Source organism: Solenopsis invicta, unplaced genomic scaffold, assembly GCF_016802725.1.
Source record: "Solenopsis invicta isolate M01_SB unplaced genomic scaffold, UNIL_Sinv_3.0 scaffold_38, whole genome shotgun sequence".
NCBI classification, from domain to species: domain Eukaryota; kingdom Metazoa; phylum Arthropoda; class Insecta; order Hymenoptera; family Formicidae; genus Solenopsis; species Solenopsis invicta.
Window position 1 is genome coordinate 200,001 of NW_024105284.1, and position 119,771 is coordinate 319,771.

General features: G+C 36.6%; 7 protein-coding genes and 2 long non-coding RNA genes across 14 annotated transcripts in view; 4 read left to right on the forward strand and 5 right to left on the reverse strand.

The window, feature by feature from the left end:
- LOC105197967 (WD repeat-containing protein 81) overlaps positions 1-3,643 on the reverse strand; it is a 190,097-nt gene extending 186,454 nt beyond the window's left edge. For 2 of the 3 annotated variants that reach the window (XM_039459433.1, XM_039459435.1), the window contains exons 1-2: positions 3,209-3,642; positions 2,978-3,137 (exon numbers count right to left, since the gene is read on the reverse strand). In XM_039459433.1, coding sequence (XP_039315367.1) covers positions 2,978-3,137; positions 3,209-3,424 — 376 coding nt within the window. In that variant the 5' untranslated portion in view covers positions 3,425-3,642. Of the gene's footprint in view, positions 1-2,977; positions 3,138-3,208 lie in introns of all 3 variants that reach the window. The other variant, XM_039459434.1, reaches the window with a different exon arrangement.
- A 402-nt stretch (positions 3,644-4,045) lies between these two features.
- On the forward strand, positions 4,046-5,854 carry LOC120359929. The gene is made up of 2 exons (XM_039459385.1): positions 4,046-4,627; positions 5,223-5,854. Exons 1-2 carry the CDS (start codon positions 4,500-4,502, stop codon positions 5,629-5,631), a joined length of 537 nt encoding a protein of 178 aa, XP_039315319.1. The 5' UTR covers positions 4,046-4,499; the 3' UTR covers positions 5,632-5,854.
- LOC120359930 (transcription factor Adf-1-like) lies at positions 5,558-6,912 on the reverse strand. Of its 2 annotated transcripts, XR_005576671.1 has the most exons (3): positions 6,668-6,912; positions 6,352-6,585; positions 5,558-6,230 (listed from the first exon to the last, which is right to left on the reverse strand). XR_005576671.1 is itself a non-coding variant. In XM_039459386.1 (2 exons), the coding sequence occupies exons 1-2, from the start codon at positions 6,554-6,556 to the stop codon at positions 6,103-6,105; spliced, it is 333 nt and encodes a 110-aa protein (XP_039315320.1). In that variant the 5' UTR covers positions 6,557-6,661; the 3' UTR covers positions 5,558-6,102. The 2 variants fall into 2 exon arrangements, 1 of the variants encoding a protein (XP_039315320.1); XM_039459386.1 differs by lacking the exon at positions 6,668-6,912 and having other exon boundaries at positions 6,352-6,661.
- Positions 6,913-7,644: 732 nt separating this feature from the next.
- On the forward strand, positions 7,645-8,685 carry LOC120359934. The gene is made up of 3 exons (XR_005576672.1): positions 7,645-8,028; positions 8,105-8,293; positions 8,571-8,685. It is a non-coding gene; the product is annotated as an uncharacterized LOC120359934 (long non-coding RNA).
- A 1,669-nt stretch (positions 8,686-10,354) lies between these two features.
- On the reverse strand, positions 10,355-11,757 carry LOC113002863. 2 transcript variants are annotated; one of them, XM_039459390.1, is made up of 4 exons: positions 11,429-11,754; positions 11,021-11,268; positions 10,834-10,920; positions 10,355-10,734 (listed from the first exon to the last, which is right to left on the reverse strand). In XM_039459390.1, the coding sequence occupies exons 1-4, from the start codon at positions 11,491-11,493 to the stop codon at positions 10,565-10,567; spliced, it is 570 nt and encodes a 189-aa protein (XP_039315324.1). In that variant the 5' UTR covers positions 11,494-11,754; the 3' UTR covers positions 10,355-10,564. The 2 variants fall into 2 exon arrangements, with proteins under 2 accessions (XP_039315324.1, XP_039315325.1); XM_039459391.1 differs by lacking the exon at positions 10,834-10,920 and having other exon boundaries at positions 11,429-11,757.
- A 355-nt stretch (positions 11,758-12,112) lies between these two features.
- Positions 12,113-74,854, forward strand: LOC105204157 (charged multivesicular body protein 4b). 2 transcript variants are annotated; one of them, XM_039459369.1, is made up of 4 exons: positions 12,127-12,477; positions 54,801-54,978; positions 66,258-66,508; positions 72,541-74,854. In XM_039459369.1, exons 1-4 carry the CDS (start codon positions 12,297-12,299, stop codon positions 72,594-72,596), a joined length of 666 nt encoding a protein of 221 aa, XP_039315303.1. In that variant the 5' UTR covers positions 12,127-12,296; the 3' UTR covers positions 72,597-74,854. The 2 variants fall into 2 exon arrangements, with proteins under 2 accessions (XP_039315302.1, XP_039315303.1); XM_039459368.1 differs by lacking the exons at positions 54,801-54,978; positions 66,258-66,508; positions 72,541-74,854 and adding exons at positions 21,770-21,774; positions 22,376-24,532 and having other exon boundaries at positions 12,113-12,477.
- Positions 74,855-87,735: 12,881 nt separating this feature from the next.
- On the forward strand, positions 87,736-88,533 carry LOC120359940. Its single transcript, XM_039459417.1, has one exon. It carries the CDS (start codon positions 87,736-87,738, stop codon positions 88,531-88,533), a length of 798 nt encoding a protein of 265 aa, XP_039315351.1.
- An 11,747-nt stretch (positions 88,534-100,280) lies between these two features.
- On the reverse strand, positions 100,281-102,529 carry LOC120359927. Its single transcript, XR_005576670.1, has 2 exons — positions 101,414-102,529; positions 100,281-101,006 (listed from the first exon to the last, which is right to left on the reverse strand). It is a non-coding gene; the product is annotated as an uncharacterized LOC120359927 (long non-coding RNA).
- A 6,547-nt stretch (positions 102,530-109,076) lies between these two features.
- On the reverse strand, positions 109,077-109,637 carry LOC120359941. The gene has a single exon (XM_039459418.1). The coding sequence runs from the start codon at positions 109,635-109,637 to the stop codon at positions 109,077-109,079; it is 561 nt and encodes a 186-aa protein (XP_039315352.1).
- Between the last annotated feature and the right edge of the window lie 10,134 nt (positions 109,638-119,771).

Below are 119,771 nucleotides of genomic sequence, written 5' to 3' on the forward strand. Positions count from 1 at the left end.
ATGTTATTTCACAACGCTACCTTGCGTACTACTTGAGTCTATGGTATCAACATTACATTTTGGCGATAAAATATAACCTTAAAATTAAAAGTGAAATAAAAAAGCTAAGTTGCACTTCAACTACAAATCGAAAATATGCAACACTATGTCCCAGTATTTGACTATATTCCGTTGTTGGAAAGCACCCTCAGATTACCAAGAAAATAAAATATGATTTATCGTGATTTATGAAATAACCGTTTAGCATTGGAAATTATATATAATAACCGGTAAATTTGATTAATTCTCTTCCATTAATCATATTAACCGAAATTAGGAATTATTCATATTTATTATGTATAATAAACAATTAATCAAATTAACCGTAATATTCATACATTCCCCCTAATAGCAACTTGCTGCAAGACTGCTGTAAATCTTACAGATATTGACAAATTCTGCAGTGTTATGATCTGTTTCTTCATTCTGCTCAAGTCCTTCGAAAGATTCTGTAAGAAAGATTCTTGCAATAAACTTACACGTATCTGCTGCAAGAATTACAGCATTGTTTACAGACTGCAATTAAGAAAAAACCCATTTCAATCGAGTTCGATTTCTGCAGCAAATATCTGCAAACAGTTCAATTGCATGTGTATTGCATGAATCTTGCTGACAAATTGTCAACTGACTACCAGCAGGGCCATATTGAGAATAATCTTTTGCACATCTGACTATAATTTTACAGCATTTAACTGCATGCAGCTCTGCAGATTCTGCTCTGCAGAAAATGCTACTAAAGTCATAAATCCAAAATTAATTCCAAATCAAAACACCTGTCTCTTTTAAAAATAATCCAAAATTAAAAACATTTGTCCTTTTTAAATAATATTCATAGAATATTCTGTATTGCCTGAATACAAGACAGCACTAAAATTTTTACAGATGTATCAGAAATATTTCAATTAAAAAAATAAAACATTTCAAAAAGATTTCGAAAGTGTGATACCCGATTGCCCACATTGCTAGTTAATTAATTAAAAATTTTCTGATTAAAGCTCCTGACTCCTCAGCCGAGAACTCCGCGTTGACGGTAGCGACATTCCGTCGCGGACAAAATTAGAACTAATACACGTGAAACGTGACAGATTGACGATGAAATGTTATCGTGCATGTCATTTTGTTATTATGTGTTTCATTGTGATCAAAATATGACTTGTCTCGTATTTACCAAATTCGTAAAAATGAACCGCGAGTAAAGTTTCTTTGAATTTTATACATAAAAGTACATTTTTCACTTCTTTCAATAGCTATCCGTGTGTTTTCCTGTCTGAATAGACGTCACTTTACATGCTTTTTACGACTATTTACTGACTACTAGGCGAAAAAAGGATAGTCGTAACCGATATTTAGAAGTGTTTTAAGCCATCTGATTAGTCTGTTTTATCCAAATTGGCATTATTTAGAAATGGCACGTCGGACAAAATTACGTGCCCATGTGTTTTCCTGTTTCAATTGCTTCACTTTACATGTTTTTTACAATTATTTACTGACTGTTAGGCGAAAAAAGGATAGTCGTGACCGATATCTAGAAGTGTTTTAAAGTCATCTGCTTAGTCTGTTTTATCCAAATTGGCTTTATTTACAAATGGCATGTCGGACAAAATTACGTGTCATTTCACGCAATTTCTCGCTTCTGACGTCACGACTTCAATATGGCCGCTGCGAGTACTCAGGAGCCTTAATGGTACAGCAGAAAATATCTAGGCATCACCTAATATGAGTAAATATGTGCTATCGTACCATGCACTATCGAAACCCTCTCTTTCCAAATATGTCTGCAACATTTCAAGATGTCTCAAGAATGGCAAAATGTCTGAAATCTTGCAGAAATATTGCTGAAAGTTTAGTAAAAAATTTAAAAACTTTCTGAAATATTGCTGATCGTAATCCTTTGAATATAATAAATTTTAACATTATTTCTGAAGTACCTCAAAAAATTTATTTTAAAGGACCCCGATATTCTTATAAAAATTGAGTTTTACTCAAATAGGCGAAAATTTTGGCAAATGATACTTCATATGATGCTGATCAAAAGTTATCATTGCTGCAACTTGATTCTATAAGACTTTTTTAAGGTAAAAGCGCCCTGTTAAGATTATTGAATACAACAAATTTCAAGTATTTGCAGTTTTAGTGTGTTTATCTATTCATTTACACACACGCACACGCACATACACACAAACTTAAAATCATAAGGCTTATAAGATTAACTTGCGGCAATGATAATTTTTAATCAGCATCACACAAAGTATCATTTACCAAAGTTTCAGCCTATTTGAGTGAAACCTAATTTCTATAAGAAGAATGTAGAGCTCTGTAAAATACAATTATTAAAAAGTTATAATAAAAATTAATATTAATTAAGTAAAATTAATGTTTTTATTTATTTTTTGCAATCTGATTTATACAATATAAATACAATTTCTAAAATATTTAATAAAAAGAATGCATAATACATGTAATATTTTGTGTAACATTCTTGTACTGTTAACATAAAATTAGCATACAACGCAAGCAAACTTTAAAAATTTTTACTCATTTAATTGGTGATAGCAACATGTCGCGAGCGATATGTACTCAAGCAGAACATTTGCTTTGTTCCTTTTATGGATTGCCTAAACAAAATTTTTCTAAACATACTAAAAAAAAAATTTTTTTCCAATTTTCAAAAACTCAATTAGAAAATTTATTTTGTAACATATTTTAAAACATTTTTATAGCAATATTTTATACTATAAGATTATAGAAACATTTCTGTTCCAACATTTTATGACATTTTGTAAAATTCTTTCAGAAGTGTTACACATGAAATAATAAAAGGTTCAAGCCTTTTCAAAAACTCTCTGCAGCTGTATACAGTATCGATGCTGTATACAGTACTCAATAAAAAACTGAAAATATAAATTTAAAATTTGTAAATGGTATATTGAATACATACTGTAATACTTCTTATAAGTTTCTTTCCACAGATTTCGATAATTAGTTTCTGCTACATAATGTAGCAATTGCGAAAACATCAACTCCGTTTGGTTCCTTATGTTGCTAGTAGGCCTTTCTCTTGGCAAAGGAATTGCATTCTTGTGTTGCTTTATATATACCTGAAAATAATAAAATTGTATCTCATATTTCATACTTTAAACATATGTTGTATGAAAGATGTCAAAAATACTTTTGCATAAATTTTCAGCCAATCGCTACCCAATTCCTCAATAGTGGGTTGTGCAGCGATTTCATCGTTGGACAAACGATCGTGACTGATAAAAGTGAGTGGACCGACTATTGAAAATCGGGAAAGCCAGTTTTTATGAATTGTCAAACAAATTCTCTCATCTAACAGTGTCATATACTTCGTGGGTACTAATAGATGTTCCTTTATAATATCCATTTTGTTTTTAGTATTATTCAATCACTGTATTTGTAAAGAAATACTTCCGTTTTCTTCCTTCCCATTTTTATTTCGTTGTATTTTAACAAAAGTTATATAGATATTTTTTATTTGGTTAGTTTGATTATCCAAACTAGCGTCATTAACATTTCAGAATTTAGGTTATAGGCTTGTTTTCTATCATTTTCTATTCCTGCACCAGACCACAATATAAAGGGCCTCGCACATGAAATGCATAACGTAACGTAAGCACAACAGAAGACCAATGGGCCAATGAGCATCCAGCATAAAGTCGCCATATTGATTTACATAACATTTTCATTGGTCTATCGGTCTTATGTTGTGCTTATGTTATGTTATACATTTTATGTGCAAAGCATTTTAAAGGGCCTCGCACATAAAATGCATAACAGAGCATAAACGTAGCATAAAGCCTTTGAACCAATAGGAATCTTATGTAAATTAATATGGCGACTTTATGTTGGATGGTCATTGGTCCATCAGTCTTATGTTGTGCTTGTTATGTTATGCATTTCATGTGCGAGGCCCTTTATAGGCTTTCTACAATAAGCTATTAAGCTATATCCACACAAACTTGCATAAGCCCATAAGCATATGCACAATCATAAGCATAATAAGGATCAATTCAGACGAAGTTTGCATAGCTGCATAACCATATTCATAAAGAAATGAACCAATCACATATCTAATAAGAAAAGTGCTACACAAATGTATCTTTATATGTGTACGCATATGCAGTGTCGTAAAAAAAACGTTCAATCGTCATTGTAGAATAAATATTATCAAATTGACATATATATATTCCGTGGATTTGTAATATTATATTGTGCAATCCGTGTTACTCGACATATCCTCTGAAAAATCTAAAAATTGAAATATGGAAGCTGAAGAATTATGTGCTTTGTCATGTTTGAGTTATATGTTATACAGACGTCGTCGATATCGTCTATTAAAAAAACATAAGAGAAGATGGTAGTGTCGTCCAATTAATACATTAAGATTTTATCAAGGAGATTTTGACCACCTCTTTCAAAAATTGAAACAAGATTCAGATATGTTTTTTAAATATACACGAATGAATGAAGATACTTTTAATTTATTATTAAGCAAGATTGTATCATATTTAAAAAAATCTAATTGGCGAGCCTTGTCTCCAGAGCAGCGTTTGATTATTACACTCAGGTAATTGTATAAATAAATTCAATTCTGAATCTTGTTATTGATATTCTATATATAATTACTAGATTTTTCACCCGCGCTTTGCGCGTGCTCAAAATCTATTCCCCTCTTTCTAAATCCTCCTCACTCATTAATTAGGAGCATCAATAGAACCCCATGAAACCTCCAATTTCCAACCCCATAGTAGCCGTCCCCATAAAATTCTTTTGGTACCAGTTTCATCAAAATCAACAAAAAATTAGAACAATTTTAGCACTGGTTTCAAGAAAATTGATCCATTAATAAAAAATTGAACTTATCTTCCAAAAATTAAAAAAATTTTGGCACTGGTTTCAAGAAAATTGGTCAATTAATATTTATTATTTCTCGAAATTTTAAGAATTTCCAAACCGGTTTCCAAAAAATCGGTTACGAAAAACTATACACATCATGGCACTCCCCGGAAAATTCTACCCCTATTTTATATACTTTTAGTAAAAATTTGGTCCACTAAAACGAATAAGTAGTTCGCGGTCAGATAGACAGACAGACAGAAGACGGTACTTATATAAATAGATAGATAGATAGATAATAAAAAAGTCCTTTTTCTTGAAAATAGGTTTCTTGCAACAGGTGACCAAATGACATCAATAGCATTAGCATATCGCATTGGATTATCAACTGCTCATTCCGTAGTTAAGGAAACATGCGAAATAATTTCAAACGTACTTAGTACTGAATATCTTAATCCACCAACATTGAATGAGTGGAAAAATATAAGCACGGGCTTTTGGCAACGGTGGAATTTTCCAAACACAATTGGTGCAATGGATGGAAAGCACATCCAGATACAAGCACCACCAAAATCTGGGAGCTTATATTTTAATTATAAGAAGACTTTTAGCTTAGTACTCATGGCTATATGTGATCGAATAAATATTGTATCCAGTACTATTTTTACTTTTTTATTTCTGTATCAAAAGTACAAAAATATACATATCTATGTGCTGAATTACATATATAATTAATGTAAAACAAGTGGCAACAATGCATATAAATTAATATCACTTTTACTTTGGTTTTGATTATAATGAAATGTAAAAATTTTAATACATTTGAACAAAATAATATTTGTTATCATAGAACACGTTAATACGTCTTAAAGTTATAAATAAAAGTTTATTTTCAAGCAAACAAAAATTTTATGCTTATTTTATTTGTAATAGAAAATAAAATTAAAAAGAAAATAAACTAAAAAAACTTCAAATAAACAAAACGTTTAACATAAGTCTTTTAGTGCACAGCAACTTATAAAGCATAAAAACAACAAATTAAATATTATCCGCAGACAAAATTATGTAGTAACTAAAAAAAAAAAAAAAAAATTATCAGTCTTATATGCTTTTGTCCATGCAATGAAACTTAACATTTTGACTTAAAATGTTCACTTGCACTTAAAATATTCAATTGCTCTAAGATTGCTGTATATTTGTATGCAATTATGCAAACCCTACTGCAGTTGTACAACAAGAACCGTCTTGACATGAATCAATTTCTAGTTCTCTTCTTTTCTTTTCGCAAGAAAATTTTTCTCTAAGTCTTTGCCATCTATTTTGACAATCCGTAACTGTAATTAACAATAAAAAAGATATTAATAAAAGCAAAGTAAAAAAAGTAAAGAGAAAAATATGTAGTTGATGACTTATGAAATATAAAATTTATAATTTATAAAAATAATAAAAAATTACTTGGTAACTTTAAATATTCAGAAATTTCCATCCATGTACGTTCCTTCTTCTTTGCGTTTTTCAAATCTGTTGCACTTTTATCATAAAGAAAGGGAAAGTTTTTAACGAGATCTATTAGAACAACATCAGCATCTTCTTCACAATATTCGTATGTACAATCCTGCTCATTTATGTTTTCTTTGTCATTGGATAATTCACAATCCATCTTGAGAGTATTTTCAATAGATGAAATCACTACAAAATAAATATTTTTTATTTGATACGATCGTAATACGAAGATTTATCAAGCGCCGTCCTATAACATAACCTCACTTACATTAATATATCAACAATATGAAATTTTTCTGCATATGCACATGTTCTGCTTATGTGTTGTGCAGCAATTTTGTAGTCTTTATATTAAGCACGTGATTGGTTAACCTTATTATGCATATGCTTATGCGGCTACATAGGTGGTAAAAATTTTTCGACAATGTGCGTACGCTATGTTTACGTCCTATGCAGCAATATGGCGTTCTTTATATTAAACGCGTGATTGGTCCATTTTCTTATGCATATGCTTATGGGCTTATGCAAGTTTGTGTGGATATAGCTTTAAGGTTGGTTTATGCAGGCCGTAACCACTAACTTATGCTGGAATCTATAAAAAAAAGACCAATTATAGTCGATTATTTTTCTGTAAATCGATTATGATTAATCAATTTCTTACAGATTCCGGCATAAGTTATCGGTTACGGCCTGCATAAACCAACCTTCAAGGGTCTCGCACATAAAATGCATAACATAACATAAGCACTAAAGGGCCTCGCACATGAAATGCATAACATAACATAAGTACAACATAAGACTAAAAGGCCTCGCACATGAAATGCATAACGTAACATAAGCACAACATAAGACCGACGGACCAATGAAAATGCTATGTAAATCAATATGGCGACTTTATGCTGGATGCTCATTGATCCATCGGTCTTAAGGCGCAAGTTCACGCAGCGAATAAAAGCTGGCGTTTCACCCCCTCTCCATCAATTTGGCGAATCCAGCGAATAAACGCTCAAAGTTCGACACAGTCCAACTTTTAGCAAAACGACGCTGAAATTTAAATATTACGTTTCAAATTAATTACCTTCCAAAAGTAAATATACAAGAAAAAAATTATGACTGAAAGGTTAAATCAATCGACATCATCTAAAAATACAAACAAAATTAATATATATTATATACCCTAACAGCAAAACCATTCATATGTCGACTGTAAGTCGACTTTTCTAAGTCAGGCTTTCAGAGTTGACTGCAAGTCGACTTTGCATAGACGTCTGCAGACGTCTTTCAAAAGTTGACTTTAAGACGTCTAGAAAAAGACATTTTGAAATCGACTCGACTGAGCGCCACTGTAGTGAGCGAGCACCGCTGTCACCGCTGCTGCATGTAGCGCCAAGCGAGAGTCATCAAGTTTCTTGCAAGAGTCAATCCGCGTTGTTGTAATCCTACCCGTCTGTCGGGTCTTGTGCTTATTGAATAAAGACTATTAGCTGCAGCCGTTCGGACATACAAAATTCTCTTGTACTCTCCGCTATTTTTTATTATCCATCGGAGCGTGTGCAGCCATACCGGTCATATGCGATTGCCATTGTGAGCCGTTGTTGAGGGACAGACGAGTCGTGAAGTAGGACTATAGTATGTATTTTTTTGTAAAACCATATCAATTAGATATAAATCCGAATATTTAAACGATCAATTGCGAATATTTTAGTTTTGAGATCAGTGGTGCCGAAGCAGTTAAAAACACTGGAGATATGTGTATCGAGATTTCTCTGCCAAAGCATTTCCAATCCATGGTATTTATGTCGGTATCGAGGTTGAGTGGCACGAAAACTGGCAGAGTCATAAAGAACTTTACGTGACGGAGAAAAGAAGCTACAACTGAACATATTTACTACAAGTGAGCTTTGTCTTCAAAACAAAAATTAATTTGTTCATTTGAAAAACAACATACGTCAACAACTCTCACTTTTAGAGAATTAAAGATGTTTAGTTTTTACAACTGCAGCACTAAAATTAATTAAAAATTGATATTAATTAAATATTGTTATAGATATTAACATTTTGATTTTGACGCTCAATTAATTTTTTTTTTATTTAAGTTGAATATTTTTTAAATGATTGATTCAATTGTTTTTTTAATAATATCACTTTCAATTTGTGCATTCTAATTGCAGAAAAGAACACAAGGAATGTACCAGCAATCAAGATAAACAAATTATCCCTCAATATCTTGAGTAAAACAAAGTGACATTCTTTATCCACTAGAGATTCGAGTTGCAGAATGCAAAATAAAAAAGAATATTTTATCTTTGCAGCATCTACAACAAAGGATCCATTTCTTAAAAAGTTAGCTAAGTTCTATAATTTATATAGAAAGAACATTTTACATTGACATTGTATAAATTTAGAATCTATACATGTATACACGATATTTAACGAGAGGTGAGAAATAAAGATTTTTTTTCTTATGTGACGTCCATTAATATAATATAGTTAAAAGTTTTTATTATTTTTATTATTATTTTTCTTAACAAATGCATCTGTATACAATAGTAATATTATGCGAGATAATTTTATATACATTAAGTTATTGTGATATACATATACACACACAAAGTTAAACAAATGCGCACAATACATATACACAGATATACACATTTATATTTGCTTTACATATTATAACAATTTTCTTTTTTTTTTAAATAAAACGAATCAAACAAGTAAAAAATGTTATAACATATTTTCCCAATTTCAATATTCCTTCCTTTACAACTGCATAGAATGTCTGTAGGATGGCTAACTATAGTCGACTTATAGTTGTCTTCAAATGTATGACTTAAAGACGTCTCTAAAAGTCGACTTATAGTTGTCGATTAAAGTGGGACATTGTATGACTTATAGACGTCTTTAAGTCATCTAAAGTCGATTTATGGACGTCCATTTTCCAGACGTCTAGCAGTTATGGCCGACTCATAGTCGACTTAAAGTCGACTTTGTGCTGTTAGGGTACATATAGTAAGCATACTTTTAGGCTAGGTTGCTTTTTGTTTTTTATTTATGTTAGATAGCTTTATTTGTTATATTGTGTTAATAACTGTGTTTTTTATATTGTAGGAAATTCTGTTATACTTCTGTTATACCCTCATATACTTGTGGTGTGTGCAAAACACTTGTTTGTACCATACAAGAAAGTGAAGAAATATATCGGCACTCTTGTATGGAGGGATATAATGAATGTTACGTAAATAAAAATTCATATTATTTTTATCCTAAAAGCGGTAAATACATTAATAACAATTTTGGCCCAATGCAAAAAAGAAATTGTGCTCATTACGATTTACAAAAATCGGAGCTACCCAAAACTTTTTTTTTATCTATTTCTTTTTCTTTTTTTAACAAATACATTGCAGCAATTGCAGCAGCTATACGCCGTCTTCTAATTTCAGCTATAACCGCCACTATGTGTTTATAATATTTTACATACTCGATATATTGATTATAATATTCCAACTCCATTTTTGCGGTTATGTCAGATTATGTACTTAGCAATTGCCGCTTTTAACGCTGCTTTGCATTGCGGTGGAGTTGGGTAGAGTAAGGGTAAAACGCCAGCTTTTATTCGCTACATGAAAAAGATAGAAGCGATAGCGTTTAGCTTTTTAACGCTGCTTTGCGTTGCGATTGAGTGGGGGTAAAACGCCAGCTTTTACTCGCTGTGTGAAATTCATATATGTAATACTCCTATATTGCTAGTTCCGTATCTTCACAATGAGCGGGACGAGCCCCGTAAAAAAGAGATGCACGAATTCCAAATATGGGCATGGACGGTCAAGCCTCATTATGCGCAGGCGCGTCTATTGAGTGAGTGTGAGCGAGAGACAAGGATTAGGAAATGAGACGGAAAGGACGCGAAACAGAATAAACATTACCCGGTCGCGACCGAATGCTTATTTGCAACTTCTAACGGATAAATGTTAATTAACGAATAATAATATTTGAAGAGAATGATTGAAATTATAGGTGTAGGGTTTTTCATTTTAATGGACATTCTAAAATATCTCGAGAATAAGATATGGAATAGGAAAATGTAATCTTTTTAGATAAAAGCGTTTTTAATAGTTCAAGCAAGTCATTATTACTGTTATTAATAAATCAACATAGATTACGTTCAACTAAAGCTATAACAACTCCTTTCAGTATTTAGTACCCTCAAGAAAAATAGTTTAGTTTTAAATTTACGTGTCTCATCCATCACATTCTTGGATGTTGAAAATTCCAGTTCTCCTACATTTGAAACTGATGTGAAATCTGGAGGAACATCAATAGAAGGCACTGATTCTATAAAACAATATAAATAATGTTGAACCATAGCTGTAACAATACTCTTGTCAGTATTTCCTACCCTCAATAAAAAAAATTTTTATGTTTCAATCTTACGTGTCTCGTCCATTGTATAATCAGATGTTAACTGGAACTGCAGTTCGGCAGCTGAAGGATTTGGAACATCAATAGAAGGCACTAATCCTATAAAACAATATGAATAATGTTGAACCATAGCTGTAACAATTCTGTTGTCAGTATTTACTACCCTCAATAAAAAAAATTTGTATGTTTTCAATCTTACGTGTCTCGTCCATTATAATCTCAGATGTTGACTGGAACTGCAATTCGGCAGCTGGAGGATTTGGCACATTAACGGAAGGCACTGCTCCTGGTTTCAATAACCACTTTCTGCTACACAGTCCTATGCTATTTTTATAATCACTTGGTACAAAGTGATCGGAGCAAATGTGTACATGTATCACATTGTCCTTGTCAGATAATTTGCAGGCATGTAACCACTGTGCCCGAATGCTCACCTCTTTTGGAAATCTACAAATAATTATTATTTATTCCATCATGCTGTTAACTGCTTGATAATCCAATCATGTGTTACAGTAAATCTAGTGTAATAATGCTATGCAAATAAGTTGAATTAGAGAAAATAAGTATAACGTTTTATAAATACACATTTTACATGTAAGATATTTACTTGTGCATTGCAAAATTTCCATCCTTTGCTGCCTTTTTCTGACACAAAAAACAAATTCGCACCATTGTAAATTTTTTCTTTGGTTTGTCTCACTTGGGACGCTTATAATATGCGTTGTTTACCGTCGCACACACGCACAAATCACGAAAACAGGTTATGTGAAAATCGCGCCTAATGGTGTTTTAAAAAATGTAACCGCATGCGCACAAATCAGCTGGGCCGTTCGCGAGAGAGAGGCTATTATACGTCTGCACCGTAATGTTTGGGCTGACGGTCAACACTCTTCTAGCAATATAGGAGTATTACATATATGGTGAAATTGCACCTTTAAGGGCCTCGCACATGAAATGCATAACAGAGCATAAGCGTATCATAAGGCTCAATGCACACAGGACGCGTCAACGCGTTACGCGTGGCGAATAGCCAATCATTTTTTCGTTTTTATGACAAGAAATAAGAAAGCAAAAAAATGATTGGCTATTCGCCACGCGTAACGCGTTGACGCGTCCTGTGTGCATTGAGCCTAAGGCCTCTGGACCAATGGGAATCTTATGTAAATCAATATGGCGACTTTATGCTGGATGCTCATTGGCCCATCGGTCTTATGTTGTGCTTGTGTTACGTTATGCATTTCATGTGCGAGGCCCTTTATGTGTGCTTATGTTATGTTATGCATTTCATGTGCAAGGCCCTTTAAGCGTAATTCGGAACGCACCCGTGGAATAGAATATGGCAGTGGTGATGGTGGTGAGCTCATAGCAGCTAATGTGCTTTTGATTTCTAGTTTATAGTTAACACACAAGTGTTCGTCGTTGAGCGATCGGAAGTGATTTTTATTATCTAATAAATAAATAACGAACACTACGAGATGAGTTTCTTTAGCAAGGTATTCGGCGGCAAGAAGGAACCGGCTGCCCCGTCAACGGCAGAAGCAATTCAGAAACTACGCGAAACAGAAGATATGTTGCTGAAGAAACAGGAGTTTCTCGAGACCAAAATAGAAAATGAGATGTCGATAGCAAGGAAAAATGCGTCGAAAAACAAACGAGGTATAATCTCACACACCTTCCGCGGTCTTGTATTTCATTCCAATTAGGCTATTATTTCGATTTTAGTATTGATTTCTTGCATTTGTGATTGCTACGTTATACTATTCTTTTTTCTGAATTTGATTAGTTATAGACTTCTTCCACAGACTATCGCCGGTATAATAGTATTAGTATAATACAATGGGTACTTTCTAGCAATGGAACATGGTTATGTATTGTGACACAATTGTATACAGTGTCGATTTGTAGTTGAAATACTGCTTCTGTTGAAGCTAAATGCATTTGACCTCCCATGGATAAATATTGATTATTTGACATTGTTTTCAGAATCGCGCAAAAACTGAGGTTAAGAATGTTTGATAGGAAAAATGGCATCTGCTTCAGTGGTATCAAATGTAAAACTCTGGTATCTGTTAGTAATACAAAATTAGTTACACAGCATTTTAGCTGTGTACGATTGTGTCGACTTATGTTGGATTGTACACTGTGTTACATAATGTTGCTTATGTATATAGCTGGAAAGCACTCTATATGATGAACACATAGGCTGTTTAATTGCAACAGTAGTAACTCACAAATTTTTAGGACAAAGCACATCCTATCCTATAGGTGTCTTATATATAATTTCTGAATTATTTTTTATTTATGTCTATATTAACGATAGAATTGTCAGGTTGACACATTTTTAATCTGATTTTTTATTTGGATTTTGTTATCACAGAAGATTGAGAGTATAAAGAGTTTAGAAGGATTTTTAGGGGAGGAAAATATGTATATTTTTTGAGAATTGCGTTAACAGGCTTTCTACAATAAGCTATTAGTTGATATCATAAGTCATAAGCCATAAGAATTGATCAATCACAGTCGAATATTCTCTTCACATTTGACTGTGATTGGTCTATTTTTATGGCTTATGACTTATGATACTGACTAATAGCTTATTGTAGAAAGCCTATAATGTATAAAGCTCATTCTACAACAAACTATTAGTTGGTGTCATAAGTTATAAGCCATAAGAATTGACTAATCACAGTCGAATGTGAAGAGAATATTTGACTGTGATTGATTAAATCTTATGGCTTACATTTTATAACACTGACTAATAGTTTATTGTAGAATGGGTTTTAATCAGTGCTGTTTAGGCTTAAAACTGAAATATGTCTGTGTTTATGCCTATTGCTATTCTTGTTCCTGACTTTATTGCTGTTTTGTTATAGTTGCAATACTTGATTTTAGGGATGACATTGGTTTGAGATTGTTAAAAGTTTTTGAATGTGTCATTAACTGTTTAAAATCGAGAAATAATTAGTGTACAATTTAAATGAGCAGAAAGAAGTTTTATTTAATGGGCCAAAATAACATTTAGTTGAGCGTCTGATAACACGTCTAAATCTTGAGACTCACAGAAACGAAGTAACAATTTATTTATAAACATGACAGCTGTTTCCATACAACAAATTGCTTTTGTTTTATAAAAGAACTCTATAATACATACAGTAGTTTAAAAGTTTAATCCCAACTTTTCCTTTCATGTCTAAATTATTAATTTTTAACACTTCTTCTTAATTTGACATCTTTGTAAATTTAATTTTCTAAATCAAAACATACGATTTCTTATTTTTGAAAGCAATTTGACAAATCGTTCGCCTGTTAACGCTTTAGTCAATATATCTGCAATCTGTTTATCTGTGGCTTTGTGAACTTGGCACCCAATTTGTAGCAATAATTTTTTTTTATTTTTTTGAAAGATTTTCATATTTAGTTGAATGTAGTACAACTGATTTTGTTTGTAGTAATGAAAAAAAATATGGCGAATTAAAAAATTGTCATCCTCTGACTTTGAAATAAATTAATTTTAATGTTTGTTTCTTATACAGAATCGTTTGTAGTGAATTGTAGTAAAATTATTTCCGTTTGTAGTTGAACCGTTCGCGAGATATAATTATTTAAACAATTTTATAAAAAGTGAATTTTTAAATCTTAAAGATATCTTAAATCCGCGTGCGGGAATCGATTCAGAATCGTTTGCAGTTGTTTGTAGTGATTTTCCCGTCGTTTGTAGTTGAACCGTTTAAAAGTTACAACAATTTGACGATAAACAAATACTGCAACTTTGCCCATTTTAAAGATATCTCAAATCCGCTTGATATGCTTGTTTTAGAATAGATTGTAGTTGTTTGTAGTGATTTTTTCGTCGTTTGTAGTTGAATCGTTTAAAAGTCACAACAATTTGACGATAAACAAATACTGTAACTTTGCCAATTTTCAAGATATCTGAAATCCGCTTGATATGCTTGTTTTAGAATAGATTGTAGTTGTTTGTAGTGATTTTCCCGTCATTTGTAGTTGAATCGTTTAAAAGTCACAACAATTTGATGATAAACAAATATTGCAACTTTGCCAATTTTTAAGTTATCTCAAATTCGCTTGATATGCTTGTTTTAGAATCGATTGTAGTAATTTTGCTTTTATTTGTATTTGAATCGTTTACAAGATGTAATTATTTAAAGATGTATGCTACATATAAACTTAGTCAATTTTAAACACTTCTATAATTGATGAAGTAATAAAAGGTACATTATAAAATTCCGTTCTTAGCGTTGTCTAAAACCGATGACGACGTGACGGAAAATTGATTTTATTGTTTATTTTTTTTTATTTTTTTATTTTTTTGTAATATTTTTTATTTTTATTTTACATTATTTTAGTTTTTAATTTTATTTTTTTTATACTACAGAAATCTTTCAATCAAAACTGTTACGTAAAAAAAGTAGTAAATAAAAAAAATGTTTCAACTAAAAAGAAATTATAAAAAAGAAAATAATTGTTATATAATTAAAAATATATATTTTTTATGTTGTAGAGTCTATAAAAGAAAGAAATTTTTATTCAAACTTGGTCCTTCAGATTCTAACATAAAATAATATGTGAATATAATATTTTTGTAACAATGTTCACGTACTGACTGTTATGATCCGGTTTTGTAGATCATTGTGTTTTTTTCCACTTGCCAGTTAGTCGTTTAACAAACACGTAATAATGTTCATTATGTTCATAATATTCATTAGTATAGATAATGGTAGAAACAAATTTATATGTATATTTACCATAAATTGGTTTATCTGGTATTTCTTCTATTGTAAATTGTCTTCTGCAATTTGAAAAACCATTACGAATTGCAGGCAAAGAGTTTCCAATATCCTCAACGTCTAGAATAATATGGTTACCTTCTGATAAACTTTTGATAATATTAATGCCTTTGCATCGAGAACATTTGATTGTATTAGATTCATAAGTTTCATTTAGAGCTTCTTGCAGACCTGCCATGCCATGTTTATATATTGAGAATGGATTGAGGTGTAAGACTGGCAAAATCTGCGAGTTCTCGTAATCAGCGCATCGAATAGTTTTTTGAAGAGACGGCACGTCACGTAGGATAAACCTTTCTTGTAAATATGAAATATTGATTACGCAATCTAATAATCCATCTTTTATTACCTTAGTTGTGCTTAATATATGTCCTCGCTCTTTGTACAGTTTTGTTGTTACACTTTTTTTTTGTTAGTGTTTGAACAAATTTAGGTAAATAAAAGTTAGAATTTATAAAATATTCAGTATATGAAATACGAAATCATGACATGCAGTTAAGATGATTTGACTAGTTGAATGAAACGCGTACGTTTTTTGCACGCTTACGATTTATTTACAAATATTTATTGGTTTTAAAGAATTTCCGTTCATAAGTAAAGGTATCATTGAAGTGAATTTTGGACATTTGTGAATAATGTCGATGTCAGGACATGCAGCGAGATATTTATCACATTTTTTTTGCTCTATGTAGTTTTGATGTGATTGGAATTGTCATTTTGTTAAGACCTTTTCAGTTTTTGGTCTCGAAAATGATGTTTCAGAAGAAATACTGGTCTGTATAGTCTCAACAGTAGTCTGTTCTGATTGTATTGTTACTCTTTTAACATCTTTTCAGTCTTCCAAATTATAAATGTGAAATTTGTCACATGTATCATTGTTTGTTGATTTTATCGAGTTGTTAATATCTTTGAATTCTCCCATGTCGGTTGTTACTGTTTCAGAAAGTTTTATTGGTGAAAGATCATCACATAATGAATTATTAATTTCAATGCATGAAGACATGTCAAAGAAATTGGAATTATCAGAAGAATCTTCAAGCTTAGATGATTCTTGAACAATAGGGTCTCTTACTACAGGCATTACTTGCGTAATCTTTGGAGAGTTTTTCTTAGAGTTTTTTTCTGGAGCATTTACTAACTTATTTGTACCCATCAAAGATTTTAGGTGAATAACCAAATATTTATCCATTCTAATGGCCTTTCCTTTTTTAAATATTAAGTACTTAAGTTTGCGAAAGTACTCTTCACTTAGAACCGAACTTGCTACATGTTTATCACCTAACTCTACAAGAGAGTTTGATTGATTGTTGGTCATTATGGCTGTCCACAAAACGAAATGTTTGGATAATTTAAATAGACGCAAACCGAAATCAGGACAATGGTAAGGATTTAATCGACCTTTAAGGTTATCAATGCTGCCAATTTTTATTTTTTCCATAATTATTATATATCAATTGCGTTGCTTGATTGTAAAATTAGCTTATTGTCAAAGTCATCAAAACGTTCCAGCAACTCGCGATTATATTGTTTTCAGGATTTCTGAGCACATTGTTAGGGAGGTTATACATTTTTAAATGATTTACAACTCTGTTGTGAGCAGCAACGCAATGACTTTCTTTATCATAAATGTCTTCATGACTTGCAAAAGCTATTGATAGGATATTTGTGCAAATTTGAACGAAATCGTCAATTTCTGTGCATGTACTAAGAAGGCCGACGCAACGTAAATAAAAGTCTTTTTTATAAGGAGATTCATGATCAAAACAGCTCCAACGCGTAACTAATTTAATTATTAGATATGCAATAACAATACGAATGATACAGCGAGGATATTGAACACGCATGGATGAGTTATTATGTAAGATGATACAGTTCTCAATGTACATCTTAAGATCTCTATTGTTGAATGCTAAAGAAGTTGTATTTAGGAGCGTTAATGAATAATCAACGACTATTTGTTTCGGAGTTGATCCCCCAGAACGCAACCACTCTCGCATCCAATATGTTAATGTGTTAGTATCATGTTTTTCCAAAATTAATTGAAATAAAGGTAGGATTTTTTTACGATAACTGTAAATAGCTTGGTAGAGGTAAACAATTCGTTTTGAGGCGTCCGGTTTTGGAATTTGTTTTATTAATACACCCGTTGCATCAATGCTAATACTAACACTATCATCTTCATTTTGAAACTTTTTATATAGAAAAAGCTGCGTAGGAGTCCAATACATCAGATAAAAGTTGTCAAGCCCAATTTTGTAAATGTAACTATTGAATTTTTGGCTGTACTCCATGTCCCACACTGAGGCAAGAGCTGTTTTACTTTTAAATAATTGTAATTTTTTGTTTTTAAATTCTTGTTTTGCTTTACGTGCGACGTCTTCTGAAGGTTGGCTGATACAACATCTCCAAAGTTTATTAATCTGTTGCTTTATTTCGTTGCCAAGCGTAAGTAGTTGTACTCTGCAATTCTTTTCTGATACGCATGCGTCTATCACCACATATTTGGCGTTTTTTATCATGCGCTATTCTACGAGAATTGAAAGTGGAAATATATAAGGTCGGGCCATCCTCAATTGGTTTGCTTTGACAATAAACATTAATAAACAAAAATATCTTACCAGGATTTCGATTAATTTGCGCATTTTTAAAGGAGTAGGGACAAGGTAATTTTAAATGACTCCACAAAATATTGTAGAGTGCGTCAGTCTAGCCAATAACAAGTACCTCGTATTTGTTACGTTGTTTATAATTTACAACATGTGATTTCAGAGTGTTCCATTCATTTTTTGAAATTGAAATTGTTTTGCGCAAAGGTGGTAATACGCAATTAATTTCACCCGAACTAATTCGACTAATTCATTGAATCATTTCGCGAATCTTCTAATGTTGTACCGATATTACTTTCATTTTTGGAAGAGTCGCACATTTTGACTCCGTGTATTTGGTTAAAAATGTCATTTCTTTTTTTTAATAAATAAAGGTAAATATAATTTTTTGACATTTTATTCTGCATTGCCTCAACCGCCTTTTGCCAAATATCATCTGTCCATGGCAAAAGTTCACGTGTATTATAAAGAAATCATAAATCCTTGAGAGTTTCGTAAATTTGGTTGGGCAAATTTACTGGTTTTTGAGGCATTTTTATATTTTTCCCAAAACTCTAACTCAATGTAAGTTGCTTAAAGATGCTCGAAGAATAGTAAAGCGCAAGGCAAGAGTTATCTCCTTTATATAGCGGTGGGCTTCTCTTTTTTTCTTACTCCTTGCCCCACGCCGCTGCCGCCGCGAACAAATACCAGTGATTGGTGCGTTACTCTCTCCACGTACTGCTGCAGTGGCGCCTTGGTTGTGGAGGTGCAATCTCAGAGTTAGGATAGTTTACAATATACAAGGTGGTCCACTTAAATCGACCATCTTAAATGTCTTGCTTTTTTTTAGATGATAGGAAGAAATATTTTGATAAAAGCTTTTAGATAAAAGTTGCTTAAAGAAGGATGAGATGTAATACTTGATTTAATTTTAAGTATACGTACTAAGGTTATATAAAAGTCAATTTTATTTGTCTATATGGAATCATCTTAATTTTTTTTATATAAAACGATTACTCGTGATATTTTGCATAAAAAATTATAGGCATACAATGGTCAAAAATTCAATAGTTTACGAGATATTTTATACTTTAATTCGACATAATTTTGCCTAAATTGTTAAATATCTTGAAAAAAAATATTTATTTTTAGATTATTTTATTGTAGTATTTTTATGCATAGAATAATAAAAAAAGTTAAGTGTAAAAAATACACAATTATCTTTAAGAAAAAATATGAATTTGCAGCAAATAGTTACATATTTTTTTAAAAAAACAACTATATATTTTTTACACTAATAGATTTTTTTTTAATATTCTGTAAAATTATTGTAGGGTTAATTTGTATAATTATCTTGAATGCGTTGTGTGAAGTTATCCGTCGATATGATTCTCGCTCTTCGAGCAAGCGAAGACGGTGTTAGAAAGCGTCGTTTAGCAACGAATGTAAACTATTGAAAAGAGAGAGTTTGAGTTTGTTTTGATCTGATCTGCGAGTGAGACACAATAAATTTTAATTACATTTATGCTTGTATTCTTTCCTTTCAAATATTCTACATATTTTTTGGGGGCTCGTCCAGTCGAATTACATAAGGAATACAAGAGATACAAGCGAAATTACGAGTCTAATTGTGAGTGAATCATCAGTGCAATAAAAGTGTATCAGTAAAGAAGAAATAAAGAAGTATACAGACAGCGAAGGTGACTCGCACCAGAAATTACAAGACGAAGACGTGATTTAAGACGTATTATTCTGATGATGTCGACACCAGGCCCTAGTGTGTTGGACGACGATCTAAGTGCTAAGTTAGCAGAGATGACGATGGTAAAATTAAAAGACGAATTAAAAAAACGACGATTGAAGACAACGGGACCCAAGAACGAGCTTGTTCTAAGATTGGCAGCAATTATGAGCGTGGAACGCGAACATGGTGGACGACAACATGTAGACAAAGATGAAGAGGAAAACGTGCAGCAGCAAGATGATGTGAGTGAAAGCATTTCTAGTTCAAGCGACGAAGAAGACGTACTGGTGACTGATCAAAGACATAATGGTGCGAGAAGATCCAGAAGAAACTATTTGTTAACATTCAGAGACGTAGAAGAGTCGATGGAAACTTTTAGTGGAGACGACAAGGTCGACGTAAAGAGGTGGCTTAAAGACTTTGAAGAAATGGCGGTATTATGCGAATGGTCTGATATACAGAAGGTGGCGTACGCAAAGCGACTTCTTCGTGGTTCGGCAAAATTATTTGTGAACTATGAAAAATGTACAAAGACGTGGAAAAAACTACGGAGAGCATTAACGGAGGAAATTCATGGACGCTGTTGACAGTCACGCAGTGCACCAAGAATTGATGCGACGAAAGAAAAAATCAGATGAATCGTATCAAGCATACATTTATAAGATGCTCGAAATCGCGGCGCAAGCAGACGTTGATACAAAGTCGGTGATCCAGTACATTATCGAGGGTATTCAAGACGAACCCGTTAACAAAACGGTGTTACATGGAGCGAAGACGATATGAGAGCTGAAGGAGAGGTTCATTCTGTACGAGGCCATACGAAAAGAAGGAGAGTCAAAAACGAGGCAGCAAAAGACGGAAGAGAATAAAAAGAAAAAGACGATTCGAGACGACATGAACATCACGACATCCACGGAAACGAAGAGATGCTTCAACTGCGGTAGAAAAGATCACGTAAGCAAAGAATGTCCGTCAAAAGACAAAGGTGTAAAATGTTTTAAATGTAATGAATTCGGTCATATCGCGAAATCATGTAAAGAAACGGTCGATACACAGAAGAAAGTTGCGCATGTAATTTCCGATAATCTGCGTCAGAAACAGTCAAAACAAGTAAAAATTGCGAATCGGGAATTCACTAGTATAATAGATACGGGAAGTGACATAAGTATAATGAATCGTGAATGCTATGAAAAATTAAGTTGTCCAGAGTTACAAAATAAAATAGTTTTTATCGGTTTAGGAGCACTGAATAATCAGACACACGGGTCGTTTGTAACAAATGTTATTATTGATGACGAAACATATGAAATCTTATTTCACGTCGTGGATAATCATATAATGAAGAACGCAATTTTAATCGGAACTGATTTTTTGAATCAGGTTGAATTACATTCTATAGGAGGACAGATTACAATTTGTAAAATTATTTCAAATTTACCAGAGATATTAAAGATAGATGTAGAAGAAATAAACAATTCAAATGACTTTTCGTACATCAGTGAAAAACATATCCGACAAAAAATAGAAACAATTGCTCAAAATTATAAACCAAAAAAGACACGAGAAATTGGTATTGAAATGACTCTGATTTTAAAAGATGACGTTCCGATTTATCAAAGGCCACGTAGACTGTCTCAACCTGAAAAAGAAGAGGTAGATAGGCAATTAAAAATATGGTTAAATAACGGTATTATCAGGCCATCTATTTCAGAGTATGCAAGTCCGATCGTGTTAGTTAAGAAGAAAAATGGTGATACGAGAATTTGTGTAGACTATAGAAAGCTGAATGATAAAATAGTAAAAGATATCCACTGCCGTTAATTGAGGATCAAATAGATCGTTTGCAGGGTGCTGGGATTTACAGTGCTCTTGATCTTGAAAATGGATTCTTTCATGTTAAAGTAGCTGAAGGAAGTAGAAAGTATACTTCATTTATTGTGCCAAATGGCCAATATGAATTTATACGAATGCCGTTTGGGCTTTGCAATTCCCCGGCGGTATTCCAAAAATTCGTGAATGCCGTGTTTAAGGACTTAATAAATGAAGGAACTGTATTAACTTATCTAGATGATCTAATTATTCCCTCGCAAAACATTGAGCAAGCAATTGACGATTTAAAGCGTGTATTAGAAGTAGCAAGTCAAGCCGGACTGATTCTTAACTGGCGAAAATGTCGTTTTATTCAAACAAAGATCGAGTATTTGGGGCATATTATAGAAGGCGGAATGATACGGCCTTCCGAACATAAGACTAATGCGGTAATGAAATTTCCAATCCCACAATGCGTACGTGACATTCAAAGTTTTCTCGGGCTTACTGGTTATTTTAGGAAATTTATTTTTCGATATTCGATGATAGCTAGGCCGCTGATAAACCTTTTGAAAAATAATACCAAATTTCAGTTTGGACAAGACGAGATACAAGCGTTTCAAAGTTTAAAGTATGCGTTAAGTAATAAACCTGTTTTAAAACTTTATAAACAAGGAGCCGAAACGGAGTTACACACGGACGCATCAAAGTTCGGTTATGGTGCGATTTTGATGCAGCGGGATCACGCGGATAATAATTTTCATCCGATATATTATATGAGTGGAAAGACCACTCCCGCGGAGGAAAAATATATTAGCTACGAGTTAGAAGTACTTGCAATTATTAAGGCATTAAAGAAATTTAGGATATATTTGTTGGGAATTCCTTTTAAAATTATTACTGATTGCAAGGCATTTACTCTAACGATGAATAAGAAAGATCTAGGCGTGCGTGTGGCTCGGTGGGCTCTAACGTTAGAAGAATATAATTATAAGATTCAACACAGGACAGCGAAAAGTATGACGCATGTAGATGCATTAAGCCGACATCCTCTTCCAGAAATCTTACTTATAAATGAATGTAACGACAGTCTGATCGCTAGGTTTAAGAAGGCACAAAATAGCGATAAAGATTTACAGCGAATCAGAGAATTAGCAGCACGAGATGAAACCGACGGTTATATATTAAAGAATGATTTATTATATCGAAATGAAGGTGATGATTTATTACTTATTGTACCAAAAATGTTACAAAACACGATAATTAGACAAGCACATGATCAGGGACATTTTAGTATTAGTAAGACAGAAGCAATTATACGAAAAAATTATTGGTTTAAAGAGATGCGTCCAAAGATTAAAAAAATAATAGCGGGTTGTATAAATTGTATTTTAGCCGAGCGGAAGTATGGTCGACAAGAAGGGTTCTTGCATGCGATTAATAAAGGAGATGGACCGTTGGATACGTACCATGTAAATCATTTGGGCCCGATGCCCAGTACAAAAAAAAGTTATCGGCATATTTTTGTAGTAATAGATGCATTTAGTAAGTTTATTTGGCTATATGCTACTAGATCGACTGACACTGCTGAAGTTATAGATCGGTTACGAAAACAATCTACGTTGTTCGGAAATCCGCGAAGAATTGTTTCGGATTATGGCACCGCTTTTACTTCAGGCGCTTTTAAAGAATATTGTAATGACGAAAAAATTCAACATATCCTTACTTCGATAGGGATACCTAGAGGAAACGGGCAGGTAGAGAGAGTGAACCGTACGCTTATACCGCTTTTAACAAAATTATCTACGCCGAAAACAGATGAATGGTTTAAGTTTTTAACAATCGCGCAGAGATATTTAAATGCAACGCCGAGTCGAAGTACCGATCGAACGCCATTTCAGTTAATGTTTGGAGTTCATATGCGATTAAAAGAGGATCCACAAATACGGGAAATGATCGAAGATGAATGGATAAAGATGTGTGAAGAAGGACGTGATAATATTCGTAGAGAAGCCAAAAAGAAAATCGCGAAAATTCAACAGGAAAATGCAAAAAGTTATAATAAAAAAAGAAAAGAAGCGCGATTATATAAAGAAGGAGATCTTGTTGCGATTAAGAGAACGCAGTTAGGTCCAGGTATTAAATTTAAAAATAAATTTTTAGGTCCGTATCGCGTAATTAAAATTATGCGTAATGATAGATACGTGGTATCAAAAGTCGGTGATCATGAAGGTCCACGCGAAACGTCGACGGCAGCTGATTGTATGAAACTTTGGATACCTGACGATTATGATATTGATGTTATGACTAGCGAAAATGAAATCGAAAATTAAAAGAGCGATAGAAATTAAATTAGAAATAAACATGCTAAATGTGAAAATTTAAACTAAAATTGTAACTAAAACTGAATTGTAAGCATTCGAGGACGAATGCCTTTCAGGAATGGCCGAGTTGTAGGGTTAATTTGTATAATTATCTTGAATGCGTTGTGTGAAGTTATCCGTCGATATGATTCTCGCTCTTCGAGCAAGCGAAGACGGCGTTAGAAAGCGTCGTTTAGCAACGAATGTAAACTATTGAAAAGAGAGAGTTTGAGTTTGTTTTGATCTGATCTGCGAGTGAGACACAATAAATTTTAATTACATTTATGCTTGTATTCTTTCCTTTCAAATATTCTACATTATTAAGGTTATATAATCGAAAAATGAATATTTTACAAGATATTTAATAATTTAAGCAAAAATATATCAAATTAAAATATAAAATGTTTCATAAATTATTGAATTTTCTGCCATTCTACAAACGACGAGAAAATCACTACAAACAATTACAATCGATTCTAAAACAAGCATATCAAGCGGATTTGAGATATCTTAAAAATTGGCAAAGTTGCAGTATTTGTTTATCGTCAAATTGTTGTGACTTTTAAACAGTTCAACTACAAACAACGTGAAAATTACTACAAACAACTACAATCTATTCTAAAACAAGAATATCAAACGGATTTAAGATATCTTAAAAATTGGCAAAGTTGCAATATTTGTTTATTGTCAAATTGTTGTGATTTTTAAACGGTTCAACTACAAACGACGGGAAAATTATTACAAACAACTGCAAACGATTCTGAATCGATTCCCGCACGCGGATTTGAGATATCTTTAAGATTTAAAAATTTACTTTATATAAAATTGTTTAAATAATTATATCTTGCGAACGGTTCAACTACAAACGAAAGTAATTTTACTACAATTCACTACAAACGATTCTGTACAAGAAACAAACGTTAAAATTGATTCATTTTAAAGTCGGAGGATGACATTTTTTTAATTTGCCATATTTTTTTTTTATTACTACGAACAAAATCAGTTTTCTACTACATTCAACTACATATGAAAATCTTTCAAAAAGAATAAAAGAAAATTATTGTTGCAAGTGGGGTACCAAGTTTACAAAGCCTTTATCTGTGGGAACATATACAACATTTAATTTTTTTTTACTACACAAATTTTAGCGTTTTGGAATGTAGCAGGGATAGCCAACAAAAGGGAAGATTTTTGGAAGGAAGTTAAGAAATGGGATATAATCATAATGAGACGTGGTTAGATGAAAGGGGGTGGATAGCAAGGGTGGAGAGCAAGGGATTTCTTTCCAAGGAGATATAGATGGGAAGTGCAGGTAGGGAAAAGAAAGAACAAAAAAGGAAGAGCGAAAGGAGGTATGGTACTGGGGATAAGGAAGGGCATTAAAGTGAGAAAAGTGGAAGCGGGGAAAGAAGGAATGATATAGGTGATAGTGGAAATGAACAAAGAGAAGTGGAGATTAGTGGGAGTATATATTAATGGGGATATGGGAAGAAAGTTGGAGTGTATGAAGGAATGGATGGAGGAGGAAGACGGAGTGAGGACTTTAATAGATGGAGATTTCAATGCCAAAACTGGAGAGGATGGGGGGGGAGTAGATGAACAGAATTGGGAGGAGGTGGAGGGGAAGATCAAAGGACAAGAAGATGAACAAGGAGAGGAGAGTGTTGGTAGGAAGGATGGAGGAGGTGGGGTGGGCGATTTTTAATGGGAATATAGAAGGGGCTTGGCAGGGAGAGTGGACTTTTACTGGGGGAAGGGGGGAATCAGTCATAGATTATGTGGTGGGAAGTGTGGAGACCAAGGAGATAGTTAATAAAATGGTGATAGAAGATTGCGTGGATTCCGATTATCACCCCTTGGTAGTGTGGATCGGAGAAATGAGGGGGATCAATTTGAAGGGGGAGGGAAGAAATATCGGAAGAAGAAGATGGGTATGGTCGGAGAAGGGAATAAAAGATTTTAGAGAGGCGCTAGGAGAGCTACCAGCAGGCGAAGGGGAGGTAGAGAGAATGTGGGAGGAAATGAAAGGGCAGGTATTGGAGATTTTGAAGAGGAGTAATAAAGAGAAAGGGGGGATAGTAAGAAGAGGCTGGTGGGACGAGAAATGTAGGATAAAAAAGAGAGAGTTGAGAAGGGCACTGAGAAGGTGGATAGGAGGGGAAGGGGATAGACAGGGGTACAAAAAGAAAAGGTTAGAGTATAGGAAGCTGATCGAGAGGAAGAAGAAGGAGGAGAATGAGAAGTGGGAAAAAAAGTTGAGGGAGATAAAAACGGAAAATCAGGTGTGGGAAATGGTAAGTAAAACTAGGAGGAGAAGAAGAGTGAATGAGGGGATTAAAATGGAGGAATGGAATGAATATTTTAGGGACTTGTTGGAGGGAGTAAATGGGAGAGTAAGGAGAGGCGCGGAAAGGGGAAGGGGATGAGACCAGGAGGAGGGGCTAGCGCGGGAGAAGATAAAGAGAGTGCTGTCGGGAATGAAGGACAAAAAAGCAGCAGGGGCGGATTCCGGTTGAAATGTGGAAATACGGGGGGGGGGAGATGGAGCGATGGGTTTGGGGAATATGTGACAGGATTTGGAGGGGCGAAGGATGGATTGAGGAGTGGAGTGATGGGGTAATTGTTCCGATCGTGAAAAAGGGGAAGGGGATAAGCGTGGAGAAGTACAGAGGAGTGTTGCTGACGTCATCGCTTTATAAAGTGTATGCGACGGTGCTAGCGAACAGGTTGAAGGAAGAGGTAGAAAAAAAGGGTTGATTCCACAGAACCAAACCGGGTTCCGAAAGAGTTTAAGGACGATAGATAACATCTACGTGTTAAACTATCTGATAAACAGGCAGGTCAGCAAGTCGGGAGGGAAAATGGTCGCGCTCTTTGTGGATCTAAGGGCCGCGTTTGATTGTGTGGATAGAGGGATATTGGCAAAGGCAATGAGGGATAGAGGGGTTAGAGAGGGGCTGATGATAAGATGCGAGGATGTGCTCAGGGAAACAAGGAACCGGGAGAGAGTAGGGGAAAATTTTTGAGAGTTCTGGAAGGGGGTGAGACAGGGGTGTCCTCTGAGTCCGACCTTATTCAACCTGTTAACGGCGGACCTGGAGCAAGTGATGAGAAAAGGTGGTGGGGGGGGGGGAGTTAAACTGGGGGAAGAAAAAGTTTACTCTTTGTCGTATGCAGACGATATGGTGCTGTTGGCGGAGGAGGCGGATGATATGAGAAGCATTCTGGTTAGATTGGAGAGGTACTTAGATGGAAAAGGACTGGAACTCAATGTAGGCAAGACGAGGATGATGAGGTTTAGGAAAGGGGGAGGGGAGGAAAAGGAAAGTGAATTGGAGGTAAAAGGGAAAGGCAATAGAGGAAGTAAAAGGAGTTTTCCTACCTGGGTTACGTAATGCAAGGCAATGGAGGGCAGGGGGCACAGGTGAGGGAAAGGTTAAGGAGAGGAGCAGCAGTAATGGGAAAAGTATGGGGAATTGGGAAAAGAAGGTTTAAGGAGGACTGAGGTAGACTGTGCTGGCTATTTGACATGCTGGTATGGCCGGTGATAGGTTATGGGGTAGAAATATGGAGATGGAAGGAGAGGGAAGCATTAGAAAGACTACATGAAAGATTCCTGAAATGGGTGATGGGGCTAAATTAGGGGACCCCGGAGTACATGGTAAGGGAAGAACTACAGAGAGGAAAGGGCGGGAATAAGGGCAATAGGGTTTGAAAAAAGGTTCGAGGAAGGAAGAGGAAGCGAACTAGCAAAGAGGTATTAGGAGGAATTGAAAACAAGAAGTAGAGGAAAGAAAAGTATCTCAGAATGGGAGGAGGAAAGAAGGGGATTTTTTGGGATGAGAAGAGTGGGGGATGGGTGGGATATAGTGGGGAGTAATATGGAGGGTCTGATTAAGAGGGAGAGAGAGATGCAAAGGGAGGAAAGATGGGAGAGAATAATGAAGACGAAGGGTAATAGGAAATATAAATGGATTAAGGGGATTCCGGGGTATTTAAAAAAAGGGTGGGAAGAGAGTAGGTGGCAAAGGGTGGCGAGATTTAGGTTAGGGAACGGGATGAGGGGTAACAGACACTGGGAGGAGGAAGAGCGTAATAGGTGCAGGATGTGTGAACGTATGAACGAAACGTGGGAGCATGTGTGGGAGGAATGTGTGAGTTGAGGGCATGGGAAAGGATGGCAGGAGATGAGGGGGATTGTGTTAGGAGAGGATGGGGAGGGAGAAGAATGGTTGAGGAAGTTGGAAGTATTGAGGGGAGAGAATGGGCGTGAGGGGGGGGGGGAATGGGTGGATGAAGATTTGAATGAGTGAGTGAAAGAGGGGATGATTGAAAAGGGCTCACAAGAAACACCGGAAGCGGAGGTCCCGATAGGTTAGGTAGGATTGCGGCGTGTGTGTGTGCGTGCGTGCGTGCGCGTGTGTGCGTGCGCGTGCGCGTGTGCGTGCGCGTGTGCGTGTGTACATAGTAGGAGAGATAGGATAGATTTAAGTGTAGATTGCGGCGTCCTAGTTCGTAAGCTAAGTAAGTTGGTTGGTAAAGAATAATTGTACGGAGATGTAACCCTAAGGGGAGGCAATAAATTATCTATCTACTACACAAATTTTTAAGAAAATTATATTTAATATCAATATATTTTAGTTTACGATGTTGTTTCTATTTATTTTTTAAATGTATGCAAGATTGATTATCTTCAAAAACAGTAATTGGTTTGTCACACTCAAGTCCAAAATTGCGTAACAATTTAATAAACCGTAGAATGTCTATCACGGCTGTAGCCAAGGCCACATATGCAGACAATGCTATTGTTGTTTGTTTTCTTGTTATCTAGGACATCGTGGTTTCATAAACTCGAAATTAATATCCAGTAACAGATTTCCAATCGCTATCACTGGCCCAATCTGCCTCCACGTACGCAAGTAGAGGGATATTATTTCTCTTCTTAGATAGAAACAACCCATATTTCAGTGTTCCATTAATGTAACGTAGAATTTGTTTTAGACCAATCCGGTGACTTTCTGTTGCACAATTCTGAAAACAAATAACATAATTAATTGCTGAACTAATGTCCGGACGTGTGTATAACATCAGATACCTCAGATATTCGATGAATTCTTGATAAGGCTTTTTTCAATAATACACTTGACTTTTTCATGACCTTTTTTCTGTCTTTTTTGTACTTCCGTCGGTGATTTAACTGGTTTGCACTCAGTCATGTTAAACCATGACATCTAACATTCTCTCTATGAAAGCTTTTTAACTTAAGAATATGCCATTATGCTGAATTTCAATCTTTATTTCTAGATAATTATGTAGCTCTTTCATGTCTGTAATAAGAAACTCGTGCATTAGTATATCTCTTAATTTTTTAAATTTATGTTTATTATCTGCTGCAATAATAATATTGTCCACATAAAGTAAAAAAAAGAGCTTGTTTTGTTTCCATATTTGACAGTATAAATACATATCGCTTTTTGAACGTTTAAGATTAAGACCTTAAACAAATTTGTCAAATCTTGCATTCCACGCCTATGGCGCCTGCTTCAGTCCATAGAGAGACTTGTTTAGTTTGCAAACTAATCCATTTGGTTTTTCAAGACCTTGAGGTTTCTTCATATAAATTTTCTCTTCTATAATTCTGTGCAAAAAAGCATTTTTGACGTCCAGCTGTCTTATAAACAAATTGTTTTGATTGATAATTGAGAAAAGAGTTCTAACCGTTGTAATATGTGCAACTGGTGTCTAAGTTTCCACATAATCGAATTCTTTTCTCTGAGCACATTCTTTAACTACAAGACGAACCTTATAACGCTGAACATTGCAATTTCTTCTTGCTTTATATTAGAATTCTTTATCTTTTTTTGTTTAATATTATTGTAATCTTCTGATACGTCATTGACAAAAGCTTCAGGATTTAAAGCTATTCCAATATATCCATCATAATATTTAAGTTATTTAAGTTTATTCTTTAGTTTTGTACTGCGTCTAAGTTCTTCATTTTTTTGTTCTTTTTTTCTCTAAATTACAGATTTTTGTTTATGAACAATTTTTTTTATTTGCACTTTTGAAAGAATTATTTTCTTCAGAAGAAAGCGAGTTTTCAGAACTACTTAAATTCATTTTTGTTTTGTCTCTTGAAATTCTGCTTTCTTATTTGGATGTTTTGTTGAATTCATCTTGTTATCTTTATGTTCTATTTGACTGTTAGTATAAAAATTTTTATTTCCATCAAGAACAAATCTTATTTCATTGAAGATTATATCATGTCCTAAAATGATCCTCTTCTCTTCCGGACACTACAAACGATATCTGTTCGGACCATATCTAACCATACGACACTTCTTTGATCTTGAATTAAATTTTCCATCAATTAATTTTTTGGGTAAACGCAAATAGGCAAAACATTTGAAAATTCTTAATTTCTGAACATTCGATTTTTCTCCATACCATAACTCGGCCAGAACTTTTTCTTTAACAGCTTTTGTTGGACTTTGATTAATCAAAAAATACTACCGTTTGAACAACTTCTGTCCAGAACCTTTTGCTCACCTTTGAGTTTAAAAGCATACAACATGCTCTTTCCGTGATAGTACAATTTATCCGTTTTGCTACTCCATTTTGCTGTGGTGTATATCTAATTGTAAATTTGTATTGAATTCCTTGACTAGCGCAGAAATTCTTTATTTCTGTAGAAAGATATTCTCGTCCGTTATCGCATTTTAATCTGCTGAGCTTTGATTGAAATGTGTTTTGGCCATTGCATGATAAAGCCTGAAATACTTGAAAACTTTATTCTTCTCTCGAAGAGTATACACAACTGTTTCGGTGTGTCCGTTTCCTTCAATTCGATTGTCCGCGTTACCGGCTTTTAATATAATCAGTTAAATCGTGTTTTACGAGTAAAGTTTCCATGTGAAATTTGCAATTGCTAAAGTTGGTCCCATCGGAGAGAGGAACTTTATATTTGTCTTCTTCCGCCAACATGTTACACTAAACTGCACACATAAAACAAGCTATTTCCGGAACACACGCACAAATTAACACTATTATTTTTACTCGCGTTGTACTCTGGGCCCATAACCTGAGAAATAATTGGTGTACAATTTGAATGGGTAGAAAAAATTTTTATTTAAAGAATCAAAATAACATTCAGTTAAGCGTCTGATAACACGTTTAAATCTTGAGACTGACAGAAACGATTTATTTATAAACATGACAGTTGTTTCCATACAACAAATTGCTTTTGTTTTATAAATAATTCTCTATAATACATACAGTACTTTAAAAGTTTAATCCCAGCTTTTTTTATGTCTAAATTATTCATTTAACAAAAAATTATTCTTTTTTTGTATTATTATTAAGATACTGTTACTTATATTATACTTAACTATGAAATATGTTATATTCGGTTGTAGGAAAAGTCATGACGTATTTTCGCAACAGAGGGCTCTAGTTTATTTTTAGAAGTACTACTGAAATCTACGAAATGATACTGTGAAATCTACTGAAATAATACTGTAACTTTCAAGCGTCATAACTCGGAAAATCTTTAATGAAAATAAACTTATTTATAGCATTTTGAAAACCTCTCGAAATCGACTATAAGAAAATGCAATAAAAAATATAGAATGTTAAGAAAGTACCGATATCCTTTAATGAGGGAACTACCGATACTCTAATATTGTATCTTTTATTGCATATTCTTGTAGTTTATTTCGAGATTTTTCCAAAACACTACAAGAAAGTTTATTTTTGTTGAGTACTTTCCGAGTTGTGACGCTTGAAAGTTACAGTACACCGTAGCTTTCAAGCCTCAAACTTGGAAAGTACTCAACGAAAATAAACTTTCTTGTAGTGTTTTGTAAAGGTCTCGAGATAAGCTACGAGAATATGTAATAAAAAGTAGGCAGTTTTATTAAAAAAATTGAAGGTGACCTTTACGTGTCCTTCAAGCAACTATTCAAGGTCAAATTAATGACACCATCTTATGTTCCCTTCGAAATCATACAACTTTTGTCTGAAATATTTTTGTCTACTGGGTTTAGTTTTTGAGATATTTGGCTGGATTATTTAAAATGGGACACCCTGTATATTTGGCTAATATTTATAAAAAATGTCTTCAGATGTGGTAATATATTTGTGTTATGATTAATTTATGGCATTTTTAGACTGTACATCAATTATGAATATTAGTTGCAACCTCTTTTTTTATATTGCTTAAAATATGAAAAGCTTATAAAATAAATATTAATTTCAATTCTTATGTAATAAATAAATAGAAAAATTATTTAATTCTGTAGGTCCATTTGAAAATAGTAAAATGCTTTGTGCAAACCGACTGTTTTATTATTTCAAATATTTCACAGTTTTATACAGTAACAGTTTTATTAGCATCTTGAAATTTTTATTACACATCTTTCAAACTTTTATCTAATTATAAGTATCAGTAGGATAAAAAAATTTAGGTACAAAAAAAAGGTTTTATTTTTTGAAAAATAAGATTTTTAACTTATTTATTTTTCAAAAATTTAACTTTTCTCGAATTATCAACAAATACTTGTAGATAATTTTAAAAATAAGTAAAAACTTTTTTTAAAGATTTAGTGAAACATTTCTAAGACGGATTGTAGGATTCTACAGCAATTCGACAAAATGCGATTCTTTTGTATCGTGTAAAATTAAACTAAATTATCACTGATGAACAAGACAAAGTTAAAAAGTGACTCCTTATCATTATATGAAAAATTAAGTTTATATGTAGAAAGTCAGCCAATGTATGTACAAGGGCATCTTTTCTTCTGTGCTATGTGCAAAGCCTGAGCGCGCGAATTTTAGCCGTTACAATTAGATAGTTTTAATAATTTATGATTTAAAAAGTATTATAGCCTTGAGATTTTTAATTGTATTAGGATTTTTGACTTAGAATATTCCGAAAACTTTGCTCATATAAAAAATCTGTGCTAATTCTGGGACACCGTGTATACAGAGTGACCCAGAAAATCTGCCTATACCCTCATGGGTTGATGGAGCAAGTGAAACTGAGAAGTAGTCTTTTATCATTTTTCAAAATTTGCAATAGTTACCGAGAAAGAAATTAATAAAGTCGGCAAATGAGCACGTACTTTTTCTACGCACACGGAAACTGCCTGTCGGTCGCGAAACTATAGGCAACCGCGGCAAGCGGCACGGTGAGAAGAGAGATGCAGTAATGGCTGTCTTATCCGCCTCACCGTGCCGCCTACCGCGGCTGCCTATAGTTTGGCGACCGACGGTCGGTCTCCGCGTGCGGTGGGTAGGGAAAGTACATGCTTATTTGCCGACTTTATTAATTTTTATCTCGGTATAACTATTACGAATTTTGAAAAATGATAAAGGACTTTTTTTTCAGTTTCACTTGCTCTGTCAACCCATGGGAGTATGGGCAGATTTTCTCTATCTTGTATATAAAAGTACAATTTTACGAGGTATGTTCAAAAAGTATCGCGAATTTTGTGTTTTTTCAAAAATTATTTATTTATTCATGAATATCTATTTTGTCCCCTTCAAAGTAATCCCCATGAGATATTATACACTTGTGCCAACGGTTTTTCCAATCTTCGAAGCACTTCAAAAAATCATTTTTTTTTATCTTGTTCAGCTCCTCCTTCGATGCCGTCTTTATCTCGTCAAGCGTAGCGTAACGTCGTCCTTTCATGGGCCTCTTCAGTTTAGGGAACAAGAAAAAGTCACAGGGGGCCAGATCTGGGGAATACGGTGGCTGCGGCATCATTAGTGTGTTGTTTTTGGCCAAAAAGTCGCGCACAAGCAACGATGTGTGAGCAGGGGCGTTATCGTGGTGCAAAAGCCAATTTTTGTTCTTCCACAAATCCGGGCGTTTCTGGCGGATTGCTTCGCGCAAATTGCGCATAACTTGCAGGTAATATTCCTTATTGACCGTTCTACCCTGTGGCAAGAACTCATGATGCACCACGCCCCTGCAATCGAAGAAAACTATCAGCAAAACTTTCACATTCGACCGAACTTGGCGCGCTTTTTTCGGTCTTGGTTCGTGCGGCAGCTTCCATTGAGATGATTGAGCTTTGGTTTCCACGTCATAACCATAAACACACGATTCGTCACCAGTTATGACCCTCTGGAGCAAATTTGGTTCGTCGCGGACAGAGTCCAACATCTCATTAGCAATGTTCATGCGATGCTGTTTTTGGTCGCAATTGAGCAATTTTGGTACGAATTTCGCGGCGACCCGTCTCATGCCCAAATCATTGATAAAAATCGAATGGCACGAGCCAATCGATATGTTTAGGTCCTCAGCAACTTCTCTAACGGTGATTCGACGATTGGCCAATACCATTTTCTCCACTTCATTAATTTTTTCGTCTGTTGGTGAAGTGCTCGGGCGTCCGGCACGCTCTTCGTCGTTCACATCTTCTCGGCCTTCTGAGAACATTTTGTACCACCGATAAACGTTGCTTCGGTCCAAGGTAGCTTCTCCGTATGCCACAGTCAACATTCGGAATGCATCCGCGCACTTAATTTCGTTTTTCACACAAATTTTGATACAGGTTCTTTGATCCATTTTTTTGAATAGGTAAAAATCGAAGACGATCCAAAACACGTGCAAGCAAAGCAGCTGTCAACAATTAAGTGAACATTCAAAATGGCCGAGCTTGTCGGCATAAGTGAGAGACATGAGTACCAACATAACGCCACAAAAAGATCGAAATTCGAATATACGTAACCCGCGAAAATTCAAAATTCGCGATACTTTTTGAACACACCTCGTATATATATATATTTTAAATATAACTTATATAATTAGTTTCTATTGTTTTCTAACTAGATAATAATATTAATATATATTTTGTTTTGTTATATAATTTATAAATAAATATTAATTATATATGTACAACTATATGTACACACACATACACACGCACATGCACACACACACACACACACACACACACACACACACACACACACACACGTATGTATGTGTATATTGCGACTGCACTCACGAGCGTGGTGCAACTACGTGATCACCCGCGACGACAGATAGACGCGAAGATTAGCTCGCAGATTTTGATCTAATGCGCAACAATTAAATAATAGATTGGGTGCCAGGCACGAGTGAGCGTACCGCTCTTATACAAGATTATCGATTGCTGAAATTTGTCGCGATTGAAAATCGAACGCGGAAATGTTTTATTGCTTCACGGGCAATGACGAGCTCTCTTAACCGGTAGCTCAGCCACGGAATTGGCAGAGGGAGTGGTTTGTTGCTGGCGGGAAGATAGAAGAGAGCGAGGGAGCTTTGGAAGAGAACACGTCGAATAATTAGAAAATTAACAAGTAAATTTCCTCCAATCTCAGACATTAAATCACAGTATTTCGGGACAATCTCTCGCGACACGGGCGCGGCCGGAAAATACCACGCGGTCGTCGGAATAAGCTTACTTAAAAAAAACAGAGACCAAATTAAACTCTAATCAGCGACGGACAAGATTCACCGCTCGCACACGTTATTATCCAACACGCGCACCCTTATTTGCGAAGACAACGTGACGATTCGACCGAAAGCGTGCGATCGGAACGATCCGATTGCTTGACAAAGACAAGAGTAGACGAAATTAAACGAGACACGCAAAATGAAGACACGGGATAACGCGAGACTTGGCTGTGGTGGTGTAGGTGGCGTTCTTAATAACGAAACGAGAAATACACGACATGATCGGATGGGGCGGCTTCGGCAGAACAACGCAGGCAGCGCGCAACTACGTGTATGCTCCGATTTTGGCGGAAAATCTACTTGCATATAACGCGGACTCGAATTGTAATTATCGCGCGCGGGCGAACTATCCAACCGGCGAAATCGGTGGTTTTACAGGATCGTTTGTCTTACCACGACACTGGTTCTCTCCGAAATCGTCTTCACAATAAATTCTGCGGTCATGTTTTCGGCTCGCTTCCGGCTCACACGCAGTGCTGTCAGGCGGGCTGAGTTACCCCTCCAGTCCCCTCTCAGGAACGAGTTGTAAAAGCGCGGATCCCGAGTAAAAATGAATAAATACTTTGTTTATAATAAATAATAATTATAAAGTTTATTTTGTTTAAAAATTAATTTATAATTGCAAATTTATAATATAATTGTATAATATATAATATTTTAATTTATTGAAATATTTATTTTTATGTTAAAAATATTTTGTAATTTTTTTTACGGATACTGATAAGGCTTTTTCAGCAAGTTTATGCAATAAATGTTAGTATCCTTAATCATTTTTACTAAATAAAATATTTTGTTATAATTATATAACATGTTTTTTGATAATTATTCTTATTCTGTTTCTTTTTTTGAACAATTACTTTTATTTTATCTAATTTATTTTAAATTAATCTTTAATTTATTAGGAGTATAAGTTTCCGCCGTTTTTTTATCAAAAATTGGGCATTTATTGTGAAAGAACGGTACTTAATGTTTTATTCGAAGTATTATCCATCGCTAGCCACTACTTTATCCCATCTTTCTGGCAGCATACGGATACTGCGTCGGAAGAATGCTTCATCTTTTGAAGCTATCCACAAATCGACCCAATTTTTTGTATCTTTATATGATGTGAAGTGCTCAGACGGGCCATGCGCCATCGATCGAAACAGGTAGTAATCAGAAGGAGCAATGTCTGGTGAATACGGCAGGTGGGGTAAAACTTCCCAATTGAGTGTTTCCAGGTAGGTTTTGACCGGCGCCGCAACATGGACGAGCATTATCATGCAGAAGAATAACTTTGTCGTGTCTGGAGTAGTAGCGGGCACGTTTTTCCTTGAGTACTCGGCTCAATCTCATCAATTGTGTTCGGTAGAGAGCCCCAGTAATGGTTTCATTCGGTTTGAACAACTCATAATACACGACACCAAGCTGATCCCACCAATACACAACATGAGCTTTTTTCCATGAATGTTCGGCTTGGCTGTCGATGTTGAAGCATGGCCAGGTGGTCCCCATGATTTCTTCTTTGGGTTATCGTAGTGGATCCATTTTTCATCACCAGTGACTATACGATGCAAGAAACCCTTTCCTTTATGCCTGGCAAGCAGCATTTCACATGTGAAAAATCGGCGTTCAACGTTTCTCGGCTTCAGTTCATATGGAACCCAGTTTCCTTGTTTTTGAATCATTCCCAATGATTTTAAGCGATGTGAAATTGCTGGTTGAGTCACTCCTAATGTAAGTGCAAGTGCTTCTTGCGTTTGGCACGAATCTTCATTTAATAATGTTTCCAATTCCGCGTCTTCGTACACTTTCGGCCTTCCGCTACGTTCTTTGTCTTCGACGTCAAATTCACCGTTCTTAAACTTGTGAAACCACTCACGGCAACTTCTCTCACTTAAGGCAGCCTCATCATATGCTTCTACAAGCAATCGATGCGCCTCGGCTGCAGATTTCTTCAAATAAAAGAAGTAAATCGAAAGCTCCCACAAATGACGTTTATTCGGCTCAAAACTCGACATTTTTACACGAAAAAAGATATATGATGCTGATACAAAATTGCTAATATTTTAAGGTTATTTTGATGCCAGATGTCCAACCTTACGATATAACGTTTTACAACAGACAATTTCAACCATAACATACTAGTGGCGCCATTTTTTGTGAAACGGCGGAAATTTATTTATACTCCTAATATATTAACAAAAAATATAAAAATTTCAATTTTTGTTTACTGGGTTCCGCGCGCTTACAACACGTTTCTGAGGGACTGGAGGGGTAGGCCGGCCAGCCCGGCCCGCCTGGCAGCACTGCTCACACGTCAATCTACAGCGAAGTGATTGATAGCGCGAGGAAATTCGGTAGGCGGCACGCAGGATCTCTCGCCCCACGCACGGTGACTCTTCGCGCCCCGCTATTGGTTACGTCTTATAACGCGGTCTTTGCGACCCTCTAATCAGGTTGTTGCGTTGCGGCCCGCAATTCGAAGTATGTCGATGTCTTCGGGCAGCTTACGACTTTTCCCGTGGTTTTTCCGAGGCCGGACGGCTATCCTTACGGAATCTTCGATGTCTGCTGCTTCCGCGCTCGGGATCAAATCAGGAACACCTTCTCGCAGCTCCTCGTTTGGGATCTTCCACGCGATGATCTCTGTGGAGTGTCGACGTTCCCTTCGTCTGACTTTTTTTTTCCTGCAAAATTTAGCGGCCTTATTGTTGCGTACGGGCGCGACGGTGAGAGATGACTTAATTAAATGAATAGAGATCACCTGTCGTGTGCGCTACTGCGATCTTGCGCATGATCCGTAAAGCTCCGGGTGACGGTACGTCTTTCTGCAGTCTTTTTGTTGAGTGAGATCTTGTTGATACAAGATTGATTTTTGTCAGCCGACGATCTGCAAAACGTTGCTAAAATTTCAGGGACGAATACACGCTCACAAACAAAAACGCGAAATCATTAGCGCACGCGCCAACACGTCCGTCTCCGAGCCGAGAGGACGTAGAGCCGCGGCGTGCGCTTCCCGGCCGGATGTTACGATCTTTGTGACGGACAGCCGAACAAGATTTTACATCACAATAAATATATACAGGGTGATTCAGAATAACCCGTTGTCTTTTAAGGAGCGTATTCCTGATCGAATTCTAAAACGATTTTTCCTTTGCCAAAAATTTGTCAGACGCTTAGATTTTAGAATATCAGCCGATTAAGTTAGCGTATCACGAGTCAAATACAGATGGTACGCAGAGGCGGCGCACTCACCGTTACGTGCGGGTGTGTCGTGAGGTGCCTGCTGCGCTCAGCTGATACATACAACACACAAGTCTTTCTCCCCTCTCACTCACTCTCTCTCTCTCTCTCTCTCTCTCTCTCTCTCTCTCTCTCTCTCTCTCTCTCTCTCTCTCTGTTACATCACAATGCTAACTTTAACTTAAAAATGTAATTAATTTTCTTCTTAATTTTAATAATTTTAATAAGAGAAGTGCCAGGAAATTCTTTGTACAGTCAAAAAATCGAACAAAGAATTGCACGAAATCTACAAAAGTATTTACATCTCGAGTTTTTAGAAACAGTAGTACTTTTTTGTCACAGAGAGAGAGAGAGAGAGAGAGAGAGAGAGAGAGAGAGAGAGAGAGAGATGGGGGGGGGGAAAGCCTGCATCACGATGGACGGTGGTCACTTTGAGCACTTTTTATGAAGAAAATTCTTCAAAGAGAATTAATCTGCCCTTTTCAGGGCAACCAAATAATTTATTTCGAGGAACAATCTTTTAGTTTTAACAAATTATTACACTGAGAAAAAAATTTATTTGAATACTTGCAATGACACAATTTATTAAATGTAAATAAATACATGTATTTATTCAGTAAAAAAATGATAGTTAAATTACATTAGTGATTCTTGTATTAAAAAAATATTTAATTACATTTGTTTGACATAATAAATTATGTCATTGCAAGTATTCAAACAAATATTTATTAAAATTCAATAACTTTTTCTTAGTGTAAAATCTCTTGATATAAAACAATAATTTTAATAAAATAAATAGAAAAATATTTTTCAATAAATTTTATTATTAAAAACAATATTAATTACTACTTTACTTTTAAATTGCCGCGTTTTAACTTCTGTTTGACAAATCACGCATTCATATTCGATCATAATGTAACCCATAAAATCAGTCGGCTCTTTCCTGTTGTCGAGTAAACACGTGTTGTCTGTTTGTCGCGCGTAAACACGAGTTTTATCGAGCTACATATTTTCGCACGCCGAATGACTAATAATTATTTGCAGTGATCGTTACTCGAAGTGATCGTTAATTAGTTACTCAAGTTTTATCAAGTGAATGAATCGTGTATTATGATACTAAAGTACTACTGTTTCTAAAAACTCGAGATGTAAATACTTTTGTAGATTTCGTGCAATTCTTAGTTCGATTCTTCGACTGTATAAAGACTTTCCTGGCACTTCTCTTATTAAAATCACTAAAATTAAGAAGAAAATGAATTACATTTTTAAGTTAAAGCTAGCATTGTGATGTGACAGAGAGAGAGAGAGAGAGAGAGAAGAGAGAGAGAGAGAGAGAGAGAGAGGAGAGAGGGAGAGGGAGAGGGAGAGAGAGAGAGAGAGAGAGAGAGAGAGAGAGAGAGAGAGAGAGAGAGAGAGAGAGAGAGAGAGAGAGTAAGAGGGGAGAAAGACTTGTGTGTTGTATCAGCTTAGCGCAGCAGGCACCTTACGACACACCCGCGCGTAACGGTGAATGCGCCGTCCCTGCGTAACATCTGTATTCGACCCGTGATACGCTAACTTAATCGGCTGATATTTCAAAATCTAAGCGTCTGACAAATTTTTGGCAAAGGAAAAATCGTCTTAGAATTCGACCGGGAATACGTCCCTTGAAAGACAACGGGTTATTTTGAATCACCCTGTATATATATATTATATATATATATATATATATATATATGTATATATGTACATGTGTATGCATATGTATAATTGTACTTTAAGGAGGGAACCTTATGTAAACAGCCGTTTTTTCTCGAATTTTTAAAAAAAATTGGCAAAATATATAGAAAAATGACAAATTATACGATAATATTTAATATTTAAACTAATTAAAATTTTTTTTTTTTTTTTTTTTTTAAAGCATGGTGGTACAGCAGCTGTCTGAATTTTGCTCCTCGAATTTGCGCCGGGAAACGCCGAGGTCATAAAATTAATTTGAAACAAAAATTTCAAGAAAATTTAATACATGTCAAAACATAGCGAATTTGGTTGGATTGCACTAGTGCGCACTGGTGCACATTTAAAGCCGCCGTGCCGATCTAATCTTATTTAAAAATAAAAATAAATACCTTAAATGATAAAATATGTATTTTACCAAATTATATAATAAAATATTGATTGAGGATTTCACAATTTAATATGTTTATATGGGTATTTATAGTAAATACATATTTTTACGTCGATTTTGTGTACGACGGTGTTTAATGTACACCAGTGCGTACTAGTGCGTCCAATCGAATTTGCAAATATACAGGGTGTCCCAAAAAGCTCGCATCCCATTTTAAGAGCGGATTCTTTAGAAAATTCTAAGAAGAAAATCCTAATACAAAAATGTCGAGGGTATAATGGTTTTTAAATTATTTGCGATTAAAATTTACGAATTACTGAGCTGACATTTCGCGCGCTCAGGCATGGTGACATGACAAAGGTACCACAAGGGTACCTCTTGACATTGAGGTTGTCATATAAATACGCAATGACATTTATATTAAGAAATTACTACTGTAGGAAACATATTTGTACAATACATATGCACAATTAATGTTTTCAACAAAATATCAATTTAATAACAAGATGTTACGATAGCCGTTGGGTCAGCTGTCAAAATAAGTTCATGTTCATATGATAAGAACTTTTATGGTAACATATCAATAATGATAACATATCGATAATTTATTTACATTTTTAACTATTAAAAATGTAAATCGGTAATTTAATTGATATAAACGCGATAATGTCAAATAGACATAATTTGATATGTCTGAATTCTATTTTATCAACATATTCAATCTTTTTCATATTATCACATAAATTATCGATATTATCGATATGTTACCATAAAAGTTCTTATCACATGAACATGGTAATGAACTTATTTTGACAGCTGACCCAACGGCTATCGTAACATCTTGTTATTAAATTGATTTTGTTGAAAACATTAATTGTGCATATGTAATGTACAAATATGTTTCCAAAAGTAATAATTTCTTAATATAAATGTCATTGCGTATTTATATGACAACCTCAATGTCAAGAGGTACCCTTGTGGTACCTTTGTCATATCACCATGCCCTTTTTTTTGTTTTTTTTTTGTTTACGGAGAGGAAATGCGTTACCGCATACCCCAGGCCCCGGGGGAGGCCTGGTGGTTATGTAGGGCTCTTTCCCGCCGACGACGTGTCGGCGGGGACATATCCACTAAAACCTCTCCGGGTGTCCTGCCCTGGTCCATGACTGGGGGGCTCCGGGAACGCGTGCAGCATACTTCCGGAGCCCCCCCGGACCCAGTCGGCCATAGGCCGATTCGTCACGCCGGGTGCACCCTAACGTGGGCGCACCCGGCAGGGCTGGGCCTGATCTGCCCTAGGTCGGGGGAGGGGGACACCAGCCCCCCCCGCCTCTTCCCCTGGTGGTTTGGCGGTAAAGCTTGGGGTATCCGGCCCCCGCCGTAGCCCCGGGCCTCTTCGCGCGCCGCGCTGGCGGCGGCGCGGTCCTCATAACTGCGCTGGGGGGGGGGGGAAACTTCCCTCGCCCCCCCCTCCCCGGCGAGGCAGAGGGGGGTACGGCTCCGCGTTACATCGCAGAGTCGTCCCCCCCGGACCGTCAGGTCGGGTCTGCCTCGCATATCACCATGCCTGAGCGCGCGAAATGTCAGCTTAGTGATTCGTAAATTTTAATCGCGAATAATTTGAAAACCATTATACCCTCGACATTTTTGTATTAGGATTTTCTTCTTAGAATTTTCCAAAGAATCCGCTCTTAAAATCGGATGCGAGCTTTCTAGGACACCCTGTATATAATTTATGTATAATACATTTTATAGTTAAATATATAGTACAAAATTTTCTTTTTTTAAAAAAAAAGGGTAAAAGAAGATGCCAAGCAAGTATGTGCGCCTCAAATCTTTATTTTTTCGACAAAATCCAAGTATGTATATTAATTTTAATTTTTCTACAAAATCTAAATAGTACTATCTTTGTATTGTCAATAAAAAATTTTCCTATTTCAACCCAAATAGTTGATAAAATTTAAATGGTACTATCTTTGTATTTTCATTGAAAAATCTTGTTTTAATCTTAATCCAAGTGATATTTATTTAAAAAATGATATTTTAAAATTGTAATATGTATTTTTTGTAATATGTATGTTTCCAAACAATACATGAAAACTTTAAATTGCACCAATTATAAATAGAATACATTGTTTTTTTATTAATTAGAATATATTGGCAAGTATAAAATTTTATTAACATAAAAATTTTTAATGTACAAAAACTTAGTGCTGCTAGACGTCTAAATATTATAAGGTTGTAAAATACAGTAATTATAGTAATTAAAAAAAAATTGTAATGACTTACAATGTTACTTAAATGCTAAAGAAACTTAATCATTTTTTTGCTTATTAGAGGTCTAGTAACGCCAAGTTTTTGTACATTAAACATTTTTTATTTTAATAAAATTTTCTTAACACTGTTTTCTCTATGATTTTATTGAGATTAAATGTTATATTCTATTCATTGATTTCATTGAAATTTTTAAAAATTGAATACACTTATTTGGGTTAAAATAAAAAATTTTTTAATAGGAATACAAAGATAGTACCACTTGGGTTTTATTTATCAATTATTATTTGAATTGGAATTGGAAGACTCTTAAATAGAAATACAAAAGTGTTACTATTTGGATTTTTTGTTAAACATAATACAACAGTTATTTCAAAGAACAATACAAGTATTTTATTTGTAATTAGCGTAATTTAGAAATTTTATATTTAAAAAAAAATACCTATCACAAATAATACATATTACACAATTTTAAGATATTATTTTTTAAATACATTATTAAGTATATATTAACCCAAGAGTTAAGATTGGAAGATATTTCAATGAAAATACAAAAATATTACCACTTGGGTTTTACGTACCATTTGGATTGGAATAGGAAGGTTTTTCATTAATACTATTGGGTGCACAACTTAATTTGGTCCGTTTTTTTGCTTGAAAGTATTGTCCATTGCTAGCTACTACTTTTTTCCATTTTTCTGGCAATTTATGGATTCCGTCGCGGAAGAAGCGTTCATTTTTTGAAGCCAAGAATGAATTGAGCCAATTTTTGATACCTTGTTCTGAAGTGAAGCGTAGTCCAGTTAAAGCGTTCTGCATCGATCAAAACAAACAGTTGGAAGGGGCAAGGTTTGAGCTATAAGGCGGGTGAGTTAGAACTTCCCATCCGCTATTTTCCAAATTTTAATTGGAACAGCAACATGAAGCCGAGCGTTGTCATGGTGAAAGATTATGGACTCGTGTTTGATTGCATATTCTGGACGTTTTTTGACTATAGCTTGCTTTAAACGGATCAATTGTTGCCTATAGAAGTTTCCCGTGATGATTTGACCAAGTTTTAACAGCTCATAGTCGATCACACCCTTCTGATTCCACCAAACAGAGCATTACCTTGGCATCATGGATATTTGGCTTCGGCGTTGATATTTCCGGTTGGCCGGGCTTTACATACGATTTTTTGCGTTTTGAGTTGTTGTAGTGAATCCATTTTTTGTCCTCGGTAATGATTCGATGCAGACAAAACTTCTTTTTGTACCGTTCAAGAAACATTTTGGACATGCAAAATTGTCGTTTGATATCTCTCGGTTTCAATTTGTGTGGGACCCAATTTCCTTGCTTTTGGATGTATCCCACGGCTTTGAGTCGTTTCGAAATAACTTGTTGAGTAACTTCCAATGATTTTGCGAGCTTTTTTTGCGTTTGACACGAATCTTGATGGAGTAATGTTTCTAATTCTTTATCTTCAAATTTTTTTGGTTTACCCGAACGCTCTTTGTCTAAAACACTAAAATCACCACTTTTAAATTGTTGAAACCATTTTCTGCAAGATTTATCCGATGGTGCAGATTCACCATACACTTCCACAAGCATTCGATGCGCTTTAGCTGTACTTTTCTTCCAATTGAAACAGAAAATTAAAACTTTCCGAAAATGGTGCTTATTTGGAACGAAACTTGACGTTTTTAACGCAGTAAAAATTAAACTTGTTGTGCAAAATTTAAAGGCTTATAAACAATATTTGGTTGACAGATGTTGACATTTCACGATATAGCAAAAATTAGCTGTCGTCGTCAACCATTTATAGCACCTGGAGCCATTTTTTGAAAACGGACCGAAGTTGTACACTCAATACAAAGATAGTACTACTTAGGTTTTGTAGCAAAAATAAAGATTTGAGGCGTATACACTTAGTTGGCGCCTTTTTTACCTTTTTATTGAAAAGGTAATTTTGTACTCATCATACATTTTGTGGTATTAATCAATGTGTATGTTTTTTGTAATAAAGGACATATTTCATCTTACAAGGGGAACCCTTGAGATGGTCCTCATCGATTTTAATAAAATTTTATGGGTGTGTAATATTTATTTATCTCTACTGTGTGAGTGAATATTACACACCCATAAAATTTTATTAAAATTTCTAAGTTGTGGAACGAACGGCTTTATTGTAGTACCATTATATAAAGAGGATTAAGTACTATTGCGCGGTAGGTTAAAGCGTGAAGTGCGGTGGCTGAGGAGACTAGGTGCGCGCCTTTTATTTTGTCGTCGACGGCCGCGTGTGCTCGAAATCTTGCAGTGCCAATTTTTTTTTTCAAGATTGGCTACATTTATTAATTGTAATTAATTTTTATTATTTTTAGCAAGATATTAATAGTTATATACTATTTGTTATGTAACAAAATGTAATAATCAGAAAGCTTGCATATTCAAGTTTATTTATTTATTTATATTTATTATACAATTCTGACATTGCTGTACATTGTCTTGATATTATTGTTGGCGAAGAAAGAACAAAATTGAATATGCGATATGCGAATGATGCAATTAGAATTCAATTGTTAACACATTATTTATTATCTGCGCCGAAATTTGAAAATATGCTACAATTTGCTTGGTACGCGTCAAAGTTAGCACATGAACGCGAAATTTTTAGTAATGTGAATCAATTATGTTTTTCTGTAAACTTATATAATATTAAATGTTCTTATAAAACACGTTATTCTTTTATACAATGTTTATGGTGTACAGTCACTTTGTTTCCAATGCTTTTATGTAAAATTGTTACTCCCAACATTTTATAGCAATGTCAGAATTGTATAATAAATAAATAAATAAACTTGAATAAATATGCAAACTTTTTGATTATTACATTTTGTTACATATAACGAATAATATATAACGTTTAATATCTTGTTAAAAATAATAAAAATTAATTACAATTGATAAATGTAAAGCTATTATTAAAAAAAAAAAAATTTGGCACTGCGAGGTTTTGAACACACGCGGCCGCCGAGGACAAAATAGAAGGCGCGCACCTAGTTTCTTCATCCACTGCACTTTACGCTTTAACCTACTGCGCAATACTACTTACCGCACAGCGCGGTGAATGCCAAACTTCACATGCAAATTTCTCTGAAACAAAGGCCTATGCACCCAAACGCTTTGACACTTTTTATACTCTTGATCACCCCTTTCGAATAAACAAAGGTTTATCTGATTCCGTGTTTTACAATTTGTAGCATCTCCTTGTGAATATAAGAATTTGTATTTATATTTATTTATACATTTATGATACATATTAATATTTTTGAATAAATGAATGAATGAAGAATACTAATGATACTAATAATATTTAATACTGTGGATGGAGCTGTATCGATGATTGACGTTACAAGAACTTATTATGTGACTCATGTGACAAGTAAAAAGATTAGCGTAGAAAATAAAACGTAGGAAAAGATTATGTAACGATATGATTTTTCTCGGGATCGCGGATTAGCTCGCCGGTGCCAGGGTCGAGAAAAGAAGGAACTCTAACTTGTAAAGAAATTGAACAAAATATTTATTTTAAGTAAGTCTCTCCACACCAGTGTTGCTATCAGGGACGCTTTCTCGCGCATGTGTATTCAGATACAAGCTCAATGTGATATCACATTTAGTAAAAAGAAGGTATTCGAGGGGGTAACCACTTAATATAATTGTGGGACAATATCTCCGAAATCACTTTAAGATCTTTACGAAATTTTTGTGTAAAATTATCTGTAATGAGATTAAATAAAATTATAAAAAATAATAACAATAACAAATAAAATCATGTAATCTGTGAGACAACGTGTCATGTTACGGCCTTAAATTTATTGTTGGCCATAATACGCATGTGCAAGAAAGCGTCCCTGATAGCAACACTGCTCCACACTCCGTGTTACATGAATATAAAAAAAATTTATTATAAATGAGGAAGTTGACATCTTTAGGACTCGTGTCCCACGGTACGTATTTTACTCGCGGGAACTTAAAATCTAATAATATCGTACGCGGTGTCGTTGAGTTCTAGTTAACTATTACGTTTGAACACAAATAATATCACGGTAACGTGCTTCTTACTAAATAACGACGCTCGAATACGAGTAAAGAAATGTTTTATAACGCAAATCTTAAAGCTAACGCAGTTCTTATAACTAAAGCTTGAATACGGCGAATTATAAGAGTAACGCGGATCTTAACATTAACGCGACTTAACATCTATAACATTTGCCTGAGGAAGGGGTAAAGATACGCTCGCTACGCGAAGAGGGCGCTTGGTCGGACGGGGAACGCTCGGGACGGAGGATATTTGAGGAAATTTCTTGAGAAAGGTCCGGCGAGGAAATTGGAACTCCTGGGGAAAAGCGTTATCGCCGACCTGATGGTACTATTATTAATTTGCTCTGAAAATAAAACTAAAAGTTAAGAGTCAAAATACAGGACAGGTAACAGGTAAAGGAACGGGTAACCGAGTACGCCCGGTATCAGGAAGCCGAGAACACCCAGCCAAGGAGCTCCGAGTACTCCCGGAGTGTCGGCACCGGTGATTCGGAATCGACTGGTTGCTTCGACCTGGTGTGGCTCCGTATTTATATCCTCGGGCCGCCTATGCAGTTTAACCCACATGGTTTTCTCATTTTTGGCGTGCACCCACGCGCACGTGCTCGCGCGATGCTATGCGTGACGTCACGCGACCGGGCGTGAGAGCGAGCGAGACGGAGAACGATACCGAAGTCACGTGGCCGGGGGCGCGAGCGAAAGAGACGGACCGATATTCCGCGATCGGGCGTGCGAGCGAGAGGGCAATAAAATTTTACCTGCGTAACGAGGCTATCGTTACAATTAGTATTGTTTTTATTAATTATTTTCGAAAATTTTTATTGAAAGTTTTATTAAAGTTAAATTTAATTAGTAGAGAGAGATATTTTGACCGTTGCTATATCAATACAAATTGAACAAGAATGCCTTCTACGGTCGTAGCTACGTCTTCGTGCTTGTATTATTTGTGTGATTTTATATACTTTCCTCAAATTGAACTTGAGGACCATAGAAGTCATTCTTGTTCAATTTGTATTAAATTTATTTTTCTTATACTGCTCTCATATCATATTATTTTCGAAAATTATTATATTTTTTAATTAATCCATTTTTACTAAAGGTGTTTTGAATATTTAATTGATGAATAATTCTGACTTATTACTTTTTATAAATTAAATCATAATCATAAATATATTAATTACAATTAATGAGTGGAAAACAGGCTAATGAGAATCAGCGCGGGTCAAAGAGCGCAATCATAAATATAGAATTGAATTATTTATTTAATTTAAAATTACAAAACGAACGTTTTGACTCGCTTTGGAGTCATTTTCAGCATAACAAAAAATAGTACAGGCAATAGAAATAGAAGCCGTCGTCAGTCATCGAAAATGGGAAGCATCTAAGTCGCCAACGGTTTGACAAATCCGTGGTGGCATTTTTAACAGTGAAAAATGGTACACAAATGGAATTACTTAAGTAATCAATTTATCACTAGAATTCTAAAAACTGAGTTAAATGACGCTTTTAGATCTGTCAATCATTCCCAACAACAAATTTTCCATCTTTGTAGACAAATCTCGCGACACGTTCCAGCTAATATCTGTCAAGCCTTTCTCAACAGACAGAAGGTTACTTTCCATTTCCAACTTAATCAAGAACATAAAAAGTTGGACAATAAGCTAAATTGGTCGATCTTCAAGACTAGGAAACGCTTTGTTGATAGAATCAAACCAGTTAATTACTACTATTTTTACAAGAACAGGGACGTTTCGGCTTCCGAAACGACGTTGAATGACAGTGCAAAACTAGATTTCTCATTACGGCCAACTAACAATTCTTCTTCACAGGTAGTTCATGTTGACCCAAAAGCCTTTCTTAAATCAATGAATGACTCCTCTCTTTCAAATATCAGGGAAAAATTGTTCATTAACCTATCAACAGCCTAGATTCCGAAAGAAATACAAATTCTTTTACAATTAGGAGACAACTTTTTTCTACCGTTGGTCGACAAAAGAAAAGCAATTTTTGAATACATAAAAAATATTGAGAATAACTTGTACATGTTGAGACCAGATCAACATTTGAACGTCAGAAATCTTTTGATACCAATTATCAACAATATTCTTTTGTTGTCACAGCAAAAAAATGAAGTTACTAACAGACTGAACTTCTTGATGAAATCTACTACTGTATTTATGCGAAATAATCCATGAATTATTTTCACAAAGGTGGACAAAGGCAATATCACGGTAGCTTTAGACAGTAATACTTATAAACAAGAAATACCTCGATGCTTGAGGATCAGGACACTTACGTGCATATTAAGAAAGACCCGATCAACACTCTGATAAAGAACGCGCAGGATTTGCTGACGAAGTGGAAGAAACGCAATTATATCACGGAGGCCAAATATAAGAAAGTGTACTGTAGCGAGGGCAACTTCCCAAGGGTGTATGGTCTTCTTAAGGCCCACAAACCGGGAGTTCTTTTTAGGTTAATTATTTCATCAATTGATAGCCTCTTTTACGGGCTGGCCACCTTTTTGCATGAACTTATTTCAAAAAACATTCCTGAAGCTCCAAGTAGAATAGACAATAGTTTTCAACTGGCTTAAAAACTAAAGGGTAAATACTTGGATCCAGGCTGCATTCTTATTTCTTTAGATGTTGTTTTCTTGTTTACCAACTTCTCAACAGAGTTAGCATTGGAAAACATCTCTAATAGGTGGGAGTACCTTATGAATGCTTGCAGCATTTTGAAGGGAGAATTTTTGCAGGCTGTCAGGCTTATTATGGACTCCACATACTTTAGTTTTGATAACAGGTTCTACAAACAAAAATTTGGCACCCTCATGAGTTTTCCACTTTTATCTATAATTGCTGACCTCGTCATGCAGGATTTAGAGGCTAAGGCTCTTGAAAAAATCGGAATTTGTTTGCCATTTTACTTCAGAAATGTGGATGATATAGTTATGGCAGTTCTAAATAAATTAGTTGATTTCGTTAACGACATTCAACTCGTTTCACCCAAGAATGCAGTTTATGTTGGAGAGAGAGGGCGATAGAATAGATTTTTTGGACATCATTATCATTAAAGACAACAATAAGTTGACGTTTGATTGGTTTCACAAGCTAACTTACTTGGGCTGATACTTAAATTTTTGTTTTGGCTCACTTTTTATCGCAAAAAAGACGGACTGTCATGGGAATGGTTGACAGGGTATTTTTATTATTGGACGCAAAAATTTCATCAAAAGAATATTGAGCTTATTGTTAAAACCTTGTTAATTAATGACTACCCTGCTGAATTTATTTTTGAAACAATCAATAACTGTCTAAAATCTCTTATTCATAAAAGCACATTAAGACAGACAGTCAATAATATCGGCATTAACACTACAAGTGATAGAACGCGATTGTTTTTGTTGCTATATATCCCTACAATTTCAGATAAATTTAAGACCATTACAAATGTAAATGTAAAATTGGCATTTTTTAGTCTTAATAAATTGAACAGGGTTATCAAAGTACAGAAGGATGTCCTCCCAAACAATTTAAAGAAAAACGTCGTGTATAAAATTGCGTGTAAAGACTGCGAGGCGTCATATGTGGGCCAAACCAGCAGGAAATTAAAAACAAGAATTAATGAGCATCGCAACTATATTAATTGGAACACGCACAGTCACTCTGTCATTACAGAACACAGACTTATTTGTAATCACGATTTTGATTGGGAGAACATCAAAATCTTAGATAATGAGCGCTACTTGGGCAGGCAGTTGATTTCCGAAATGCTACATATCCATTTACAAGATAAAAGTCTCAACTTAGAAACGGACACCGAATATTTGCGTCATGCGTATTTCTCGTTATTGAGTAAATTATAATCGATTTAATCCGTCAAAATGATACATAGTTAACTAATATTTTTTTGTAATATTTGAATTATCGTCAATTTATTCTATATTTTTAATATTTATACATTTGAATTTGCCGTTGATTATTTTTAACTACCTGATCTTCGGCGTGACATTCAAGTAAGACGGAATGTTCCGCACAGTCAGTACGCATTTGGACCCAAAACCGTGAACACGTGTTGGTATGAAACGAGTAACGTTTGAGTGCTTACTTTGTTAAGAGAAATTTCTACAGACAAAATTTATTTCAAGCTTCATTAGTCGTCGTCAGCTCGAAATGAGATCCACGAGTACAATACAGTTGCAAGTAAAATAATTTTTCGTCATTTAAAATAATCATTTAACAATTATATAGTGAAGTGTCATTTCTTGCAACACGACGACGAGAAAATATAGTTTTAATTAAAATAATTTTTTGAAATTCAAAATAATTACACGACAGTTATACAGTTAAGTGTCATCTCTTGCGATATTTTTACTGTTAAAAATGCCACCACGGATTTGTCAAATCGTTGGCGACTTGGATGCTTCCCGTTTTCGATGACTGACGACGGCTTCTATTTCTATTGCTTGTACTATTTTTTGTTACGCTGAAGATGACTCTAAAGCGAGTCGAAACGTTTTTTTTTGTAATTTTGAATTAAATGAATGATTCAATTCTATACTTATGATTGCGCTCTTTGACCCGCGCTGACTCTCATTAGCCTATTTTCCACTCATTAATTGTATTTAAATTTTGAGAGTCCGGAACTAATCAATTGTTTAAATATATTAATGTTTGAAAATAACAGTAATAAACAAAAATAGAAAGAAATATTAATCTTTTTAATTTACTGTCACCATAATTAGATTTATATCCTTGTGATATCGATGCATATTTTTATTCACAATACAAAACATTCTTTATTTATCATCCTCATCAGTGTAAAGGAAAAGAAAAGCTTTACAATACCATTGTTGCATAGCTCCATTCCCAGTATAGAAAATCTCATCCGTTCGTTGCCCTCACCAATGTAATATACTTAGAAGACTATTAACATAAAGATTTCAAATAATAATTTGAAAAGAAACTTGCAACGTTAATACAATATTGAAAAAGCAAACTACATTATTTTGTTTATGTATTTTTTTACAGTACAGAATATTGATTACTCAGCCTCATTAGTGTAAAATAGGAGAAACACTTTTAACAAAAATTTTAATGATTATTTGTAACTGAAACTTGTACATACAATCTATTGAAAAAATAGCGTATGTATATTTATTTCTAATATGTATTTTAAATATTAAATTTATTTATATTAAGAAATTATTATCAAAGTAAGTTATTTTAAATGTAATAATAAATTACGAGGGGCGATCCAAAAGTAAGGTTAAAAAGCTTGCAGTGAAGAGAGAATGTTTTATTCAGAAAAACCAATGTATCTACATTAAATTATATCCCTAACTTTATTTTTCGACATAGTCGTCATAGCTGTTTAAGCATTTGTCGCTTTGTGATACGAGGTTAAAAATTCCGTTCTCATAAAATTTGGGCCGTTGCTCTTTTGGCCTAGTTTTTGCGAATTCTTTTATCTCCTTGTTTGAAGTGAATCGTCGGCCTCCTAAATGTTCTTTGAAGTGAAGGAACAGGTGAAAGTTACTTGGAGCGAGGTCCGGGCTGTAGAAAGGGTGCCGATGACGTTTCAGCGGTACTGCTTCAACAGCGTCGTGTTAAAACATCATCGACCATCGGACCTTGCTCCAAGTAACTTTCACTTGTTCCCTCGCTTCAAGGAGCACTTAGGAGGCCGACGGTTTACTTCGAACAAGGAGGTGAAAGACTTCGCGAAAATTTGAAAAAGCAAGGGCCCAAATTTTATGAGAAGGAAATTTTTAACCTCATCACGTAAACGACAAATGCTTAAATAGATATGACTATGTCGAAAAATAATGTTAGAGATATAATTCAATATAGATACTTTGGTTTCTGAATAAAACGTTCCCTCTCCACTGCAGGCTTTGTAACCTTACTTTTGGATCGCCCCTTGTACTTTCAATAAATAATAAACTAATTTATAAGTACATTAGATAAATAATAACAATAAATCAGTATTATTCATCACCGTAAAAAAATTAAGTTCTAACGTCGACTGTGGAGATGCACAGTATTCATTCAAATCATTCTGCATTTATTACCAGATTCTTATGATTGTAAAGCAGAAGATAAGTTCTTATGACATTGTCAAATATATACAGCTCTATTCACAGTATACAGTATTACAAAACATCTCTCGATCACTCTGCCTCATCAGTATCCAGTGGAAGACATTTTTAACATAAAGATTTCAAAGATTATTTGTAATTGAATATTAAAAATTATTTTAATATTACTTGTGTATTAAAAATTATTTTTAATGCAAATTATTTCAAGTGTATCATTAAATTATTAAACAAACGTTGAATACATCTTTAACGAGAACTTTCAATAAATAATGAATTAATATACAAGTATATTAACTTTTGAAAATGGTACATGATATGAGAAAAGTATCAGATTAATATTAGTGTTTTAATTATTAATACTATCAATATTTTTATTTTAAGGATTATTTTTGATTGCTGAGTAGATAATTACTTGGACGAAGTTACATCTAAATCTGATAATCTCGAGTGCTCGCAAGTTGTCGAAGACTCGCGTATAGTATATGAGTCGGTCTTGCACTAGGCGTTTATTCATTATTTTTATTATACATACTTATCCATATTATTACACACTTGACATATTACTTGATTCACTTTATCGTGTTTTTCGCAAAGAGATCACATGTCATCACAAATGAGCGATCTAGCATAAAATCATTCAATCAATCATTTTCTGTAAATAGCCGTAGGTAAGCATAATGAGTCGACGCAATAAATAACAAACGAGCGCCTCTGGTGTTAAAAATATGAAATGGACAACGATGAAAAAAGCGATGACCATATATCTTATATGAATATGAAAATTTTGAGACCTAGATTTTTGCGTCGCGATATTTTTGCTTGTAAGGCACAGAGAGGAAAAAAACACTTTTCTTATACAATTTCCACCCAAGTTAGTCGAGTAGTCGATTGAGACTACTCAGAACTTGATTCAGCTGTTACTGAGATCTGGTAATCTTGGATGCTTGAAAGTAGACGGCTTGTGTAAAGAGACGCGGGTTCTTTGCTCTGCGCATTTACGTAGCGCGAGATATTATCGCGTCTCTTCATTATAAATGATAGCATTTTATAATAATAGTAATAGAATACTTAGGGAAATTTACAGTATTTTATAATAACACGTAGTAATAGAATACCTAGGGAAATCTAGGTTCAAACCCTAGCAAAGGTAATATTTTTTGCAACAATTTTTTTATTTTTTTCTGGGATAGGAGGAGGATCTTAGAGATGCTAGTAAAATTATCTCGCCCCATCTTTTCTTACTCATCACTCTGCCATAATGTTTTTAAATATGATATGCTAGCAGACTGTTAGCATATTGCTAACATTTGCTTAATAGATATAATTACTTGATTGAGTATTAAGATTATTGTATAAATTTTTTTAGCTGCCATCCAAGCGTTGAAGAGAAAAAGGCGATATGACAAGCAATTACAGCAAATTGATGGTACATTGTCTACAATTGAAATGCAAAGAGAAGCGTTGGAGAGTGCAAATACAAACACAGCCGTTCTCACCACCATGAAGGGTGCTGCAGACGCAATGAAAGCTGCGCATCAACATATGTAAAATTTTTAATGCATTTTTATTAATAATTAGCTATTTAAGGGGGAAATTCGGTTTTTTTTACCAAAAACATAGTAAAATTTTAGGAATTTTTTTTTTCAGAAACTAGCTATTTAATTAATTTGAAATTTGCACCATGTTTTTATCCATTTTTTAAGAATATACAGTTTTTTTGTTAATTTTTAATTATAAATAGAGAAGTTATATATGATTGAATGTTACGCTGTGTAAAGTTTTTTATCTATTGGTGTGCACGATATTGATCTTCCAGGTAACCTGAAATAGAAAAAAACGGCGTTTTACTTTATACAAATGCAGTTTTAGTTTGATGAATCAGAAAAAAAAATTATTGCGGAAGTTATTACTTTTTAAATCAAAACTATAGTTTTTACTATCAAAATTTGTCCATTTTTGTTATGTAAAAAAATAGTATGTAACCTATCAATATTTTGGTTCATCAAACGATTAAAGTAATGTTTACTGCACATTCAGGCCAAATTTGAAGTTAATCAGTTCAGTGGTTACAAAGATATCATGCACACCATCCGCAAAAATGCTGTTTTGAGAAAACAGTGTTTAAAGTTTTAAGTTAGTTTATCAAGTACTTACATGATTTTCTGTTACTCAGCTATTTTAGGGCATTATAATAATCATTTCTCTTCTTCGTAGTATTGGTTTTGAACCATTTGTTTGCTTCTATGTTTTGTCCGAGCTTCTTTTGTAGCTTCGAGGCTTCGTCGTGCTGATTTTTCCAGTCGGTATTGATCCCGCTCTTTGGAATATATTAGAAGTATAAATAAGTTTTTGCCGTCTTTATCAAAAATTGGGCATTGTGAAAGAACGGTACCTAATGTTTTATTCGAAGTATTGTCCATTGCTAGCCACTACTTTTTCCCATCTTTCTGGCAGCATACGGATACCGCGTTGGAAGAATGCTTCATCTTTTGAAGCTAACTACAAATCGACCCAATTTTTTGTATCTTTATATGATGTGAAGTCTTGCTCAGACAGGCCATGCGCCATCGAGCGAAACAGGTAGTAATCAGAAGGAGCAAAGTGTGGTGAATACAGCGGGTGGGGTAAAACTTCCCAATTGAGTGTTTCCAGGTAAGTTTTGACCGGCGCCACAACATGTGGACGAGCATTATCATGCAGAAGAATAACTCGTGTCTGGAGTAGTAGTGGGCATGTTTTTCCTTGAGTACTCGGCTCAATCTCATCAATTGTGTTCGGTAGAGAGCCCCAGTAATGATTTCATTCGGTTTGAGCAACTTATAATACACGGCACCAAGCTGATCCCACCAAATACACAACATGAGCCTTTTTCCATGAATGTTTGGCTTGGCTGTCGATGTTGAAGCATGGCCAGGTGGTTCTCATGATTTCTTCTTCTTTGGGTTATCGTATTGGATCCATTTTTCATTATCAGTGACTATACGATGCAAGAAACCCTTTCGTTTATGCCTGGCAAGCAGCATTTCACATGTGAAAAATCGGCGTTCAACGTTTCTCGGCTTTAGTTCATATGGAACCCACTTTCCTTGTTTTTGAATCATTCCCAATGATTTTAAGCGATGTGAAATTGCTGGTTGAGTCACTCCTAATGTAAGTGCAAGTGCTTCTTGCGTTTGGCACGAATTTTCATCTAATAATGTTTCCAATTCCGCGTCTTCGTACACTTTTGGCCTTCCGCTACGTTCTTTGTCTTTGACGTCAAATTCACCGTTCTTAAACTTGTGAAACCACTCACGGCAACTTCTCTCACTTAAGGCAGCCTCACCATATGCTTCTACAAGCAATCGATGCGCCTCGGCTGCAGATTTCTTCAAATTAAAGAAATAAATCAAAAGCTCCCGCAAATGACGCTTATTCGGCTCAAAACTCGACATTTTCGCACGAAAAAAGATATATGATGCTGATACAAAATCGCTAATATTTTAAGGTTATGTTGATGCCAGATGTCCAACCTTACGATATAACGTTTTACAACAGACAATTTCAACCATAACATACTAGTGGCGCCATTTTTTGTGAAACGGCGGAAACTTATTTATACTCCTAATATTTTGGCCTTTTCTCTTATAACTCTTCCTATCATAGTTCAACTCTTCTTTGTCATAGTTTTAAGGACAGCATAAAAACCTTCATTTAAAATTCTGGTTGCTAAATAAGCCGCGATTTCATTTATTTCTGATTAACAATGAAAGTGTTTAGTCGCGAATCGCAGGTAGTATAAAAACTCTTGTTATTATTTTGAGTTTTACCACCCAAACATTTTTTTAACAATTTTCTTGATGATAAATCTTCGAAAATTGGCTTTATGGCTTGCTGAACATCTTCATGTAGTGACGGTTTATGATTGATTTATCAAGACCTGCGCTCGGATTTATTAAGACTGACTCGTAACTCCGTAAGTTTCACGAATTTCAAAATAAAATTTTCTGAAGATATTCTTGAAATGTTAAACTAAAATAATCCATAAGAAAACAAATCGATTTTTTTGACCCAAAAAACCAAATTCCCCCTTAATGTAATCTTTGGATTCTGAGAATAGTATCTAAGAATAACATTTCGGTGTAGCATAAATATGTTAGCATTGTAAAACTTGTCTCCTTTGACAGAAAAATTTAGTGAAATTTTCATAAAATTTTGATGAATTGGACGTTTTATTAAATTTAATGGAATTTTAATGAATAGGGGAAAGTGGAGTAAGTCGAACCTATTTGCAGTTTTTACTCTCTATAAGGCACGAATAAAGTCCGATCGTAAAAACGAAGGTGTCGTTGAAAAGATAATTTAATTTATTTTGTTTCATTTTTGTTTTAGACCATTTTTACGTATTCACTTGTGTTGAATTATAATGGAAAATGTAAAAACGCTTTTTTCAATCCAATTTGGAACTACTGGTTCCAAATCGGACACTTCCATTTTTATCAATTTTTAAATAAAAGATTTTAATCTATTTTTTTTAGTATTGAATAAAAACTAGCAATTTGGCAGTAACAAATAAAAATTTTATTTAAAAAATCAAATTAATGACAATTTACATAATTAGACGTTTTACGGTTATATTATGAAATGGTTATTATATAATTACAGTTGAAATCAATAATATTCAATTATTCCGAGTCTGATGACTCATATTTTACTAATTTAACGTTTCTAGGACGTTCTAAGTTTGGTCGACTGATCGTCAGTGTTACGATTAGGTTGCAATTCCGATTTAAAAGTCCGATTTGGACACGAGTTCTTTTGAACTTTGGAAGAAATTTTACAATAAACCGCAAATGTGATCACAAAATGATTGACATTTTTGAATTCTACACTCTTTAATTATTTTAAATCAATTAGCTTTCAAAATTTTAGTACTTTTTAAATAACGATTTACAAGAATTTTCTTTTTTTTTTTTAATTTTTGCTTGATGGCTAAAAATACATATTTCCGTCTATTCTATGAATGTTATGACAAAGAGCTGTCAAATTGCTGTTACATGTTCGGTATCTTATAAAGACTTTAGATTGTCCCCAGATGTAAATGGCACGCCAATCTGTTTAACCGTATCTATTTAAATTAAAAAGATCTTGTTTGGAATATGGTCCGATTTAGCTTATTCTCTCCTATATAACAAGATTTTAATTATATTTTGCTAAAAAGATTATATTCTGCGTTCAATAAAAAATGGATATTTAAATGGGAGTTCAATGAAAATAATGAAAAGTTGTATAATAAAAAGTTATATTGAGCAACAAAAAATAAACTTGTTTAAAAGTTTAACAAGTCATTTTGATGGACTTTTTGGCTACACGAATTTAAGCGTGAAATGATTTATGTCAGGATTTTGAAAAATCTGCTATTGAAGTTGCTAAAAATTGCAATTTTGATACTTTTTGATGATTAATAAAGATTAGGATATGTTATAAACGATAGTTTAGATCTTTTACTTCAAACTTTTGCATTTTTTAAACAAAAGATCTAAACTATCACTTAGGACAAAAGTAAACTAAACAAGGATAGTTTTAAGGTTTATAAATATTTTTAATAAATGTTGATATTGATGATAATTGTAATAAATACATTTATTTAATTTAATATAAAAATATAAAATATTTTAGTAAATGTTTATAAAATATTCAAATAATTATTATAAATACTTTGTATTAAAGGACTTATAATTATTATAAATACTTCGTATTAAAGGACTTAAAATTATTATAAGTCTTTTATAAGTAATTGCATACTATCGGGACTATTCACATAGTGCTCAGTCAAAGACAGTTTATGAAATTCAATATTTCTTGTAATATGCTCTACAAATACTTAACCTAACCTTGTTAAAACTGACCTTATTTAACCCCGTCTATAAACCCGTATTAACGCATTTTTAATTGAAAAAGACAAAAATATCCACAAAATATACCTTTAGATTTCTGAAGTTACTGAACATGAATCTAAACCCAACTTTAAAATGGCGGATTTAATATGGCCGATAAGATTTCAAAAGTTTGTAATATTAATATTGGAAATTATTTATATTGGAAAATGTATAATTGGCCATTTGAAATTTTTAGAATTTGAATTTGAATTTATGTTCAGTGACTTTAAAAATATAAAAGAATTATTTTGTTGAAATTTATCTTTTAAAATATGCTTATAAACGGATTCATAGATTAGGTAAAGCCAATTTTTAGTGAGACTAGGTACAATCGTGGATACGGAGGTTGCAACACTTTTATTCTAATGAATTTGGGAACGCGCAATTAAGTTCGGGGATGCAAATCATTGTATTCTACTTCGTATTATTCATCGCGCATGAGCGAAGGCAATGTCAAATTCACGTGTACAACATGTAATACTGGCGATGTAGCATAAGGAGTTGCGAGTTTGCTCTCTGTGTCAAAGATCTAGGTTCAAATTTACTCAAATTAGTATAACTCTAAATCGGTTTTTTATTGATTTAGAAGCGATCATTCTTTCTCGGAAGGCAAAACCGAAAGTAACTTTGCCTAAGAAAGTCTTTTAATCGGGGTTTGTCGAGATTGGTTCAACCCATTAAAATCCACCGAATTTTAATGGGTTAGATCCACCTAAAATAACCCATTTAAATCTACTTAAAAAATTCATTTACAAAAATCTATTTAAAAAATTTAATGAAAATTTAATAATAGTGTAAATGAAATATTTAATATAAATTATAAATATAATTTAATATTATAAATAAAATAAATAATATATGGTAAAATTGAACGCAATGAAACTCAATTTAAATTTTATTTAACCCTTAAACACACTGATCCTGTAAAATACGGAAACATTTTTGGGTCTGGCAGACTTTTTCAGCTTTGAGAAGCTATAACTTTGATTACAATCAATATTTTTCTACGATTTTTTTTTGAAACAAAAGTTCCAAATCTCAGTAGTGCGACTGCATAATCGACATTGCCGACAAATAATTTATTGTAAAGTTATAAAAGCAAAACCATTAAGCAAAAATGAGAAATTGGTCAAAAATCTACTTTTCCTTCAAAAAATCATATCTTTGCAACAACAAACGTTTAAGGACTTTCAAATACGGCGTTTTAAAGCTAAAGAGTCACACTTTCAAAATAAATTTTGGCAGTCATTTCTTTTAAAAAGTATAATTATGTAACATGGAAAATATGAGGTATTTTTGGGCATCTAAAAATCCACTGAAAAAAAATTCTAAAGCTAAAGATTCATACTTTCAAAAAAAAATTATATTATTGTCATTTCTATTAAAAAATGTACTTATGTAACAAGACGAATATGAGGAATTTTTGATTAAATCGTGTCTAAAATTGAAAATTGATGTGTTTCATGATATATTTTGGAAAAACTCTTTTTTCTACAACATTTTATAGTATTCCAACTTTAGACAGAGTATATGCGAGTAACATCTGCAAATCGACCTGTTCGAACGTATTTTGTCCAGTTTTTTTTATGTAAAATACTCACAAACAAAGTTTCACTTACACACTATATGGGTCGCATTGACCCTAACAAAACTTTGCTGCCGTGCCGTTCGAATTCTAGTTGACCAAAAAAGTTGATCAACCATATCAATCGAAAGAGGAGATTTCAAACTTTTTTTACGTCTTGGTCCGAACCTCCTATCTCATTCCGTCTTCACATAGCAAGCGTTCAAAATTTCATATGGGGTCTCTCAGACCCACGTGTTTAAGGGTTAAGTATATTTTGTATTTTAATCCAATTAATACTTGCGGCTTTATTAGATCACAAAATACTATTAACTTTTATTAAGTTTTATGGCGTTTGCTGTACCAAGTATTTCGTAGTTTTGACCAAACATCCATCTTCCAGGCATAATGGCTTTTAAAATTAAAGATAATGAATTTTTTTCGAAGACGATGTAGCAAGAAAATGTCATTAACGAGTTTTTATCTTCGAAATGGTGGAGAAAAAAAACGAAATTCAATAAATTACCAAAAGGATTTTGCGATTGTTTTTGCAAATTTTCTATTATGTTTTGCGTCTTCAGTATCTATTGAATGATTTTTCACAATGTTTGGATTTGTGTGATCCGAACTACGACATCGACTTGGTGTAGAAAAAATTACACCAAACAAACTTGTAAAAGTTTATCTTTTTCTTGCGCTCAAGTGAAAACGTAAATATTGATTGGGAATCAAATTCAAATATATTAATATAAATTAAGTTTTGTTATATGTTTTATTTTTTTTACTACATGTTATTAAAATATATTTATAATAATTTATATTAAGTATATTAATTATATTAAATAACAAATATTTTTAGACTTTTTACATGACAAAATCTTTTTTATCTCTTGTAAGAGAATTAAAAAAATAGTTTAATTAATTCTTGCTTTAATTTTTATCTTTCTTTAAATATTAATTAGTTAAAAACTTTATTTTTTAATAGGAAATTTATTAAAAAATTAAATCACATTGATAAATTAATATGTTAAACGTAAATAGATTTAATTAAATTTATTTTATATTAGAATTATTAATTGAATAGCAAATTTTGTTAATTATTAGTGAATTGTAAGAAATAACGCGTAAAACTCGAAAAAACCTTATGGGGCTGGGTTTTTTCAAACCCTGTTTCTAATAGGCTGTTTGAAACCGGCCTAATTAAAGCTATAGATTAAAGCTGTAACAAACCGCCTTTTGACCCCACCCTTCCCGGACCGCCTTTTGACCCCACCCTTCCCGGACCGCCTAACTGTCCGAACAACCGCCGAACGGTAATTATCGGCGCAGAGCGCCTAATAAGAAATCCGAAGACCGAGCGAGCGAGTGAGCGCTCCCGCGCGTCTTGTATCTCCGTGCGCACGCGCTCTCGTTCCGTCGCCGTCCGCAGCCACGATCTACGCGCGTGGCCCGAAACGAGAGATCCGAGATTGAGTGGCGGGGATGCTGCCTCCAGACCGTTCTGCCGCAAAACGTCGCACATCCCCTCACCTCGTTTCTCGGGTATATAAGGCGATGTTCGCCGGACGAAAACACCTTGTCCGTTTTTGGCTGGTCCGCCGTACAGAAGTTCCCCAGATTGAGGAAGAAATCGAGCGCCTCGGTCTCCGTCAAGACACTTGACTCTCGACCGCTCCCGATACCGCTCCGACTCCGTTTCTTGCTCGCCGCAATGAGCTCAAGTAAACTTGGGCCCTGTCAAGTTACTTGTCACAGGGCAATTCCGACATCATCCCGAGTCCGGCGCTACCACGAATAAGGGAGTACGGTGCTCCGTGCCTCCACCAAGTGCTATCCGGCGAATTACAGCGGTATTAACCGCCTCGCGACGGGCCGCGCGAAAACACGCACAACGACACGGATTCGTGTACGCGCCGCGCCCCGTCGTACCGCGCCACGCGTCGCGTCTTGCGATACGTTTTCACGGCCACAATAACAAGGCCACTCGAGTTCCGGGCAGTGTTTCCATTAGAGTGGTCTGAAATTTCCCTTCTCTTAAATTTCCCCTTTTTTCCCCACATTCTACCTTTCCCTGTATTTTTTCTTATATAAAAAATGTTATCCCAGATTTTATTATTTAAGAGTAGCGTACTTCTGAATTCTTTATTTTAATAAAAAATTTTTGAAATTATATTTAAATCGTTTATTTTGTTTCTTTATAATTATTTATAAATTTCTTTATATTTTAATGTTACCAGACCTCAGGTTAAACTTAAGTTAATGCTTTTAATCTAGAAAAAGAAAATAAGTTATGTTCATTTCCAATCAAATTGTTTAAAACTGTATTTTTAATAAGGTGAATAAATGAGGAAAATAAACGAATTAAATAAACATCTTTTAAAAATTAATTTTGTTAATTTTTTAATGTTTGAATACAAAACAAAACTAAATGTTTATTTTAATTTAAAACAAAAGTATTTTAACCACGTTTTTAGTTTCTACACTAGTTACAAAAAGGGATTTATTAATAAGGATGGCTATATGTTCTTATTTTTGCGATTTTGTTGGATTTTCTCTCATTTTTCCCTTTTCTCCTTTCTTCCCACAAAAGTTCAAAAATTCCTGAAATGGGAAATTTTCCCTCAAAGTGGAAACACTGGTTCCGAGAAAAGAGCTCGACGCCGTTTCGAGAAACGCGAAATGGGTGCCTCTGTACATAAACCTGTAAATAGATAGCCGTATTTCTTACGCGAGTTTATTGTCACGTCCGTCCGCGCGTTTCCGTTTACTATTTTAAGTTCCGCGATTAATTACCGTCCGACTTCGTCTCCGTATTATCTGTAATTACATTGCCGACGCTATTGCGTACCATTGAATGTATGTTCATGAGACGTATGTTGGTCTCATCGCGTCTTTTCAGTTTCCAATAAACACTCTCTGTTTCACAAACATCCAAAACGACGTCTAATTCTTTCAGGCGACCCTTCGCGTCCGTTCCTATACCAATCATCATTTGTACGTGAAGTATGGTCGTTACAAAACTATAGATCTCATATATCTACGGACATATACAGAGGAGACAAGTGTACGCGCTAAGTGTATGGTATGCGAAGAAAAAGATAAATTTAAATAAATGTTATGTGTCATCCGAAATTTGTGATAATTATTAACCCTTAAACACGTAAGTGGGTCTGAAAGACCCCATATGAAGTTTTGAACGCTTGCTATGTGAAGACGGAATGAGATAGGAGGTTTGGACCAAGACGTAAAAAAAGTTTGAAATCTCCTCTTTCGATTGATATGGTTGATCAACTTCTTTGGTCAACTAGAATTTGAACGACATGGCAGCAAAGTTTTGTTAGGGTCAATGCGACCCATATAGTGTGTAAGTGAAACTTTTTTTGTGAGTATTTTACATAAAAAAAGCTGGATAAAATACGTTCGAACAGGTCGGTTTGCGAATGTTACTCGCATGTACTTTGTCTAAAGTTGGAATACTATAAAATGCTGTAGAAAAGGGAGTTTTTCCGAAATATATCATGAAACACATCAATTTTCAATTTTAGACACGATTTAATCAAAAATACCTCATATTTGCCTTGTTACATAAGTACATTTTTTAAAAGAAATGACAATGATATAATTTTTTTTTGAAAGTATGAATCTTTAGCTTGAAAACGCCGTTTTGTAAAGTTCTTCAAAGTTTTTCGTTGCAAAGATATAATTTTTTTTTTAAATAGATTTTTAGATGCCCAAAAATACCTTATATTCTCCATGTTACATAATTATACTTTTTAAAAAGAATGACTTTGCCAAATTTTATTTTGAAAGTGTGAGTCTTTAGCTTTAAAACGCCGTATTTAAATGTCCTTAAATGTTTTTTGTTGCGAAGATATGATTTTTTGAAGGAAAAGTGGATTTTTGACCAATTTCTCATTTTTGCTTAATGGTTTTTCTTTTATAACTTCACAATAAATTATTTTTCGGCAATGCCGATTATGCAGTCACACTCCTGAGATTTTGAACTTTCGTTTTAAAAAAAAATCATAGAAAAATATTGATTGTAATCAAAGATATAGCTTCTCAAAGTTGAAAAAGTCTCCCAGACCCAAAAATGTGTTTCTGTATTTTACAGGATCGGTGTGTTTAAAGGTTAAATTTCAGAAATATTAGTAGAGCACATTACAACGAGTATGTATTGAATTTCTTAAATTGTTTTTAACTGAGCACTTTATGAATAGTTCAGACAGTACACAATTACTTATGAAAGACTTACATACTATAATAATTATTTAAATATTTTATAAATATTTACTAAAATATTTTATATTTTTATGATATTAGATTAAACAGATCATATTTATTACAAATATCATCAATATCAATACTTATTAAAATATGCATAAAATATTACTATAAAATCTATGATGTTAATTATTCACTATAAATTTTAAAATAATTATATAGTATTTTTTAAAATAGTAATAATATTTACAATATTTACCATAAACATCGTGTGCTGTCTGGAAGAGATCAAATATCATAGAATCGTATTATATCCGATAAAAATATTGCGAAAAGTCCAATTATGTATAATTAGATATAATTAGATTCCTAGATATAGCAGTTGTAATAATTTACACAATTATCGTATATTTATCTTTTTTAAAATTATAAATTTCTTAATGATTCTTAATGGCATAATTTCTTGTTTTTTTATTTCATAAATGTTTTTGCGATCTTAGATTGAACAGATCATAAAGATTTACTATAAATATCAAAAACATTTATAAAATATGAATGAAATATTAAGAAATTCAGTACTCCTTGTAATGTGCTTTACTAATATTATATTTTAGAATTTAATATTTATTTAATGTTTAATATTTATCACAGATTTTGCACAGCACATTATATTTATTTAAATTTATGTTGCATGTTATATATGCGAATTTGCTAGCTTTGCAGTTATCTATCGTGCATGAGCGAAGATAGTAATTCGCATCTCTGAACTTGTGTAATTGCGCGTTTCCAAATTTATTAGAAAAGTATCCACGACTGTACAATCTTAAAATTTTCTTTTTTTAATTTATTTTTTATATTTTATTGAGACTAATAAATTTTTTGATAAAATTACTGGTCAAGTTTTAAAATAAATATAATAATAATAAAAATGTAATAATAAAAAATAAAATTTAATAAAATGTCATCAAAATTTTATTAAAATTTTGGTAAAATTTTTCCACTAAGATGGTTTTTGAATATAGAAAAAATACGTATAATACCTGAATCATATACATTTATTTAATAAATAATTTTATGTTTATGTTGTAACTTCATTTTTATTATATTTATATTTCAGGGATGTTGACCAAGTACACGACATGATGGACGACATAGCGGAGCAACAAGATGTTGCTAAAGAAATTTCAGACGCCATATCTAATCCAGTGGCATTCGGCCAAGATGCTGATGAAGATGAATTAGAGAAAGAATTGGAGGAACTTCAACAAGAGCAGCTTGATAAAGAATTACTTGGCATCGATACAACGACGGATGAATTGCCAGCAGTACCAACCGCTGTTCCCGTTGCACCAAGTAAAACTCGCACAAGTAATTATTTTTATAATTCTATAAATTTTTTACCTATCCTCATAAAACAACATTTTTCATGCATAAAAAACTCAATACTCGTACAACGCACAAATGTTGAATTAACATTTCAGAAATGTTGAATTACGACATTGTTAATTTTAAATCAATGTTTCAAGACATAAATTAATAATCGAAAAGATATTATAAAAACGTCTGATATTTATTGAAATACTGTCCACTAAATGTATTATAAACATTGTGTAATACAATATTCAGGAATATTATCCAATATAGGTTCAACATTTATTAGACAAAAGTCACTTTTTGATCCATCGCAATTCATAACGCCACCACTCTTTTCAAAAATTAATGCAACGCAAAAAAAACGTTTGAGGTCTCAAAATATTCGTGTAGATTTGAATAGAACACGGCGATTTGTAAAATTCAATATGGCGGCTGAAATATGACGTCTGAAATCTGACGCCTGAAATCTGAATGTCCCAAATGATCTTACAATATCTTCGATTAAAATGCGAAAACTTGACAAATTGGCTCATAAAATGATTACTGTAAGGTTTTTGAAGTTGTTGATTACGAATCTGGAGACAGAATTACAAAATTTGAAATGACGGATTTAAAACGGCCAGATTTGGAATCAGTACATAAAACGTGAGTATGATAATTGTTTATTATTGTGTTATCTGGTCAGAAACGGCACTAGAGTATCACATTACTTACAATTTTGTTTCTTTAATGACAAAGAAAGCATGTCCACTTTGGATTTTCATTACTCACGGAATATCTTCAGAATATCATTTTGCAAGAAATTTTTGAGTTTTTATGTAAATCCTTTTGCTGTGCCATCTCTTTGTTGAACCAATGGTCATTGTAGAGTATTAAAATCCACAATACACAACAATAAACAACATGTATAATTTCTTTCAAATTTTTTAAATTTTGTCTCCAGATTCGTAATTAACGGTCTTGAAAACATTATTGTAATTATTTTTGAGCCGATTTGTCAAGTTTGCGCATTTAATCGAGGATGTTGTAAGATCATTCGTGACTTTTTTGGATTTCAAGCGTCATATTTTAGCCGTCATATTAAATTTTCCAAATCGCTACGTTCTATTAGAATCTACAGAAATTGTTGTACCCAATACGACCACGCTAACAAGCCGCATAGCAACAGAAAATCAAGATTCCCATTCATATGCGTATCGGATTCAAATTTCCTGTACGCAAAAGTATTGAAAGACGCTAATAGTCTTTCAGGCTTCCAGTTCGAATACTATCGCGCTACACCAGCTATTGCTGAGTCGCTTTCCGGTATTCGTATTTTAGCTAAGCGTGGGAGCTGCATTTTGCACGAACACGATTGGTCGAACTAAGTGACAAATTTGTGAATAAATAGAACCATAAAAGCGGAAAGCGACAGAAGAATCAATCGAATAGCTGACCGGAACGTTACTCGTCGTGCGTGCTTTACACGTTGAGCCGGTAACGTTATCCGGAGATAATGCGAAGAGACCTATATACCGGGTTGTCTATGTATGAAATCACGTATACGATTGACACATAATTATATGTCAAGTGTAAAAAGGGCAATTTAAAAATATACAAATATATATATATATATATATATATATATTAATATTGGAATCAAGAGTGTGTACTATCTCTGATCCGTCAACGTGGCCCTTCCTCGAGTTCTAACTCCTTGGGCGCAGCAACGAAATACCTTACTGACATGCTAGGAAGACCACCGGGGCATAACAACGTATACGAATATTTTGAGATCTCAAATCTTTTTTTGGTTGCGTTAATTTTTGGAAGGAGAGATGGCACGTTTGACGCAAAACGTTCCACACACACACACACACACACACACACACGCACACGCACACGCACACATATTGCGACCGTACTCACGAGCGTGGTGCAACTACGCGATCACCCATGACGACAGATAGACACGAAAATTAGCTTGCAGACATTGTTTGTCTCTAATGCGCAACAATTAAGCAACAGATTGGGCGCCAGGCATGAACGAGCGTGCCGCTCTTATATGACAAAGTTACCGGTCGCCGAAATTCTTTGCTATCAAACGCGAAAATGTTTTATTGCGTCACGGGCAATGACGGATTTTTTTAACCGGTAGTTCAGCCACGGAATTGGCAGAGGCGGAGATTCATTGCGGGCGAGAAGATAGAAGAGAGCGAGGGAGCTTAAAGAGAATACGTCAAATAAATGGAAAAATTAACAATATATTTTTGCCGATCTCGGATATTAAATCGCACAAAGTTTTGTACAGTTTCTCGCGACCCGAGCGCGGCCGGAAAATACCACGCGGTCGTCGGTACGAGCTCACAGAACGGAGAGAGTCGGAATTCGATTTTAATTAACGGCGGACAATATACGCCGTTCACATTCAAAACTCTACACGCGCACTCTCATTCTACACGAACTTACGTGGCGATTCGGCACGAAGTATGCGATCGGAACTACGCGATCGACACATCCAAACGCTACTACAAACACACGAGAATATTACAACAATTAACGTGACTTGGCTGTGGCGTCGGCGACGCTCTCAGTAAACGGAACCAAGGAGATTTAAGACACGACTGATCGGATGAGGCGCACGACGGTAGAGCACGCGGACAGCACGCGATCACCTACATGCTCCTCTTTAAGCGGAAAATCTTATGATAACGCGGACTCTAAAAGCGACTACCGCGTGTGCGACTCATCCGATCGGCGAAATCGGTGGCCTAAAAGTCTCGTTTGTCTCACCACGACGCTGGCCTTGCTTGAAAGGTCGTCCTCAGAACAGAAGCAGCTTCGGTCGTCTTAGATCGTGACGGCACTTATGACGATCCACAGCGAAGTAATTAATAGCGCGAAGAAATTCGGCAGGCGGCACGCAGGATCTCTTGTCCCACGCACGGGGCTCCTTGCGCCCCGCTATTGGCTCCGCCTTATTACGCGGTCCTCGCGAGCCTCTAATCAGGTTGTCGCATTGCGGCCCGCAATTTGAAGTATATCTTCGGGCAGCTTACAACTTTTCCCGTGGTTTTTCCGAGACTGGACGGCTATCTTTACGGACTCTTCGATGTCCGCTGCCTCCGCGCTTGAGATTAAATCAGGAACATCTTCTCGCAGCTCCTCGTTTGGGGTCTCCCACGCGATGATTTGTGTGGAGTGTCGATGTTTTCTTCGTCTGACTTTCCTTCTGTGCGTCCTGCAATATTCAGCGACTTTACTGTTGCATACGGGCGCGACGGTAAGAGATAACGTAATTAATTAAATTGAGATCACCTGTCGTACGCGCTACTGCGATCCTGCACACGATCCATAAAGCTCCGGCTGACGGTATGTCCTCCTTCTTGCAGTCTTCTTGCCGGGTGAGACCCCGTCGGTACAAAATTAATATTTGCTAGCCGCTGATCCGCAAAACGTCGCTAAAATTGACGGACGAACACACGCGCACAAAACAAAGACGCGAAATTATTAGCGCACGCGTCAACACGTCCGTCTCCGAGCTGAGAGGGCGTAGAGCCGCAGCGTGCGCTCCCCAGCCGGATCTTACGATTCCTGTGACGGAACCGAACAGGATGTCACGTCACAATATATATATTTCTTTGTTTATTGATACATTTAGCTAGGCAATTGCGATTACTGGGCGGTCCCCGCCGTGGGCACGCTAGATACGCTTGTTCGCCGATTATATTCTTTACTAATTTTTATTTCGGTAACTATTGCAAATTTTGTAAAATGGTACTAAACGCGCGCGCGCGCGTGTGTGTGTGTGTGTGTGTGTGTGTGTGTGTGCGTGCGTGCGTGCGTGCACGTGCGTGTATGCGTGTGTGCGTATATACTGTACATGTATATGTAAGGTGTTCTAGGAATGGTGTACGAATTACGCATTAGGAACGTGAGAGTGATCAAGATGAACAAAAAAGTCTTATATTATTTTGAAACATTTATTATACGACCGACCAGCGATTATTGTTGATAAATGCATAAGAAAATGTTTGGAGGTATGCTCTACACGTCGCCCCAATGTCGTTTATAAGAAACTTCTGCGCGACTAGCAATTTCGATCGCTGGGCGGTTGCATTTTGCCGCGTGTTTAGATTTGGCCGTAGGCGAGCAAATTCGGCTATCTTTATGGATTGATAACTCATTAACTTATGCGAAAATCGCAAAATAATACAAGATTTTTTTGACTTACAATTAGTTTAGTCTATTCTATCTACGAGAAAGTTTGATTATTAATTATATCAGACACCTTGTATATATAATATTTTAACAAAAACCCTTTTTTAAAAAAGTATCGTACATTAGTTTATCTTGTATTAAAAACATTTTTTTTTAATTTAACTTTTTCAGAAAAGATTAGATTATACAATTAGCTAGGTATTTTATTAGACATAAAAAAACACAACAGTATTTTTCTCTAAACCCACCTAAACTCTAAACTTTTTAAAACATGTGTATCAAAGTGAAAAAGAACTTGGCATGCCCGAGTCTCTTTATATTATGTCTTATATAGGTATTTAACGTTGCTCAGTATTAATAATGTTAGAGAACGCAGGAAAGGAGCAAGCAGACTGAAATAAAGGACTTGTATTATTGTAGGAATAACTTAAGAAATGTATTTTACTCGATGTTACATATAAAAGGAACGGAAGTGATCGAGAGAGCGGAGTTGAACTACGGATAAATAATATGTAGATGGGAAAACGATTTGTGAAATTGACAGTACAGATGGCCGTAACTGAGGCAATAGATAGATCAAGTGATGAATTTTGTATGTTTATCATAGACATATTACATATAGAGTAAAGAAGTCAGCCTCAAAAGTAACCCGTTGGAGAAAGAGACAGAAAACGGGAGCTTTAGTCTATCTCTCTTTTAATGCCGCTAGTAGACAAAGACAAGAATATAGGTCCTATTTATTCTCTCTTTCTATCGTGGGGACATTTCCACTTACAGATCTGTCTATGGCTCTTTTACTCTGTATGTAATATCTCTATGATGTTGATCGCCTTATGTTGATCCAATAAATAATTTAATCAATAAAGAACAATCAGTATAGATGCAACGTTGAAAACATTCACAATTTAACATCCAACATTGTTACATCTGAGCTATATTCTATGCTGTATGAACAAGTTATTTACCTTTTTTTATGTACATTTGAAGTTTAGTGTTAGTCATTCAGTGATCATGGTGTAATATTAAATTTTGCCTTTTTTTTTAAATTATGTATTTTTATGTAAAAATGGTTGCTGAATCGGAAAATTTTAAAATTTGAATTATTAGAGTAAAATGTATTTTTGGTTGAAAGCAGCTCAAATTTTTTCTTTGTTTAACCTTTATGAATTTTTTTAATATTAGTGAAGTATTAGTGAAAAAAATGTGATAATTACTGTTTTGCATATTTAGAAAAAAATTTTTATTTGGTCAATTTTTGATAAAAATGTATTTTTCTATCATTTTGCTTTGCATTGCGTTTCATCAACTTTATCGAGTTTTTTGATGCGTGAAAGAAAAATTATTTTTAAATTTGTTGATTAAATTAATTTATTTTAATTAAATAGTAATTAAATAATAAGAATATAGACATGTGTGAAAACACGACTAAAGATGAGCCTTGATCATAGCAGGATTTTTGTGCTGATTTTTTTGTGTGATTTTGTATATTTTAAGTTTTGTAATTTAGATAGTTTCAACTTACAATTGTGTTCTAAGTCCGACAAATATCTCAACGCACAGTTTGTAGAATTAAAATATGTAATAATAATTGACATAGAAATATTAAGTAGCAAGATCCACTTCGACCGTGACACTTATTTCTGAAAAATTACTTTTGTTACACGATGTAATAAAAATAATTACTTTTGTTACACCATAATCACTATTATAAAAATATGTAAATAACAAATCTTGAACAATTTAATATTTTTTGATGTATATAAAAATTATTGTAATTTATATCATTTGTTTATAATCTCAATAAAATGTTGTAATTTTATTTTTAGAAGCTAAACCGGAAGAAGATGACGACTTGAAGGAATTAGAGGCGTGGGCATCATAAAGTGATATTAGAAGTGATGTTAAAATCAAAGATACAAGACGTTTTTAGATAAATATAAATTGTAATTACCATGCATAAATTACTATGTCATACCTTTTTTACGGTTGCATTCCGATACATTGCCAGTACTAAAAATCTGTAGTTCACATTACATGTACTATAAATTTTAGCATTGGCAGTGAATTTCGTAACAGCCTAAATAATTATTAAATTAATTTGTGAAAATATTAAGCTTCTTTATTAAACAGAACTTTTGAACGAAACCACTAAAGTTAATATTTAAGCTTGAGTAAAGATTATACTACATATATTTTTATGCTGTGGTAAATATTACTAATAAGTAAATAGAATAACAAGCACACAAAAGTTGCTTATAGTAGTGGCGAAAAGAAAGAGGGTAACGTATTTTATATTTACAGTAAATGTATTGCTAACTAATAAACAGATAAAGTTTAGGAGTGGATCCAAATGCGCAACTGTTCACTGAGTGATTAAATAGCAATTGAAGATTGATTTCTTACTTTTGGATATAATTAATCATCTTCAATATCTATTTAGCCAATTTAGGCAATTTCTATTTAGTGAAAGGTTTTACATATTTAGATGTATCCATTAAATATCAATTTACATGCAATATACAAATGTATATGTTATGGTAAATTTGATGAATACGGTTATTATACATAATACGGTTAATATACATAATAACCTATAAATATCTAACCTAACCAAAACTAGCGGTTATTATGCATATTAACCGGTTATTATGCATAATAACCGATTAATCAAATTACCGTAACATATACATAAACAGCAAATATAAAATTACAGTTATATAAATGTTATAATTTTCCACTTAACAATGTAAACAGTTACATTGTTGAGTGAGAAATTGTAACTAATATTTATATAACTGTAACTTTGTGTTTGCTGAGCTAGTATATATTTTTTACATTTAGTATACAGGATGCCCCAGAAATGGGGTATGGGCCGCATTGGGATCGTGGAAGTGGTTTAGAGGAAAACATCTTGAAACTTGGGATACTCGCCATAATTATTGACCTAAAAAGTAAAACATCTGAAGCAATGTGCGATGACGCTGCGATTCGCGAATTTGTAATATGACCCATTGTTACCTTCTCGCCGCATGCTAACACTATCAAGCAAGACGTGATAGATCATGTTATGAGTTTGCGAGATATGGTATCACTGCACATTTTTTTAGACATTTTATTTTTTTAAGTTGATAATTATAGCAGATATCTCAAAATGGTATAACACTTTTATTCGTTTTGATCGCTTCTACGACTCCAATGCGGCTCATAACTCATTTCTAGGACACCCTATATGTATATATACATATATATCTTAAACACTGCATATTCGGCACCAACTATAAATACAGCATATGGGAGACTTGGAACTTTGAGAAACTATTCTTTGATTTTAATCAATGATTGTTCAATATTTTTCAACAATTTTTTTTTTTTTTTTGAAAGTTTAGTGTTTCAAAAATGTGACTGTATAAATTGACGAATTTATTATATTGAAAAATGAAATTTTTGTGAAATTATTAAGGAAAAACCATTAAATGAAAATAAAAATTGTAAAAAAACATTTTTTTTTAAATAAATCATATTTTTGCAACAAAAATCTTTCAAGAATTCTATAATACGGTGTTTTAAAGCTAACGAGTGATATTTTTATGAAAAAATTATAGCATTGTCATATGTTTTAAAAAGTATAATTATGTAACAAGAATATGATAATAAAAAACTTTACTTTCGTTTTCCGTGCCGTTTGAATTGTAGTTGTGCATTGAAACTAGTTAGTGTGGCTATTAATAGTGGAAACCTCTAACTTTTTTTTATCTCCTATCTTAAATCTTCTTTCTCATTCCGTTCTTACACAGCAAGTGGTCGACATTTCATACGGGGTCTCTTATACCTCATGTTTAAGGGTTATATATGTATACGTATATGTGTATATATATGTGCGTGCATGCGCGTGTGCGTGTGTGTGCGCGCGCGTGCGCGTACACACACACATATACATACACTGAATGTAAAAAATATGAAATAATTCTGTCTAGAAAATAGATTGTAAGTAATATTATTTTTTCGAAAATATTTTGTTATTGTACATACGCATAACGATTTAAGAAACAATTTTCTTTCCTTAAATTGTTAAATATACATGGCCTTCTAATCTTTGTGTAAATATATTTGCTATGAATAAATATCATAGATCCAAAAAAAGTACTAGTTTTTAAATTAATATTATCATTAATTGAATGATATATTAAAGATAGAAATACGAGTATATATTCAATATGAGATAGATACGTCTTGTATTGTAAATTCACTGAACGTCTTTTTTTTAATGTTTTTAATTTAGTTCAAGTTTAATTGAGAAATTAATCTTTTCTCTTAAGGCAATGCTGGACTGACGGTGGAACTCACTCGACGTCAGTATTACAAATTGCTGTAGATTTTTTTTCGACGAACTGTGGGTCGCGCGTGAGGCGAAAAGTAAGGGGAATAGGCTAGCGCTCTTTGTCAAACGCACTCATCTGTCCTTGTTCTTTTGACTTTAGCGTCTCTAATGCAAGATCTCTGAACTATCATGAACACAATTTCTGCTCTGCACCAATTCCATGTGTAAATTACATAAACAAAATTTATTCAGGTCTTTCTCTCATACTAGAACTTTTAGGATCATTCTGCAAGCATTGTATTGTTCTTTCATTTAATTCATTTGCCAAAAATTACTTATTTCATACGTACCAAGTCTAAAACTTTTATATGGGACACATGCTGTCACAAGTTGGCTGCAGATGCCGATAATTAAAGTATAATTTTTTAATCAACTTTTGTTTTTTGTATTAAATTACAGTTTCCGGCGAATATTTTTGTTACTACTTTAAACTTTAGTGTAAAAGGATTTTGAGATTAATAAAGCCAATTAAGAGAAAAGCATGAATATAAATAATGGCATATATACATGTTGTCCAGCATCGCCGTAAGGGGATGCTAAAGCTAAGGCTGAATTTTCTCGACGTCGATATTACAGATTATTTTTTTGAACGAGCGGGACGCGGTCGCGCGCGGGGTGTAGAGTAAGGGTATGTGTTCTGTGTCACGCATAACTCGCATTAACTAGATTCCTCCCACGACTAGCGCATGAGGAGCGCATGGGCTATCCTAGCTTTCAAGGTGAAGCAGCCCGTATGATATTTATGCGCGACAATTATTCAAGCGGGAAGGAAAGTTTTCTACAACACTATAAGCGCATAATATTATTTAATATTAAATAATATTTTTGAAATTTGAAATTTTGATATTTAATATTAATAAAAAGTGGTTATAAGTTCACTCCTGATAATATATGAATATTACATGTTAATATTATATAAGAAATAAGCAGTATTTATTTTAATATTTTATATTATCGAGAATATTATAGCTTTAAATGTAATAATTATATTTATGAATATTTTATGCACAATAATTTATATTAATTTTTAAACAAAAATAATATTGAATAATAAGACCGAGAACGGGATATTCTTTGGTTTTTTCGGATTTACGATTTGCTTTTAATCTTGACAACTAAGATATAGTTAGCGTAACGTTTTGGACGCACTTGTCCTTCTTCAGCCGCATTAATTTACATTTCTAATGTCGAATTACTATACTTGAATATACATTTCTACGTGAACGCATAACTATGCCGATTTTTTGTCTGTTATATAAAAATCAGGATAATTTTATTTATCGATGCAACGCGAGAAGAGTCTGAATCCATATTCCAGTGTGAGGCACCGTTTCGATGTTCCGAGTCTCGCTATTAAAATGTAATAATTTAAATTAAATAATAATTTAAATAACTAATACTAATTTAGCTGAATAAAAATAATTAAATGAATAAAATAATTTAAAAATGTAAAAAACTTTCAACATGGTTCCAATGATTTAAGTAGATTGACGTATACATTGATATTTCAAAACTTACGAATAGCATATTGCATGGATAAAGTACTGTGCTCGGTTGTCTGTTTCGTGCGAAAGTGAATACACAACCGAGTGTAAACAGCTAGTCAAGGAGAACGTGGAGCAGATAATATAAACTATTTATTGTCTTTGTATATTATGGTATGCTTCTAATTTCTACTGGCCAACCTGTCAAGCAAATCAAAGAGATTCATTTAAAAGCTTTGTGTCCTTTTATTGAGTTTGTTGTTCTGCTTTTTTATGTGTATCATTTCATGTGTATTAATTTTTTGTAATATTTTGGTTCTGTATCTAAAACTAATGTATTGTTCCAATCGATCGAGTAATTGTAGCATGTGATATGACAGTGCTTTGACGAATCTAATTTGATGTTATTTGTGTGTTCTTTTATTCTAGTATTAGGTGCGCAACCAAGTTTTTGCTGTTTTTTTATGAAAATGCAACTTTATTGTGAAAAAATGGTTACAAATGGATCATTCAAAGTATTGCTCATCGCTAGCAACAACTTTTGCCCATCTTTCTGGCAGAGCTCGAATATTGTTACGATAAAAGTATTTGTCTTTTGAGGCTATCCACGAATCAAGCCATTTTTTTATGTCTTCATATGAGCGGAATTGCTGATCAGTCAGACCATGTGCCATCGAACGGAATAAGTAATAATTGGACGGCGCAATATCTGGGGAATATGGCGGGTGGGGTAGGACTTCCCAATTGAGCGTTTCCACGTAGGTTTTAACGGGTTTGCAACATGAGGCCAAGCGTTGTCATGCAGAACCACTTTGTCGTGCCTCTGCTCGTATTGTGGACGTTTTTCGCGCAGTGCTCTGCTCAGTCGCATCAATTGAAGTCGATACCGTTCCCCAGTAATGGATTTGTTTAGTTTCAACAGCTCATAATAAATAACACCTACCTAGTCCCACCAAATACACAGCATAACCTTTGCAGCGTGGATATTCGGCCGAGCCAACGACGTAGAAGCATGACCGGGCAGTCCCCATGACTTTTTTCTTTGGGTTGCTGTAATGAATCCATTTTTCATTACCCGTTACGATGCGATGAAGAAAACCCTTCCTTTTTTGCCGCTGGAGCAGTTGTTTACATGTGAAAAAACGCTCAACCTTCCTTGGTTTCAAATCATAAGGAACCCAAACTCCTTGCTTTTGAATCAAACGCATGCAATCGCTTGGAAATGACTTGGCGGGTAACTCCTAATGCTGAAGCAAACTGTTCTTGTATTTGGCACGGATCCTCATTGAGCAATGCCTCCAATTCAGCGTCTTCGAATCTTTTTGGCCTTCCTTCACGCGGACGGTCATCAACATCAAAATCACCGTCTTTGAAGCGATGGAACCAATCACGGCACGTTGTTTCACTTAGAGCAGCATCTCCGTAAACTTTTTGGAGCTCTCGATGCGCTTCAGCCGCCGTTTGCTTTGAATAAAATAAGAAAATCAACACTTCCCGCAAATGACGATTATTTGGCACAGAATTAGACATTTTCACACAATCAAAAATATATGACGCCAAAACAAAATCACTAACGTGTCAACGCGGTTTGTTTACCATATGTCTAAGCTTGGTTTATGACGTTTTGGGTATGTTTAAATCGACCAGCACTTACTGCTGGAGTCATCTATTGACAAACAGCGGGAACTTAGTTGCGCACCTAATATTATTGATTTTTAAATTTGTTTAAAAAATGTTTCAATAACATCTATGAAAATCAGTAAAAAATTAACTTTATTATATACCTATATTTATATAAATAATATACTTTAATTATATATATTTCGTCTTTTCGATAACATATATTGACCTAATCTATCAGTGATGTGTATGTATTAGCACAAAGTGTTTACAGATCTATCACGAGGGATCAGTTTACAGCAATCACAGAGATCAAGCAACGTTCACCAGGGTGTAATAATTTTATAAACCTGTAGATTTTTGTATTCTTATTACTTACATTTTACATACATCGAATATTATAATCAGATGTCAACACGTTACACGTCAATCGCCAAAGCAGGAGTCGGAAGTTAGCCACACCGCAGAGACGAAACTGAAATGGTATTAGTCGCCCGCAAAACTTTAAACCGACATAACTTCTATAATTTGTAAAATAATTTTGATAAATTATACATCATTGTATTTATTAGAAAAAACGCTACAACTTTCGTATAAAATCGTATAAAAATATTCACTTTACCATGCAAAAGTTGTGCGTGTCTCTTCGTTCTGATAATTTCTGTAAGTAACCACTGTGTTCACAATAAAGTTTAGTTCAAATCATTTAATTAAATTTTAATTTGATGTTATATTTATTGGGTCTATCTCTATTAGTTTACGAGATAAAGGAGGGTGGCCACTTATAATAGGACACCCTGTATATGTATATATATGTATATATATATACTCGTATATATGTATACAGGTTGATTATTTATGACTGTTACAGCGTTTTACCCTGAGAGCATTCATACCGACAAAACTTGTAATATACTAAGCGCTCGTTAGATGACAGCTGCTTCGGCCGGCACGTGCGCGCGCGGCCTGAGCAGTGCTGAGTGATACGTATAAGTCCCTGCTGAAAAATTTTTCTCAGATTACTTTTATATAATTTTTCAAAGTATCTATAATTTTATAGTTTTTTCGAATTTTTTTATAAGAATTGGATTACTTTTCATAAATACTTTGAATGTCTACATCTTTTCTCAAAATTTTTAAATGTGTTAACTACCTCTATAATTTCTGCAACTGCAAAGGTTGGTAACAGATTTTGGTCCGCATATGGTTTGCATACATTGGTATTTCCGGTACTCTTAGCAGATTTGTAACAAATATACTACAACCTTGTTGGCAAAGTATATGACAAATTGGCGTTGAAAAGCAAACAAATCTATTGAAAGTTTTGACGACAAATTTATAACAAATATTAAACAAGTTTGCTATTGCAAAAATGTTAGCAATTTTTACGCAAGAATGCAATACTATCTCTTTGTCAAAATACACGACAAATTGGAAGTTGATAGCAGACAGATCTGTTGTATGTATGATTGACAAATTGATGACAGATAGTAAGCAAGTTTGCTTATCGAACGTTTTCAATTTCGATAAATCTGGTGTCTTCCCAGTCCACATCTCGTAAGGTAACACATATCTATCCTTTCGATTAACAATACGATTAAGAATATATGCCTCATAAACCGTTGTTTCTGCCCACAGAATCTTCGGTAGATTTTTTGCGTGGAGAAGAGTACACACTTGACAATTGTCCGATTATCAAGGCTCCGCCTTGGCGTTTGGCTCAGCAATAAACGGTACTGTCACTTCATGCTTAATACTTTTCTCCTCCAAGTATCTTTTCATTCCATTGTTGACGTATTCGCGACTTTGGTCCGTTCAAAGTACTTTAATAGATCTTCCGAAGTGATTTCGCACCGCAGCTTCAAATATTAAAAATTTTTCAAATACATCAGATTTATTTTGCATAAAAGAAATTACGCAAAAGTCAGTAGCATTGTCTTTAATTTACATACCAACGCAATCGACCGATTAATTCAACTTCCACTGGTCTCACCACATCATTGTGTATGATCTCACCTGCTTTAGTATCACGTCCATCCTTGGTCGATTTGTATGATTTTTGATGCATCTTTTCCATTTGACATGGTTCACAAAAAATAATTTTACCTCCTTAGATTGACCGACGACAATAATTTGTGTTTATTCTCTCAATAGTCCTAACGTTTACACGAGCGAATCTCTTGTGTAACGTCTTTAGATCTGAATTACACTCTGCAGCATTCGTCTTGTTATAAGGAATAGTCTTAAATGCTAAGCAATACACATTATTCGACGCTTACACACCCTCAGATACCTTAACGCCATTGTGCATTAGTTCCGCTTTCCTTTCCGTGGGAGTCACACATATGTTTTTGTCCGTTAAGCGTCCCGCAGACAAAAGGTTTCTACGTAAAGTTGGCACAAAAAACACATTATCTATGCAAGCACGGTGTGAGCTCACGGTATCCGACAGATGCGTGATTAGTTTACGAGATAAAGGGGGGTGGCCACTTATACTGGGGACTGTGCGTGTGCGTGCATGCGCGCGCGCGCGCGCGCGCGCGCGCGCTGTGTGTGTGTGTGTGTGTGTGTGTGTGTGTGTATATATTGTGATGGTGTTTTTACGCTCCTGCCACAAGTCTCATTCAGCCGCTCACAGCCTGGTGCGAGAACGCGATATTTATCCCTCTCAAGTAATTATTAGCGTACGAAATTGGGCGCCAGGCATGAGAGAGCGTGCCACTCGTTTGATTCACTAATTTCTCAACGTTATACTAACTCTAATTGCCATGAGCGGGGACGATACGACCGTCCGGTAGCTCCCCGCTAAGTCAGTAGAGGCGCGGGGGGGGGGGTGCGGGCAGGTGGTGAGTGAAAGAGCAAAGGAGAATCGTAGAATAATGAGGCAAGAATTAACAAAGAGAATAACAACGTATATTTGAAATCCTCGGGATAGTGGAATACAAAACCTTGCACGCGGTTTACCTGCGTGCGGAATGCGTTACAGAATGGCGGAATGTTACTCGAAGCGGCTCAGTAATCGGACGGTAGCGCACGGCGTAACGATTCAATCGCCTCGGCAAGGCGGTCGCCGCGGGAGAAAGTGCACACATCAAGGCGGAATTTCGCGAAGCGAGTCATGCACACGCTAGCCGAAAGATCTCGCGATTTCTCTCACCGCTACTACCGTAATTAAGCTACGTTCAACCCGCGGAATCAGACAAAACTCACACATGCACAATTACACGAACTCACGATACAACGACAGCTTGGCTGTGGCTATACAGGCGCGGATGCCGAAACTAAAAAAACTGCGTTAATACGGCGGGATCGAGCGAGCAACGTCGCGGCTGTAGCAACGGCTACGTTTACAATATTACACGCAAATACGAGACAGTACGGAGTGGACTCTACTTAATTCGGTCAGTCGCGACGTCACCCGTCTTTGATCGCGTAATCGGTGACTTTACAATTCGTTTTGACGCTCGTCTCACCCTTTGGCGCGGCACGGAACTTCTCTCTGCGTCTTCTCCGAAAGTTTGGCTTTTGAGTCCTCGGCACCAGTCTCTGGCTCGGAGCACGTTCACAGCACAAGTGAGCCTCGATCTTCGATCCTGCCGGAGGCCCGCGGTGTCGCGCCCCACTTATCGCCGCGGCCGCTTCTGTATTGGCTGTTAGGCGGCTAGATCCTGGCGGTGTGCGCATTATTCTATCGTTCCGCGCTTCTGACGTCGATAGCGCGCGAAGCCCACATTCGGCAGTTAATTCTCGTTTGCAACGTTTGGCGTCCCCGGGAACTGATATCGGCTGGCCTTGTCTTCAGTAGCAGATGACCGCCGCCTCAGGCCCGTAACGCCTCACCTGCCCGGTTCTAGTTATCTCCTCGTTCTCGTTTTTGCCTTTTAGTTTCGCGCAACTTCCGCCTGCGGAATTGTAACTCTGCCGTTCCTGAAAAATTAATTCCTGACAGACAAGGTTTTTGTTCGGCGGCAAACGAAAGGAACAGCGAGAGAGGTACAACTTACGAGCCCCTGCGTCTCGGGGTGCCCTGTAAATCCTTCGGCAATGTTCCTGGATTCTTGCTTCCTTCTCGGTGCCTCTGGATGGACGAGACGTTTTACCCGTACAAGATGTTTTTTCGCAGTCACCGGCTTTCCTCGGCGGACCTACTGCTTACTTGAGTTTAATAGCGGCCGCAGGGACGGCACAGAGACAAACACACACATTTAAACAATCGCGCCTGCCCCCGAGCCAGAAAGACGCAGTATCCGTGTCGCGGTTAGGCCGGGAGGGTTCCGATAGCGCACATTCCGTTAGCCCACCAACCAATCATCTTGACTTATTTAACCCAACCTACGGAAAATCTCTAGGCATCTGCCATTGTGAGTGGTTTGTGTGCTATCGGGATGTACGCTGTCGGGACCCGCCGAGTCAGGCCATACGGCCTTTGTGACGGACAACGAACGCAAGTTGCACCGTCACAACTCCCCCTTCCCCGGGGAGGACCGAGGATATCTTGGCTATTGACGAGCGTCAATAGCCACCAATCTCGTTTTCCGTTCTTCGTACACAAGCTCCACGAGGGTTCAAGGTCTAGTCGCCTTTAACTCGTAAACGACTAGCTAACGGGGTGTCCATAAACCGCGTCCGGCTGACGGTTTCGTCTTATTGCAAAACTCCAAATACGGGAGTTGCCCCGGTGCGGGGGACCCGCTCTGCACTTGCGAGGGTCGGATTTAGGCGGATCCCGATAACGAACGGGACCGATAGCCCACCACCACTCATAGCGGCCGATGCTTAGAATTTTTCTGTTGGTTGGGTTAGATAAATCAAAATGATTGGTTGGTGGGCTATCGCACCGTGCGCTATCGGATTCCGTCCGTCGGATCCACATCGCAACTCACGGTGGCGGTGCTCCCGGACAACCAAATTCTTCCAAAAACAAACAAAATACTGAAAAAAAATGAAGCTAACTAAATGGGAAAGGGCATCTCCTTTTCCAGCGACTGACCTCTCACCCTTCCCCCGGCGCTCGCCACGGGATCAACTCAACCCTTTATTACTTACAAAACGGACCATGTAAGGTCCTCTCTTTGCCGCCATTACCGCTCAGCCTTTACCTCTCTCCACCCGGGTACTATTGCAGGACAAACAATTCCGTTCCAGGGTATAAACGAAGAACTCTCTTTATGGGGTTACCCTTTATTAAGTGGGCTTTTTTGGGAGTTACCCCCAGTTAATTGCCGGTACATTCAAAAACAATATAGCAAATATACGTATAATACACACAAATAGGACGGGGGGGGGGGCCAAGTAGCGACAGAGAGGAGACGCGGCAAACAAAAACAAAAAAAAATAAAAAAATCCACTGTGGGTGAATATTCTTAGCCCCTACTCCGTGTCCACTTTAAACGGAACCAAAAAACACAAAAAAAAGAAAACTAGGTTCTCCCCCTGCAACCGCTGGACAAATTTCCAGCTGTGCAGTTGACCAGATGCGACTTGGCACTTGGTCGGAGACGAGCCCCCCGTAGCAAACGAGATTACGATCATGATGGAGCCCCAGAACGGACTTTGTAGCCAACCGGAGCGCCCCATCGAAAGGGAAATCAACGCGTATGAAAAGACCGCAACGGACGAATCACAAGCGGCAACCGACCAGACAACAGTGATGCGGTAACAACGCGAGGTAAATCCGCAACAGGTACCGGACTCGGACAACACGAGAGAGGCCCAGGACCACAACGACAACAGGGGAGTTGATCAAACGGCGACATAGGGTCATTGTGACATCCTAATCTTTCGATATTTTCTTTTACACATATAGATATGTTAACAGAAATACACATGTCATTTCTTTTGATTATTTATATCTCTATTTTCATTTTTTATTTTATTTTATTATTCATTTTTATTTTGCTTTAGGTTAATTTTATTTACTTATTTTACTATTACCGTGTCATTTGATTTTATTCATTAATACAAAGTTATATGGGAATGACACTTGTCTACCCATCGAAATTGCGATAAATACAATAAAATAGCAATAGAGTAGTGTAACAAGATTATAAGGGTCAAGAACGCAATTAGGTTGCTATCAATATTGCGAAAAATGGCATTCAGCCACAAAATTCAAGAGACCTTTCCCGCGCCTACGCGATGTGGATTCCATAACTGTTGTGGAACCATGGCGGAATAATACACGGCTAACGTAACGCGCATGTGTCTACCCACGGGAAAGGGAACAAGGAGAGCGAAGGAAGCCATCTTAGCAGTTAGTCGAACACGGACTACGATACGGGACACACCGGTGTCAGCGGACACTGATGTGAATGATGCAACATTGCATCATCGCGTGCAACGCGAACCTAGCAATAAGAAACAAATAGATACTGTGTAACGGAATAATTGTGCACAAATGACAATCAATTAGACTAATAGTGATTTTATTTTCCATTGTGATTGTGTACAATACACCGTCTGTCTGTGTGTATTCGACATAAATTATTTGCACACCCATCATTGATAAGCCCCGTTTCCACGTGCGTTCCTAAAGTACCAAGTACGCAGATATTAGAGAAATGCATCATACAAACTATAAAACTTACCTGTGTACCGACGAACATTACGCAGCGGTGTAATTAATCCCACGACGACCGTTGACAGGAGGGACAAGCCTGGCCAATCACGTACGAGGATTCCTGAAACAGAGAAAGACTCAATTAAAAAATTACCTTGGTAATTAGTAAGTCAAATTACCTGGCGACCGTAAGATTCGAGCAGGATTCAGCCCAAAGATAGGTGAAATAACCTGAAAGGTGAGAATTGTGAAATTAACATTCGTTTGTCCGGTCACACCCCTCCCCCTCCTTCATCGGCGTCCCTTAACGGAATCTCGGGGTCTCCGCGGAAGCCAGTGTCCTTCAGGGTGACCTCGACGTTAATCCCTCTTGCTGGACTTCGGTCGATGTTCCTTTCTTCCCGCTCGCCACATCTTTCCGTACCTTGGGCACTCCTTCAGAGTGCGTCCTCCTTGTCCATATCTATAACAGAAGCGGCCCCGGCGTCGAGGGCAGTTCGAATAACGATGTCCATCTCTGTCGCAATTCCAACAGTCGATGCCGAGCGCGTCCTGGGTGAGCGGCTCTTCTCGCTCCTGCTCCGCCGGCCCTCCCGCGACTCCGCCCTCCGAGTGCAGTGGCTCCGAGTCTGTTTGGGTGCCGGCGTCTCTTCTGGTCCCCCATTCATGTAGCCATATGTCAATGGCTGTTCTTACTAGAGCGGTCGTATGTGGGGTATCGTGCCGGATCATCCGGAGAAGGTCGGCGAATGCGGTGGCGACTCTCTCCTTTCTCGGCTGCTCCGCCATTTCAGTCTTTTGGCCGTTCGGCCGTTCTTTCTCAGGTTTGGAACGACAAATGGATCTAATAAGTAGCAGGGTGGCAGGGGGGTTAGTCGGGGTCCACGAAACGATAGGATTTAATGTGCACCTTCTCCACGGAAGTACCATCTAAATTCGCGAGCTCATAAACGACCGGCGACAAAATTTTTGCGATTTGGAAGGGTTCCTGGAATCTGGGTGAAAGTTTTGCGGCGATATTATGAGCCGCGGACGATAAGGTATGTTGTTTCTTCAACACGAATTCCTCCTCCCCAAAGGATCTATTTCGCCGGCGCATATTATAATAAGTCGTTGGTTTTCGGTGAGCCTGCTCTAAGTTCTCAAACATCCACGCATGCAGCTCTTGTAAATCTTTCATTCTTTTCTCTCACTCTCCCGCCTCGCGTGGTTGTACCTCGGTAGTCTCCTCGCGTCGACGGCGTAACGAATGTGTCGGCTCTAACTCGCGGCCTAAATTCAAAAAAGCGGGCAAAATTCCTATGGACGAATGATGCGCGGTATTGTAGGCAAAACAGAAATCATGCAGATGTACGTCCCATTCACGGTGGTCGCGGTCTAGAAAAGCGATAATCGTAGTTTTTAATACGCGGTTTACCTTCTCCACGAGGTTAGCCTGCGGATGATACGGTGGAACCGTGATGTGCGTTATTCCATATTCTTGTGCGAACGTTTGCAATGTTTGATTAACAAACTCCGTACCATTATCCGTAATTAAAAATTTTGGCGTCCCCCATTGTGATAGAATTAGATCTTCTAAAGTTTCTCTAATTTTTTTCCCGTTTGCGGCTCTTAAAGCGCAGCACTTAACCCATTTTGTGAATAAGTCCTGAATGACCAGAATATACGCAAAGCCGGATTTACTTCTGGGCAGCGGGCCCATTATATTGGCGGCTACTACTGTTTGGGAGTTACCGAAATTGTGAACCTAACGTGTTCGTGGGCCCGACGTCTAATAGGTACGTCTCCCGAAAGGAGGGAGAACGTAAGAGCTCGCGCTACCGGCGAGAAAAGAGTTGTGGAAAGAGAGTCGTAGACAACGCACGAGAGTCTTGCTCTAATTTTAAGTGAAATTGTATTATCATGACGCGAGCGACAAGCTGTTAGAAAATGAGAGTGTTTGAATAAACTTATAAGACTTGTCATCATTGTGCATCATTTATTAAGACGGAGGAATTTGGAGCTCCCACGTCCGGATTCGTAATTTTAAAATAATTCGCCTTGTAAGAAGGCTCGACCCAATAGCGGCGCGTGGAACTTTCGACGGCACGGCGTGATCGCTGGGCGAGAGAGAGAGAGAGAAACGCCCGGACGAGAACATACATAATTAATGGTCCTTCGAGCCGGATTTGGACAACCAGGGTGACTTTAAGGATTTCCGTCGATTTTTGGAGGGCTGTAGCCATGCTGCGGCGTAATCATCATTAAGGCATTGGTCATGAGATATCGGTAGTAAGTCGATTAAGCAGGACACGACATAGTGACATGAAATCCCGGTAAGCGAGATACATTTACATTAAGAAGTTAGAATTTCATGCATTTGGTTATCGACTCAAAATTCATTTTGTGACAAAATTTCATGCATTTGGTTATCGACTCGAAATTCATTTTGTAGCAAAAATTCATGCATTTGGTGGTCGAGTCGAAATTCATACATTGGGCATCGAGTCGAAATTCATACATTGGGCATCGAGTCGAAATTCATACATTTAATTAGCTCGACATTCATGCATTTGGTAGCGACTCGAAATTCATACATTGGTTAGTTGACTCGAATTTTATACATTGGCGACAAGTCGAAATTCATAATTTGCGATAAGCCGAAGTTCATACATTTGGGGGACGAGTCGAATTCATAATTTGCGACGAGTCCATATTCATACATTTTGCAACGAGTCAAATTTCAGACATTTGTAAGAGAGTCGAAATTCATACATTTTGCGAACGACTTGACATTTCTACATTTGACGATAATTCGAACATCATACATTTCACGAACGATAATTATACACATTCCAATAACGACAAATAACGTAGCTCACGCAAAGACCTCGTGTATGAACGTTTGAAATAGGTGTAAACATGGCAGAGAATTTGTCATTGTTATCGAGACGGCGGGCGACCGTAAAAGGTCACGCGTATTTACAATTTCGCAGTTTCTATGCCTTTGGATCTTATCGATGTTATAGAGTGCCAAGCGAGGTTACAAAAACTGGCCGATTTGTGGAAGGAATTTGACGATGTTCAGGGCCGTGAGGATATCGGTCTGGCTGAGGATGATGAACCGAGCGAGGAACAGGCACGAGAAAGAGAGGCATTTGAGACAACATACTATCGTGCAGTGGCTGAATTGAAGAGGCGAATTGATCCAAGGCAGGAACGACACATTGATAACGGGATGCACGCGAGAGCGAATCAGGAAATCGTAAGCGAGACACGAGTTGGGAAAATGAAGCTGCCTACCCTGGAACTGCCGAAATTTGATGGAGCTCAGGCGCAGTGGCTATTATTTCGAGATACATTTCAAACGTTAATTGATAGTAATACATCATTAGAAAAAATACAAAAATTTCATTATCTAAAGTCATGTTTGCAAGGTAGCGCGGCTGAAGTCGTGCAATCATTAGATGTATCAACCGATAATTATTCAATCGCATGGGTTCTATTAAGAGAGCGATTTGAAAATAAGAAGTTGTTAATACATCAGCATATTCATACGCTGTTGGGCATGGGTTCCATCATTAAAGAATCGCCGGCACAATTGCGTAGATTAGTGGACGAAACAAAGAAGCATTTCCGAGTATTAAAATCGTTAGGCGAACCGGTCGATGACTGGAATAGCATCATCATTTATACAGTCATGTCGCACGTGGATGTTCAAACCAAACGAAAATGGGAATCAGAGACAGTCGAAAATGAAACACCCACGTTACAAGAACTTTTAGATTTTTTGTCATGACAATGTGTAATATTAGAAAATTTGCAAACAAATAAATGTTCAATTAATTCGACTGCGTCCTCCTCTGTGCATAGAGGAGAAAAAATGAGTGTTAACATAGTTCGGTTTGCTGACAAGAATTGCGTAATATGTCACGGCGATCATGCAATTTATCATTGTGTAAAATTTAAGGATGTGACTACGTCGGAAAAATTAGGTGAAGTACGGCGTCATCGGTTATGTTTCAATTGTTTGCGCAGAGATCACACGGCAGATAGATGCACGGCAAGCGGGTGCAAGCAATGCGGATTAAAGCATAGCACGTGGTTGCATAATGATAAACTCGGGATATCGGTGGACTCAAGGGCAAGGCCAAATAACGAAAACTCGATATCGGAAATCTCAAAAAAGACAAGGAGCGATTCAAGCGATCAGGCTAGTTGCTCGGTAGTGTCTACGGTAGTAACATGTCCAAATCAAGTGTTGCTTGCGACCGCTTCCGTCAGAATCAATGATCGATTCGGCAATGAGCACCTGTGCAGGGCTTTCTTAGATCCGGGAGCACAGGTAAACATAATTCGGAAGGATGTATGCAAGCGTCTTCAACTAAAGGAAAAAGTAGCTAACCTTTCGTTATCGGGGGTTGGATGTAGGTTGACTAGCGCCATGGGAACCGTCAGCGCAGTTATACATTCGGTTGTAAGTGAGTTTAGCGTCAGGTTGGAATTTCTAGTCATGGAGCGTATAACAGACCCAATGCCATTGCAAAGAATGGACAAGAATGCGCTGCACATCCCGAAGAACATCAAGTTATCGGATCCGGAGTTTGAAACCCCCGGAGGGTCGACATTCTGCTGGGAGGCGGAATAGTTTGCGATCTGCTCTGTGTGGGATAGATACGATTGGGCCGCAATTTGCCAACCCTGAAGAAGACGAAACTTGGTTGGATCGTGGCAGGAAACATGATGTCGGACGGACATAAGCATCAAACCCGCGCAACATTGTGCGCAATCGCTGGTGAACCAGATTTAAATCATTAATTGGAGCGTTTTTGGTTCATAGAGGAGAGCCCACTGCAGCGGGATGCCGGTAAGGAGACGATGTGCGAGGAAGAATTTAGGAACACACATAAGCGAACGCCGGACGGACGATTCGTGGTACGTCTGCCTTTTCGGGAGGATCCTAGTTGCTTGGGAGAATCACGAAGAGCGGCGCTGAAGCGTTTACAGTCAGTCTATCGAAGGCTGGATCGTGATGCAATCCTGAAGAGGCAATACATTGAAGTAATGGAGGATTATTTAAGGTCGGGACATATGATTCAAATTAACGAGAAGATATCGGCATCAGAGGAACCCGTGTATTACTTGCCTCACCATGCAGTCGTTAAGGAGGAAAGAGAGACGACAAAGCTCAGAGTAGTCTTTGATGCGTCGTGCAGATCATCATCTGGCAAGTCACTCAACGATGTAGTGAGAGTTGGACAACTATTCAACCAGAATTATTTGAGGTGGTTCTACGTTTCCGACAGCATCGATACGTACTGACGGGGGACATCGAGCGAATGTATAGACAAATATACATTGACCCTCAGCAGCGAAATTTGCAACGTATTTTATGGAAAGCAGATTCGACATCACCGGAGGCATTCGTATTAAACACGGTAACATTTGGCGTTGCAACAGCTCCATTTCTGGCCGTAAGGTGTCTGCATCAATTAGCGTGCGAGTGTCAGTCGGAAAGTCCAAGGACAAGTGAAGTCATATTAAAAGATTTTTACATGGACGACCTAATTACCGGGACGGATGATGCAGAAGAACTGAAGAAAATCAAGAATGAGGTTAGTCGGATACTCGCTGCAGATGGATTTCCAATTTCCAATAAATGGAAATCAAATTTGCCTGAACTGGTCGAGGACCGTGGTGAGTCAGAATAAAACATGAGAAAACCATTGGGCGAACAGGTTAAGACTCTAGGATTGTTCTGGCGTGTTGAAGAGGACTCACTTACATACAGAGTCAAAGAACCTCCATCAGAAATTCGCATCACGAAGAAAACCATTCTCTCCATCATATCACAAATTTATGATCCGTTAGGTCTGATTAACCCGGTAATTGTTCAAGCAAAGATTCTGATGCAACAAATATAGCAATGCAAGATCGGTTGGGATGAGTCTCTGCCGGAGAACCTGCACACCACGTGGAAGAAATATTGTCAACAGCTACATAAACTGGAAGAAATTAGCATTCCGAGAGGAATCATTGCGACGGGTTCGACAAAAATTGAAATCCATGGATTTTGCGATGCCTCGGAAAAGGCATATGGAGCCTGTCTGTATTTAAGGTCAACTAATAGCGAAAATCAACGAACATGTCAGTTAATCTGTGCAAAGTCACGTGTAGCGCCAATTAAGAAAATCAGTTTGCCACGTTTAGAATTATGTGGAGCGTTGCTGTTGAGCAGATTGATGGAGAAGGTAGTCAATGCACTCACATGGCAAGTAGAAGAGAAACATTACTGGTGCGACTCGACAGTGACTTTAGCCTGGATCAAAGGAGAACCGTCTAGATGGAAAACCTTCGTGGCCCATAGGGTCACTGAAATACAGAAGACCTCTACCGAAATACAATGGCATCATATTAGATCTGAAGAGTATTCGGCTGATATGTTATCCAGGGGAGTCGAACTGGAGAAGTTAAAATTTGAAAGTCGGTGGTGGAAAGGCCCAGTGTGGCTAGAAAACGAAACCGTTTATTATCCGCTAGAGTCATCATGGTTATCGGAGATACCAGAAGGAAGAGTGATGTCTACGATGGTCAACGTGGAGCCCGGGTTGAGTGTTTGGACAAGGTATTCATCATTGAAGCAATTGAAGCATGTTATCACTTACTGCCTCAGATTCTCATACAATTGCCGGAAGGCCACAGACCGGTTGACGAGTTGGTTATCGGTCAAGGAATTAGAGGAAGCATTGAACATCATATTGAAGCAGCATCAGAACAGCATTTTGCAAGAAAAATAGTTGATCTGCAATCGAAGCGCCCAATCTCAAGAAAAAGTCGATTATTAGCGCTCAATCCGTTCATGGATGATACGGGATTATTGCGTGTAGGCAGACGCTTGAAAAACGCTCCAGTGTCATATTCTCGAAAATTTCCCGTGGTGTTGGCGACTCGGTATCAATTAACCGATTTGATCATAAGAGATAATCATTTGAGAAGTTTGCACGCGGGCCTCGAAGCCCTTTTAAGCATAATCAGAGAACAATATTGGATTATATCCGGTAGATCAGCTGTGCGGAGAGCCCTGCGCAGGTGCATTGTATGTTATAGATATAATTGTAAGACGCCGAAAGAAATAATGGGAAACTTACCAGTTCACAGAGTGAGCCCGGGTAGAGCATTCTTAAATGTAGGTGTAGATTTCGGTGGGCCATTTAACATTAAGGTATTGCGTAATAAATCAGCCAAGGCATATATTTGTTTGTTCGTGTGTTTTGCAACTCGCGCCATTTGGAATTGGTATTTAGTAATAAAATAGCACTGTACAAGGATATCGGACACATCACATTTTAGTGAGACATACAATTGTAACAGGGACAAGGTTGAAAACTGTATTTTCAAGGCGGGCGAAATGTTTGGGAGTTACCGAAATTGTGAGCCTAACGTGATCGTGGGCCCGACGTCTACTTGGTACGTCTCCCGAAAGGAAAGGGAACGTAAGAGCTCGCGCTACCGGCGAGAAAAGAGTCGTGGAAAGAGAGTCGTAGACAACGCACGAGAGTCCTGCTCTAATTTTAAGTGAAATTGTATTATTATGACGCGAGCAACAAGCTGTTAGAAAATGAGAGTGTTTGAATAAACTTATAAGACTTGTCATCATTGTGCATCATTCATTAAGACGGAGGAATTTGGAGCTCCCACGTCCGAATTCGTAATTTTAAAATAATTCGCCTTGTAAGAAGGCTCGACCCAATAGCGGCGCGTGGAACTTTCGACGGCACGGCGTGATCGCTGGGCGAGAGAGAGAGAAACGCCCGGACGATAACATACAACTACCATCCACGGCGTCTCCACCACGCGATGGCCCATTAGTCCCGCCGCACTCGCCTGCTCGACTTTGATATGTTGGCACGTCTCACATTTGCCCACGTATTTCGCGACGTCGCGAAAAAGATTTGGTCAGTAATAAGCAATCGTTATCCGGTTATAAGTTTTCTCCCTCCCGAGATGGCCGGCTTGAGGGTCATCATGCGATTCGCGTTGGGCCTCTTCTCTTAGATCCGATGGTAAGACTAGCTTCCACTGATTTAAGTCTTCTACGACCGCGGATGTAGTGGCGCGCGGGCGGCAGTAATACAGTTTCCCATCTACAACTTTCCAATCGGTAAACTTCTTCGGGTGTTCAGCTATCTCGCGGAAACGCTTAATATACCACGGGTCCCGAGTGTCCTCGGTCATTTCTATTTTGTCTGCGACGGCCACTAGAACCTTGGTGTCACTCTCAAACATACGCGACAGAGCATCCGGTACATGGTGAAGAGCGCCTTTCCGATGTACGATCTCGTAATCGTACTCGAGAAGTTTAAGCGCCCATTGAGCTAATCTACCTGTTCGATTCTTAAGATTGTGTAACCAACCCAAGCTACTATGGTCTGTCACGACGGTGAATTTAGATCCCTCTAAATACGGTCTAAATTTCTGTATCGCCCATACTACCGCTAGGCATTCTTTCTCCGTGACGGAATATTTCTTTTCGTGGTCAGATAGCGCACAACTCGCGAAAGCAATAATATTTTCGACACTGTCGATCTCTTGTATAAGTAAGGCCGACAGAACTGGCGTCTGTTTGCCAAATAAACGGAACGTTAAAGTCCGGGCACGACAAGGTCGGAGCCGCCGATAACCGTGCGCGGATCTGTTTGAACGCTTGCTGCTGTTCGTCCCCAATCCCAGCGTTTATCTTTCTTTAATAATCGCGTGAGTGGCTCGCTGACGGTCGCAAATTGCGGTATAAAACTACGATACTACTACGACATTCCGAGAAATCGTCGCAGTTGCTTAATGTTCCGCGGCGCCGGATATTCTAAGATCGGTTTAATTTTGTCGGGATCGACGGTTAGGCGTCCCGCTGTAAGATAAATCCCAGATATCAAAATTGTGAACGGCAAAATTCACACTTCTCGGGATTAATCGTAAGACCGGCATCCGTAATTTTATTCAAAACCCGCTCGAACCACTCTAAATGTTCGTCGAAGGTTGGCGTTATGATCACGATATCGTCTAGATACGCAAAAGCGTGAGGTTCCATCTCCGGCCCGATTAATTTATCCAACAGACGTTAAAAAGTCGCGGGAGCTCCGGTTAATCCGTACAGCATTCTTGTAAAATAGTACAGACTTTTTCCCGGAACGCTAAACGCAGTAATCTCTCGACTATCCTTCGCCAGGGATATTTGAAGATACGCCTGACTGATCAATCGTCGAGATATAATGCGCAGACCTCAATTTGTCTATGATGCCGTTCATATTCAGCAACGGATACGCGTCCTTCTTTGAAACGCCGTTAACCTTCCGCAAATCTAAACAAAACCGATATTTGCCACGGGAAGGTCCCGTTAACGTACAGTGCGATAGCGCACATCCTTATAGCACACATAAAATTTAAAGTAATTCCCGACAGCACATCCCTATAGCGCACATCCTGATAGCGCACAACACAGAAAGACGCGTTGTCCCGATAACGTATAACATAAAAAGCGCATTGTTCCGATAGCACACAATGCAAAAAGCGCATTATCCCGATAGCGCACACTCCGATAGCTTACATCCCGATAGCTTACATCCCGATAGCGCACATCCCGATAGCGCACATCCCAATAGCGCACATCCCGATAGCTCACATCCCGATTGCGCACATCCCGATTGCGCACATCTCGATAGCACGCGACTGTGTGCTCTATCGGAAAAAGACGCATTTGTTTCCCTTAGCACACATATAATACTATGTAACGTGTACCGTATACAATGTGATTCATTATAATGTATTAGTTTTTTTATTTACATATTCGTAATTAAACTCTGAGACGATTTCTTCTTTAGTAAAAATATTTATCCCAAACTTAGTTGTTAAGTTATAAAAAGAAATAGCGTATGACGAGTCGGATAATAGTGGTATACAGGGGAGGCGCAACTCACTGTTACATGCGGGTGTTTCCATGAGGCTTCTGATGCACTCAGATGACACAACAGAGATGCAAAAATTTTGCAACGCGGGCAATTCCGAGACGTGAAAAATCTGATGTAAATATGCCAGGTCGTTAACGGCGCGGGTTTCGCCTGATTCCGCGGGAGTCGCCTCAACCCGCTCTAGCGACTCGCGGACGCGTTTCCCGAACACGACGAGCACGTCTTTACCGTCACGCCCGATTTGCCGCATTAATAATAATACATACGACGATTTTCGCTGCATTTCCGGGCGATATGAACGATCTTCTCGCAATTCCAACACTTGGCGGTCGACATTTGCGCTGGATTAGCGGCTGCAGTAGCCGGCGGTGCCGCAGCGGTCACCAGAGCGCTTGCCGTACGGCCGGCGCGGCCGCTTTTACTCACGCATTTCTCGTTTTCGTCGGGCGAGTCGATTCCGAGGAGGCGATACTTGCCGCGGCGACGGCAGGCGTGCGGGGAGTTATTTTGGCGGACGGATGCTAATTCCGGAAATAGAGACTTTTCGGGGGCGGGAGAGGCACGATATTGCGACTCTGCCTCGTGGCTCATTTCTACGCGTGAAGCCAATAATTTCAACGTGGCAAAATTAAAGAATTCATCGCAACGAACGGCAACCTGCAATCGCGGCAGCATATTGCGGTGCGCGTAATTTAACTGCTCACTAAGCGTGGACTGAGACGTTCGAAAAAGGCTTGCATACAGGTGAGGTAGTCCGCGACTCATGCTCGCCCTGCGTACGACGTAAGATCTCGTTACGGAGCGCGAACTGGAAATCCGGATTGCCAAGCGCGCACGCCACGCGGCCACGAAACCCTCTCAATTTCGTCATTCCGACCGTAGATTCCTAAACCAATATAGCGCAGTTTCCGTTAAAAAAAAAGGCAGACATTTGAACAAGCCCTTGTCGTCGACCGGAAACAGGGCGCAACATTCTTCAATTCGGTCTAAAAAAGCTTCCGCGTCACTGCCACACGTAACCGAGAACGATGAATTTCCCTTTTATAACGCGTTATAAATATCTGTTATAGCGTCTTGTATTAAATTTTTAATTAGCTGCACAACGTTTTGTATTTAGGTTATTAATCACTCCGTATTATAAGCAGTTAAGTATTTTTATTGTTAACACATATTTGATTTTAATCCGCGATTCAAGATTGGCGCTCAATGCATACTTTAACATTGTCAACGTAGTTACTCGATCTCCCCAGCGGTCGCGCTGAGATCGTTTCTTTCGGTCGCCACGCGTGGCATCTAGGAACTCCGTTCTCTCTCTCTTTGGCTTCAACCAGCGAGCGGAACATACGCATTGTAAGAACTCAGAAATAAAGACTTGTTCAACCGTTAATATAGAGTCCACAATTAATTGAAGTGAAAATCGTCACACCACTCAGGCGTAATACACGATCAGCGGTGACTGGCGTACTATTTTGGTCCTTCGAGCCGGATTCAGGTCAGAAGCTCGAGAGGTTGAACAAAGAGCGAAACGTGGACAAGATTAACCAAGGTACCATATCGTAGTAATTCCGTCTGCGAAGCATTAAGCATCACATTTAAGCCGCCAGCAGACAAGAAATTCGAGTCTCAGCAAGGCGCAGCAACCCTCGCTCGTCTCAAAAGCAAGTCGCGCAATAGATAGAGAAGACGCGCAGTCAAGAATTTTGCCATTTTGTCCATCGCATCCTCGTTCGTGACGAAAAAGACGCGTTGTCAAAATCTCACCATCTTGCGTATCGCATTATTGCTCGTGACAAAGAGCGTAGTACGAGGTATGATCAAAAAGTAAGGTGACTTTTTGAATTTCGCACGCTCTGTACACTCTAATTTCAAATTTTTTTTTGTGTGTTGGTACACTCGGCACAATCGTATGTTCACAGTTTTGACTATATAGCATGTGTTGTTTTTATGTGAGAGGCATAAAGGTTAGACTCGTGTTTGCGTGCTCGGCGATTTTTTGCTGTTGAAAATAATGGAGCAGAGAGTTTGTATTAATTTTTGTGTAAAAAATGATATTAAGTGTTCGAAAACTTTTGAAATGTTGACAGTGGCGTACGGTGAGTCAACTTTGAGCAAAAAAATGTTTATAAGTGGTATAAGTTATTCCAAGAGGGCCGAGAAAATGTTAACGATGAACCTCGCTCTGGACGCCCCAGCACGTCAAAAACCGACGAAAATGTTTAGGAAGTGAAAGAAATTGTGTTGAAAAATCGTCGAATCACGATTAGAGAAATAGCTGATGATCTTAACATATCGTTTGGCTCATGCCAATCAATTTTAACGGATGTTTTGGGTATGACACGTGTGTCAGCGAAATTCGTTCCGAAACTGCTTAATTTTGATCAGAAGCAGCGTCGCATGAACATCGTCCAAGACATGTTTAACGACGTCAATGATGATCCTGATCTGCTCAAAAGGGTTATAACTGGTGACGAAACATGAGTATATTGTTATGAAGTCGAAACCAAAGCCCAATCATCCTAGTGGAAGAGCCCAGGAGAGCCAAGACCGAAAAAGGCACGCCAAGTTCGTTCGAATGTGAAGGTTTTGCTCACAGTTTTCTTTGATTACCATGGCGTTGTGCATCAAGAATTCCTACCACAAGGTCGTACGGTAAACAAGTATTATTACCTTGAGGTTATGCGGCGTTTGCGTGAATCAATAAGAAAAAAACGTCCGGAAGTGTGGAAAGAAAATTCATGGATTCTGCACCATGATAATGCACCTGCGCACACGTCGTTACTAGTGAGTACTTTTTTGACCAAAAACAATACTATCATCATGCCTCAGCCACCGTATTCACCAGACTTGGTCCCCTGCGATTTTTTCCTCTTCCCAAAATTGAAAAGGCCTATGAAAGGACGAAGATTTGTGACGATTGAGGAGATTAAGGCTGCATCGCTGGAGGAGCTCAAGGCAATACCCAAAAGTGCATTTCAGAAATGTTTTGACGACTGGAAAAAACGCTGGCACAAATGCATTGTATCAGAGGGGGATTATTTTGAAGGGGATAACATAATTTTGGATGAATAAATGAATATTTTTTTATAAAAATGAAAAGTCACCTTACTTTTTGATCACACCTCGTATATATATTCTGCCCACCAAAAAAGCGGTACACTAAAAATTTAGGAAAAATTTACCAAATTTTAAACACTTATAAAACAGGAAATATTTATGATACAGGGGTGTTTCAAAAAAGGAATTAAAGCTTGAAACTAGTACTTTGAGAAACTTTTATTGCCAATTAAGTGGCATGAATAATTTGCTAATAGCCGATGATAGAACGAAAACTTGCAAAATCGATAAATAAAACGTGCAGTTTCTAGAGTTGTGTAGAGTGAAGCAGTTGACGTAATTTAATGAGGTAAAAAACGCGTGAAAGTTCGAATTTTTTCCTTCAAATCGATAGGATAATTTTTCGTTAAGTTATGCTAATTTGAAGAAAAGTTGTTTTTTACAAGATAATAATGAATTATGAATTGCAATGTCGCCGTTATCAATGCAAATTACTACAATTCTGTCCAAGACATGTTATTGGTTTAAAAACATATCCGTGCGTGTGTGTGTATATGTGTGTGTGTAGGTGTGTGTATTTGCATACCACGAAGATAAGGACCCCGTGGTTCGTCAATTCTACAGTATTTAAAGACTCCAAATTCTTCTTGTGAAGTGTGTGTGTGTGTGTGTATTTGCATACCACAAAGGTAAGGACCCCGTGGTTCGTCAATTCTACAATATTTAAAGACTTCAAACCTTTCTTGTGGATTGTGTGTGTGTGTGTGTGTGTGTAGTGTATGCGTGCGTGTGTGTGTATGTGTATTTGCATTCCACAAGGATATGGACCGTGTGGTTTGTTAACTCCTTTGTCAGCGGTGTCCCGAATTCGTATTACACTGTGTTCAGATACTGTCTCAAGCGGTTGTTCAGGACACCTTTGACAGAGGGCCGAGGAAGAAAGCTCTCTGGTAAAAAAAATTCGTATACGATGCTATAAATGTAATTAATGTATATGCGGAAAGTCTAGCAGATTTTTGTTGTGCCCTAATCTTTAAAGGCAATCTTGATAAACTTGTGCTGTCTCGGGAAATTTTTTTTCTTGATTTTTTTCTTTCAAGACGGTTTGTGCAATTTTAATTTAAATTATAATTAATTTATTTGCATTTGAATTACTGATTAATTATGACGACGATAAATCCTGAAAAAGCTGCCCAAGTTGTTGCTTTAATTGAAGTGGGCAGAAGTCGAAGGTATGTTGCTGAAGCACTTGATTTGTCAGTGTCAACTGTGCAACGTGCTTACTCTAGGTCCAATTCTTTCTAGAGAAGGTCTGGTTCGGAACGACCTCGATGTACCACAAACAATGATGATCGATTCATTGTTTTAAATTCATTAAGAGATAGACATGGAACACCTGTTCAAATTTGAAATAATCTAAGGGATGTCTGCAACACGAATGTATGCGTTAACACTATTCGGAGAAGATTAACGGAACAAAATCTGTTTTTGCGTAAGCCAGCGACTGTACCTTTGCTTACACGTCGTTATCGTGTAGCTCGACTTAATTTTGTACATGAGTATAGAGCCTGGACTTATGCAGACTGGAGCAAAGTACTCTTTAGCGATGAAAATCGTTTTTGTCTTTATTCTCTATATGGACAAGAACGAATTTATCGTTGCAGTGGAGAACGTATTGCAGATTGCACTGTAAGTCAGAGGCGTAGTTACAATAAAGGCGGTGTAATGATTTGGGCAAGAATTTTAGCAAATGCTCATATAGATCTGAATTTCTTTGACAGGAACATGAACGCAGACGTATACGTGGAAGAAATACTCATTTCATACGTTGTTCCGTACGTACCCTTTATTGGAAATAATTTCTTGTTTATGCAAGACAATGCTCGACCACACATTGCGAGAAGAGTGCTTGATTTCTTGGATGAACTTGGCATAAATCGACTTGATTGGCCAGCAAATAGTCCAGATTTAAATCCCATAAAACACTTGTGGAACCACCTTGGTAGAAAATTACGAAATCACGTACCTGCTCCTTAAACACTGCGAGAATTTCAAATAGTTCCTGAAAACGAGTGGAATACGCAGGATGAAATTAAAGGACTAATAAGAAGTATGCTTCATCGTATGAATGAAGTAATACGCGCACGAGGAGGTTGAGACCGGACGAATGGATATTAATTTTTCAATGTTCATTTCTTAGGTTATTTCACCTATCTTTTGGATGTATCCTGCACAGATCTCACGGTCATCAGGTAATTTGACCTAGTAATTACCAAAGTACACTATCTAATTGTTCTTTCTTTCTGTTACAGCAATCCACGTACGCGATTGGTCAGGTTCGTCCTTCCTGTCCACGGTTGTTGCGTAATATCTCACGCCGTTGCGTAAAGCTCGTCGGTACACAGGTAAGTATCTCTTGCTTGTATTGTGCACTGAGTTTAATGTTTATGCACTTATTGTTGCAGGAGCGCACGTGAGAACGGCTGGCTGGTTAACGACGGATATGCAAGTGACATATGGCAAGTCCACATAAACTATATATATATATATATTTATTGTACACTTACAAAAATAAATTAAACTGTCTGTAAATTAATGTACCGAATGTGTACAACTATCCCGCGTTACAGCTTAATCACGTTCCATAGATTACGACGTAACAATTCGCGTTGCATATGGTGCAATCTTACATCATCACCTTTTGCATGCTCGGTCGCATGTCCTGTCTGTTCGGTGGTCTGAGATCGACTGACTCTGCACTCGCAATTATTCACGGTGTTTCTGTACGTAATTAACGAAACAATTCGCATCGCGCACGATGATGCAATCTTGCATCATTTTTCCAATGTCTGATGACATCTGTTCAGTGGGAAACACTTAAATTTTGCGCACTGGATTTTCAAAGATTTATTTTATTTATTATTGTACAAATCGCAAATGTTATAATTTGTATTAATTTATTCGTGTATTCACATCATACCGTGGCAACGTCCAAGGAAGATGTGCGTATCCACCGCAACGACGCCTAGAGGCAGCGGCCCTGAATCCGTAAGGACGTTGCCTAGGAGCCACTACCCTGGATCGTGGATTCGTCGAAGGAATGATGTTCTTCTGTTTATTGTCACTTGCGCATACGTTATAACAAGCGCATATTTTATCGTGGTTTATATTATAATAGTATTGTGTTATGAAGCCGTGAAGCGATGTGATCGCGTTTAATACTCTCAGAAGAAGGCTCAAAGAATTAATGGTCTTACTGAAATAAAGAATTCACACACGTTTTATGTCTGCTCTTGTTCGGTGGCCAAAAGCGTAGTGAGGCCGAGACGCGTATTCAGGACAAAAAAAAACACCAATAACAAATTGCACTTTTTTAATAAACAAGCGTGCGCATGGTAACGCGGAATTCCGATACATAAATCCGCTTAGTAACAGGAAATCTCGAAATACCAAATATCTCGGATTGCCCGAGAATTCTCTTTTATCTAAATTCACCCGGCATCACTCGTCCGTCGTCCGTTCTCCGCAACATACATATATGTATATGTGTGTGAATGTATATTTTCATTTACAATTATGACGTACGCATATATATATATATATATATATATATATATATATATATATATATATATATATATATATATATATATAGTAACAAACCGTCTTTCCGCTCCTCCCTCGGACCGTCCACCGTTTTAGGCTATTCGGCCGGACAACCGCCGGACAGCGAAAACACGGCGCACAGCGTCAATAAGAATTCAAACATCGACGTAGTGCGCGTTTACGTATCCGCGCGTCGACAGATCTCCGCGCGCACGCGCTCGACCGGAGTGGCGACCGCTGGATCGATCTCGAGCGGCAGGGAGTCCTCCACCGACTCCGTACCGTTCCGTACCCCCGCACCGTCCCTGCCCTCGAGACTCGTATATAAGCGCCGCCGCTCCTAGAGTCGAGACTTCTTCTTCTCCGTCCGATCTCCCGTCCGAGAAGGAAGTCTATTCCGAGTGCTCAACGGAGTTAAGTGCCTTAGCTTCAGTCAAGCGATCTTGACATGAGCCATCCGCTTTCCTAGACCGCCGGTTCACGGGCTCAAGTCCATCTTGGGCTCCACCAGGAGATCCTGGTAGTCGGCACTTCCCCGATCCGCCGTCCTGTCTCGGTATCGACTCACGACTTGGGGTGTGGAGTTCCGCGCCTCCACCAAGAGACCTTAGCGTGAGTCGATTACCACCACTGAACATCGCGGTACTAACCGCAGCGCGTCGCGATCGGGCCGAAGTGCAGCTGTACCGCGCGCGCGTCGTCTACACAGTGCCGTGGGCACAGCCTTCGGCAAGGCCATGGTACCAGCGCGTCAACAAGGATTCCGAATTCCGAGAATCTCGGCTCGGAATCCCGCGCACCTGTAAATAAACACCGTGTAAGATACCGCGTTTAAAATCCGACCGTTCCAAATCTTGCGTATACATACCGTCCGTCCGTCCGCGCGTTCTGATTTTTGTTTGTCCGTCCGCGCGTAAATTCTAAGCTTTGTTACGTCCGTCCGAGCGTCACCGCCATCCGTCCGTCCGCGCGCCGTGGCCAGAACGCCACGCTTCTGCATTGTACCGACCGTACGCGAAATAAAGACTCGCTTATTTATCCAACAACACCAGTCTAGTTCTTTTGGCGACCTCAGTCCGCGTCCTCGTCCGCCGAACCCACGCCGCCCCGTGCGCGGAAAGAGACAGGTCGTTAAAATATATATATATATATATACAGGGTGAGTCATTTTAATCTATGGACCCGAATATCTTCCAAATAACGGTATCTACAAAAAAATGGTTTAGATAAAAGTTGACCAGGACAGAGGGGGTCATTCAATTGTACCATTGGTTTTGACCTTGAGGTCAATTTTGAAGGTTATTTCAAGGTCACGATGGTTTTTTTAAATGGAACACCCTATTTTTGACTGCGGATTTCGAAAGAGCGGAAAATTTTACATCAAACATGTCTTATGAAAAAATTGTTTTTGCGACCTTGGAAAGGTCAAAAATGAAGGTGAAATGCCTGAAAAACGATCTGGTGTACTTTTTCTGAAATGACGTGGTTTTCTGGGTAACACAAATGTGCATAATGCTTAAACAAAGTCAATGAATTGTAAAAGTGTTAATCACTTTGACTAGCTTGACCTTGAGGTCAATTTTCAAGGTTGTTTGGGGCTCATAACGCATTTTTGATTAGTAAACCCTATTTTTGATCGCAGAACCTGTTTCTTGACAATGGGCTCTTAAATAATGGCACTTTTTACATGAGCATAGGGATTTTTTAGTTTTTCGACCTGACCTTTTGAAGGTCATATCAAGATCAAAAGCACTTTCATCTTACTTTTAGCGTTACCCGGAAACAACGACGTGGACGTAGTAAGTTCTGTTTCCTTTAGGGTGCTTTATTATCGTGAGTCCCCTTGTCTCTCACGTCGGGGTGCTTGATTATCGTGAGTCCCCTCGCCTCTCACTGACACTGTTATTTAAATGAATTACCCACGGAGTAATTGTTCAAAATTACCTCCGTTGGCTTCGAAGCATAACTGCAATCTGTTTTGAAAACTATCCACAGTTCTAAGCAGGGTAGCTCTAGGAATGGCTGCACAAGCTCTACGAATGCGGTCCATAAAATCATCTCTTGTGGTTGGTCGTTCAGCAAAAACAACATTTTTCAAGTATCCCCATAAAAAGAAATCATGCGACGTCAAATCTGGTGAGCAAGGAGGCCATTCAACTGAACCCCTTCGTCCAATCCATCTGTCATTGTAACTGGCATTTAAAAAGGCACGTACAATGAGTGCATAATGCGGTGCAGCACCATCTTGTTGAAGCCACATTCTTGCTCTTATTGCTAAGTCAACATCTTCTAATAAGCCTGGTAAGTGATCTCTTAGCAACGATAAGTAACTGTGTCTATCAACGTTCTCTTCAAAAAAATAAGGTCCAATCAAATAACCATTTACAATGCCGCACCACACCATAATACTCCACCGATTTTGATGATTTATTGGCCTATACCAGTGGGGATTAACATCTGACCAATAATGGCAGTTGTGTCTATTAAGTTGTCCGTCACTATAAAATTTAGCCTCATCTGAGAAAAGCACATAAAAAAATGTATCGCGCTCCAATAACTAAGGAGCGCGATACATCGTCTCAGGACCGTGCGTTACGCCGTACGGCGGCGCCGTTGCTAAGGCGCGAGCGGTGGGAGGGGAGCAATAGGCGTGCGTCGAAGAATCCGGCCGAAAGTTGCAAGTAGTAATGTTTAAGCATTATGCACATTTGTGTTACCCAGAAAACTAAGTCATTTCAGAAAAAGTACACCAGATCGTTTTTCAGGCATTTCACCTTCATTTTTGACCTTTCCAAGGTTGCAAAAACAATTTTTTCATAAGACAAGTTTGATGTAAAATTTTCCGCTCTTTCGAAATCCGCAGTCAAAAATAGGGTGTCCCATTTAAAAAACCATCGTGACCTTGAAATAACCTTCAAAATTGACCTCAAGATCAAAACTAATGGTACAATTGAATGACCCCCTCTGTTCCGGTCAACTTTTATCTGAACCACTTTTTTGTAGATATCGTTATTTGGAAGATATTCGGGTCCATAGATTAAAATGACTCACCCTGTATATATATGTATATATATATATACGAGGTGTGTTCAAAAAGTATCGCGAATTTTGTGTTTTTTCAAAAATTATTTATTTATTCATGAATATCTATTTTGTCCCCTTCAAAGTAATCCCCATGAGATATTATACACTTGTGCCAACGGTTTTTCCAATCTTCGAAGCACTTCAAAAAATCATTTTTTTTTATCTTGTTCAGCTCCTCCTTCGATGCCGTCTTTATCTCGTCAAGCGTAGCGTAACGTCGTCCTTTCATGGGCCTCTTCAGTTTAGGGAACAAGAAAAAGTCACAGGGGGCCAGATCTGGGGAATACGGTGGCTGCGGCATCATTAGTATGTTGTTTTTGGCCAAAAAGTCGCGCACAAGCAACGATGTGTGAGCAGGGGCGTTATCGTGGTGCAAAAGCCAATTTTTGTTCTTCCACAAATCCGGGCGTTTCTGGCGGATTGCTTCGCGCAAATTGCGCATAACTTGCAGGTAATATTCCTTATTGACCGTTCTACCCTGTGGCAAGAACTCATGATGCACCACGCCCCTGCAATCGAAGAAAACTGTCACCCAAACTTTCACATTCGACCGAACTTGGCGCGCTTTTTTCGGTCTTGGTTCGTGCGGCAGCTTCCATTGAGATGATTGAGCTTTGGTTTCCACGTCATAACCATAAACCCACGATTCGTCACCAGTTATGACCCTCTGGAGCAAATTTGGGTCGTCGCGGACAGAGTCCAACATCTCATTAGCAATGTTCATGCGATGCTGTTTTTGGTCGCAATTGAGCAATTTTGGTACGAATTTCGCGGCGACCCGTCTCATGCCCAAATCATTGATAAAAATCGAATGGCACGAGCCAATCGATATGTTTAGGTCCTCAGCAACTTCTCTAACGGTGATTCGACGATTGGCCAATACCATTTTCTCCACTTCATTAATTTTTTCGTCTGTTGTTGAAGTGCTCGGGCGTCCGGCACGCTCTTCGTCGTTCACATCTTCTCGGCCTTTTGAGAACATTTTGTACCACCGATAAACGTTGCTTCGGTCCAAGGTAGCTTCTCCGTATGCCACAGTCAACATTCGAAATGCATCCGCGCACTTAATTTTGTTTTTCAAACAAAATTTGATGCAGGTTCTTTGATCCATTTTTTGAATAGGTAAAAATCGAAGACGATCCAAAACACGTGCAAGCAAAGCAGCTGTCAACAATTAAGTGAACATTCAAAATGGCCGAGCTTGTCGGCATATGTGAGAGACATGAGTACCAACATAACGCCACAAAAAGATCGAAATTCGAATATACGTAACCCGCGAAAATTCAAAATTCGCGATACTTTTTGAACACACCTCGTATATATATATATATATATATATTATATATATATTATATTTATATATATATATATATATATATATTACTGTGTTAAAAAAGTAAGGTGAATTTGTTATAAAATGAAAAATCTTTATTTATTCATCCAAATCAATTTCATCCCCTTCGAAGTATTCCCCCTCCGATACAATGCACTTATGCCAACGTATTTTCCATTCCTCGAAGCATGCCAAAAAGTCGTTTCCCGTTATAGCCTTCAAAGCGCGCAACGATTCACGTTGAATCTCTTCAATAGATTCAAAGCGGTGTCCCCGGAGCGGTCTTTTGAGTTTAGGAAATATCCAAAAGTCACACGGAGCTAAGTCAAGTGAATAAGGCGGTTGCGGAACGATATAAGTGGAATTTTTGGCGAAAAATTCACGAAGAATCAATGCCGTGTCAGATGGCGCATTATCGTGATGCAAAAACCAGGAGTTGTCTTTCCATAAATCCGGCCTCTTCTTGCGAATAGCTGCACGCAAACGACGCATAATACTCAAATAATATTCCTTGTTGACAGTTTGGCCCGGCGAAAGGAACTCATAATGCACAACACCACGATAGTCGAAGAAAACCGTCAACATAACCTTGATTTTTTAGCGACTTTGGCGCGATTTTTTTGGTCTTGCCTCGCCTTTAGCACGATATTCACTCGATTGGTCGGTTGTTTCCGGATCATAAGCATAGATCCAAGTCTCATCTCCCGTAATAATGCGTTCGTAGACGTCCTGATAGTCAGAAATCACAAACTTTAACGCGACGCTCTTTTTCGAGGAAATTGAGTGTTTTTGGCACCAAACGAGATTTGACTTTTCTAAGGCCCAAATAATCCTTCAAAATTGTTTGAATTGATCCAATTGAAATGCCAACCATATCGACAAGGTCTCTAATTGTCAATCGACGATTTTCGAGCACCAATTCCTTGATTTTCTTGGGAGGGTTCCGATAGCGCACATCCCGATAGCCCACCAACCAATCATCTTGACTTATCCAACCTAGAGAAAAACTCTAGGCATCTGCCATTGTGAGTGGTTTGTGTGCTATCGGGATGTGCGCTATTGGGACCCGCCGGATTTTCTTTACGCGTTGCTCATCAGTTGACGTTGATGGTCGACCGGAGCGTTCCAAGTCATCAACACGTTCTCTGCCTTCTTTGAAGTCTTTGTACCACTTATAAACATTTTTCTGCGACATAGTCGATTCACCGAAGGCCCTCTGCAACATTCTGCACGTTTCCGCAGCCGAAATTTCATTCCGCAAACAAAATTTAATGGCACTTCTTTGCTCAGCAAAATCAGACATTGTAAAAATCGCTAAAATCACTTTTAGTCGTTTAGAAAACACAAGCGTAACTATATGACTATTGATGACATTCACATGAAATTTGGCACAGATGTCACTAACAGTAGTACCAACATAAAAATAAAACAGTTTGCTCGAATCGATTAGCGCGTGAAGTTTAAATTAAAAATTCACTTTACTTTTTGAACACAGTAGTATATATGTATATGTATGTGTGTGAATGTGTCGTGCATGACATTTTATAATACGAGGTGTGTTCAAAAAGTATCGCGAATTTTGTGTTTTTTCAAAAATTATTTATTTATTCATGAATATCTATTTTGTCCCCTTCAAAGTAATCCCCATGAGATATTATACACTTGTGCCAACGGTTTTTCCAATCTTCGAAGCACTTCAAAAAATCATTTTTTTTTTCTTGTTCAGCTCCTCCTTCGATGCCGTCTTTATCTCGTCAAGCGTAGCGTAACGTCGTCCTTTCATGGGCCTCTTCAGTTTAGGGAACAAGAAAAAGTCACAGGGGGCCAGATCTGGGGAATACGGTGGCTGCGGCATCATTAGTGTGTTGTTTTTGGCCAAAAAGTCGCGCACAAGCAACGATGTGTGAGCAGGGGAGTTATCGTGGTGCAAAAGCCAATTTTTGTTCTTCCACAAATCCGGGCGTTTCTGGCGTATTGCTTCGCGCAAATTGCGCATAACTTGCAGGTAATATTCCTTATTGACCGTTCTACCCTGTGGCAAGAACTCATGATGCACCACGCCCCTGCAATCGAAGAAAACTGTCAGCCAAACTTTCACATTCGACCGAACTTGGCGCGCTTTTTTCGGTCTTGGTTCGTGCGGCAGCTTCCATTGAGATGATTGAGCTTTGGTTTCCACGTCATAACCATAAACCCACGATTCGTCACCAGTTATGACCCTCTGGAGCAAATTTGGGTCGTCGCGGACAGAGTCCAACATCTCATTAGCAATGTTCATGCGATGCTGTTTTTGGTCGCAATTGAGCAATTTTGGTACGAATTTCGCGGCGACCCGTCTCATGCCCAAATCATTGATAAAAATCGAATGGCACGAGCCAATCGATATGTTTAGGTCCTCAGCAACTTCTCTAACGGTGATTCGACGATTGGCCAATACCATTTTCTCCACTTCATTAATTTTTTCGTCTGTTGTTGAAGTGCTCGGGCGTCCGGCACGCTCTTCGTCGTTCACATCTTCTCGGCCTTCTGAGAACATTTTGTACCACCGATAAACGTTGCTTCGGTCCAAGGTAGCTTCTCCGTATGCCACAGTCAACATTCGGAATGCATCCGCGCACTTAATTTCGTTTTTCACACAAATTTTGATACAGGTTCTTTGATCCATTTTTTTGAATAGGTAAAAATCGAAGAAGATCCAAAACACGTGCAAGCAAAGCAGCTGTCAACAATTAAGTGAACATTCAAAATGGCCGAGCTTGTCTGCATAAGTGAGAGACATGAGTACCAACATAACGCCACAAAAAGATCGAAATTCGAATATACGTAACCCGCGAAAATTCAAAATTCGCGATACTTTTTGAACACACCTCGTATGTCACGTACGTAACATACTCCCTCCCGTTGAGAGGAAATACCGATCAATAATATATACTCGCATGTACATATACGCTATACATGTATATATTATATGTACATGCGTATGTAATGTATCATGTGATATGAATGGATATATATTTAAATCTAATGATGTATATGAATATTTTAGTAATCAATATCTTATACTGTACACTTGCTTAATTGGTTTCCATAGGCAGCAGACATAATGATTTTACAGCTCTCTTTATTTCCCCTGAAGATGTTTTTATAGTTGCGACTCGTACAATTCCATCTTTTCCAGGGTGTACGTGTGTGATTCTGCCTAACGCCCATTGAGTGCATGGAATATTTCTGTCTTTGATAAGTATGACAGAACCGATGTTAAGCCTTGATTCGTCTTTTTTCCATTTATTTCGTGTTTGAAGTTCATTTAAGTATTTCAAACTCCATCTTGCCCAGAAATCTTGTCGGACTTTTGATATGTTTCCAGATGGATAAACGATTTTCTGGAACACTTAATAAATCGCTTTCCGGCAAAGAAGTAATAGGTTTGCCAATTAGGTAATGAGCGGGAGATAATACGAGTAAGTCGTTTGGATCTGTCGATATAGACGTGATAGGTCTAGAATTTAATATGCTCTCGACTTCGGTTGTAAACGTTTCTAATTCTTCATACGTAAAAAGAGAGTCACCTATCACGCGTTTCAAGTGGTGTTTAAATGACTTTACGGTTAATTCCCATATTCCACCAAAATGGGGAGCGAGTGGCGGTATAAAGTGCCACTTAATACGGTGTTGATTTGCAAATTGATTTACTAACGCATATATTTCCTTTAATTTGTTATTTGCACCTACAAAGTTGGTACCGTTGTCTGAGTAAATATGTTCGGGAATACCGCGTCTGGCGTTAAATCGGCGTAAAACCGCAAGAAAACCGTCCGATGTTAAATCACTTACGATTTCGAGATGTACGGCCTTTATAGTCATACAAATAAATACGCATACGTATACTTTGATTTTATTACGATTGCGAAATTTTCGCTCCTTGATAAAAAATGGACCACACCGGTATGAGCAAAGGGTATTGTCGCACGCACCCGAGCAGCCGGGAGATTGCCTAATTTATATTTAATTGCATCGGCATTGAATCTGGAGCACCGTGTGCATGTGCGAACGATCCTTCTCACTTAATTCCGACCGTCAAATATCCAAAAACGTTGTCTCAATGTATACAAGGTTGTTTGAATATTTGTATGATGATGTTTCTTATGAAGTTCGCGAATGATGTTATCTGTTATACGATGGCGATTTGGGAGAAGAATCGGATGTTTCTGCGCAAATGAGAGATTGGATCGTTGGATTCGTCCACCGACACGAATAAGTCCGATTTCATCGAGGAACAGGCTAAATTTGCGAATCTACCTTTATATGCGATGTTCTTTTTTAATTCTCGAATTACGTCCGAGAATTGGCTGTCTTGGAGTAATTTTAACACTCGTGATTCTGCATTATTAATTTCATCGGCATTATAAATTACCCGTATTTTTGTTGTTTGAGCGAAATCTGAGACACCAAGCGATTATTCTGAGCAATTTAGAATATGATGAGTATTTATCAAAAATGCCGTAATCCTTATGTACGACTGTTAAACAGGTGTTTTCCTTTAATTCGGGTATTTCTGTTAAACGTTTAAACTCGTTAGGCCATTGCGACGCGTCTTTAATAAACCAAGTAGGTCCTGTGGACCATGCGTTGTTTTGCAAGAAATCGAAAAGCAACTGGCCTCTTGATAATGCGTCCGCGGGATTGTCTGCGGTTCTGACGTGCCGCCGTTCATGTGAACCGATGATTTCTTGAATGACTCTAACGCGATTTGCTATGTACGTTTTTAACAAGTGTGGCGATGTGTTTAACCAATGTAATACTGTAGTCGAGTCACTCCAAAAAACGACTTTGGTGACGTTAAAACCGAACACGTCCTTTATTTCTTGGTATAATTGTGCTAATATTAATGCACCGCATAATTCAAGTTGTGGGATGGTAGTTATCTTCAATGGCGCTACTCGCGATTTGGCACATAACAATCTAACGGTTACATCGCCGTATTCTCCCGTTGAGCGCACGTATATACGAGGTGTGATCAAAAAGTAAGGTGACTTTTTGAATTTCGCACGCTCTGTACACTCTAATTTCAAAATTTTTTTTTGTGTTGGTACACTCGTCACGATCATATGTTCACAGTTTTGACTATATAGCATGTGTTGTTTTTATGTGAGAGGCATAAAGGTTAGACTCGTGTTTGCGTGCTCGGCGATTTTTTGGTGTTGAAAATAATGGAGCAGAGATTTTGTATTAATTTTTGTGTAAAAAATGGTATTAAGTGTTCAAAAACTCTTAAAATGTTGACAGTGGCGTACGGTGAGTCAACTTTGAGCAAAAAAATGTTTATAAGTGGTATAAGTTATTCCAAGAGGGCCGAGAAAATGTTAACGATGAACCTCGCTCTGGACGCCCCAGCACGTCAAAAATCGACGAAAATGTTCAAGAAGTGAAAGAAATTGTGTTGAAAAATCGTCGAATCACGATTAGAGAAATAGCTGATGATCTTAACATATCGTTTGGCTCATGCCAATCAATTTTAACGGATGTTTTGGGTATGACACGTGTGTCAGCGAAATTCGTTCCGAAACTGCTTAATTTTGATCAGAAGCAGCGTCGCATGAACATCGCCCAAGACATGTTGAACGACGTCAATGATGATCCTGATCTGCTCAAAAGGGTTATAACTGGTGACGAAACATGAGTATATGGTTATGAAGTCGAAACCAAAGCCCAATCATCCTAGTGGAAGAGCCCAGGAGAGCCAAGACCGAAAAAGGCACGCCAAGTTCGTTCGAATGTGAAGGTTTTGCTCACAGTTTTCTTTGATTACCATGGCGTTGTGCATCAAGAATTCCTACCACAAGGTCGTACGGTAAAAAAAGGATTATTACCTTGAGGTTATGCGGCGTTTGCGTGAATCAATAAGAAAAAAACGTCCGGAAGTGTGGAAAGAAAATTCATGGATTTTGCACCATGATAATGCACCTGCGCACACGTCGTTACTAGTGAGTACTTTTTTGACCAAAAACAATACTATCATCATGCCTCAGCCACCGTATTCACCAGACTTGGCCCCCTGCGACTTTTTCCTCTTCCCAAAATTGAAAAGGCCTATGAAAGGACGAAGATTTGCGACGATTGAGGAGATTAAGGCTGCATCGCTGGAGGAGCTCAAGGCAATACCCAAAAGTGCATTTCAGAAATGTTTTGACGACTGGAAAAAGCGCTGGCACAAATGCATTGTATCAGAGGGGGATTATTTTGAAGGGGATAACATAATTTTGGATGAATAAATGAATATTTTTTTATAAAAATGAAAAGTCACCTTACTTTTTGATCACACCTCGTATAGCTATGGATATAATTATTGACATTCAAGGTTTTCGTGATGCTGAGGAGAAGTTTATTCCAAAAGAAATCGCAGTTGTTGCAATTAATGCTCCTAATCATTGGTCACTGGATTATAATACCATCTTATCCAATTTACCTGAGAGCTCGACAAAACAATTGGCTTTCACAAAATTATCACGGCATCAAGTAACTCGACGGGAAAGTTAATCTAGAGCACTTCAAACAGTATCTACAAAAAATTACACGCCAAGCACACCGTATCTATAGAAGAGGACACAAAAAAGTTCAATATCTAATTAATATACTTTCTAGAAACATATATAATCTGGAAGGTATTTCTCTATCATTCAAAAATTTACCTGATGTCAAGGAAAGCGGACACCGTTGCACACATGGATTTCAAGCGGAAGCAAAATTTCATTGCGCGATACGTAACACTTACAAATTGAAACGCTGGTTAAACGAGCAAAATAGTCGTAATTCGTGCCGTAAAAGTGTTATCGCTGACAATCACAACGGAAGTAACATCGAAGAACAATCAGATTGTAAAACTTTTTCAACAATCGGAGCATCAATATAAACCAGAAGTGCAAGGCGTAAATGAAGAAGAATATCCTACTAAACGAAGAAGAGAAGGAGCGAGACGAGATTGAAGAAGTAAACTCAGAAATTACTCAAGTAATCTCACTCGACCGATCACACCCGTCATATGAATTCGTTAAAAATTTTACATGTTCTACGCCAACTCAAATGCAGAAGTCCTTCCAGCTGACAAGCTATCGTGGATGAGGTCAAGCGCTATCGTCGCCAACATAAACGATTACAATCGACCTGGTCAATACTGGGTCGCTTTTTACGTCGACCAACACGGAAATGGAACATATTTCGAGCTATGGATATTGCCCTTGGATTCAAGATTCCTCCAACGACTACGTCGAAACTCTGTCCAGTATCAATGGAACACCATTCGGCTACAAGAAATTCTTTATATCCGCAATAAACTTGCGGACAATACTACTGCGTTTTTTATTTTATGTATAACGGCTATAATCTTAATCAATTTCTCAAGTTATTTTCTAATAAACTCACAAACAACGACTGCATAATCATAAAATTATTTCATAAATTTTTTCTTTATAATAAAGGAAAATGTGTGAAAAAACCTATTATATGCCGTAGTATTCAATCTTGTACTTTTAAAAAGTAAAAATGTATAAAGATTTATTGTAACAATAAATATTTTTCTTTTATAACTTTTAAACCTAGTTTATTTTCTTTCATTCTCCCTATATTATAATGTTAACATTTTATTTCACGCTTTCAGTATTATCTGACTGAAGCAACGTCATAAATCAATCTCCTTTTGTAACTTTTAAAATTCAATATGAAAAAAATTTCAGAAAGTTTATTTTCTAATAAACTATAAATTAAAACTCATGCTCATTCTTGTTTTGATGATTCGATAAAAAGACAAAAACTTCGTATTGTTTCTTGATGTTATAAATCTGTCACCTTTTGTAGATTTCAAAATTTAATATAAGAAATTATTTGAAAAGATATATTATTCTCTTAGAAACTACAAACCATATAATTATTTTTGTCTGATTCTGTATTGTTCCTATGTAGCATTTCTTTGTTACCTTTCTTTTAAAAAAGTTTTTTCTTTTAGCCTTTGAAAGACACAAGAGTTTCCGACTTTTCTTTTGTAATCCCCACTAGTCCTTTCCTTCATTTTTTCCTTACTCCACCCTCACGGCCAACAAATTTTTCCCCCGAAACGTCATTTTCCATCTATTCATCTCGTGGGCAGCTATGGGAGCAGCCAATCAACTCTTGGGCAGCCATGGGAATTTTAAATCGGAACGCTCTACTTCTAGTCCGGGAGGTAATGACACAAATTTTCAACTAATATCGACAAAGCTGATTTTTATTTATACAGTTATTTTTGTGTTACAAATGAATAAAATGAACGTTAGCCCACGATTCCGCGGGACGGGGGGCTTCCACAGTGTCTCAACAATGTAAAAAAAGAGGTGTTAATATTAACGAAAAGTTAATATCGACAAAGCTGAAAATTTTTGTACTTATTATTGAAAACATGAAATGTCGAAAGGATACCATCAGCCGCGACAATTGAGAAACGTCGTGCGTCAGTCACTCATACTAATACGTGAAAAAAATACGGTAATTATGCAGTATAGGGGACTCAGTTCCAATCATGTTGACCTTGACACATGTTATAGAGGCAAGGATACTAAACAACTTTTCCTTATAAATTAATTGGCGCTCTCGTACAGTTTTCGAGATATACTTAGAGAAAAAAAAACAGTTTTTCTTAATTATTTTCAAAAATATTCATTTTACAAAAAAAAGGGTCAAACAAACAATGAAGCTCGTGATAAGCTCTACAATAAAGATTATAAACATATTTTACCTTACTTTAATACTTTAGTCGTTATAATAAAAAAACTATTTTAAGAGACACTGGAAGCTCCCCGTCCCGCGGGATTGTGAGCTGACGGTCATTTTATTCATTTGTAACACGAAAACAATTGTACAAATAAAAATCAGCTTTGTCGATATTGGTAAAAAATTTGTGTCATAATCTCCCGGACTATTCTACCTGGTGCCACCCACGTGAGTGCCTGTCATTCAAATTGCTCCTGACAGTATCGGATCCACCCCTCCTCGCCATTTTACCTAATTATCACCTAATTATTACCTACTTAATACCTTTTGTCAGAAACCCCTGCTGTGTGACCTCCTTTGCCCCTTCCCCCGTCTGGGACCCAAAACCCCTGCTGTGTGACCTAGTTTCCCCCCACCCGGTTGACGTCATTTGTTTTAACGCCCTATGACTACCCACATACTACTTACGGGGGTCTCTTAAATTTTCCTGTTTAACAACATGTTTCAAGGAGATTCAAATCGACGCCGGACACCCGTGACAATTCCCTTGTTAGTTATAAAGTTAAAAAATACAAATTTAATTCTTAATTACAGGCCCAGTATAACTAAAGAATAAAACTTCAATTCATATTTGCAGAAAATGTAATTAAGAATTAAAAATTTATTTGTCAGTTTTTACACTTATAATTAACAATTAAAATTTATTTATCGATTAGTATAGTTATAATTAACGATAAAAAATTTAATTCTAAATTGTAGAAACCGTGTAATTAAGAATTAAAAATTTATTTGTCTATTGTTATATTTATAATTAACAATTAAAATTTTATTTATCGATTAGTTTAGTTATGATTAACGATTAAAAATTTAATTTTTAATTGTAGAAGCCGCGTAATTAAGAATTCAAAATTTAATTATCAATTGCAAGCTGTATAATTAATAACTAAAAATCCAATTGTTAATTTACTTTAATTGTAATTGAAAATTAAAAGTTTATTTATTAATTATTAACTATATAATTAATAATTAGAATTTTAACTATTAATTAGTTTAGTTGTTAATTGACAATTAAAATTTTAATTATTAATTAAAGAAAGCTTTAATTAAGAAGAATAATTTTAATTATTTAATTATTAATATCTAATTACAAATTTTGCAATCCTGAATGGTTTTTGGTGCTGAATAATAATTTTATAATTTTTAATTTTTACAGTTAAACTGCGCGCCGCATATTCGTTGGACGTGAAATACAGTCATGCAGCCGGAATAATAGTATTAATGCTACAAGAAGCATATTCCCTCCCCTCTCCCCGGGAAAACTGTAAATTATTTTATTGCAAAAAAATAACACCTCCTCCCAAAACTGTTTATTTTATTGCAAAATACACCTCCTCAGCCAAGGTTCGAACCTGGGTCTATTAAATTCCGTGCGAACGTCCTACACTTTCAAGTACGAATCAAATATTTCATGTTATTTTTTGTCATGGGCGCCCATATAACTTTTTCAAAAGGGGGGCAGAGTGTACATATACTTAGCTATAAATATATATGTGTGTGTGCGTGTGCGTGTGCGTGCGTGCGTGCGTGCGTGTGTGTGGTGTATACGCACGCACACACACACACACACACACACACACACACACACAATTTTTGTTCACGTGCGAAGGACTAAGGGTTAAAAAATAAAATACTTCATTTGATATAAATGAAACGATGAAAAATAATTATTTAGAAAAAGCAAATTTCAAATTTCTTGAATTTTTTGAAAATACGTCTAATACACTTGCTACAAAACTTTCCTTATTATTAAAAACAAATGCCCGATGGATGCTTAACATGCATAGACTATCCAAACGATCTTCACTCATCGTAGATCTGAGCCAAGTTTTTACCTGTCTCAAAGTGCTAAATGATCTTTCAATTGTGCAGGTAGTAGGTGAAAGGCAAATTAAAATTTTCATTGCTTGTGCTATTGCTTTAAAAAATTGGCAGTGTTGCAATAAGTCGAGTATTAATGTCTCATCTGTTATAACGATGTCATTATTATTCCAATAATTATACCATATTTCAGCTTCTGCATTAAAGTTTTCTATGTGATAGAAGTCATTAATTATTTTAATTGTGTCCATAAATTCTTTCTGATTCTTTTTTCTGAGATAATATGGATGCAAATTGTAAAGCGAAAACGCAGCATTATTTTGAGAAAAAAATCTGTTATTTAATGAACTTAAGAGAGAATCGAGATAAGGTATGAAAATAGACTTTTTGTAATAATCCATAACAGATTTGGCATCATAATTTGCACGATATGTTTGTTTACCAACTATCCTTGGAATCTTAAATTCTACTTCAAAATGTTGAGCAACTGCTGTTGCAGTTTTAAATATAATGTCGAAAGTGCTATCTAAATCAGACTCTCTATGTCTCCTGAATGTATCTAGTAAAATATTTACATGCTTTTGAACCGAAACCATATCCACAGAAATACCTTGAAGAGCATTAGTCACAGGTTCAAGCATTGCAGAGTATTTTGCAATAATTTGCATACATACTATAAAAGAAGTTTCTGATGTAGCACTTGACAGTTGCTGTGCTCGAGCTCTAGTAGCACGGTTGACTTCAGCGTTTGTGGGTAAAGAATCGAGAACCTTTTTAATTTCAATAAAATTTTCAGAAAACACTCTAATGCTCTTGTATTTTGCGGACCATCGTGTCTCACATAACATAGGAATGTTACAAATTAAATTCCTTCGAAGAGTACTTTCACGAAAAAATTTGATTACTTCTTTTATGGTGCCAACAGTATTTTGAACGTCACGCACAATATTCAGGTCATTCACAACGAGATTAAGTCTATGAGAAGCACAATGGAAAAATAATGCTTTATTGTGTTTATCTCGAATTAGTCTTTGAACGCCGCCTTCAGTACCAGCCATTGTTGAACATCCATTAAAGCCTAAACCTACTAATTTTGACATATTTATATCATTTCTCTTGCAAAATGAGAGAATTTCTAATGCAATATGCTCTGCATTAAGTTTCTCTAGAGGAACAAAACCGAGAAACTCTTCGCATATCCTGGTTGAAACGCTATCATTATTCTTTTCTACAAATCTGACCCCTATCGACAGCTGCTCGATTCCTGAAATATCTGCAGTTTCATCCGCGAGCAATGAAAATGCAATGGTGTTTTCGTTATTAATCTTTTCAATAATGTTTTTACGTATGACAAGTCCACAGATATTAAGCAATTCATTTTGTACTCGATGCGAAGTGTATTTTGTTCTTACTGTACAAGTTTTAAAATGTTCTTCCAAAACACTATCACCTGTCTCAATTCTGAATTTCAATAGATCCTGGAAATTTCCTGAGTCTGACTGTTTTCCGCGCAGTGCTAGATCGTGAGTACCACAAAAAACGATACTCGATATTATTGAACGCAGTTTGTCTCTATTTTTCACAATTAACTCGTTATTTGCGTCGTTGAGTTGTAAATCTATTGATTATTTCTTATTTGTAATAACATCGCTAAATAATTTTGATTTCATTATTGCTTCTTTATGCCATTCCGTTTGAGAATGTTTTTTAGCACTATCGTGAAAATCTTTATATTTAATGAAAACTGTAATGATAAATGCTCCCTGAATTCCTCGTTTTATACTAGGTCTAAATAGTATACAATGTACGCATAAAGCACCTTTTAGTTTTTTGGAGTATGCTAACCACGGATATTGGTATAACCATTCCAAACGAAAACATCTGTTTTGGTTTTCCCCTAGATCATCCTTGAAATTATACGTTTTATCAGGATTCCAAGGATTGGTCAACAAATCATATTTTTCTGCGTCGTTAAGTTTTAAAATATTACTGAGTTCAATGTAGTTACCAATATCATGCAATAATTTATCAGATTCAGACGATTCAGATGTAACATGCTCGGATTTAAGGCTTGTACAAGGCGCTACAAAAGTATCCCGGGTTTCTTTTTCTTTGACAATAATGTTTTAGTTCGGTGATTTGTGTCTATCACTTCTGTTGTCATCATTTTTCATGTCACAGCCATGAGATTTTTTGGGTGATGGTAATTCATTTTTATTTGCTGCTGGCCTTTTTGTTTGAAAAAACTTTCTTATATCCATAATAATTTCTGATCTGCAAATAGGAATTACTCTACAGTATATAAGTTTTTCTCTCAAAAACTAAGAATATATGTATATGTTACAGTAAAAGCGTAAAATTCAGCAAGTGTATACACTTACTAGTCGATATATGCATTTATGTAAGATTTTAGCAAAAGTATCAACTAATGTAAGTATAAAAATATCTACTATTCTCAGTAAATGTATTCATTTACTAGACAATGTATACATCTGCTATAACACAATATAGTAGATATATAATGTATGCTTTTACTGGTAATGTGGGCAGCGGCCACGTATTCCTTTTTGGAATGTACATTACCAATGATTAGATACCATTTTCCTTTTTCGATTAGATAGATACTAAGAGCATTCTTCGTTATATGACTAATGATCGGATTTTCCATTACTAAGGAAACTTCCATTTAGATAATCGAACCTTTCAGTTTCAAAGTTTTGTTTTTGATAAAAGGTGATATCATTCGAAAGAATGCAACGAAAGAGGGAAATGCGTATTAGCATCACCATATAAATATAGGCATCAGGAACCGCAGCGGCAGTTCCTCGTTATTCGTCAAAGTGAAAACTCTGTATCTTTAATTGTAAACTACAATTAAGACATTATTGTAAAAGAAAAAAGAAATAAATTCTTTTTTTGAAATAATAAACTTGGCGAATCTTACAGTAAAAGTTTAAATTTCGTTGCTTGTAAATACATTTACTTATCAAATTAATAGGTATATACATTGACTAGTAAGTGCATACATCCACCAAATTAGCACATTTACTGTAACATATATAAATTCTAAGTAAATGTCTACAGGTAATAATATAAACTTATGTATACTTACATATAAATACACTTTTGTGTTTCATTCAGAGTGCCACTATTTTTATTGCATGAAAAACGTAGTATGAAAGTCTAATGTAAAATAGCACAAGGCCGAATTTATATATACGGAGGCACTGGGATAATATCAAATTTGAATTCCTAAAAGTATCAAGGTGAACACTGTCACTGTGTAGGAACGACTAAAATGTTTCATCGAAATGCTGGAAGCAACGATGAAACAAGTGATGATCGCTCTTGACACTCTGCACTGTTTCGAGCTCGAGGTTT

Excerpts from the sequence above, each read along its gene's own strand:
- LOC120359929 (XM_039459385.1), top strand. The coding sequence starts at position 4,500 with ATGTTTTTTAAATATACACGAATGAATGAAGATACTTTTAATTTATTA. Across the intron at positions 4,628-5,222 it reads CGTTTGATTATTACACTCAG|GTTTCTTGCAACAGGTGACC; the intron begins GTAATTGTATAA and ends TCTTGAAAATAG.
- LOC120359930 (XM_039459386.1), bottom strand. The coding sequence starts at position 6,556 with ATGGATTGTGAATTATCCAATGACAAAGAAAACATAAATGAGCAGGAT. Across the intron at positions 6,231-6,351 it reads TGAATATTTAAAGTTACCAA|TTACGGATTGTCAAAATAGA; the intron begins GTAATTTTTTAT and ends TGTTAATTACAG.
- LOC113002863 (XM_039459390.1), bottom strand. The coding sequence starts at position 11,493 with ATGGTGCGAATTTGTTTTTTGTGTCAGAAAAAGGCAGCAAAGGATGGA. Across the intron at positions 11,269-11,428 it reads GGAAATTTTGCAATGCACAA|ATTTCCAAAAGAGGTGAGCA; the intron begins GTAAATATCTTA and ends AATTATTTGTAG. Across the intron at positions 10,921-11,020 it reads GATTATAATGGACGAGACAC|GATTAGTGCCTTCTATTGAT; the intron begins GTAAGATTGAAA and ends ATTGTTTTATAG.
- LOC105204157 (XM_039459368.1), top strand. The coding sequence starts at position 12,297 with ATGAGTTTCTTTAGCAAGGTATTCGGCGGCAAGAAGGAACCGGCTGCC.
- LOC120359940 (XM_039459417.1), top strand. The coding sequence starts at position 87,736 with ATGCCTTTGGATCTTATCGATGTTATAGAGTGCCAAGCGAGGTTACAA.
- LOC120359941 (XM_039459418.1), bottom strand. The coding sequence starts at position 109,637 with ATGACTATAAAGGCCGTACATCTCGAAATCGTAAGTGATTTAACATCG.